General features: G+C 44.5%; 2 protein-coding genes across 4 annotated transcripts in view; one reads left to right on the top strand and one right to left on the bottom strand.

The window, feature by feature from the left end:
* The window catches only part of LOC141502614 (UDP-N-acetylglucosamine transferase subunit ALG13-like), a 44674-nt gene extending 2936 nt beyond the window's left edge, over window positions 1-41738 (top strand). The window contains exons 4-24 of one of the 3 annotated variants that reach the window (XM_074207423.1): window positions 247-293; window positions 2345-2417; window positions 5117-5198; window positions 5369-5498; window positions 6052-6133; window positions 7402-7513; window positions 7674-7738; window positions 8282-8385; window positions 10172-10314; window positions 10635-10884; window positions 11772-11888; window positions 12050-12206; window positions 13044-13182; window positions 14588-14620; window positions 14721-14776; window positions 19278-19346; window positions 20073-20238; window positions 31823-31957; window positions 35576-35616; window positions 36835-37066; window positions 39685-41738. In XM_074207423.1, the coding sequence (XP_074063524.1) occupies window positions 247-293; window positions 2345-2417; window positions 5117-5198; window positions 5369-5498; window positions 6052-6133; window positions 7402-7513; window positions 7674-7738; window positions 8282-8385; window positions 10172-10314; window positions 10635-10884; window positions 11772-11888; window positions 12050-12206; window positions 13044-13182; window positions 14588-14620; window positions 14721-14776; window positions 19278-19346; window positions 20073-20238; window positions 31823-31957; window positions 35576-35616; window positions 36835-37066; window positions 39685-40055 (2604 nt within the window). In that variant the 3' untranslated portion in view covers window positions 40056-41738. The remainder of the gene's footprint in view (window positions 1-246; window positions 294-2344; window positions 2418-5116; window positions 5199-5368; window positions 5499-6051; window positions 6134-7401; window positions 7514-7673; window positions 7739-8281; window positions 8386-10171; window positions 10315-10634; window positions 10885-11771; window positions 11889-12049; window positions 12207-13043; window positions 13183-14587; window positions 14621-14720; window positions 14777-19277; window positions 19347-20072; window positions 20239-31822; window positions 31958-35575; window positions 35617-36834; window positions 37067-39684) is intronic. The other 2 variants (XM_074207424.1, XM_074207425.1) reach the window with 2 other exon arrangements.
* A 15149-nt stretch (window positions 41739-56887) lies between these two features.
* Window positions 56888-136120, bottom strand: LOC141499848 (short transient receptor potential channel 5). Its single transcript, XM_074202621.1, has 11 exons — window positions 135743-136120; window positions 124941-125462; window positions 91843-92179; window positions 90608-90747; window positions 85620-85942; window positions 78694-78889; window positions 61101-61307; window positions 60858-60899; window positions 58259-58348; window positions 57496-57692; window positions 56888-57443 (listed from the first exon to the last, which is right to left on the bottom strand). The coding sequence occupies exons 1-11, from the start codon at window positions 136118-136120 to the stop codon at window positions 56915-56917; spliced, it is 2961 nt and encodes a 986-aa protein (XP_074058722.1). The 3' UTR covers window positions 56888-56914.
* Between the last annotated feature and the right edge of the window lie 7142 nt (window positions 136121-143262).

Genomic DNA, 143262 nt, shown 5'->3' with positions numbered 1-143262 from the left:
TTTTTTGGGTCTCTGTCTTCTAGTCTAGAAAATGGAAGGTTGGATTGAGAGACAATAAGTTCTCTAAGGACTAGGAACCTGGGACCTGCTGCCAAAATTTGGGTTCTAGTCTATTCTCAGTGAACAGAATAAAGAGGGAGGGTTGCACTAAGAGGCTCAAAAGAGTAGACTTTTGGGGAAATTTTAGCTAGAAGATGCTTGAAAAACCTGAAGCAAACAAAGGTGATATGTGTTCTTTATCCCTAGGAAAGTGCAGGCCAGCTGGAATTAAGAGCACTTTCTCTCATTTATAAGTAAGTTTCTACCTCTTCTCTTTCCAGATTCCTTTCCAGCCTTTTGGGGCCATGGGAGATTTTGGGCTTTTGTAATCACATTGGTTGACCCTAGGCCACCCCATTACCCAGTTCTGGCCTTGGGAGTATTCTTAGAGGGAGGGCAGGAGTGAAATTGCCTTTACTTCACACCCTTCAGGACTTGGGAAAATGCCTTTTTTGGGGGCAGATGTTGGCTATGATGGCCATCTTAGTGCCCAACCCACTAGAAGTTGTATCACTGATCTTTTTGGTTTTTTTTAACCACAGAATATAGATGTTGAAGTCTCTCAGGGCTATGGGTCTTTTTTTGACTGGGTACAGGAGGTGTTACAGGATGTGGCTCTTGTTGAAGGCCATGACATTCGGGACCAGTCTCACAATTTACAGTGCTTATGCATTGGGCAAGAAGTGCAGAAGTATGTACCTCACTGGTCCGGTTACAGCCCCCCCCCCATGGTTTGGTGCCTAGGCCAATGCTTTGAACTCCTCCCTTCTTCCCCCAAGTTCTTGGCACTGCCTGGAAGGGGGAGTGAGATCCTGGCTCTGCTACTTCACCCACATATACCAACACATATTTGGGAAGCACTCACTGGGGACTTTGCCTTAGACCTCTACCCTCAAGTACCTTGACTATTTTGTTTGGGGGAAGGGAGAGAGAGACAGCTATGCTTCTTAGATGTGTGACCTTGGGTAAGTCACTGTGCCTCTGTAGTTTATTAAAATGGGAAGGAGAGCTAGAAAATTTCTACAGTGTCTTACAACATTCTAAATCCTGTGATAAAAGAATTCAGCATACTTAATAAAAACATTTTTTTTCTCCAGAAGGCTCCAGGACTCCTGTCTAGAACAGTACTTGTCTCCTCCCACTTCTTCTTTGGCACACTTGAGACTGGACTTATTCTAATCACTGGTTTTCCCTTTGGAGATGGTCTTTGACAGTCATTACATTCATTTTAGCTAGACTGTAACTATCTGAAAATATGTTAGGCCAGAGATAGTTGGTCATAACAGTATGATTGGCCTGAGTCCCTCCACCTGCCTTGGATCTGTGATGACTGGCATTCCTTAGATGAAAGTCTGCCTGGGTCACTGAAATGAGAAGCCCCAGCCTAGGAGAATTTGGACTTTGGGGAGTTGACCTTCTTGAATGTCCCAATAAGGCAAGCTTGGAGTCTCAAAAGACTGATACAGGCCTCCCTGCTTTCAAAGGAGACAAAATGAGACCTTTAAAATAGTTGAGGCTCTGTTCTCACCAGAGACTATCATCAGTCTTGGAAACAGATGGGCAGGGTTTTAAGAGGTGATTGAAGGTGACTGCCCCCACGAGTCTGCAATTGGAGCAATGGAAATCACACTGCCTTTGAAATCTAGATCTTGGCTTTGTCATCTATTCCCTAGTATGACCCTTCCCCTCTCTGGGCCTTGGTTTCTTCTCTGTATGTTGGACTTAGAAGATACTGAATGTTCTTTTCAGGTCTAAATCTCAAACGTTGTATTTGAGACCCTGGACAAATCCTTTGCTCTGTGTGAGTTTCAGTCACTTCACTTTTAAAATGGAAGTGTTGAACTAGATAAGCTTTGAGGTTCTTTGGCCACCTGTGACTCTGTGAGCCCATGATTTGGCATATGGAATCACACAAAATGAGACCCTCAGGTTCTTCGGGTTGTCCAGACCCCTCAGTCCCTTAGAGCATTTTGGAGAATGTGATTGGAAGGATAACTCTCATTGAGGCCCTTGTGATCTTTAGGCTTTTATGGAGAGATAACACATTTACTGCTGGCCTTGGCTGTTTAGCAACATGGCTTTGTGCAATGCTAATTGTCCTCAAAAAGGGTTTTACTATTTCTTGAGGGTGTCTGGCTTGAGGGAGAGAAACATAACATAGCAAACACAATTCTTAAGCCAAGTTGCTGCTTTGGTGGCCTAGAGACACTCTTTTGCTCACATGTAAATAAGTCTTTATGTTTCTGTAGAACATACCATGAGGGTTCTCCTCTCATCTCTTCCTTCCATTTCTCTGCCCATCCAGTCGAGACTTCATTCTCTATCGGCACCCTGGGAAGCCTCCAACTCACGTCACTGATAATGGCTATGAAGACAAGGTAAAAAATGCAAACAAGGGCATCCCTCATTTATGGAGAAATTGATGTAATGCTGTAAGCTCACCAGGAGCTTAAGGAATACCTGCTGTAGCTACCTACGGAATGAAAGGGCAGCAATCATTGAAGATGACTCCATTGGCATCTTTTCTTCCCATTTGGTCTGGCTTTGGAGTCACCTCTGTCATATTAAAAAGCCGCCTTTACATTTCCCAATCTAAAGAAGTAGAGAGTTTCTTTCCTTGGGAGTTCTCTAGACCAAACTCCTGTCCCTAATACTATTTTAAACCTTTTATTTCACTAAGGAACTAGGCTTACTCCTTAAAATGAAAGAAGGTGAGATCCCTAAGGCTCTGGGTATATAGCTCTGTAGCTTTAGGAAGAGAAATCCAAGGCAAGTATGATGACCAGAGTTGCCTGTGTGATTTTTTTTTCCTTTGTGAAAGGATCCTTTTAGTTCTTCCCATGATGAGACATTCTCTAAGAAATAGGAATGGAAGATTGCAGAATATTGCATTCTTCTGAGGGCTCTAGTTTTGGGGAGGGAATGGGAATTTTGATTGGAGGTTAGGAAGAGGGCAGGAGGTGTGGTCCCTGGGGGAAGGACAAGATGTAGATGGAAGACTGCATTGGGACTTGGGAATGCCTGATAATTGAGTGTGAAGGGCAACATAGAGGTATACCAAGAAGTGAGAGTCTGGAGAACATGGCCCATACACTGCCTAGGACCCTCTTATAGCCCCTGTGAATGTTTTCTGTTTCTGTATAACTCTTATGCTTTGGAAAATGGCTTCACTTGCCATCCCTTAACACATAAGAGAACATTTGGCACAGCATTTCAATAAGGGTGAATCTTGTCAAGCTGGATCTGTTACAAGCAAGCAGGGAAGAATGTTTGGATTTTTGAGACAACTTGACCTATTGAATCGCCATTTGGATGAAGTCTGGGTTGTAAAAGCCGATTAAAAAAGTTAGTCTCTCAGTCTCAGAGTAAAGTTTTTAGGTTTTTTTTTTTGCAAGGCAATGGGTTTAAGTGGCTTGCCCAAGGCCACACAGCTAGATTTGAACTCAGGTATTCCTGACTCCAGGGCCTGTGCTTTGTCCACTGTGCCAACTAGCCATCCCCATAGTAAAGTTTTTGATAAGTAGTGAAGGCATGGAGATCTCTATGTGTCTTCTGTTCTTGGATTCAACCGCCAGCATGCAGTTGATATGTTGCAGCATTGTGGTGCTGATTTCCCCAAACCCAGCCAGTCTTAGCTCTCCTTGGGTGTTTGACTTGCCTCCTGGCCTTCAGCAAAGTCTAGTATATCCTAGTAGAAAGTGGAGGTTTGAGGTCTTCAGCTTTGGTCAACCTTGCTAAGTGGTCCTTCAACTTCTGGTGACAGGGTGCCCAGTAGCCCCCAAGACAGCTCTTTCCACTTAGCAAGTTGGTTCTCAATTCTGTATTTTCCAGCTGTTGTCCAGAGTTCTGTCTACTGGGGCCAAGTGTGACTTGGCTGGCCCATGTGACCACTCATGTCTCACCTGCCTTAATGGTCTTCTCTTTAGAGTGAACATACCTGGTTCCTTCAACCAGGAAAATCTGGATTTGGAGATAGGATATGTGGGTTCAGCACTTCTGGCCTTAACCATAAGGGTTGAATCCTTTGGCCTCTCTAGGACTCTATTATAAGATGAGGGTGTTAAGATGGAATCAGAGGACAGATCTTGAGGCCCTTTGGGAACTTGCCTTATCATCGATGGCCTCAATTCAAAAGTCTTAAGTTGAGTGGTTCATAGAGGATCTGATTAGGGCTAGGAATAGATAGATAGTAGCTGCTTGTGCTCAGACTTTCTTAAGAAACCGAAGATCACACTGCTGCTATGTTATCCTGGACTCACTGGGTTTGCAGTTCATTGAGATCCCCAGATCTTTTTTTTCCAGATAAACTGATGCATACCCCCCCCAATTTGTCTTCTTGATAGTTAACTTTACATTGTTTTATCTTCTTGATAGATGTGGATGTTCTTAAGCTAGTGAGCTGTCTTTTCAGATCTTAACTTGCATCTGACATGCTAGCCCTCCTTCCCAGATGTCTTATCTGTTAACTGACTAATTGTGCTTTCTATGCCTTTGTCTGCATCCTTGATGTGAATTTTAATGGTACGTGGTCACACAGATCCTTGAAGAAGTTTACTAGAGATAACTTTCCCAGTTGACATTGACTTCTGCACTCATGAGTCTGATTTGGGTTTCGCCACTTGGTCATTCCCAAATCTCTTTGATTTTCTAGTTGACAGCTCTTCTCTTTCTTGTTCAAAGGATAGCATAAGAAACTTTATCAAATGTTCTCCTCTAGCCCAGGCCTAACTCTTCTGTACAGCATTCTCCTGGTGTAGCTTGGTAGCAGTGTGTTCGTTACTTTGATTGGGATCCTGGGAAGCCAGTTGGGTTTTGGCTGGGTTTTGCATACTGCTTCTCTTTGGAAGACTTGATAGGAGCCTGTCCTAAAATGCATCTTATTCTCCCCAAAGGTCTCTGATTGCTTGGCCTTCCCAGAAGTTGCAGTGGGCTTTAGGGCTGGTGGTGACTGGCTGAGTGTGAAGTGGCATTAATGGCATGGTGCTTGCTCTCTCTCTCTCTCTCTGTCTCTTCTCTCTGTGTATGTGTATTTGTGTGTGTGTGTATACACACATATATCTTCCCCCTCCCCCTTTAGATCATGCTCTGCTGTTCCAGTAATGGGCATTTTGATTCCGTGTATACCAAGAAATTTCAGGCTGATGCCGCTGTTTGCCAGGGTATGTAAAGGCTTGAGGGATCTTAGTCCCTTTTTTTCCTTTTGTTTGCTAAGGGGGGGAGGCAAGACAAATGGATGGTGCCTGGAAGGTGATGCTGCCCCCTCCCAGCATTCATGTGGGTGGGAGGCTAGATGCTGAACATTAAAAGGGATGTGCTCCTCCCCCCTCAGCTGTACTCTATGAGATTCTCTACAAGGATGTGTTTGTTATGGATGGTGAAGAGTTGAAAGCTGCCCTTGAGATATATCGTGGAAGTGGCAGGAAGAAAAGAAACAGCATCTCCACGGGGAGTGATGACAGGTTGGACCTCTCTAGTTCCTCTTGCAGTAATTGTAGTAATGCCCATTCTGGTTTTCAAGACGGGAAAGGAGACTCTCTGATCTCTTTGTTTCTGGGATTCTGTGACTGAGCAGGGAGCTTGTAGCCAGTTTGTAGCTGAACAGAGTGCTCTTCCCTCAGGGAGAGTGACTGACTTATCTCCTTTTTATGTTAAAGGGTTCCAAGGGCTCTTAGCATAAAGAGTTCCAGCATAGGCCTTTGGTCAGATTCTGACTGCCACATTTGCTGGGTGACCTGGAGCTAAGCAAGGCTTCACTGCTTTTTTGTCACATGAGGGATCAGGTTCAATGGTTTCCCTGACTCTTTGTAACTTCGTATTTATGTCCCAAGTATCGGGTTCCCTGTGGTTTGCCACGAGGTGGCGCCACAGTCCTTGGGGTGGGGAGATAGTTTATGGGTGGTGCTGAGGACTAGATGCTTGTTCCTGCTGGAGGACCAGTAGATGGCACTGTAGCCCAGGGCTTAGCTGAGAAGGCCAACCAGCCTAACCAGACTTTCTTTGCTAATTGAGCAGGATGGAGGATTCGGTCCTGAGCACCAGCAGTGGCCACGAGTACGTCCCTGATAGGTACAGACATGGAACTGAAGAAGGAAAGGTTGGTTCCCAGGCATGAAACTGCATGTTGTTTGGTTGACACTCTGTCCTCAAAGATCCTGTTTGGCTTGAGCCCCCCCCAAGACCCTGACCGTTGTCGGGGGGCCAAGCTTGGGGCTCTATGATGAGCAGTTTTGAAACTTCTTTCCAAAACCCCATGGAAAAGTCTTGTTACACAGCCAAGCCCTAGTTTGTCATTTGAAGCTTTTCTGTTTATCTTCCACAGCTCTGCTTTCTTTGCCATTCGAAATCACAAGGTTGAAAATTCTCTTATTTGCTCTTCACTTTCAGAAACTCCATTAGGTCATCTCTCAAGTATTCTCCCAACAAAGCATCATGGCAGTCTAGATCTGGGGGTCAGATATTAGCACTAGGATTAACTTTCTGTGTGACCTTGGTCAACTTGACCTTCTCTGGGCTCATTTTTTTTCCTTTTGTATAAAAAGAGGATTGGGGTAAAATCTCCACCTGTGCTCTTGAATGTTCAGGGTGGCTTTTCAGCTCTTAATGTTTCATGACTAAATCCTCCGAGTGAACTTGGGCAAGTCACTGCCCCTTTCTCAGCTCCCTTTTCTTCCTCTGAAATGAGGCGATTAAATGAATCCCTTCTAGCTTTAATGTTCTATGACAGAACTCTTTGGGTGATACTCTTAACTCCCCTTTTCTGTGTCTCACTTTTCTTCTTTTTGTAAAAGCAAAGTGTTAAACTTAAATGTTCTTGGAAGTCTCTTGAAGGTTGAATAGTCAATAACTTAGAGCAAGTCACTGCCCTTGTCTTGGATCTCCTTTCTGTAAAATGTGGGGCCCTTCATGAAGTGTCCTTCCCATGCCCTTCAGCTTCCCATCTATGGATATCTTTGGAATACATGCCCAAGTAGCAAGTGATTTTAGGTGATCTTGGTGAATAACAATACAGCAGTCAGAAAAAGCCCTGGTGGCAATGTTAAATGAGGTGGTGGACAAATAGGGGCATGGGGCTGGCCAAATGGAAAATGAGAACTTACTACCCTGAGATACACCAACCAGTGACCTGGATGGAGTTCTTTCTAGCTAGCCCCACCTGCTTTTCATGTGGTTGACTTGGGCCTCCCTTTCTTTGGGTTCCTGGTTGTGCACAGAGAGCCGCTTTCTCTTTTTAAAGAAGAGTATTAAGGGGGAAAGATGGGACATCAATTAGATTTTGGCCCACAAACTGGGAGAGGCTGAGGATGGAAAAAGAGTTGCTGGCCTGGATTGGTCAACTTTAGTTATTTGGGAATCTTGTTTCAGTTTGCAGATAATCAGTCCAAGATGATGTCTCTTTCCTACAAAGTACTGAAAGCACTGGACCCCGAGATCTACCGCAATGTGGAGTTTGACATTTGGCTGGATAGCAGGAAAGGTGGGTGCTCTGGGCCATTTCCTCCCTTCGAGGCCTATGGGCTTGCAGCAACCCCAGGGATGCAGAATAAGCATTTCTTAGTTATCCTTGTACAGAAGGGGCTGAGACAGCTTTACAGGAGACTTATATTGCTTCCATCTGACTTTTTTTCTCTGTACAGAACTTCAGAAATCAGACTTCATGGTGTTTGCTGGGAGACAGTACTTTCTGGGAGACAAGTGCCAGGTAGGTTAGTGCCATCCTCCATAGGCAGTGGGCACTCCTACACCTGTCCAAGGGCCGGTTCTTGTGCTCAGACCCTTGCCTGCCTTCATGCCCACTCAGCTGCTAGCAGCTGGGTAGAGGATGTGTCCGCTTTATCTGCTTTGACTGAATCACAGATAAGTGACTGATGTTTGCAATTGGCCTGAGTTGGGCATCATCAGAGGAACCTTAAGGCCAAAGTTTGCCCATGGCTAAAGGATAGGGAGTAATGCAGATCACTTGAAGTTGGGGAAGCAGCTGCAGGGCCCAAAGTTTGCTACTTTGATCTGCTGATGGAAAATTAACAACAATTCTTTCTTTCTCTTCATTTCATTGACCCTTTTTTTCCCCTTCAAACTTCAGCAGCGTATCAAGCTATCTGTGTTGAGATCCTGAAGGCCTAGTATCTAAGCTGGACCCAGCACAAATGAGCTTCCTCCAGTGCTTTCTGTTGCTGAGAGCAGTTGGCTTAGGGAGCCCTTGGCTCTCCATACCTGAGATTATTCCCCCTCCCCTTCTCTTCAGGTTCGATTGGAGCCCGGTGGGAGATACTATAATGCTCACATTCAGGAAGTTGGTGGCAATGACAGCACTTCGGTTACAGTCTTCATAGAGGAGCTTGCGGAGAAGTGAGTGAAGGGCTACTCACTGATGTTCAACACCTCCCTGTTGGCCAAGTGCCTTCTAGAGTTTTCCTTATTTGAGACTGGCACTGGTATTTTTAGTCCATTTAACAATTGGACAAACCAAACTATAGAAGAGTTGAGACACATATAACTAGTCCTATGTCCAAAGCCCCAAACTTCCAGTCAAATATTGTAACCCCTGAGCCAGGGCTAAGCCTTCTTTCCTCCCCCCAGCCCCCAAGTCTGAGAAGATTACCCAAATTGCAGCTTTTTAAAGTTGAGTTTGATAAAATGATTGGCTTCTCCTTTCCAATTGTGACAAGCAATTCTTTTGTTGCTATTTTGTTTTTTCCAGTCTGTTGTTATGAAATTTTTCAGTATTTATCCACTTGCATATTTATAAGTTACAGATTTTCTTCCCCCCTCCCCCTCCCCTCAGTGGCAAACAGCCTAGTGAATGTTATACGTATCGATTTGTGTTTAACATTGTGCCACATTCATCATTTTGTGTATGAAGAATGAGGACTAAGGGAAAAGAAACCACGGGAGGAGGGAAAAACAAGGGAAATTTTGAGAAAGTGAACATTGGCTTTACTCAGATCCTGTGTTTTTTTTTTCCATTTGGATGTGAATGTGGTGTGGCCTCTAACCCGTCTCCCAGGGTTGTCCTAGCTCTCTGGACTGCTAGGAGGAGCTGCAGCCATCAGAGATGAGCAACTCAACAATGTTGTTAATGTGTACAATATTTTCTTGGTTCTGCTCCCTTCACTCAGCATCAGATATTGTAATACATTCCATACTTCTCTAGAGTCTGACCATTTGTGATTTCTTAAAGCACAATATAGTATGCCATCATATTCACTTGTTCAACCATTCCCCAATGGATGGGTATCCCTTTAATTTCCATTTCTTTGCCACCACAAACAGAGCTGCTACAAATGTTTTTGAACATGTGAGACTTTTTTCATTTTTTATCTTCTTTTAGATATAAGCCTAGTGTTGGTATTGCTGGATCAAAGGGTCAGTTTTGTGGCTCTTTGGGCATAGTTCCTGTTCCTCTCCAAAATGGTTAGATATGTTCACAACTCCACCAGCAGTGCCTTAAGGTCCCAATCCCCTTAACAACATCTCCAACAATGTTTTCCTTTTTGGCATCTTAAACTGCTAGGTGTGAAGTCTTACCACCTAATTGTTTTGATTTGCATTTCTCTTATCAGCAATGATTTGAGAGCGGGTTTTTTTTCACATGATTACATATAGCTTTAATTTTTTTGTTTGGTGACAAATACTTTCTAATTCCTTAACTACCTTCCAGCTAAGGCCCTTACTAGATACTTGGGGTGTGCTTCAGGCAGAGCAACCCCCTCCACCCCCTCTGCCCTCTGGCTGCAAACATTCTATGGAGTGGCAGGGATAGAGAACCCTGCCTGAGGCCCTGCATTTGACACTTCCCAAAGTACACAAACAAGTTAGGGCGTGACCTCATGTGGGGAAAGTTTTACAAGCTTTTGTCTGGAGGGAATTCTGGCTGGGACTGTGAGGCTCTTTGTGCCCCAGTAGTAATGATTCTACACAGGAGAAAGTGACCCACCTGCATCTGAGCACCCAGTGCATCTGCTTCCTTGGTGTGACTCAGAGCCTTCTGAGGGACAGAAGGGCTTTCCTGCGCAGCCAAGAAGTGTCACAGTAGCAGCAGTTTGGAAAATGAGACTTGGAGGCATGGAGGAAGCAGGCAAGTTCCCTAGGCAGAGGGGCTGTTTCCCACTGTGCAACCCTCCGTCTCTATCAGGCATGTTGTCCCACTGGCTAACTTAAAACCAGTGACTCAAGTGACCCCTGTCCCTGCTTGGAATGTACTTCCCAATCGAAGAGGAGGAGGTGGCAGTGGAGGAATGTACACCAAGATTACTGGTGGCCGTGTTCCAGAAATGGGTTTGTATCTGAAAGACTTTTTTTCACCCTCCCTCTTCCTATGTTGTTAAATACATCACTTCTTTCTCTGTTTCAGAAGAGATTTAGGGGAGCATAGTGTCCCTAATTTCCGTGTTGTGGACCTTTTGAATTAGAAATTCATAGTAAAAGTTCCAATCCTTGAATGGAATCTGGGAAGTCCTGACTTAAAATTCCTGTTGAGTTCCAGGCCCCCAGGCAGGGCCCACATTGAGCTTTAGGCTATGGGGGGACAAAGGGAGGGGGCAACAGTTTTCTCTTCTGAGCTGATCTTTTCTACTCTTGATTCTACCCCACCCCAGGGGCAGATCTGGCTGTGAAAGGGCGGAAGAGGATGCTGAAGAAAGTTCGTGGGAAGGAGGTTTTCATGACAGTGGCTTACAGCAGAGGGGAGTCCATGCTTCCTCCCCGGCTCCAGCACAGCCTCCACAGTGGTCGTACCTCTCCTGTCCTTTGTCCCTCCCCTAATACTGGTGCTGTGGTGACTTATGAGCAGTTCCCTCCCCAGCAGCCACTGCCTCTGAGACATGGACGGGGCTATGGCATTGCCAGGTAAGGCCTGACAACTCTCTACTCCTTGAAGCCAGGAACTGTCTGAGGGAACATTCACTGAGGATCTCTTGAACTCCTTTGTATTTTTTTTTCTTTTTTATCTTTTAAACTATGCTGAACTTAGTAAGCCATAACTAAAATAAACCAGTAGAACAAGGAGATAGCAGGCCTTGTTCAGGACTCTTCTCTATACCTGGCTTTTCTTTTCCTCTTAAGTGTATCAGAAATCCATCAAGTCACTTTCAAAACTGACCTGATTGTCTGTGCTTCCTTCTGGCTTGACTTCTCTTCTGTGCATTTCACAAACGTGGTACTCCTTTCCCCTTCCCCTTAGCTCCTACTCCCTCACATTGTGAGAAAAAAGACCAACAAAACTTGGTGTGAATGAGTCTTCATTGGCACTCAGGAGTAATCCCCCAGTATTTGACTCTGTCCCTCAGGGAATGGGCACCATCTCTGCTGCGTAGTCCTAGCTCTTGTCTTGTGCCTCTTCCTTTGGGTTCTGCCACTTCTTTAGGTATACTGATTAGCTCTCTTATTTGACTTGGCTTAGAGATGGGTGCCCAAAGTGAGCAGAGGATGGGGGCATTTTGTGTACCAGAGGGTGCTTCAGAATGGCTTTGTTAACAGCCCTGCAGAATAAGGAAGAATAGAGAAAGGTCTGCGAGGGGAGGAAATCATGTAACAAGTCCTCAGGGAAGGTCCTTTGGTGTATAGCAGTATGAAGGGGACTTAGTGGCACCTTTAGGAGTTCACTGACTGCACTGATTCTGGGTTTTGGGACCGATGTTCAAATCTCCATTTTTTTTTTCCTGTATAACTAATAAGACACGTTTACAAACCTGGAAGTGAGCATCAACCTGAGTTTCTTTGTTCTTCTTTCATAGGGGAGGTACACCTCGATTTTTGAATAGAAATGATGTAGTCACTCCTGAAGTTACTTTCTATCCTGGGTCAGGGAAGAGATACTTTCCAAGCTATGATAACTTTTCCTATCGGACCCGGTAAGTTGACATTTTGGGGAGAGGGGACGGATGGTCAGAGGAAATGTGGGGAGCTTAGCTTAAGTGTGTCAAATAAAAAAATTGTTGAACTTTTTGAAATTGATTTTAGTAGGGGAAATGAAATTTCTTCTCTTATCCTTCTCTTCCTTCACTTCCCAAAGCTCTTACAGCCGGAGCCGCAGGCAGTTGCAGTGTGTGAATAAGGAATGCCAGTATGGCTTTTCCACCGAACCTGGAGCTGCACCTGGGGGCATGGAGGAAACTATCACCTACTATGAAATTGAAGAAGGCGATGAGGCCACTTACCCAGCTCTAGGGGTAATCACCACCCTGACCTTTGGAAGGGGCACTGACTGGCTTTGTGACAGACAGCCTTGGGGTGGGGCATAGGCTTAATGACAGAAAGCAACCATGAAGGTAGTTTTGTCTAAAGAGAGGCAATTAGTAGGGAGGGAATCAGCAGAGCTGGGCCCCAAGAAGAGATGAGCTATGTAGATAGAGACTTTGGCTGGGTCTAATGGCTAGAACACAAAGCTGAAACAGAGAAAATAATGAAACTCACTAGGGATGTGTCCAGGCCAATACTTGGCTTCAAACCATCTACTTTACCAGGATGGCATGGGGAAGCATGTTTAGACAGCAGTTGGTCTGACAAAGAGCTGGGGGTCTTAGTGGATGGAAAACTCACTATTCAAGTCCACTGTAGGAGGGGGACAGGCTGGACTGGGAGGTTGCCAGCCAAGGGCCATGAGGCAAGAATCCTTGCAGCAAAGCATTTTTGTAGTGGACATTTATGTGACTTGCCGTGGCCAAAAGTCTCATCCTGGATAACCTCCAGCTGGTGAGGCGAGGGAGTGCCTCTGGCCTTAGGCTGGTTCTTGGGCATGTGGAATATGGAGTTCCTGGGTGTGTGCATGGCCTCCAGTAAAGGCCTCTTCTGATTACCCCCTTGTAACCCTAAGGGGGGGGGCACAGGTTGGAATGAGTTCTTTCAAACCCAAAGACCTGAAGAAGGAATTGTGTTCATCTGCAGACCAGCCTTTCCTAGGTCAGGGAGGCAGCCACATCAAGAAGGGACAATGTCATTGTAGTTTATATTCCCCAGGTAGAGGTGCACCTACTGCACTCATACTTGTGTGCAATTTTTGGTTTCAGCATCGGAATACCCCATTGTCAATGGGCCCTCCTGCTGGTTCTGGATTCTGGTTAACAAGGCAGGGTCCCCACTCTATGGCCCCAGGCAAAGCAGCTTTGACTTCATCTGAAGAAGAAGTAGATGATCCCAGTGACAGTGGTAAGTGTCTCAAGGAAGCCTCCAGAAGGCAGGAGGGCTAGACCTCTGGGACATCCTGTTTAGCTGAGATTGCCCACTCTTGCTCCTGAGGCTAGCTCTCTAGCAAAGCCATCCAGTGATTTTTTTGAGGGGGGCCGAGCCAGTCATTCATTAGGAAAGAAAGGGGGAAGAGGCATGAAGTTAGAGTGAGAAAAGGGGTGGTGACTGAGTGAATGGCCAGTTGATTGGCATCTGTCTCTACAGCCAAGGAGTTTTTAGTCTCCCTGATGTGACTCCATGTCCCAGCTTGCTGAGGTGAAGAAGTGAGGGAGATGTGCTCACTGAAAGCCAGCCTCCTGTTGGAGGGAGCAGTTTCTGGCACACTGGTCTCATTTCCTTTTTTGAGCAGGATTAGTCTTCAGAAATATTATTTAAAAAGCAAAGATCTGGGGAACACTAGAACTCTAGAGTTCTGAAGCTATTTTTTTTCAGCAGCGCAGGTTTGGGCTTGGTATAGGGAAGTCCTGGAGAGCAGACTCCCTCCACCAAGACTCTGCAGTAACTGGTCAGTGAAGATTGCCTACAGTGATGGGAGGGGAGCTGGCTCTTGTTTGAACCCAGTTCTTTTTGTTCCTGAGGCTGCCTTCTACTCACCATGTCTTACTGTTTCTTATTGACCTACATTTGAGCAAAACATTTATCAGTCTCTTTTTTTTCCTATGAACAAATGGAGAGGTATGGGCTAGACAACAGTTGAATTAGCATTTGAAAATTGATTGACCCTAAGGAATGGTCATCAATGGGTCAGTGCCAGCTTGGAAGGAGATCTAGTGGGATGCATAGGTATCTGTGCCATTCAGCTTTTCTGTTGAAAACTTGGACAGAGGCATGGCTGGCAGGCTTAAACAATTAGCTAGTGCCACTGACTAATTTCTGGGAAGAAGATCTCTAAACAGATGTGTGGAGGGCTGGTGCACGTGTACTGGGTGGCAAACAAGTGTCTGACTGATGGAGTCCTGGCTTGTTCCATGTGTCCGACTTGGTGGCAAATAGTGAAGTTTTGGATCGTGAGCACAAATGATTGGCCTGACCACCAGGGAGAGGAGTGGTATACTAATGGCGTCTGCTCTTGTGTAACCACCAGAAAGCACAGGTGAGGTTACAAATGTGTGTCTTGAATGAAGCTGACAAACATGGAAGACAGACCTTGGTCCTTTGATTTTGCTCAGTTGAAATTCTGGACTGTATTGGAAAAGAAAATGAGGCAGCATCTGCCATGCTGCTGGCTCTCCTGGCTCCTTGGGCAGTCGTGGGTGACTCACAGGAGAGGTGGGATCACCAAAGTCCCATTGGAGAGGGGAGGATTCTGCAGTCTTTTGTTAACCCATCCTTGCTCAAGAACCTGTCTTTCCTTTTGGTTTTCTAGGTGAATATCACGATGACTATATTTATCACCCAGGTGAGTTCCCTTTGACCTTTTGTTCCTACCTCACAAAGTAGTACAGTATGTCACCAGATAGCTTACTCATAGGGTTTATTTCTTTGCCTCCATCCTGTAGACCCAGACTATGTAACTCCATCGATGTACAGCACTGTCGAATCAACTGCTAACCTGGTAAGTTGGAAGCCATTGGCCCCATAGGAATCTGCCTCACAGCTCTGGAGATACAGGAGGGTTGGTAAGGAGATATCTGAGTCTCTCAGGCAGGGCTGCCTGCAATGAGCTTCCTGCTAGTTTTGAATAGATCTTGTCCTGCCCAAGTGACCCTTAGGCTGGTGCCAGGTTCACACACTTGGGGGTATCTTGCCTTGTTGGCACAAAGGAAGTCAGGGGAGCAGCGGCTGATTTCTTAGGTCTGAAATCCAATGCAGATTGGGAAAGGCAGAACTGAGACATGCTGTGTCTTGTTGATGAGGTGATGGGATCATGAGGAAAAGCTTTCCAATTTCACGGGCTCTTTTGGCACCAACCCTAGCCAAACCCTCCCATCTGTTGAAGAGAGAGTGACTGCATCTCCATGATGATGAATGGACTGGGTCCTCTCTCAAAATGCTAGAGTTGGAATTGCTAGGTTGTCCAATGTCTTAACAAAAATTGCTTCTGTTGTCATTTTGCTAAATTGGCACCAACCCTATTGGCTCCAGGGCAAGCTTCCTCTCTGGAGGGGCCCTCTAGTCATAAAAGTGAGTGCCTAGGAGATCATTGAGTGCCTAGAAACATTAGGAATGGAAAGAATGAAGGCAAATTGTGATGACCTTAAGAGTTGGAGTAAGTAGCAGATGGAACGTTGCTTGGTTGAAAAAGCCAGTTACTGATTTTATTTTAAAGACTGTCACCATTTGACAAGGAGACCTTGTGGGGAGAGCATTGCTCATCCAAGAGCCATGGACAAGTGACTGAAATTTTGATGCCCACTCAGCTTATGGATGGAAGAGTGCGGATACTATTACTGATCTGTGTGACACCTGTGAAATGACAAAAGGAGTGAGACCAAATGGGAAAGTGGCTTGTACTAGGGAATATGACTTCACATTATGGAGAACTTCAGAACCAATAAGGGACTAGCTCCAAGGATGAGCTGCCCAAAATAAGGGCCCAGAAGCCACTGCTTTTGTAAGCAGACCTAGTCTTGGGGAGAAGCTCAGGGAGCTGTTGGGGGGGGGGGGAGGGGAGGGCAGCAAGTGTGCTGGGAGTTCCCAGTAGGCCATTTCACAGTGGCTCCTCAGACCACATACATGGCTCATTTTAGGTGTCAGGATCACAGATAGGATCAATACGAATATGGTAAAGATCACCCAAATTTAGCAAAATTAAAGACAGAAGAAATTTTTGATAAGACGTTTGACATCCTAGCAATTCTAACTCTAGCAATTTGAGAGAGGAAGACATGGGGCCATATGGTGGCTCAAATAGGTGAGAGACTGTAAGTTGAGCTGTCTTAGTGACTGAACTGGGGGACCTAAGGTTCCTAGAAGTATAGGACAAGACTGCTCACTCTCATCAGAAATGATTTTTTAGGTATTTACTGCACTAATAAACTTTCCTGAGGACCAAAGAAAATCGTGCTCCAACTGAGGGGAAACCAAAATGAGTAAGGTAGACTGGGAGACCCAGATTTTAGAGCCTGCTCCAGACATGGTCTGGTCCAGACTGTGGTGCCAGGCCAAAAAGCAAGAGTCAGAGGTGCCCAGTTAAAGAAAAGGAAAGCTTTGGGAGGCCCGGGGCCAGGAGAGCCCACTGCATACTGAGCAGTTGAGAATCTAACTAGCTGAAGTGACTGAGGAACTTTCAGATTGTTGGGACAAGAGATGTGGTAGCCTAATGTGAGTCTCTTATGGTCACCAGATTAAGAATTGGCAGCTGCCCCACATACTAAGCAAGCACAAAACTAGGGGAACTACCGCACTCACTTCCTCCCCCCCCCCCCCCCCCCCCCCGGTTGGCTCCCTTTGATGCCTGCTAGGAGCCATCAGGACCTCTGAGCACTGTCTGGGGAGGAAGCAGACCTCTCCCTTTCTACAGAGACTTGGGCCTCAGTGGCCTAGAAGCAGACATTGGCATTTGGTATCGTTAATATAGAAGAAAGTATTGACCCTTAGTAAAGACATGGATAATTTATAAAAAGGAAACAGGTTATTATTATTTGACCAGCTGTTCAGCTTCACTAAAGGAGACATTGTGGTACTGAGGAAAGAGCTCTGGCTTTGGAGGTAGAGGTTTTGGGTTCATATCTTGCTTTGTCCTTGCTGCTTACAACCTTTGTACCAATCCTGGGCACATCTTTTTTTTAAGGTTTTTTTTGCAAGGCAAATGGGGTTAAGTGGCTTACCCAAGGCCACACAGCTAGGTAATTATTAAGTGTCTGAGACCGGATTTGAACCCAGGTACTCCTGACTCCAGGGCAGGTGCTTTATCCACTGCGCCACCTAGCCGCCCCTACTGGGCACATCTTTCACTGAGAGATCTGAGAAATCCCTATCCCAACAAGGAGCTTTTACCTTTGCCCTGTTACAAGATAACAAACGTTCATTTGGAGAGCTTTTCCTAGTAACCATATTTACAAGTACGCCAAACCAGAGCTACCCACATGACCTTGCTTTGGGGCCTGCTTGAAGAAAGTGGAAAGTAACACCTTGGGGCTAGCATCCCCACGTGGAGGTGGTGAAGGTCAGCAAATAGGAGGTGGCTGTAGTCCCCTCCTCGTCCTTTGAGAAGCAGAGAATAAATGGGAAGGGAAGGGGCAGCTGGCAAGCTGGTCAGCATTAGGGAAAGGGAACACCCTCTAGCAATGCAAGGAGACCTTTCTCTTCATCTTACAGTTTTAATGGAGTTGGCCTCCAGCAATGGGGTCATACTCCAGTGGAAGCCTTGGATTGTTTGCAGAGCACTGCTTGAAAATCACATAAGAATTTTCTCTCTATCCTATGTTTGAAATCTCTTGCGTGAAGTGTTTTCCAGTTTCATGTTCATCTGAGATGGGGATCAGGGTAACATGTTTGATGCCTCTGGCCTAGAGCACAGCTGGGTGGTAGAGCCAGGATGGGCCAGAGGGGACCAGAATCGAGGCCTTCCTCTTTGGATTTTGGAGCTGTCACTGAGTTGGTCATTAGGCTTGTCATTTGAAAACTCCACGGTTCTATAGCAGGGGCAACTTCTCCTCCCCGCCCTGCTCCTTGCTGTATTTTGTTGAAAAGAATTTGCTGTTTTTGGGGAAGAGGCCTGGCAGCTTTAGTGATGTATCTGAGCTTGAGACCTGAGGGACCAGGAAGTGAAATGCCACAATCAGATAAAGCTGTTTCTACTGCTTGACATTGGTAGCCAAAGAGAGTTAGGTAGCAGTTGACCTTCGCCTCCTCTGGAGCTGGCCCTGGATGCAGGGATCCCTTGCTTGTGGTGTCTTTCCCAGCTGTCAGCCTGGGCTTTGAGCGAATGCCAAGGGATTGGTGAATCCTGGATCCCTGACTGGGGGATGCTTGGGATCTGGAGGAGCTTCTGGGATTTGTCAGAATGCACTTGTCGAAAGGCAGCTGGGGTGGATGGATGTGGACAGATCAAGGTCTGAACTTGTACAGGAAGTAGGAGAGGCCTGGAGTCATGGTTAGTGAAGGCACTAAATCTGATGGTCTGGGGAGGCCTCCAGCCATCTGCTTCCCTGTCTTCTGGGAGTCTCCTTCCCCCTCTCTAGGTTGTTAGATTCCTATGGATTTTGACATTTTTACATTTACTAGGTAATCTTATTGAAAGGGGACCTTGTTTTAATTATCACCACACAAGGGCAACTGTTTTAGGCTATCAGGAAGCAAGGTACTAGTGGGCTTTTGTGTTAGCATATCTGGGTCATGTATGGGTCCAGGGAAATCAGACTTTTTAAAAACATTTTGTTCTCCACACCCTCCCCACCATGTTTTTGTAACTTTCCCTACCAGAAAGTTCAGTAAAACAAATCAACATCATGGCCATTCACGACAATGTAGCCCTGTTCTGTAGCCCTGCTTAGCAAGAAAAGGTGGCGAGGGAGCCATTCTTGGTGTAATGGGCAAGAGCAGTGGGCCAAGATGGGGAACTGCTACTCCAACTCTAGGCCTTGGGACTGGATCTGGTGTAATGTCCTTATTGAGACTTGAGGTGAGGAAATCCCCTCTGAACCATGTTCACCCTTTTGAGCCAGGGGGCTGATTAGGACACTAGCTCATAGCAAGCCTTGTAGAAATTCTTAGGATATCTGAGGCCAGATTGGAAACCAGAGCTTTCTGAACTCTACTCTTCCTTCCTCTCCCTCCTAGCTGCAACTTCAGCTTTCTAAAACCCAATAACCTATGATCCGGGGCCCTTTAGGGCAGGCATTTACAGTACTTGGGAACAATCTCCTTCAATTTCAAGTAGAGATGCCCTTGACCCATTGTATAAATGAAGAAGCTTAGGCATATATAGAGGTCTGCAACTTCCTTGTGACTTGCTCCCTATATAGGGGCATGTTCAGCAAAGGAGGCAATATAGAAGCCAGTGATTCTTTCCCCTCATCTCCCCCCATGTGCACACTGGTCCAACTTTTCAAGTTTATTTCTCTGTCCCATATTTTCCTTGTGTTTGGCTATAACTTTTCTTCTTATCTAAGTCTCTCCAGGATGGAAGACCATGTTCTGTGCCTCCTCAAGATAGTGTTGCCTACAACTACCCTCCAAAGGTATTCTCTCCAGCATTGCCACCCCAAGTGGGACTAAGGTGCATGGCTAAAAGGACTCTAAGAAGCTCTAGGGAACTGTTTTGGAGTCTCCTGAAGAGAGATTCCAGCTCTAGCTACTGCTGGCTCAATTAGTCACTTTGCAAAAAAAGCCTATTTGTGGGGAGAGTGAAAGGTCTATTACTGCCTGTGTAGCAGAAAGGAGGGAGACCTTTTACCCTCTGCAAAGCACCTCATTTTATCAACAGAGACTAGGCCCCTGAGAGCTTGAAGGAGATCCTAAAATGAGCTAGAAGAGCCTAAATCTGCCTTATGGTGATGGCCATCCCCTGGTCTTAACTTAGCCCTCCAGGGTGAATGGTAGGCTGGTTTGAGGTCTTCCTGTGGCAGAACTTCACATCCTGGAAATCAGGTCCTAGGTTTCCCTAAGCCTTCTCTTTTGGCTACTGATCCCTATTTCTTTGATTAATGCTCATTCCTCATTGTGACTCTTAGCTTTTTGATGTCCTTAAAACCTGGTCCCCAGTAACTGGTGCTCCAGCCAGATGATGTCTGACCCAGATGGAGGCAGCTGGCACTGTAACTGTCTTTGCTTTGTGAGTGACTAAGGGGGCAGGTCCCCAACATCTGTTTCAGTGGTCTTAACCCATCTCCCTGGGACCATCATGAGAATGCACTGAGAGCTTTCTTTGACTTCCCTGTGCATACATTGTTCTTTCTGCTCCTTAGATGCTGATGAGCCCAATGATGAGATCTGCAAGCTCCTGTGCCAGTTCTGTGCCCCAAGCTATGTTAGCAAGCTGCCCCCCGAATCCCCAGGGGGTCACTGGTTCTGTGCCCTCACCGGGCCCTATGCAACCACTCTTCATGACTGCAGCCCCACTGAACCGTCCAGGTGAGTCATTGGAAGGCTCAGTGGCCTCATTCTTCCCTCCCTTCCTGCCTCCTCGGGGACTCCTTTGCTATCAGGACTATATTGTCTGGAGGCCACACTCCAAGGCCCAAGCATCAGATGGCATGAACTGGGTCAGCGAGGCTAAGCCTTAAACTTAGACTTGGGAGAAGTCAGGAGAGTCTGCTCGGGAATTGTGCTTGGTGGTTTGGAGAATTGACTAGGGAGGATTGGCATCTGTAGGCTTTTTCTCTCCTCCCCAATATGGTTGAGGTTGTTCATGACTACATGTAAACCTCCCTGTTTTGTGTGCTAGGTATTCTTCCATATTGGGGATAGGCTACATTTCTCTAGTGTCAGTGGGAGATGATGGTGGCCTCTCTTCCAAGTGTGGGCTGGTCTGGTCCTTGGAGATTCCAAATTTGCCATTCTCCAAGGAAGAGAGCAGATTTTCTTCCCCCCTGCTTGGCCACCTGCTTTTCAAGAGCCCGTGTCAGCACTTGACCATGGTGACTTAGCAGTAGTGGCTTGTCTGCTGTGATTTTCTCTTGGGTGACCTTTTGATCAAGTCAGTCATGATGTACTACAGGACACATGGCAGCTGTCTCATGGCACCCCTTGACACATCTGGTATTATAGGTGAATCTTCTAGAAAACTGGCATTTGCTCAGATGTTGCAGAATAGGTTTGAGCTTCCTTGTGGGAAATCTTTCGCAAATGTATTGTGTCTGTGTCTCCAAAGAACCTTCTCCATTTCTGGATCCCAATTAGACCTTTTCCCGATGGATCGTTGTTTCCTTGATCATAAGGACTAAGAATAGTACAGTGGGTCACTGTGATGTCCTTTGAGGCTTTGGAGGTATGTCCTCTGCTAACTGGTGTGTTTGCCAGAATTTGCCTTTGAGTCTTTTGGTTTCCTTCCTTGGCACTGAGCTGCTTTGGGGGTGTTGTTCTCAGCTTTGCCCCCTCTTAGTCCTTTTAAGGGTTGCTACTTTTCCACCAAGGATCAGAAAACCACACATCCATAATTGATTAGGAACAATTTAATTTGGTCATTGAGGCTCTGAGGGTTTCTCCTAAAGAGCAGGATTCATGGCAGTAGTTATGCTCTTGAGATCACTGTGTTTCCTAGCTCCTGGCCTAGTCTCATTAAAGGCCTGATGACCTGCTGGAGGCTTCCTGTCTTCTATGGAGTGTAGACAAGCCACCAGCAGGTGTGACCCCAGAGAGTCGAATAGAATTGTGCCTGTGCTTACTCCCCTTGACATGCCTGGGATTCTGCTGCCAGCTTTTCCTTTTTTTTGTTTTTTTTATTTAAATTTATTTTTATTAAAGATATTATTTGAGTTTTACATTTTCCCCCAATCTTGCTCCCCCCCCCCCACAGAGAGCACTCTTTACACAGTCTTTACTTTGTTTCCATGTTGTACCTTGATCCAAATTGGGTATGATGAGAGAGAAATCATATCCTTAAAGAGAAGTCTGAGGTAACAAGATCAGACAATAAGCTATGTTTTTTTTCTAAATTAAAGGGAATAGTCCTTGCACTTTGTTCAAACTCCACAGATCCTTATCTGGGTACAGATGGCACTCTTCTTGGCAGACAGCCCAAAATTGTTCCCAATTGTTGCACTGATGGAATGAGCAAGTCCTTCAACGTTGAACATCACTCCCATTTTGCTGTTAGGGTGTACAGTGTTTTTCTGGTTCTGTTCATCTCAGTCAGCATCAATTCATGCAAATCCCTCCAGGCTTCCCTGAAATCCCGTCCCTCCTGGTTTCTAATAGAACAATAGTGTTCCATGTCATACATATCCCACAGTTTGCTAAGCCATTCCCCAATTGAAGGACATTTACTGGATTCCCAATTCTTTGCCACCACAAACAGGGCTGCTATAAATATTTTTGTACAAGTAATGTTTTTACCCTTTTTCCTCATCTCTTCAGGGTATAGACCCAGTAGTGGTATTGCTGGGTCAAAGGGTATGCACATTTTTGTTGCCCTTTGGGCATAGTTCCAAATAGCTCTCCAGAAGGGTTGGATGAGTTCACAGCTCCACCAACAGTATAATAGTGTCCCAGATTTCCCACATCCCTTCCACCAATGATCATTATCCTTCCTGGTCATACTGGCCAATCTGAGAGGTGTGAGGTGGTACCTCAGAGAAGCTTTAATGTGCATTTCTCTAATAATTAATGATTTAGAATATTTTTTCCATATGGCTATTGATTACTTTGATCTCATCTGTAAATTGCCTTTGCATATCCTTTGACCATTTGTCAATTGGGCAGTGGCTTTCTGTTTTAAAAATATGACTCAGTTCTCTGTATATTTTAGAAATGAGTCCTTTGTCAGAATCATTAGTTGTAAAGATTGTTTCCCAATTTACTACATTTCTTTTGATCTTGGATACATTGGTTTTATCTGTGCAAAAACTTTTTAATTTAATGTAATCAAAATCATCTAATTGGATTTTGGTGATGTTCTCCAACTCTTCCTTAGTCATAAACTGTTCCCCTTTCCATAGATCTGACAGGTAGACTAGTCCTTGATCTTCTAATTTGCTTATGGTATTGTTTTTTATGTCTATGTCCTGTAACCATTAGGATCTTATCTTGGTAAAGGGTGTGAGGTGTTGGTCTAATCTAAGTTTCTTCCATACTAACTTCCAATTTTCCCAGCAATTTTTATCAAAGAGTGAGTTTTTATCCCAATGGCCAGACTCTTTGGGTTTATCAAACAGCAGCTGACTGTAATCATCTCCTGCTTTTACACCTAGTCTATTCCACTGGTCCACCACTCTATTTCTTAACCAATACAAACAGTTTTGATGACTGATGCTTTATAATATAATTTTAGATCGGGTAGGGCTAAGCCACCTTCGTTTGCATTTTTTTTCATTAAGCTCCTGGCAATTCTTGACTTTTTATTTCTCCATATGAATTTACTTACAATTTTTTCTAGCACATTAAAGTAATTTTTTTTGGAATTTTGATTGGTAGGGCACTAAACAGATAGGTTAGTTTTGGTAGAATTGTCATTTTTATTATATTAGCTCTACCTATCCATGAGCAGTTGATATTTGCCCAGTTATTTAAATCTAATTTAATTTGTGTGAGTAGTGTTTTATAATTGTTTTCAAAAAGATTCTGAGTCTGTCTTGGCAAATAGACTCCCAAATATTTTATATTGTCTGAGGTTACTTTGAATGGGATTTCTCTTTCTAGCTCTTCCTGCTGTTTCTTGCTAGACATATATAGAAAAGTTGAGGATTTATGAGGGTTTATTTTATAACCTGCAACTTTGCTAAAATTGCTAATTGTTTCCAGTAGTTTTTTAGATGATTTCTTGGCATTCTCTAGGTAGACCATCATGTCATCTGCCAATAGTGAGAGTTTTGTCTCTTCTTCCCAATTCTAATTCCTTTAATTTCTTTTTCTTCTCTAATTGCTGATGCTAACATTTCTAATACAATATTGAATAGTAGTGATGATAATGGGCACCCTTGTTTCACCCCTGATCTTATTGAGAATGCCTCTAGCCTCTCCCCATTGAGTATAATGCTTGTTGATGGTTTCAGATAGATACTGCTAATTATTTTAAGGAACAGTCCATTTATTCCTACACTCTCTAGGGTTTTTAATAGGAATGGATGCTGCATTTTGTCAAAAGCTTTTTCAGCATCTATTGATATGATCATATGGTTTCTGATAGGTTTGTTATTGATATAAATGAGTATAGTAAGTTTTCCTAATATTGAATGAACCCTGCATTCCTGGAATAAATCCTACTTGATCATAATGTATTATCCTAGTGATGACTTGTAATCATGTTGCTAAGATTTTATTTAGTTTTTTTGCATGTATATTCATCAGGGAGATAGGTCTATAATTTTTTTTCTCTGTTTTAACTCTTCCTGGTTTAGGTAACAGTACCATATTGGTTTCGTAGAAAGAGTTTGGCAGAGTTCCATCTTTCCCTATTTTTCCAAAGAGTTTATATAGGATTGGAACCAATTGTTCCTTAAATGTTTGGTTGAATTCACTTGTGAATCCATCAGGCCCTGGAGATTTTTTTAGGGAGTTCAGTAATGGCTTGCTGAATTTCTTTTTCTGGGCAACTTATATTTTTGTAAATATTCATCCATTTCACTTAGATTATCAAATTTATTGGCATAGAGCTGGGCAAAATAGTTTCGAATTATTACTTTAATTTCCTCCTCATTGGTGGTGAGTTCACCTTTTTCATTTATGATACTAGCAATTTGGTTTTCTTTTTTTTGATCAAATTGACCAGAGGTTTATCAATTTTATTGGTTTTTTCATAATATCAACTTTCGGTTTTATTTATTAATTCAATAGTTTTTTGCTTTCAATTTTATTAATTTCTCCTTTAATTTTTAGAATTTCTAATTTGGTACTTAATTGGGGATTTTTGATTTGTTCTTTCTCTAATTTTTTTAGTTGCATGTTTAGTTCATTGATTTCCTCTTTCTCCAATTTATCCATTTAAACATTTAGAGCTATAATATATCCCCTGAGAGTTGCTTTGAATGAATCCCATAGGTTTTGGTATATTGTTTCATTATTATCATTATCTAGGATAAAATGGTTAATTCTTTCTATAATTTGTTTTTTGGTCCACTCATTTTTTAAAATGAGGTTATTCAGTTTCCAATTTGTTCTGGGTCTATATCTCCTTGGCCCTGTATTGTATATAACTTTCATTGCATTGTGATCTGAGAAAGATGTATTCACTATCTCTGCCTTTCTGCAGTTGATTATTAGGTTTTCATGTCCTAGTACATGGTCAATTTTTGTATAAGTTCCATGTACTGCAGAGAAAAATGTATATTCCTTCCTATCCCCATTCAGTTTCCTCCATAAGTCTACCATATCTAATTTTTCCAGCAATCTATTTACCTCCCTAATTTCTTTCTTGTTTGTTTTATGATTCGATTTATCTAGATCTGATAGCAAGAGGTTGAGGTCTCCCACTAGTAGAGTTTTGCTGTCTATGTCTTCCTGTAATTCTTTCAGCTTCTCCTCTAAGAATTTGGGTGCTGTCCCACTGGGTGCATATATATTCAATATTGAAATGACTTTATTGTCTATGGTACCTTTTAGGAGGATAAAGTTTCCTTCCTTCTCTTTTAACGCTATTTATTTTTGCTGCTGCTTTGTCTCTGATAAGGATTGCTACCCATGCTTTTTTTTTTACTTCAGCTGAAGCAAAATATATTTTGCTCCAACCTTTTACCTTTATATGTATCTCTCTGCTTCAAATGAGTTTCTTGTAAGCAACATATTGTAGGATTCTGGTTTTTAATACACTCTGCTATTTGTTTATGTTTTAAGGGAGAGTTCATCCCATTCACATTCAAGGTTATGATTACTAATTCTTTATTGCCCTCTGTGCTATCTTCCCTCTGTTTGTATTTTCCCCCTTCCCCCCTTTCATCCATATTCCCCAGTCTTTTGTTTCTGAAAACCACCCCCTTCAGTGTTTTTGCCCTCCTGTAACACACCCTCCCCTTTCTTTCCCCTTTCCCTTTTTCCCTTCCCTTCCTTTTGTTATTTCCCCTTATTTCCTCCCCTCCCCTTCCCTTTCTCCGTCCTCCCCTCCCCTTCCCTTTCTCCGTCCTCCCCTCCCCTTCCCTTTCTCCGTCCTCCCCTCCCCTTCCCTTTCTCTGTCCTCCCCTCCCCTTCCCTTTCTCTGTCCTCCCCTCCCCTTTTCCCCTTTGAATACTTGAAAGGTTAGATGTTTTATAAATTAACTGAGTATGTGTAGGTTGACTTTAAGCCAAATCTGATGAGAAGAAGATTCAGGTGTTTCTCCTCTGCTCCCTTCTTCCCCACTATTACCATAGGTTTTTTGTACCTCTTAGTGTAATGAGTTTTACCCCATTCAATCCCCTCCCTCCTCCCGTCTCTTTCCTGTCCCCCCTTTTTAGGGCGGTAGTGTTTTTTTTTAGATCCTTCTGTCTAAGTCATAGAAAATTCTGAGTGTCTGTCCCTTCTAGTTCTGTACATTCTGTCGAATAGAGTCAAAATTCCTGAGAGTTATTAGAGTCTTTCTCCCAATTAGGGTTAAAGCCAGTTACGTCCCATTGGATAGTAGTCTCATGGATAGGTCATGAATGTCCATCATTTCTGTCTGGGTGTATTCTCTCTGTTAGAGTTTCATTTCTCAAGGTTTATGAGACTCTTTTTTTGCCCCCATGCTGGGGTTTAGCCAGTTTCAACTTACTGGATTGCATTTTTTTTCCTTTTACTGCCCCCCCCCTTTTTTTACCTTTTCATGTGTCTCTTGAACTTCTTGTTTGATGTCCAAATTTTCTGTTTAGCTCTTGTCTTTTCATCAGAAATTTTTGGAATTCTTCCATTTTGTTAAATGTTCATCTTTTTCCCTGGAAGAGAAGGCTCAGCTTTGCAGGAAAGTAGATTCTTGGCTGCATTCCAAGCTCCCGTGCTCTTCGAAATATCTCGTTCCAGGCCCTTCGATCCCTTAAGGCTGATATAGCCAGGTCCTGCGTGATCCTTACTGTGGCTCCTTGATATTTAAATTGTTTCTTTCTGGCTGCTTGCAGGATTTTCTCTTCTATCTGATAGTTCTGCAGTTTGGCCACAACATTCCTTGGTGTTTTCATTTTAGGATCATTTTCTGGTGGGGATCGATGTACTCTTTCAGTAACTACTTTGCCCTCTGATTCCATGATATCAGGGCAGTTTTCCATCACTAGATCCTGTAATAAGTCCAGGCTTTTTTCTCTTCAATGTTTTCAGGAAGTCCTATAATTTTCAGGTTTCCCCTCCTCGATCTATTCTCGAGGTCAGTGGTTTTGTTTATGAGGTAGTTTACATTTGCTTCTATTTTTTCTATTTTTTGATTTTGTTTTTTAACTGACTCTTGCTGTCTCATGGAGTCATTAGTTTCTGTAGACTCCATTATTTTTTGGGGGGAGGAGTTTTCTTCGTTAACCTTTTGCATCTCCTTTTCCACTTGGTCAATTCTGCTTTTGAAAGAGCTTTCCATTTGATCAATTGAGGTTTTGAGAGAATTAATTTCTTTTTGCATTTGCTCGTTTGAGGATCTGAGAGAATTCTCATTTTGTAATTGTCCAATGGATGATCTGAGAGATTTATTCTCCTTTTGTGTTTGTCCAATTGTACTTTCTAAGGTATTGTCTCCCCCAAATTTTTAAGCTCCTTCCTTATTTTTTCAAGCAATTCTTTCTGTGCTACAGACCAGATTGTATTCTCCTCAGATGTTCTAGGTCTCTCTGGGTTGGGGTCTTTCCCTTCCAGGAATTTTTCTATGGATCCACCTTTCCGCTGACCCTTCTTCATTATGCTGTGAGACCTTGCGTTGGTGGGGGGGGGGGCTAATTCACCTGGGCTTGGGATCTCTAAAGGCTTTACTGAGTGCATTTTCTCTGGCTGGCCAGTAGGAGGTGCTGGTTGCTCTCTCTGGAGTGTCTGTGACCTTGGTTGGGAGGCCTTCTCCCTTTGCGGGAAGGTGGGAGTTGGAATTATTGAATTCCTTTGCCTTCAATTAATGATAGGCTTTACCCTGGCCTGAGGTGATTCCTCAGCTGGCCTGGTTCTTTTGCTCACACACCTGGGCCTGAGGCAGAAGTAATTTGCCTTTGAGGAGAAGCCTCTGTGCAATGGAGACGTGCCCTCAGAGTTTCTCAGACCCGAGAAGCCTAGGGATGGTGTCTGCTGTTCTCCTGCACCAGAATACTTGCCCCAGCCTGGTCCCGGAGCTCCAGGGGGACAGCACCAACACCAGAGCCTCTGCTTCCCCGCGGACCCAAGCCCCTTTCGTCCAGCCCCACTGCTGATCCAGCAGGTCCGCTCTCGGGCCCTCAGACTCCCTGTTCCAATTCAGCTGTTAATCTGGCTGATCGGGGCAGATCCTCCCTTGGAGCCCAGACTCCCCTGCCAGATTCGTGCAAGGCTGCTGTGGGAGACAAATCCTGAGGTAGCTGTTCTTCTGGCTTTTCTTTCTGGGTTTTCTGGATCGGATTTCTTTTAAGAGGTTTGTTTCATGTGATAGATGGGGAAGAGATCAGGAAACTTTAGAACTGTGCCTGTCTTCTCTCCGCCATCTTCTGCTGCCAGCTTTTCCTTTGCAGCTTCATTGGTGCTGTTGTCACTTGAGGGAGTGGATCTGGTTCTTCCTGCTTTTGGCTTCATTGGGCCCATGAGCCTCCTTGGCATATGCAGTCTTTCTTCTAATTGAGATCACAGCCATCTATTAGTCTTCAAAACTGCATCTAAGGGCTCTGGTCAGAGCTGCCTGAGAAAAACCTAGAGCAGGGCTTTGTCTAAGAAGTTGTTCTAGGTGTGGCTAGGTGGTACACTGGATAGTGCACTGGCCCTGTAGTCAGGAGTACCTGAGTTCAAATCTGGCCTGAGACACTTCATAATTACCTAGCTGTGTGAAAAAGTTGTGGGGGGGGGGGGAAGAAATCAAGCCATAAGGCCTCTGGTGTTCCTCCAGGGAGTTCTAAACATCTTATCATTACCTCCTGCAAATGACACTGACCAAGGGCTCTCGGAGACAAGTAGGGTTTTTTCCTACTCTTTGAAATCATTGGGAGAAAATGGTCAGAATCCTTCCTAGACCACAGTCTTCATGGTCACACGTTCTGCTCCCGGAATGAAGCATCAAGACCTGCTGGGCTGGACAGGTGCAAGGCTTGCCTGTCAGACACCAAGCATAGAGAACTTGGAGGGACAAACCCCGCACCCTCAGTGTTCTGACAGATGAAGTTAATGAGAATGCGGAGGAATGGGATTTGATAGTTTGAAGGGTTCTTGCCACCTCCATTGATTGACCCAAGTTTGGATGAATAACAGGCTCTGTTTTCTCAGACTGAAACCTGTTCCCATCCCTTGATGCGTCTTAAAGGGAATTTGGTTTTGACAAATGCACTTGAACAGGTTTTATTTTAACCAAATATGGATAAGCATTTCATCTTTTGGAAAGACTGTGACTCAGTAGGACTTGAGTTTAGACTGTGTGACCCTGAGCAAGTTAATGTAACTGCCTCAAATACTGAAACCAGCCCCCCCCCCAAAAGAAAGATAGTGGCTATAGGCAATTAGAAAATGGGAAGAGGTTCCTTCATCAAATTTGAATCCCCCAAGGGCTGTACCCTTGGCTTCAGCACTGAAGCCAGTGAGGTGCTAAGCAGCAGGCCCTGAGTTCAACATCCTGACTCTGCTTACCTTCCATTCCCTCATTGCTTCCTCAAGAAATAAGCTTGGTTCTCAGTTTGTGGTAGTGGTGTGGAACTGCTTGCCTAGGCTCCTCCCACTGAGTAGGAAGTGCCCTCCCTCCCTGCAAAGCTAAATGATCCAAGTCACACCTACCTGGACAGGAATCCCCTCTACAAATCATTCCCTTTAATGACATGTATAGGTGATCCCAGGAGGAAGAGGGAATAACCAAAGGACTGTGTGGATCACACCCTCCCATTCAAGGCAGCCTGGTGCACTTTGGGGGCAATTCTGATTCTTTTTTTAAATTTATTTTTATTAAAGATATTATTTGAGTTTTACAATTTTCCCCCCAATCTTGCTTCCCCCCCCCACTTTACTTTGTTTCCATCTTGTACCTTGATCCAAATTGGGTGTGATGAGAGAGAAGTCATATCCTTAAAGAAGAGAAGAGAAGTCTAAGAGGTAACAAGATCAGACAATAAGATATCTCTTTTTTTTCCAAATTAAAGGGAATAGACCTTGCACTTTGTTCAAACTCCACAGCTCCTTATCTGGGTACAGATGGCACTCTTCTTGGCAGACAGCCCAAAATTGTTCCCAATTGTTGCACTGATGGAATGAGCAAGTCCATCAAGGTTGATCATCACCCCCAGGTTGCTGTTAGGGTGTACAGTGTTTTTCTGGTTCTGTTCATCTCACTCAGCATCAATTCATGCAAATCCCTCCAGACTTCCCTGAAATCCTGTCCCTCCTGGTTTCTAATAGAACAATAGTGTTCCATGACATACATATACCACAGTTTGCTAAGCCATTCCCCAATTGAAGAACATTTACTTGATTTCCAATTCTTTGCCACCACAAACAGGGCTGCTATAAATATTTTTGTACAAGTAATATTTTTACCCTTTTTCCTCTTCTCTTCAGGGTATAGACCCAGTAGTGGTATTGCTGGGTCAAAGGGTATGCACATTTTTGTTGCCCTTTGGGCATAGTTCCAAATAGCTCTCCAGAAGGGTTGGATGAGTTCACAGCTCCACCAACAGTGTAATGTAGTTCTGATTCTTGAGGAATTTTTCCTTATGTCAAGTCAGGCTTATATCTCAATGAACCTCCCTTTTCTCCCATTTCCTTCCTCCATTGCTCCTAGTTCTGCCACCTAGGGCCTAGCAGGATGAGGTTAATCCGTCACCCTTCACCTCAATGAGGATGGCTCTCTTTTCCCTGAGTCTTCTCCAGAGCAAACATTCCTAGTTCCTTCACCTGCTCTTGCTGTGGTACTTAATTGAACTGTGTGTTTTTCTCAGGATATCTCTAGGGCTTTGGGTCCTTCCTAAAATTTAAGGACCAGAACTAAGCATCCCAGATGATGTCTGGCTAGGACAGAGCACTATGGAATGCTCATCATCACATTGTTCAGTCATTTCAGTTGTGTTTGATTCTTGGTGACCCCATTTGAGGTTTTCTTAGAAAGATACTGCCCATTTCCTCCTCCAGCTCAATTTATGAGGTAACTGGGGTGAAGTTATGTGTCATGGCTCAGAGTTAGGAAGTATCTGAGGTAGGATTTGGATTTGAACTCTGCTCTTCCTGCCTAGTGCTTTATCCACTGTCACCTTAACTCCTTCCTTAGTCCCGCCCATCTTGTATTGTTGGCCACAGTGGGACACTATTCACTCATGATGAACTTGTAATTCCCTCCTCTTGGGCCATGAGCTTGGTTCATCTGTAAGGGTTTAGATTCAACTTAAGTGGCTTCTTAATATTTTGTTTTTAGAGGTGGTATTTCTGTGTACTAGCTCAATATTGGGTAAGGGTCAAATCCAGAAATAAATGCAATCACCTTCTTTTGTTCCCAGAGAACTGGTGAAGGAATAATGTGCAGTGAAATGGAAAGAGGCCTAGATTTTTGGAGTCTGAGGCCCTGGGTTTGAATCTTTTCTCTGCCACTTTATTTCTTACGTGACCTTGGACAAGTATTTAACTTCAGTGATCTCTAAGGTTCCATGGACTTTTATGTCTACAACCATATGATCGCCTCAGTAGAGAGGTGAAGGGACTACAGTGCAGAATGCTGCATATTCTGCCACATGTCACTTGAATTTTCTTAATGAAATTTCATTTTTGAAAGGAAATGTTCATTGAAGGTGGGAAGTGGGGAAGAGGAGTGATATACAGAAAGGATTGATCTCAAGACACAAGGCAAAAGAAACTTTTTGGAAAAAAAACTGCCAGCATGTATAAGAGAATTGGGTGGGCATGCTTTCTGGAAGAGGGGTCTCTACCCACTGACTACTCTTCCTTGCACCCCTCTGGGCTGGGCAGATTTTTACGGTGAATCATTGCTTCATCACAGTGATCCCATCAGCAACGTATTCATACTACCCTGTTCCTGTTGCAACTGGTCCAACTAATGAGATGGGAGAAGCTGGAGGTTTCCCAATGCCACCACCTTATTCATGTGATCCAAATGGCAGTGACCTCCCTCGAGGTAAGGAAGTTGTCCTTTCACTGGTATTTCATTATGCTCAGATCTGCCTTGGAAACCAATGACCTATGGGTTAGGGCATGGAAAGATCAGAAAATCCAGCAGATTTGGAGTAGAAACTGCCTGGTGAGTTTTTCTGAGGTGGTTGGCAGAGATTTTCACTGGTCTTTCTTCCTCATATTCCATGTCCATGCTGTAGTCTCCTGCAGAGCACATCCAGGTGACCTGGGGCTCTCTGGTTTGCTGTCCAGAGCACTTGCTGTGGAATTTTATGACTGTTTTGAATCTCTTCTATTTAGGAAGGGCATCTACATGGGCGGGATAGCCATTCTACTGCCATCTTTGACTGCATATAACTACTCAAGAGCTAATGGAAACCGTAGAAATCATCTTCCATTCTTACTCTCCCCCTGTAAAGGCCATCCCTCCCCTCCCCATCTCTCTCTCTGCTGTCCACTGGGGCCCATTGCACATCTAACAGATATACTCCTTTTTATTTCTGACATCTTCCTCTCTCACCTCTCCTGTCCCTTGGTGTTCACCAAATCTTGGGTGACATTGCATCCCTGGCCATCCTTTCCAGACCTGGCTGTGCCTTCCATACTGCCAGACTCACTGACTCCCCTTGTTCCTTTGCCATTGACGTGGCACATTCACCTTTGCCTACCATAACTCAACTTGTTTCTGCTTTGGAATTCACTCAATCCAGGTTTATCTGGATTATTTCAGGCCAGATGCTGGGGGTGTTTATCTTTTGGTTCCCCAGGCTTTTTTCCTTCTGTCTCCATGAATTCCCAGTCTTTTCCTTTGTCACAGCTCCTGCCCTTTTGTTTGGCAAGGTGATGTAGGGTTGGTACCCTTGGTCTCATTATTATCCATTCTGAAAGACCCTTTCTGTGATGGTAACCTGTTTTTGTTGCTTCCATCTCCAGATCCAGCCACTCCCAGTCCCTTCCCTGCTTGTTCTTCCTGAGACCATTTGTTCTTCCCTGGCCACTGTTTTCTTTTTTACCTCACTTGCTTAACTCTGTTCTGTTATTAGATTCCCTGCTTCTTTGTCTTCTCTTTGATCACCATCCCCAATCCAGAGAGAATCTTTTAGCTGATCCTAAATGCTGTTTGCCTTCCCATGGCACCTTCCTCCCCATTTTTAGTTGAAGATGTCATGTTGCGTTGTTCTTTCCTGACCAAATTGAGCCCGTTTGCTGAGAACTCCCTCCTCTCCCCTTGTCATATGCACACAATCTCCATGTCCTCTCATCATTCATCACCAGGTGTTTACTAATATCAACCTCAGCTTCTCATCTTCCCCTTCCCTCTTTCTCTCTTACTGTCCAGGGGCTCACTCTGGATGGTGACCTCTGGTCTTCTCGTCTCCTCCCTTTCTCCTATACACACACCTCTCTTTTCTCTGCATATCACCTTCTGCCTGTTCTGGTCCCTCACTCCTGGATGCTGCCGCCTTGGCCTAGGCCCTCCTCTCTTTCCTTTATTCCTTCATGTAATAAGAACTTGCTCCTCAGCCTGCCCGCCCACCCCAGCTCTCCCTTCCTCCCTCCAGTTTAGACTTCACTGGGCATCCCAAGTGACGAGGCCAGGTTTGCCTGGCTCTTTGTCCTCCCCGACAAACACGCCCATGGTTCATTCTTACTTGTGGGATCATACAGAAATTCTTGTCTTCCCTAGACCAACCACCCCCCTTCCCATTCTTGTACAGTGCAGATATAGTGACCCACTTACTGTTCTTTACATGTGACATTCCCCTTTTCCATCTCCTTGCCTTTGCTTTGGCTACCCCCCGTGCCTACCCATCTTTGTCTCTTGGAATCCCTGCGTTTCTCTCAGACTGCTTTGGCAGGTTCGGCCTCCTGGAGAGGGGCCTTTTCTAATCTCTTTGGCCACTTGAACCTTACCCTCCAAGGTGCCCTTCCACTTCCTCCATCTCCCCTATTCGAATGGAAGCTCCTGTCTTAGTCCAAACCCCTCAGGGCCTTGAGAACTCTGGAGAGGAGGGTTCGTCCACAGTTGTCCAGTCCTGAAGCGTTAGAAGCAGGATGTGATCCCTGAGCTTTCTGACCGAGGCTGTCAGAAGTTGCTCTATTCCTCTGCCTTCTCGTCAGCTCGGTGGAACTACCAAGGGCAGATCAGACCAAGGCCTAGGGCTTCCTTATGGCTTAGTGGCCTGGTTTGCTGTGCCACACTACAGAATGATGTTTGGTCTCTGGCCTTCTCTGCCCTGTGTGCTTCCAGAGCTGGAGTGACTCTGACAGAATAGCACCTGGGCTTTGGGATTTCGGGACCAGGCATTGTGGGGTACTATCTTGTTGGACTGACATTGTCTTTGCTCCCTGCCGCTTTCTATTACCCTGGAATAGTATGCTAGTCACCTGGCCTCTGGCTAGGTCTCAATATATGGACTCTGATGACCAGGGTCCTGCCAAGTGGTGTTGCCACTGCCCCTCATTTAAGAAAGGTCATGTAGAGGGCTTGCTGCACTTAGACCACCCTGGCTTTCTGCCATTTACTTCCTGGGTGACTGGGCTGGATACTGCCTCTCGCTGGACCTTGCTTGGCTCTTTGGATGACCCTTTTAACCTAAGAGCAACACATGGATCACAGGAGCTGCAAAACCAGGGTCCCAAGTGACTGGGAGCACATACTTGGTGGGGCTAGAGCTCCCAAGGAAAGGGAAGGGTGTGCTTGTCCTTGGACATGGGTCTGCTAGCCGCTGTTCTGACCCTGGGGGTCTCCTTATCATTCGGACTCCTCCAGGAGCTCTTGATTTTAAGAAGTGAACTTTGCCCTTGGGTCTCTCATTCTGCTGCTTCTTGACTTGGAAACCCCTCTTCACTTTTCCCACAACTGCATTCCCTTAAGGACCTGGCATGATTCTGTTGTGCATTGACTTATTTGCATTTTAAAAAAAGTATATAGTTAGAATTGGTTGAGAGAACTAAGGAAAAGACTTTTCTGACCTGGATCTCTGAAACTCTATAGTGATGTAAGTTTGCATTGGGCTGCTGACCCCTGAGGAATGGTAACCCAAGAGGCCTGGACATGGGCAAACTTCCTTTGGAGGAGGAGGAAGAGGATGAGGTTGCTGTGCTCTTGGGCCATGTCTGTCCTGTAGAGTGTTCTTAATCCCTCCTCATCACTTAGGGGCATGGGGGGAGGGAGGGAAGGAATTTTGTTAGGGTCCTGGTGGCTCTTCTCAGAGCTACTTACCAGGATGGTGCATCTGCAGACCTGGGGGTACTGAGGCCTGACTGGGGACAGCCTTTTGTGAGCTGGTGATTGGTGATTTGGACTAGCAAAACTTGGCATTCTTGGAACTTTTGGTAGTACTTTTCCCCAGTACCAAAATTGTGTAACCAGAGCCTTCTCCCTTGGGAGCAGCAAAGGAACAGCTCCGATCTCAGAGTTAAAGCTCGGCTAATTGGCTTCTCTCCACTCTCAGCTCACGAAAGCTGGGGCTAATTAACACACAGTTGTGCTCTATTGATTTGGAAGACAGCACTCAAGTCAACTTCCTTGAAAAGTACCAAGGGTCTTGTTTGTTTTGGATTGAGGTCTTTGGGTTGGCATCTATTCCTCACCTGGCCCACTCTCTTTCTGTTGCAGATATCAAGGTGTTGCAGTATTACTTTAACCTGGGGTTACAGGTAAGAACTTTGGGGGTCTTCTTGGTTCCCTGAAGGCTTTTCCTCCTCTCATCTGACTTCTTTGGGAAGTTTGGGCCTTGGGGGACAGCAGGCCCCAGGTGGCCTACCCAGCTTGTGCTGGCTCTGGACCTTTCTGGCCGATGCTAGACCTTAAAGGTGCTATCTCCTACAAGAAGAGCAGTCTGCCATGGCTGGGGGTGGGGGGGGGTAGGTTGGGGGGGTAGGTTGGGGGGAGTTCTTCATTTTGTGAATGAGGAAATGTATGGCAACTAGTTGGTGGAGGGAGGAGCTGTGCCTGGGTCTTTTGGACTCCTAAGTCTAGTGGTTTGATGGGCTGAGGGTGGGGAAGGAAAGGTGCAATTACATGGCACCAGCTGTGTGCTGGGCACTCCGCTTAGTGCTTTCCAAATATTGTTTATAACTTCTAACTGCTCTTAGAGGTAGGTGCAATTGTTCTGGTGTTAGGATAAGAGCACATGGTTTTTGTAAGTATATTGAGGTCACATTTGAACTTGGGTCTTCCTACCTCCACACAGCTTTCTTTTATTGACTGCCAAAAGGCACCACCCCTTCCATCCTTTAATCATAAAAGTACTAGAATGGGCCTTCATCCTTTAGAAGGCTCTTAAGCAGTAAGGGAGGGGAAACTCCTGGCTTCCCAGTGACCCAGCTTTGAAGGGCTCCCAAGAAACTGCTGCAGCCTCTCTAGCTCAAAGCTGGGAAAGGAGAGGTGTGTGTGTGGGGGGGGGGGGGAGGAATGAAAATGCTTTGCTGGAGGTGAGCTTAGACCAACTTGCTATTCATTTCTGTCTCCTTATAAATGGCCTGTGGCTTTCCATGACCGTCTGGGGTACAGAGCAGGCAAGTCGCCTGCTGTCCTAGCCTCTTTCTGGTTTTCTGCTTTTTCTTGATCCCCTTATAAACAGGGGCTATCATGGGGCTGCTGCTCTTTGAATGGGCAGTCCTCTCTCCCTTTCATTGTTGACTTCAGTACTTGCACCAAAGAACCTCTTAAACATAACGGGATTATTCAGGAAATGGGTTTCTTTCTCTTTTTTTGCCATTGTTTGCAGCATTTTGCCCTCCTTTCTTTCAGCATCCCTGGGGAGTGGAGCCTGACTTGATTTGCTCCTGTTTGTTCCCAGGGTCCCCTTGTTAATCTTTTGGCCAATTGGGCTCTGGAGGATTAAAAAGCTCTTACTTTCTACCTTTCTTAAGTATTACCACCAGAATTACTGGAACTCCATGATGTATATGCCCCATCTGCCACAGCATCAGCAGCCAATGCCTCCACCGCCACCTCCCATGCCTTCTCAGCACATGGCTCCACTGGAAGCTTACCCTGTTTATCCTGAACATGTGCCACTGGCAGACCACACAGGGTCCCAAGTATACAGTGAGATGGCGAGGGCTGAAAACCGTCAGCTTCCTCCCGAGGCAGCAGCATCCAGTGAGTATGCAAGAGGTCGAGCAGTGGCAGGTAGGGTCCAAAGTCATTCTGGTAGCTCCTGGCTGTTGCTGCATGTTTCGGGTGGAGGTGGGGGGGGGGGCGCTCACATGCTAAATGCTAACACAGCAGGAGGAAAGGCTGTGTGACTCAGTGCTTGTCCCCTTCAGGTTTCTTAGCAGGTAAGGTCTTTGTCAGATTTGAAGGTTTTAGGGCACTAATCCCTGGGACCCTGGTGGAAGCAAAGGAGAGCTGAGGAGGCCCGTTGCTACCCTGTGGCACAATGACTAGCCAGCATGTCAGGTTGGAAGTTGGGAAGACATAGGTTCAAGGTCCCCTTCTCTCACTTCTCATAGCCTGGGTGACTTGGGGAAGGGGCAACAGTTAATGTTCGCCAAGGAACCTCCAGCATTGAGAGTTTCTTGGGCCCTGGATATTTTTTTTGATTAAAATGGTATTTATTAAGATATCTTAACAAAGAGGAGGAAGCACCGACCCTGGAGTCAGGAGTACCTGGGTTCAAATCCGGTCTCAAACACTTAATAATTACCTAGCTGTGTGGCCTTGGGCAAGCCACTTAACCCCATTTGCCTTGCAAAAACCTAAAAAAAAAGATATCTTAACAAAATGGCATACCTCTCATGGTGGGAGAGAGGGGCAGGGAAACCCCAACATACCAGCTCTTTTATGCACTTTGAAAGACTTTGTTCCTGCCCCTTTCATGCCAACCATAGGCTGGGGTCACAGATCTAATGGATACATTGGTTCCTATACATTTCCCCACCCTGCTCATTATACTAATGAGCAAGAACAGATCTCCTTGAGCACATGCAAAGGAGAAGGGCAAGACTGGGCTATTCTAATCTAGTTTGTCGGTTTTGGAATGGGATTAGGAGAACTCTCCCAGTTTTGTGATGACTGGAGCCATTCCCCCTTTGTAATAGAATTCAAAGGGGCCCCCTCCACACCTTGTGAAGACCAACAACGCCCTTCATTCCTCAAAACTCCCCTCTTTTCTTTTAAATAACTACTCGTCTTCACACTTCACCAGCAGTGTTTTCCTCAAATTAATTGATAATCCTCATCTTCGATAGTGCTACTGACTTTTTTCTATCAGTATTTTTACCTCTTCATTATTGAAGCCATACACCGGTCCTAATTTGTTGATAGAATTTTGTACTATTCGAGTTATTAATTGGATCATACACGGGAGACACATGTAGCTAATAGGATTCTCCCACTTAGGGCCAATAGTAAGATACCCAGTAACTGTTTCCACCTTGAACCAGTAAACCCATTCCTTCAAAGAGGTACTTAAAGGGGCTTGGCCAGGTTTGGACTGGCACATGTGCCAACTTTCTGATATCCCTGGTTATGTCCTTTACCACTTTCCCATTGTCATCTATCTTTAGACAACAATCTGATAAGTTCAGTTTGCCACAGACTCCTCCTTCAGTCAAAAGGTAGTGTAATACCAATCTATGTTGAATAATGGCCTCTTTTGTTAGCAAGGCTTGATCAGTCAGTAAGTCCAAGGCCCTAGCTGGTCATTTTTCCACTACAGCTGGAAGTTTTATTAGTCTATTCAGGATATAAACTGGGGTTCCATAGCCCCAACTCCCATCCTGTGCCCAGGTAGTAGGCCCTTAAATCTAGATAACAACCCCCTGACGGACTCTGGACAACTGGGTGTAGGCAGTGGTCCTACAAATCCAATAATGTCCCTCTAGTGCTAGTTGGTCTTCGAGGAATATAGTTTCCAACAAATGGATAATACTGTTCTACTTTACTTCCAAGGGGCCTTCTTAAATAGGTCATATAATCTTCATGGTAACAGGTACATTTCCAAAGTTGCTGTTCCTCCTTCCACTGCAAGGTGGGCCCTGGCTCTTAATGTCATTGGTTACAAGAGAGTAGATGACTTGGTGCCAGCTTTGACTCGGTTGTCTTCAAATCAGCCCTGGTCCTCTCATGTTTGCATCATCATGGAGACAGTTTTTCCCCCTAATACTTAACTGCCACAAAGGCCAAGGTGTCGAAATTTGGCTTGTTCTGACAGCTTATCACTTTGGGGAGAAAAAAGTTCTACCGCCATATAAACTGATACTGCATCTTGAGATATGACCCTTCCCAGTAATAGTTGTGTGTTCTGAATCCAAAGACATAAAGGACCTGAGTTAGTCATTTCCCAATCTTAGGGGCTGTAATAGAAAGAGAAAGTATGGAAATTTGGAGTCTGTCCCTAGAAGAATCTGTTGGGATCTCATTGCTCTGAAGGTCTTCTGTCATCTCAGACAAATCATTTCTGCTGAAACCACCCTGGTCATCAAATCCCCTCTATTGATAGAGGGTTATCAATGCCGAGTTGGATGGGCCTTTAGCCATCAGCTAGTGCAACATTTGGGGAAATAGATTGGGAGGAGTTAAATGACTTGCCCAAGGTCACCTATGGTGACAGAGTTGTGAATTTAAGGCAGGTTCTCTGCCTCCACATTGAGCATGCTTTCCCCCTGGGCACAACTGAAATGATTGAATTGTTTGGATCTCTTTGGGCTATGATGTTTGGGTCTGCAGGGAGTGGCTGTGTTTATCTGAATGGTGGAATTTGTGTGTCCTTTTAGGTATCTACACAAGCTCTGAACAGCCACCACCACCTACTGGGCCTGTCTACTACCCAGTTATGCCAGATCACTACAATCAGCATCCCCTGCAAGGATACGACCCCTGTGTTTCCATGGCCCCTGCTTATCACTATGTTGCCCCGTGGCAGCAGATGGGTGCATATGGCACCTCCTCCCGAATCCATGGTGCTCTGAATCCTGGCTCAGTGCCCCAGGCGAGCTATGTTCCCTCAGCAAATTCTGCTGCAGCTCACTATCCCCCCCCCACAACATGTGAAGTCAAGCAGAGCCCTCACTCCCACCACCATTTTGCTCGCATTGCAATGATTTGTGGGAAATATTTGGATAAGGATTGGTGTTGTTTCTATTGATTTCAGATGGTTTTCCTTTGGATTCATGTTGGTAGTTACAAAAAGATAGAAGATATATTAGTGTGTTGCCCATGGAGAGTTGAGGTTTCCCTCCATGCTGAACCCCCATCATTATGTTAAGCTGTCTGCTCCTAAGCTGCCTTGAGGCTCCTTGTCATCAGCTGACTGTTCTTGGGTCACATCAGCTCTTTCTTTGGTTTGAAGCAGCCCTTGGGTCTTAGCCCTGGAGAATTGGACAAAATCTCGCCTAAGTCTTGTCAAAAAAGATCACTCAAGTTGCCTTACTTGTCATTCTCGAGCTGGTAGCATGACCTATGAACCTTAGTTTTGCCTCAGACTCCACTTTCCCAGAAGGGCAATTGTTACCTCTTGCAATCTTCAGATGCTGCTGCTTATTGTTTAGCCTGAATTGTGTTGGTTTGTAGTACTAATTTGGGGAAGGCACATGGTGTTCCTCTCTAGCGGTAGCAGAACAGATCCACTTGTTTGTCTTCTCAAGTGCCTTGAAAGTCTCCCTCCCAGAGAGAGCATCGGTTTGTGTTGTATTTCCTAGACTAGTCAATTAAAAAAAAGCATTCAATTTACCAAAGTGTGGGTTTCTTTTGTGGTGGCAGAGGGCTTGTGGCGACCTGGTTGGTGTTCTGTAGAGAGATGATAGGCTTTGATGTTGGGTTGCAGCTGAATAAATGAATGAGAGAATGTCTGATAATGGAGGTTGCCCATACCATTGGTGGGAGGGAGAGTGGGTGCACTGCCAACTGGCAATTTCTCTGGCTTTGTGATTCATATCCTTGGGGGAGTTGAAGCAGGATGGTGACAGGAGACCTGTTCCTCATTATTTGTTTTCAGCCCTGCCATGGATAAAGAGAATTCCTTCAAATAAATGAATTGGAAATGGGTGTGTGGGGGAAACAGACTGGGGTGCACCAGCTGAACAGCCAGATAAGGAGATTTGCAAGCAGGAGTCATTCTACCATCGTGGCCAACCAAGGTCAGGGACTGGGTGATCCCCCCAACACCATTCACAAAATGGCTAGCCCAAAATTTGATGAATTTGATTACTTGAAATTTATAGGCTCAGGGACCTTAATAAGTCCCTTTTTTGGAGAAAGTCTTTAAAAAAAATTTTCTCCAACAGGATTGGCAGTGACTGGTGGTGGTAGCCTGGTATGTTTCCCTCCCAGCAAAAGGACATGTTTGTAGGAGGGGACACTATGGGCATGAGGTGGGTGGCTCTACATATTTGGGCGATGGAGAAGAATGAATGACCAAGTATCTGGGAACAGAGCCTCTGCCTCCAAAAGAGTGCAACCACCAACCCTCGCTCTTCATCTGCTTCCCTGAAGATGACCTCATTTGTAAAAAGCTCTAGCTTCCTTTCTCTACATTTGGATAATATCTCAGAGCTCTTAACTTGTGGGGCGGTGTGGTGCGGCGCAGCAGACAGAGCTAGCTACCTTCCTGCCTGGATCAAGCTGATAAACATATGAAGGAGGCTTTGCCTAAGGTGAGTGAAACTGTCATTGTCAAAGGAGATGAGGTGAGTCTGGCACCAAAAAAATCCATTCTCTGTTCGTAGTGTTCATGGCAGCTAGGTGGTGCTCCAGGGCCTGAAGTCAAGAAGATGCATCCTCTTGAGTTCAATTTTGGCTTTAGATACTTAGCTCTGTGGCCCTGGGCAAGTCATACAACCCTGTTTGCCTCAGTTACCTCATCTGTAAATTGAGCTGGAGAAGGAAATGGCCAAGCACTCAAGGATCTCTGCCAAGAAACCCTCAAATGGGTTATGAAGAGTCAGATGTGACTGAGTAACAGCATTCATTTCCTTTCTTTCCAAGTATTCTTAAATCACTCTTAGTAATGTGTAATAGTTTTCTCAGAAATATGTGGCAAACTTGCCAGCCTGTCTACTATCTTCCCTTTGTCAAATTAAGCTGGACTCCTTTACCCATCTCCAGGCCTATTATTATTCTCTACGATGCCTCAGAGATTAGCCATGCCTGGCCTGGTTCCTGTGCCTTCCTTGAATTTCCTGTTCCCTCCTTTTTAAAAAAAATCCTGATTGGCTTGAGTATTTCTTGTAAATCTCAGTTTATCATTAGCCTTCTATTCAGGTAGGATCTTGGGATTCTTTGAATTGCATTCTCCCTTGGTCTTTTAGAGTCTGAATGGGACCTTCTGGGGCCTGCCAGGTTCTCCTATTTCTATTTCTTCTAGTGTGCCCTTCATTTGCCAATGCCCCATGCCAACTGAAGTGAGGCCCGCATGTGTGGCTGCCATTTCCTGGTCTTGGTTTGGCCATTTAGAGCCAATGTTAAACTTTGACATGTGTCCTCATTTATGACATTGTTCTTCTTGTCTAGTTCTGCTCACTTCATCCCAACACCACTGTCCATGTCTTCTGAGATTGCTTGGAATTCTTCCTACTTGCCATTACTTAGAAGGCTACAATAATTTGTCTACCACACTTTTGTTTAAGAATAATGAATTCCTTTGGCTCCACCAGGGAGAGAGAGAGCAAGCTATTAGAAATAGGAATGTGCCAGGAACCATTACTTGTGTCTTCAATTGACCTTGGGAATAAGGAAAGGAAAGAAGGCTGAGTGCTAGTCCCCGTGCTAAGCCAATATCTCAATCTGATCTGGGTCAGGTTCTGTTATTCCCATTTTGCAGTTGGGAAACAGGCAAAGAGAGGTTAAGTAAGAATAATAATAATAATATCTAACATTTATATAGCACTTACTATGTGACAGACATTGTGCTAAACTTAGCTTGACTTTATAATTATCTCATTTGAACCTAAAACCAATCTTAGGAGATAGGTGCTATTATTAACCCTATTTTACAGATGAGGGAACAAAGGCAAACTGAGATTAAATGATTTGCAGACAGGGTCATCTTAGCATAAGTCTCTGAGACCAATTTCAAACTCGTGTCTTGATTCTAGGCCAACTGTACCTCATCACCAGCTGCTGTTGTGGTATAAGCTTAGCAATGATTTGAGATCTCTGCTTTAGAGGGTGTAAGACATTTTAGACACCTTTTTTCTTTCTTTTTCAAATTTCCAAATTGTTTTCCAAAAATGGTTGGCCCAATTTACATTTCTATTAACAACATGTGTATCCGTGTGTTTTTCTTTCTTTGGCTTCTTCAGCATTATTTCCATTTTGGTTTTTTTACCTTTGACAACTTGCAGGGTGTGAGGTGGAATTCAAGAGTTGTTTCGATTTGCATTTCTCCTGTTAGTGAATTGGAGCATTTTCCCAAAGGGTTGTTCACTCACATTTTGCCATTCTTTTGAGATTTTTTTTGGATATCCTTAACTATTGGGGATGTCTTTCAAACTTATTATTTGAATCAGTTCCTTATAGCTCTTATGTCTTACTGACCTTCATTAGCTAGATTTGCTCCAATCAATCATTTCTACATTTCTCCTAGTTGCCCTTACCTAGTCTTTCTTACCAAAGCTTTTCGGTTTTATGTTGTCAAAATTATCTCTTGTCTTTTTGTGGTTTCTTCTCTCCCCTTTTGTATTAAGCATCTTCTGCTTAACATGACTAATATAGAAATATTTAGTTGTTCAGTTATAACCTATATAAGATTATTTGTTGTCGAAGGGTAGATGAAGGGAGAAAATGTGGAACTCTCCATTTTCTCCCCTTTTTTAGTTTTTTTAGGGTTTTTTTGCAAGGTAATGGGGTTAAGTGACATGCCCAAGGCCACACAGGTAATTATTAAGTGTCTGAGGTCAGATTTGAACTCAGGGACTCCTGACTCCAGAGCCAGTGATATATCCACTGCACCACCTAGCTGTCCCTTTCTCAACCGTTTTTTAAATGATGTCAGATAACCATTTAGAACCTTTTGTACTCTGCCACAAAATGTATTTATTGTTGACTCATTCCCATTGTATCCGACTCTTAGTGACCCTGTTTGGATTTTTCTTGGCAGAGATATTGGAGTGGTTGGTTTGCCATTTCCTTCTCCAGCTCATTTTACACATGAGGAAATTGAGGAAAACGGGGTGAAGTGACTTTCTCAGAGTCATATAGCTAGTAAGTGTCTAATGCTGGATAAAATTCAGGTCTGGTGCTCTATTTAGTTTTGTAAGTGGTTTTCTTGTATTTTCTTGTATATGACATAACAGTTTTTCCAGTGGTTCTAATCAATCATGTCAGGCATCATCCCAGATAGTTTTTATTTTGGGGTTTATTGAACACTGGGTCATTTGAGTTTGGTTGTTTCTGATTCTTATTTACCTAGTCTTTTCTCCTGAGCTACTTTACTAATTAGTTGTAAAAAGTTTCAGATTCATTTTTTGGTAAGATTTTGAGTTCCACATTTTTCTTCCTCCCTTCATCCCTCCATAGAGAATAGTCTTATATAGGTTATACATACACAACAATGTTAAACATATTTCCATATTAGTCATGTTAAGCAGAAGATGCTTAATCAAAGAGGGGAGAGAGGAAACCACAAAAAGACAAGAGACAATTTTGACAACATAAAACTGAATGTGTGGGGTAGCTAGGTGGCGCAGTAGATAAAGCACCAGCCCTGGGCTCAGGAGTACTTGGGTTCAAATCTGGTCTCAGACACTTAATAATTACCTAGCTGTGTGGCCTTGGGCAAGCCACTTAATCCCATTTGCCTTGCAAAAACCTAAAAAAAAAAAACTGAATGTGTTACAGAGTTTGAAGTGCACTAATCATGTTATTAGTACTTTTTTTGTTATTTCTCTTGGGATTCTAGACATTTTGTTGCTCCAAATGAATTTTATTACTTTGTCTAGCTCTGTAAAATAACTCACTGGAAGTTTGGTATGTAGCATTAAGTCTATAAGTTAATTCAGGCACTGCCAATTTATTTCATTGGCATAGTCCAGCCTTGAGCAATGAAACTCTCCAATTATTTGTCTTTTTATGTTGATGAAGAATGTTTTGATTCTCACTCATCTCATCACTTTTATACACTATATCATGTTTCTTCTTTCCTGCCAATGGGAGGAGAAAGTGGGATGGGAACTCATGCAGGCTATAGCCATCAGGAGGCAGGAACTATGTATGAGGAGCACCATAAGTTTCCTGTGCTACTAAAGGATTGGTTGCTATTGGACAGGTTGGGTCAGGAGCCAGAAGTACAACTGTGTTGGAGTGGGAAGGAGCTGATGTAGGGGGTGCAACTAACTCCTAAGGATACAACGCATACCTTGAGATGGCCATTTTGGCACTCGGGTTCGGTACTGTGGTTAGCCAACCTTAGTTCTATCTTTGTTTTAGCTTTCAGTCTTTGTACTATTGTGTCTTGTGTTCCTAATTGATTACACTGATCCACCCCTATATTTCTTAGCTGATATTAGATTGTTTTGCTGATTACCACTTTGTAATACAGTTTGAGATCTGGTACTGCTAAACTACTTTCTTTGCATTTATTTTTATTGAATACATTGATATTCTTGATACTATTGTTCCTCTAGATGAATTTCTTTACTGTTTTTTCCAGCTCTATAAAACAATTCTTTGGTTGTTTGATTGTCATGGCACAGAATAATATCTTTGTTTCCTTCAGAGGGAACTCAGTGCCAAAAAGTATGAAAATTTCCATCACTTTCTTAACACAATTCCAAATTTTTCAGGATGATTTAGTTACAACAATGTATTGTACATATCATTCCATTTATATATTGACTCAACCTACCCACAAGCAATTAATATTTCTCCAGTTGGTTAGATTTGGCTTTATTTGTGTTTTGTAATTATGTTCATATAGGCCCTGGGTTTCTCTTGGTACGTTGTCTTGGTAATATACTCCCAAGTGTTTTATCCTGTCTAGTTATTTTAAATGGAATTTTTCTTCCTCTTCCTGCTGGATTTTGTTGGTAGTATACATATATGGTGATGATTTATGTGAATTTATTTTATATCCTGCAACTTTGCTAAAGTTAATTGTTTCAACTACTTTTTTTAGCTGACTCTAGGGTTCTCTAAAGCATAGCATTGTATCATCTACAAGGAGTGATAGTTTTTGCTTCCTTTTTGCTTATTTTCATTCCTTCAGTTACTTTTTCTTCTCTTGTTGATGGCATTTCAAGTACAGTAGTGAATAATAGTGATAATAATGGGCATCCTTGCTTCACCATCCCTGATCTTTTTTGGGAACACTTAAGGTTAATCCTTGTTAAAGATAATGCCTGCTCATGGTTTAAGATAGATACTAATTATTTTAAGGCAAGTTCCATTTATTCCTATGCTTTGTAGTATTTTTAAATAGAGGTGGATATTATATTTTGTCAAAAGGCTTTTTCCTGCATCTATGGAGATAATCAATTTTTTAATAGTTCAATTTTGTGGATAGTTTTCCTTATATTGAACCAGTACTGCATTCCTTGTATTCTTTTTGTGAAATATCATGGTAATTTACCTGCTAGTATTTTATTTCAAAATTTTTTGCATCAATATTCACCTGGGAAATTGGTCTATAGTTTCTTGCTTTTTCTAATTTTGCCCTCCCTGGTTTAGGTATCAAAACTGTATTTGTAGCATAGAAAGGAAATTTCATAGAACTTCTAAGGAGGGAGATGTATTTTGTTTTGAGATAGTTTATATAGCATTAGAATTTTTAATAGTTTTTTTTTTGCAAGGCAAACAGGGTTAAGTGGCTTGCCCAAGGCCACACAGCTAGGTAATTATTAAGTGTCTGAGACTAGATTTGAACCCAGGTACTCCTGACTCCAGGGCTGGTGCTTTATCCACTATGCCACCTAGCTGCCCCATAGCATTAGAATTAATTGCACTTAAAATGTTTGGGAGAAGTCACTTGTGAATCCATCTGATTCTAGAGCTGTTGTTGCAAGGTTGCTCCTTGATGACTTGCGCTCAAATTCTTTTTGCTAAGAAGTAGTTATTTATGTCTTCTTGTTTTCTTCTGTTAATCTGGGTAATTTATATTTTTGTAGATATTCATTTTGCTTAGACTAACAGAATTACTAGAATATAGGTGGAAAAATAACTTAATAATTTAGTTTCATCTCTATTGATAGCACATTCACCCTTTTCCCTTTTTGATACTGGTAATTGTTTTTATTTTCTTTTCAATTGAATTGCCTAGTGGTTTTCCTATTGTATTTAATTTTTTTTCCATAAACCAGCTCTTCTCTCAGTTTAGCATTCTCATTTTGTAGAAGGGTTAGGTTCCCTAGATTGGCATTGAACTTAGTTCTACTCTGTGGACCCAGCCAGTGTAAAGTATCTAGATGAGCTGAAAGGCTAACAGCACTGCCAAGTAGAAGATCAGCTTGGCCAATCTTGGATTCATTTCATTCAGCCCAGATGAATGACAATGTTTCTGTCCTCCTTAAAGACCTTGCTGATCCTCCCAGCAGTTCAGGGATCAAGGCCAATTCTAAAGGAGCTGGACAATGCCATCCATATCCAGAGAAAAAGTCATGGAGTCTGAATGTAGAGCAAAGCAAGACTAAGTTTGCCTTTTAAAACTTCTTCTGTGTTTTTTCTTTCTCACAGTAGCCCCCCCCCCTATTTTTTAGGGGTTTTTTTGCAAGGAAGATGGGGTTAAGTAGCTTGCCCAAGGCCACATAGCTAGGTAATTATTAAGTGTCTGAGGCTGGATTTGAACTCAGGTCCTCCTGACTCCAGGACCTGTGCTCTATCCATTGTGCCACCTAGCCTCCCCTTCCCCTTTTGTTTTGATTCTTTCACAACATAACTAATATGGAAATATATTAAACACAGTTGTACATATTCAAGTTAATCAGATTGTTTGCTGCCATGGGGAGAGGGGTTGGAAGGAAGTGGGGGAGAAAAATGGGCAACTCAGAAGCTTGTAAAAAAGATGAATGTTGAAAACTATCTTTGCATGGAATTGGAAAAAGTAAAGAGTAGTAAGGGGGGGGCAGAAAGACCTTGCTGAGCATTACTTTCCCCGTGGGAACACCGTGACTCTTGCTTTATTTTAGGCCACTGACTGATCTTCACTCTAAGGAGTGAATGTTTAGTGTTTCTTTGTCTGTGTATGTTTTTGCAGGGACTGATTCAAGAGGACTTTTCTCCCAGTGGGTTTATTTTCCCTATTCATCATTTGAGTTGATGCTAACTTACAGTGTGTTTCATGTTTTTAATAATTCATCATATTTGTATCCTTAATGGCCCTTCTAGTTATGGATCCTGTGGTCTGGTTGTTAAGTCCAGCTCTGTGGGAGAATATTGGGGGTAGACAATGATGCCTCTCATACTACATAGCCCAGCACCTACATCTCCCCCTTAACTTGAGTGGGTAAAATCAAAACTGGCCTGGGCTTCTGCCAAATGGCTTGTATATGTTTCTGTTCTCTTCTAAGCACAAAACCAGGGTGGGGCTGGAGGTCTTGTCCTGTAAGAGAATTAGAATCCCTTCAGTGCAATCAGCAGGTGGTTCCTGCAGCAAAAATGTGCACCTAAGTGGAAAGATCCTTTTCAGTCAACTTCATGACTGCCATGGATTTCAACCTATACTCAGAGTCGACTGGGTCAAATATGGCTGATGTGTGCGGATCTCTTTGGGTGAAAGCTGAACATTTCTTTCTTGCTTGTTTGTTATGCAGGTGTGGTTTTAAATGAGGAAGACCCTTATAAAATGCTGTCTATATGTAATCTAATTTCTGTGGTCACCACAGTTCAGGGAGGATGTTAATAAGCTGAAGGATAGTCAGAGGAGAGTAGCTAATGGTACACAGCCTGAGGGCAATACTGGCACTCGCCCATTTGGCTAGGCATGATGGGAGCTTCTCTGTGGAGGATCAAGAATGGTACAGGACGAGGGGGCTCATAAAGAAGCCTCTGGAAACCGTTGGCCTAATCAACTATTTCAGTGACAGTACCCCAGTTTAGCCCCTTGGGGGGCCTGGAGAACCCATGAATTCCTAACTTGGAATTAAGTGGAAAAACCTGTTTGCTGTGGGACAATCTGTTTGAATTAGTCTCTTGTTCTGACTGTTGTCTTGTGAAGAAATGCAGTATCATACCCTAGCAGCTTCCTAAAACTGTTCTTGCAGGTGTCCAGTTTAACCCAGAGAGAGAGACAGACAGACAGAGAGAATGACAGAGAGAGAGAGAGAGAGAGTGTATGTATTTTAACTGTGTCACATAGACCCATGAGCTCTGACCATGTTAATACAATAGAAGCATGCATTGTGGGTACCCAATAAAGGGGGATAAATTTCTAAGATAGGGCCTATGAAGTTTCCCAATATTGCAGTGATCCAGCTTTATGGCCATAGAGTTCCCTTCCTTCTGGAGTTTTCAGAGTACTTTATAAATACTAATGAAATCTTCCAACACTTGAAATCCAGAGCTTTTTGTGAATTTTTGAAAAGTGTTCACAAAGCTCCCATTCTCAGACCACTTGTGCCAATATAGGCCTCCATGGGCTCCCTTCTAAGAGTTTCCTTGCTAATTCCCATGGAAGACACTATCCAATCCATTTCCATTCATCAGTGTTTATTATCAATAGGCAGCTCTGAATGCTTATATCGGAAAAGGGAGGAACAGAACACTTGGCACCCAAAGAGGGGGATGTAGCTGCTTCACGGTTCAGTTTACAACAAATCCAAAAATACACACAAAATAAACAATTTTCTTTTACAAGATTTTTTTACACTTATATTTAAGGATGACGTTAACTTTGCACTGCTTACAGAAAGTACTGAAACAAAAGTGACAGTTACTCAAAGAGACTACATGGAGATTTTTAAAGAGTAGCCCATGATGCCAAGCTGTCATATAGATGAACATGCCCAACCTCTAACTTCCTCATCATTGGGCTCAGAAGCTAAGGTTCATGCAGATAGGCTTTCTATATGTGCCCGTGAAGCTGAGACAGCTAGGCCAGGAAAAGGGAATTCTCGATGAATGAAACCTTGTCTCTTTTCCTCCCTTTGTCAGGTCGCACGATATAAACATAGAAAAAAATAAAACTCATTGGCCCCCAAACCTGGAACACCTATTTAAATCATGATTTTGACAGCCCTGGACTTGCTTTTGTGGGCCTTGATTTGGTCACCTCCATCTGGAGAACAGATGTGTCAATTTCAAATTCCCTTCCACACATTGGAGTGTGTGTGTGTGTGTGGGGGGGTGGTTGGAGGGTAGTGGTGAGTTGGTTGGGCCTTGAAAGGGACAAGATGGCATCTGTATCGGTTGAAGCAGGGTTTCATCAATTTTGATCCCCCTTCCCTTTAGCTGCAATTGGGAGAGAGGGTTGGCACCTGATGTCACTATCCTCTGGGCTCCTCTCAACCAGGCTGGTTTGTTCAAGCAGAGCCCACTGAGCACCAAAAGCTGCTGGTGTGTACATCACTGTGTGGCTGCAACAGACTGACTAGCCATGGTATAAGACAGATCAGAACCTCCCCTGGGCCTACCCAAACAAGGTTTCTTCTCCAAGGGCTGTTGGAAAAACAGTCCCACTGTTCTTTCTGCAAGTCCTACTACTGGATTTAGTTCTCCTATCAGGGATTAAGTCTTTGCCATCGAGCTCTTCTGTATTTCTGAGATTACAGTGTTTAAAAAAGAGTCTAGGTAAGACCAGCCCCCTGAGAACCTTCTGAATCTTGGTTTTTTCCTCTGAAAATTGATTTCAAAGACAGTATTTGAAACTACAGTCTAACTGCTCTTTTCCCTTCTCTTGTTCTTCCTGACTCGAAAATTAGCCTCACAGAGGATAGAAAATATAGTCCTATTGAAACAAGAGAAAGCATTTCCAAACCCATTTGGAGAATTCTTTAAGAAAAAGACTCCTGGGCAGGGTTGGCTGTTAGCTACCTATTTGAATGCTACTGCTGGTTATAAGTTCGTTCTCTCTTTCTCTTTCTCTCTCTCTCTCTCTCTCTCTCTCAACAAGAAACAAAAGCAAAAGCAAAATACTGAGGGGAAGGGGTAGTTTTTGTCACCAATACTATATAATGGAGGCAACTTGGTGCAGTGTAAAGAGGGCTGGATTTTAGCATCATAGAGCATCATAGAACTAGGGTTCAGATTCTGACTCCTGTGTCACCTTGGACTACTTTTCTTTCTGGACCTCAGTTTCTTCTTTGGTTGTACTAGATGACCTCTGACCCCTCTTCCAGCTCTGAATCTGTCATCTCATCAAATTCCTCCCAATAATTCTCATTTCAACCCAGCTTTTCCAGTCATTTTGACTGAGCCCACTTGACTACCTGTCTCTTTTCCCAACCCAGGATCTAGATGGTTCTGGGACTCCCAAGGGCCGAACTATAGGCACAGCAGAAGATAATCCCTATGTATCATGTTAGTTATATGGAAAAACATGTCCAAAGAGCAATCTTAAACATGAATTTAAGGAGTACCAGGTCCTGGCAATTTGAAAAATTCTTGCCTGGTCCAGCCACTGGCTGTTTGTCTTCTAGAGGAATCCCCTTGAGGTACCACTTACGCCTCTGATGCTGCCTTCTTTGGGGATGACTTTGTTACTTACTAGCCATACCTACTTTGGAACCCAAACTCTTATCTTTTTCCTTCCTCTTCCTCCCATCTTATCTACCAAATATCTCACGATGACTTTTGATTGTTTCTAAAAATCAACTCACATATCACAGGATGGACATTTCCAATCCCAACAGTCTGCTCTAGGCCATTACCAAAGGGGAAGCCAGACCTATTTGGAGCATTTATTATCTACTTCTACTATGTCTCAGAACTTGGGAGTAGGAGCACAAGCAGCAGCATTGGGGAATGCTGGAGAGGATCCATCCTGGTCGCTCAGGTAGCTGCTGTGTTCTTGGGTATCTCTTGTCATATAGAACGCCACATTAATGCATAAGGTATGAAGTGCAAATGGATTTTGAATGCTGGATTTGAAAATGTGATAATGACTTTCTGGAACCTTAGATTGTTAGAAATGTTTCTTGGGCCTCCATTTCTCTCTCCATAGAGCACCAACAAGATTAAGCCTAGCTTTTGCTCTGGAGGTTCTTCTAATAAATAAGTACTAAAAGCTAGATATATAGAGCACTAGCCTTTGAGAGGGACAGGATTTCCAGTGGCATCTGACACATGACCAGTGTGTTGGAACAAGTATCTGTGGTTGCCAACAGCAAGAGCTGACCTTCACCATCATTTAAATTCCAACCCAGATCTGATCTGACCTTTCATCCAGTTTAAAACAAGCAGTCATTTTGATCTATTATCAGCATAAGTTGCAATATCCCCAGCTTCTTCCAGAAGGGGGAAAAGAGTATGGTCACTGCCTTCCCCCAAACTGATCTCTGTAATGTCTCTCAAAGTTTCTGTCTATCCAAAGACATGGACTTCTGTAGGCTATTCAGATAACCTCTTTGCACATCACAGCAGTCCTCTTATCCCTGTGCCTTTTCGAGTGCCCCATTGATGACAATAGCCAGCTGGTTTGGGTTAGTGACTCTTGAAAAGGCACAACCTTTGAACTACTGGCTGCTTGCAGAGTGTTGGCCAGCTTAGAACCTGGCCTTGGTATGGAGAATGGACCAGATAGATGGAGCTTTCATCTGGGAGCCTGCAGGGCCGTCCACTGAGCCTTGAGTAACAGGGTGAGATGCACTGAATCAATAGTGGTATCGGATGAGCCTTCTGACCATATGAGTTGCACAATTGTTCAAATCCATTCGGAAACAGATATTCATCAGGTGTGGACCCAGCTATGGGCTTTGCCCCCAAGTTGCTACCATTCATTCATACCATGATGGGCAGTCCACTTTGGACTTCTTTAGGTCATGAGGCTAACCCACTCACCTTTATATTTAAATATTCAAATTTTTCATATGTACATGGCTCTCAAGTGCCACTAAAACATACACACACACAAGTACACACCTTACACTGTTAGCAAAAGAAAGTGGAATATAAACTGAGCCCGAGAGAAGATCTGAAAGGGCAAAGACACCAAAGCTTTGAGAGCAAGCAGGGACATATTGTAAGCAGAGCTCATGGACCCATGGTGCCAGGGTCAACTGGGGATGGATTCCTGCTGGGGAGTCCTCCCTTTGCAATACTCTTCACACCATGCCGGCCTTCATGGTGATCCTAGGCCATGAGTTAGCACACAGAGTCACAGAGGCTGCAAGACTCATACTTTAAGTTTCACAATGAATGCTAGTTGAAAGTTAGCAGATTGTTGGTTGGTTTGTTTCTATTTTACAGGTAAAATTCTTTACTTCTCACCTAAGGGCTTTATTTCTTTTTTTCTTTCATAAAGCCAACAGCCCCAAACTTGATAGCATCTCAAGTTTGTGACAGTCACAATGGTCTCTATTCCACTGAAAGCACTCATTTGGGTGAGAATGACTTTTAAGCTGCTTCTTTTTAGAGGAAAGTCACTTTCCCCCTTTCATCCTCTCCCTAACAAAAAAGCTCACTGATCAGCTGGGGTGTCACATGGACAGAATGGACCTGCACAAAACAAAGCAAGGCATAAGCCACTTGGGTAGGAAAAGAATAAATGAGCAACTGGGGATGTAGTTGAGGCAACATCTCTGTGCTGAAGCCAACGGTGGAGCACCAAATGGCTGTTTCTACATTAGCAAAGTGGGGTGGGAACCAAAATTGTTCAAGTAAAAGAAGGGAATTTTCTAGAAATCATTCTAGTGTTGTGATCAAAGGTAGGTGTGTGCATGTTTAGCCAAATCAGACCAAGGCTCTAGTTGGAGCTTGTGGGGCTTTAGAATGTCAACCCATGGAATGTGCACAGTACCAGTACTTGAAAATGGGTTATATTTCCAGGTCTTTCCATGAGGTGAGAAATCCAGTTTAGTAAAGTGTGAGCTCTTTAGGGGCCAGGGGCCACCATTTTGTCTTTGAATCTATCACCAGTGCACTGCACAGTGCCTTGGCCCTTGCAGGAGCTTAATAAATACTCATTGGATTGGTAGAGCAGAGCAAAGTCCAGGTCAGGGCAATGAAATGATTTGGCAAAGGAGGGTCTAAGTTTTCCTCCACAATTGAGTTTCATAGAACAATGGGTCTGTGTGTTCTCTGGGCCAAGACCTTGAATGCTCACTTGAAGGTCAGATGGAGTTGGTGCAGCAGAGGTCTTCCTGTACAGCACGGCATGGTGGCAGGCTTTAGAGTCCTTGGTGAACTTCCAGGAAGGACACTGTTGTCCTGGATTTGTTCCCCCGTTGTAGTTGAGATAAAATGGCAGCCAGATGACTACACCTTGCCTGAAAGAGTCTGAATTAGGTCAGAGAAGTCAGAGCTAGTCCCTGCATCCCCGAAAAAAATGGTGGCCTTCTTTAGGATGATGCATTTGTGCTTGGAATTCTGCATCTTCCTTTGTGCCACCAGAGCAATGGCTGGAATTTTGGGAAGATCTTCATTCAACAAGTGCCTCTTGGGACACCAGTTGGTGTTTTCTTTGGGGAGTTTTCGGTCCAATAGTGAAATGTAGTTGAGATGCTCCTTGAGGATAGGGACTGATTTCTTTTTGTCTTCTCTCTGATATGAATTGGCTGTGACACTTCTGGCCAGTGAAATCTGTCCAATTTCTGGCCCTTGGCCTCTGTCTCCCAAAGCAGAGGATGCTCAGAGGGACAGCCTCATCCAGTGACTAGGAGCCTCCCACACATTAGAATTTTTGGGGGGGGGAGAAGAAAAGAGGGGGAGCCAGGATGGAAACTTAGAGAACCCAAGAGGGCAGGAAAAAGCAAAGCAAAGGGTTTGAAAGTGCAGATGACCCCTAAGCTCTGGGACTTCCTGATGAAACCCTTCAGTTAGTAGCAAAGGTGAGATCATAGTCCAGGGTTGTGGAGGCTCTAAAGAGATGCTTATTGAATAGAACAGTTTTATTTTGGGCAAAACATTTTTTCTCACACTAGCCCTACTAAGCTGCTTGGGCTGCTCTTATTATCCCATTGTAGAGGTGAGGACACTGAGGTGGCTGAAGCTCACAAATCCATCAAGTAGAGTTTAAACCAAATTCAGGGACAGAGGAGGGTTAAATAGATGTGCAAGGAAAGCTAATGAAGTTATGTTCTGCTGATTTGATAGTGGGGAGCAGAATATGTTTTTGTGTTCTGAACATTTGGTTCTGGAATCGATATTTTTGCCTCTAACTTTTGTGATGGGTCTCTAGAACAAAACAAAAGCCAGCTGTATTATTACACCTTTGGTGAGACCATAGAATGTAGTTCCTGTAAGAAAGTGACTCTTAGTATAGGGAGAGGACTTTGAGCTTTCATCCCTCCCAAGCTCCATACAGAACAGGAAATCAGTGGGGGAGGTAGTGATGCTAATGGAAGCATTGAAATGAAAACACTTGGCTATGACTCCAGCCTAGTGGATGAGAACTTAATGTTTGCACACATAGAAGGCCTCAGGGTTGAAAAGAAAAGATCTGACTACGCAAATGGCGATCTGGCTGACCATTTGGTAAGAGGGTCTAAGCTTGGGGCTTTCTGTCCCCTTGGAAAAGAATTGAGAATTACGTGTTTCCTGATGTGAAAAGCATCAACAGAATGAGATCCAGGACAATTGTCCCTGCTTTAGCAACCACAGATGGCTACAAGATGTACACATAGGGGCCATAGATTGGGATCTTATACCATCAAACGAGGGGAAAGAGAATTCTGGGATCTGTTGCTTGGAATAAATTAATTAGCCCATTAGGAGCACCATATCTGGGATGTTGAAAACCTTGCTACTAATAATGAAATCAGAGTCATTGGCAGAGCATTTGTTCATTGCATTTGGGGGCAGCTGCTACTCTGTTTGACCCCCTGCACATGCATAGGGAGCACATCCTGAGGGTTCCTAATTCCTTGGTCCATTTTGGCTCTGACTCAGTCTTCTACGTTGGACCTTTTGTTTGTTCTGTGTGGAGCCTCCTTTGGTGATCCTGTTGAGCTGTAGTTGCTCAGGCTGGGATCCCTAAGTAGGGTCTCCGCTGATGATGTTGCTTTGTTTTGCTTTGATTCTGTTGTTTTCAGGAAAGAATTAAAGTGATACAGATGGTCTTTGTCAGAGTTTGACACCTTGGCAAGATCTTGTTCTGATGATGGTGTTCCCCAATCCTCCCCAAAAAGGAGGAAACGTTTTTCATTGCAACAATTCTGAAAACCTGCTACAGTAAGCCATCATGCCAGTCAATTGAGGTGCTGCACTTAAGCATGTGTCAAAGTCTGATAGCATGTATGCATTGAAAAGCCTAGCTCTGATGCCAGCAAATCCAAAGTGTACCTACCACAGGAACTTTCTCCCTGCCTCCACAACTTGTCCAGAGCCTCATCCATTGCTGGGCAGAACTCACTGGAACACTTCAGCAGTCACAGCTTGCTGAGAACAAAGGGAACTTCTGCCAGAGAAACTGGAGAAGACACCCCTGCCCTGGGCTGACCCCACTATGAGTAAGTGGCTCTAGACAGCACTGGACAGCAGCAGAGTCAGCTTCAGCCAGTAGCTACTAGGACTTTACTCAGGAGCCTCCTACACATTGGGGTTATTTTTTTGGGGGGGGGGAGAAAAGAGGAGGGGTAGGGGTGGGAACCTAGAGAACATGAGAGCAGGAAAAGCAGAGCGAAGGGTTCGAGAGTGCGGATGACACCTAAGCTCTGGGGCTTCCTGGTGAACCCCTTCAGTTAGCAAAGGTGATATCAGCATCTATAGGTAGAAAACAGCAAAAACAAAACAAAGTCACCAAACATTGAAGCAATCATGAAAGCCAAGTGGGTGACTCTGAAAGCAGGTGTTGGGAGTCTCCTTTGGATTCTAGGGGCATCAAAGGAGTTATGATTCAGAGCCCCCTTCCCCACCCCACCCTCTCTAGCCAAGAAAGACAAACATCCTGCCCAATTCTAGAGCAGGTGGCCTAGGCATAGCTCAGAGCCGAGTTGTAACGTGCTCTTCCTGTCCATCCTTCCATCGGTTCATAAGCAAGTCACAAGCCTCCCCCCATGAGTCAAACACATCCTCTGTGGAATCGATCAGTTTGGAATTGGATGTGCAGATGCTTGAAGCACAGTGGAGAGAACTGGAGGATGCAAGAGGACATTCACTGCTCTGCCCAGAGGCCCTTGCGCTGGTGCTGGGGGCACATGCACCCCCACCATAGTCTGCCTCTGACAGGTTACTCTCACTTTTTGAACAGCTAGCCTCTCCCCTCTCTGGATCCATCTGGGAATATCTGCTGTCTTGCCACGTGTAGTGGGGCTGAAGGATGCCATCTGAAATTGTGTACATTGGCTCTGCGCTGGGCTCAGCCAGATGCCCATTCATTTTGGAGAACAAGAGACCCAGTCTCTTGAAAGACTCTTTCTTGGAGCTTGACAGTTTCTGGAGTGGATTGCTCATAAAGGAATGCTTTCCAGATCCACTGGTTTTTGGCTTCACTTGAGGAGTGGGGGCAGCACTTGCAGCCCCACTACTCGACTTGGACATAGTCTTGATTGGGGCTGACATGCCGTAGTCCCTTTTTTTTTCCAGTAAGGTTGAAAGAGACACTCTTGGCTTTGGCCTTCTCCCCACCACTACCATTGTTAGCATCATCCTTCTGGGAGATTTCAGCGCTGCTGGTAGAAAAGCTTCTTTGCTGGGGTTTGCGATTGCCCAAGAGGTCAAGTACTTCGTACCGAAAACTGGAGATGTCTTGCTTCAGCTCCTGGAGTGGGAAGAGGAGGCGGCATTTGTTGAGCCCTTTGGTGGGTGAGTACCTCTGTTTTACAGAGGGAGAGACTTCTGGGGTGGGGGAAGTACTGGCTTAGGAAATAGCAGAGCTAGCTTTGAAATCCCAGCCTCCCTGACCCTACAGCTAGTAGCAGTCTTTTGAGGATTCTCTTGAGATTGGTCATTTTCAGGACAGAATTGGTTTTTTAAGCCAATGTGAAATTGGAAACTTAGTCTCTGATGCCTTTCGAGATCCCTTAGTGGCCCTTCTTTCTTTTGCCCTTTCTGTTGCCCAACTCCACCCTTGGTCTCCACTGAAGATTAGATTAAGGCTGGGATCCTTTCCCAGGGATATCTTTTTTTATTTGGGACTTATGAACAGAAATAAATATATTTAACACTCAAAGGAATGACTTAGGAATGGTAGAAGGTGACAGGTGGTGACACCGATGTTTTGGGGGCAGAATGGAGGGAAGATGGTATTGGACAAATGTTCTTGTGTTTTGCAGCTCTGAATCTGGAGGAAAAGGTGGGAAACATTATTGAGTAGGCTCATTTTACCTTAAAGTTTTCTTCTGTTAGTCCCTCATTTGTTTTAGAGCTTCTGATCATGGCGGCGACGTACCTTTTCACCAAATTCCGTATCACTTCCTGGAACATAAAGCAGAAACTGCACTCACTTCCTTCCTCTTACCTAGGTAGCTCTCATCCTAGGATTCAGGAGAACTCAGTTACCACCCATCCCCTGTCTTCATTGCACCCGAGGAGCTTTCGTTTGCCTCTGGAGGACTTTGTCATATGTGGACAGAGACTCCAAAAACTACTGGCAAAGTCATCCTCCTAGGGCTCTTAATCTATGATTGGCCAGTGGCAGGGGCGTCTAACCCCTTACCTCTTCTGGAATACAATGCAGTCCATGCCATGAAGTTGCACATCAATGACAGATGTAAAGTATTTGAATGCCTCCTCTCCTGCCTGCTGGGACTCAAATCTGAGGATGTGGACAAGAAGTCCTAGCAATCTGGGGCTTCAACCTCCAGCATACAACTGATGAGGTCTGGTTGGTCTTAGTAGTGGCTAGGAGGGGTCCTGGGATCTACTTAGCCCAGGATTCACCTGGAAGGCTGGAGGGTGGCACAAAGGGAACCCCTTTGGGCAGCTTGGGGTAGAGTGCAACAGGCCTTGGAGTTGTGATGGCCAATTTCTGAGTGGTGGTGACTAGAAAGGACCCTAGGGCATAGATCATGCATAACATGGTGGAATGTGAGCTACTTGAGGGCTGAGATTATTATTTTTTCAAAATCTGGGCTTTGTATTCTTGGTACCTCACTTAAATGTTTCTAGGATTGGATTGGTGAGTGTTCAGAGATTTAGAATTTACAGAATATCTAGTATTTCATAGATGGAATGGAGTCCCACAAAGAGGAAGAGGAGGGACTTTCCCAAGGTCACACAGGCAGTAAGTGGAAGAACTGGCATTTGAAGCCAGGTGCACTGACTTTAAATTCAGAGTTCCTCTTATTATAAGGATAGTTGGCCATCTTCTTTCTAGAGAAGCCCTGTCCTCTCCACAGGAGTAGAGACAATGTCTTAACCAAATATCTGTCTACCCCTGCCTCTATCCAGGGTGCTGACCATATGATTAAATGAATCCCCCAGCCTATATTGTCCTCTTCTTTTTTTCAAAGTGGTCATTGGTGTCTTTGCTTCTTTTCTCTCACCTAACCTTAAGGACTGGGTGGGCTTTGCCTCAGTCGAAGTGTACCCTGGGAAAGACCCAACTTTCAAAATCCCAGGTCTCCCACTGCATCCAGGACCATCCCCAGAAGTCCTGATTGCTATCTGGCCACTAGACTCAGATGACTCCAGAGGAGAAAGTGAGGCTGGTGACTTTTAAATCCCCTCATTTAAATTCAGTGCACTTTCATGTCATGGCATCTTTTCCTTGATGACATGGTCTTCTTCCAGAATGGAGGATAAAGGACAACTAAATAACAACATTGTCCTGTTGAGGTGTTATTCTCATTGGCTTGTCAAAGCAATCCTCTTGGCCTGAAAATCCTTCTCTAGAGTGGTAGCTCCTAGTGATTCAGCCTAAAGCTACTTCTAGTTATTTCATTTGCAGAATATTGGGGAAAACCCAGATACTTCTAGAGCTTCATTCTGTCTGTAGCTGCTGCCACTGGCTTTCACTATTAGAATCCAAGAAAGTGGTCAACTCTGACACCAAAAGCCCAGGAATATTCTTGTTTTCCTGAGGCTATTCAAGGAATAATGAAAAAAATGTAGGAACAACCCATCCAAAATAATGTATTTGCTGCTTTTCTTGGTTTTAGGAGGCCAAGCCTAGTTTTCCCTTTTGGTTTGGATCTAGGATTTGATCCCTACAGGGTACAGCCAAGTGTGGAAACACTTTCCACTGATGCAGATAGGGAACAACACATCTGGACTTTATAGGCTGGGGTCACTGAGAAGTGAAGTGAGCTGCCCAGGATCACAAAGCTAGTAGGTGTCCAATGTAGAACTTGAACCTAGGGCTTCCTGACTCCAACAACATGGTGCCACTATAGTTTTTGCCATCTGCACAATAAGTAAAAGCTATTTTTTTTAGGAATAACTGATGTGTCTCCTAAGGCAGAAATATCTTCCCCTTTGTATACTATTTTGATGTGATCATTCTCTGGTAGGATGGGAATGGGACTCAGTTCCTGGGTATTTGGGCCTGGAAGAGCCCTTCTCAGAATTGTTAGAGTATCCTAACTGTGGAATCAGCACCTGCATTTTGGCAGAAAGTTTCTCACAGCCACGTAGGGAGATATAAGCCTCCAACTCAATCACTTAGCTTACAGTGGATTCAATTCAAGACTTTAGTTAGTGGGGGCTTACCTCCCCCACCTTCCACCCTCACCCACACACAATGGATTAAGCAGTGCTTACATTCTCCAGGCAGTCCATTTTCACTGAGCAATAGAAAAGGAAGTTTTAAACTGCAAAATCAGAAAAAGCCCTCTGCTGTCCACTTGGAGGGGAAAATTAGAACAGAGATGAGTCCACAACCACTTGGAGCTTCCTGCTCCAGGGCAGAAATGATCTTAATCAAGGCAGCTGCAGGAGCTTGGCAGGAGCTCTTGCTATGATGCTGAATGTTCTAGGGCCTTACCTGGTAATTCTGATTTTGGATCAGGCTATCAGCATGGCGTTCCTAGAATCACAAATGAACATGGGCATTACCCCAGCAGCCCCCATGCTCCCCACATTGCCAGATTCCTCCCTAGGGCCACACTCAAAGTGCTACAGGATAGAGAGAGGAGGTGCTGCTTGGGGATAGGGAGGGGGAGGTCACCACAGAATCTGATTTCATGAAAGTACCTCCCTCCCCCCCCCCACAAAGGAGCAGCCTTACAGTGAACATTTTCAAGTTTCCATGTTTCCTTCCATTATCCGCTGAGCCCCGGTTGGCATAAAAATGTCTGTGGAACCACTGGCCAAGGTAACAGAAGGACTTGGGGCTTGGGATGATGTTGAAGGGAGGTGGTAAGGTGGCCCCTTCATCAAAGTAACTCATCCAAAGCTTGGTCCGTGCAAATTTCCATTCAATGTCTGCATGATCCTGTGTGTTTGAGAGAGAGAAGCCTAAGGGTTAGGAAGATGACGGTACACAGAACAAGAGTTTCCTTTTTTGTACTTTCAGTTGCCCTAGATCATGTGTGACCAACAGCACAGTCACAAGATTCTAAGACCACAGAGTTAGAGCTCAGAGTACCCTCAGTTATCATCTACTCCTCCTAGGTCCAAGGAGATTAGGTGATCCAGCCAAAGTAGTGAGATAGCAGAGCTGGGATTTGAACATAGCTCCAGTAACTCCAAAACCAGCCTTTTGACTATATTATTGTGGGTGCAAAAATCCATGTGGGATTCATGAAAGGAAACTAGTGTTTCCTAGATGGGTATTGAGCAAGTTAAATCTCCCAGCATCCTGGATGCCTTATACAGAAGGAGAGGATGCAGTATGAATCTCCTTCCCTGCCCTACCCCCAGCCCTGAACTAGTCTTTTCATTGGCTGGGCATCTTGTCTTGCACAGTTCTGTGACTAAGCCCATTTTAATTAGTTTCTCGGGTGTTTCAATATTTTGAGAAAGTGACACATTTGATAGACCATGTGTAATGGCCAGATTTGTCAAGAGGCAAGTAGCTCATTAGTTGGAGATTGTATTTGTGTATTTGCAAAAAATTGTCAGAAACCCAATCATGTGTTAGCATTCTTTCGAGCCTTTGTCTCAGGCTAATATTCATTCTGTAACTGGCTCCTAAGAGCTAAGAACCATTGTCTCATGAGGTAACAAGAGAGTGAGATGGGGAGAGGAGAAATCAAAGCCATTTTCTGCCAATTGCTTTCTTCTTTATTTCACATTCATAAACCAATTCTAACTCCTATAGAAAATCTCAAGATTGTGGGAGTCAGGGTTAGGCACCATTATTATATCGAAGAGTGATTCAGTTTGCAAAGTGCTTCCCATCATCCATTATCTTACTTGACCCTCTCAATGATTCTATAAGTTAGCTCTGGGTTTCCAGATTAGCAAACTGAGGCACAGAAAGTTTAAATGATTTGCCCAGGAGCACAAGTTTAATGCTAGATGCTAGATTCAGACTCAGTGAGTTCTTGCATTCTAAAAGAAGGATCCACATCCTTTAGTTTTGAGTACTGAATGTGACATAGGTCATCTAGCAGCTAATACAAAAAGGAATGGGTATTCAATTTCTTATTTGTGCAGAAAAAAAGGATAGATTTCATCCACAGGGACAATGTCTTTCCTGCAGTCATAAGCCTTTCTAGGCCATGGAGACCTCTTAGTTCCTTCTCCCAAAGAACTTGCTCTTTTAGGACCAAGTGACTTTTCTTTTGTCATTAGCATGTCAGTGGGCTGGAGGAGGGTGTGCTAAGCCAGAAGAGACTAATTTAGAGAGAAGTTGCAGGCTGGAGCCATAGCCCTCCATTTTATGGCAAGTTCAGTTGGCCAATGAAGAAGATGAAGGCCCAGGTGGAAATGGAGGTGGATGAGTGAGACACTACCATGCTAACTTTGGCCTTGCCAGGTTCTAGCCAGGATTCTGGACTTTTTATTGGCCAGATGAGCTGGCCACAGAATGGAATTTAGGTTTTTCCTTTCTTTCTCTGATCATATATTTTTCTCTCACTTAATTTTTTTTCTTTCCCTTTTACTTTTTCTTAGTTTTGTTTCTTAACCTGTTTCTCAGAGAAACAGAAAAGTTTCCTTTTTTAACTCCTATTTTCTTTTTTGTTCTCTAAATGAAGTTTCCCTCTTTTTCTATTTCTCTCTCCTGTCTTTCCCTTTTATGGCTTCTCTTTGGTTTTTTCTCTTTTCTCAAGGTATTTCACTCTTTTCTAAGAGAAACAGAAGCATCCACTAGTTGAGTGGCCAGACTCAGAGTAGAGGTTAATGGTTCAATGTCAGTGTGGCAGGTCATCTCCAGTAAAGAAGCCCAGTGACCCATATTTGGCCTTAAATTGCTTAATATTTTGATCAATGATTCAGATAAAAGTATACATGGTATGTTTATGAAATGTGATAACACACAGCTATCAGTTATAACTAACACTTTAGATGATAGAGTAGGGGGATACATAAGGATCTTGGCAAGTTATATCACCAAGTTGAATCTAATCAGATGAAATTCATTAGGGATAAATGTAAAAGCTTGGAAAAAATCAACTTTAAAAGTATGAGATGGGACTGGGTCTATACCCTGAAGAGATGGAAGAAAAAGGGTAAAAACATTACTTGTACAAAAATATTTATAACAACCCTGTTTGTGGTGGCAAAGAATTGGAAATCAAGTAAATGTCCTTCAATTGGAAAATGGCTTAGCAAACTGTGGTATATGTATGTCATGGAACACTATTGTTCTATTAGAAACCAGGAGGGACGGGATTTCAGGGAAGCCTGGAGGGATTTGCATGAACTGATGCTGAGTGAGATGAGCAGAACCAGAAAAACACTGTACACCCTAACAGCTACATGGGAGTGATGTTCAACCTTTAAGGACTTGCTCATTCCATCAGTGCAATAATTGGGAACAATTTAGGGCTGTCTGCAAAGGAGAGTGCCATCTGTATCCAGATAAGGAGCTGTGGAGTTTGAACAAAGTGCAAGGGCTATTCCCCTTAATTTAGAAATAAACAGATATCTTATTGTCTGATCTTGTTACCTCTTAGATTTCTCTTCTTTAAGGATATGATTTCTCTCTCATCACACCCAATTTGGATCAATGTACAACATGGAAACAAAATAAAGACTTACAGAGTGCTTTCCGTGGGGGGGAGGGAAGCAAGATTGGGGGGAAATTGTAAAACTCAGGTAATATCTTTAATAAAAATAAATAAAAAGTATGAGATGGGGAAAAGGAGGCATGGGTAGATAAGAATGGTTCTGAAAGGGGCATGAAAGCTCCATGGGAGTCAGCGGTGTGTGATGTTATAGCCAAAAAGAGAGAATGGAATTTGGGCTGCATTAATTGGAACAGTCTCCAGAATAGGGAGAAGGTAGTCCTACTATACTTTCTTCTCATGAGATCCCACATGGATGTTATTCTCAACATCATATTTTAAGGACATTGCTCAGGGTGGCTAGGTGGCGCAGTGGATAAAGCATCAGTCCTTGAGTCAGGAGTACCTGAGTTCAAATCCAGCCTCAGATACTTCATAATGACCTAGCTGTGTGGCCTTGGGCAAGCCATTTAACCCCGTTTGCCTTGCAAAAGCCTTAAAAAAAGGACATTGCTAAGCTGGATCATATCCAGAGAGGAAGGCAACCAAGAGAGAAGGGTCTTGAGTATAGAACATATGGAAATCAATGTTTAGCTTGGAGAAGAAGACTGAAGGAGGGGTTAAACCTGTCCATCTGATTCAAAGGGAAAAAATCAGGAACATCATCAGGGCGTGGCAAAAAAGGCAGGAGCTTGTTCAGTCAGCAGAGTTTAAAAGTGGGGGTGGAATGAAGGGGGGGGGGCATCTTCCCAGTGGGGTTTTCTTGCGTAGGACATTTCTCTATCTTGGCCTCTCTGGCTTATAAGCATAGTAATGTTATAGATGGGTCAAAGGGTATGTGTGACTTGGAGACCATAATTCCAAGATGTCTTCCCATAGTCCAAGCAACATTTACTATTTTAATCTATGCCAATCTGACGGTCATGAGGTAGAACCTCAGAGATTTTTTTTTGCATTTCTATTTTTGGTGATTTAGAATGTTTCACATGGTTGTGGATATTTGAAATTTCTTTTGAGTGTTCTTCTCAACTGCTTCAGCCTCTTCATCTTTTGGGGAGATGGCTCTTCGTATTTATATCCAATCTCTATGTATGCTGGAGAACAGACCCTTCTCACAGAGATTTGCTACCAATACTTCCCCCTTGTTTACTGCTTCTCTTAATTGTAACTGCATTGATTTTGTGCAGAATCTTTGTCATTTTATGTAATTGAAATTGCCCTTTTTATCTTTTGATCAAATCTCCTTTCATTTCTTCCTATCTTAACGGTCAGCTCCTCTTTCCAGTTCTAATTCTTCTAGTTTCTACTTCTAACTCTCCTTCCATTTCTTCTCTATCCCGTCTCTTCCCCTCACCACAATTTGTTCAGCTATTCACCAAGTGATAGCCCTTTATTTTGTTTCCCAGTCTTTGATATTACAAAAAAATGTTGCTTTAAATATTGTGTGCCTTGTTCCTCATCTTTGACTTCCATGGGGGTATATATAGAATAGTGGTGTTGCTGATGTTAAAAGGTATTTAGTTCTGTGAATTTGGGGATAGGGCTCCACGATTTTTCCATAAAGAGTAACAACTTTACCAATTATGCATTTATTTATTTATGTATCTCTAATTTTCCATTTCCATTTTTTCTCTTTCCTGTCAATATGATGAAAAAGGGGTGAAGCTTAACAGTTGTTTAAGTTTACATTTATCTTAGTATTAGTGATCTATAAAATTCTTTCAGAAAGTTGTGGATGACTTTTATTTCTTCTGAGAAATGCCTGGCTGACTGTTTTGACCACTTGATTTGAGGGGAAGGGAGAAATGAATTTATTCTTAAATATTTATATCAAAGCTCTCTTTAGCTTGACTCTCAGAGAGGCAGCATGGCAGAGTGGGTAAAAGTCCCACTTATTATCCATACTAGCTGTTTGTTCCCAGTCAATTCCCTGAGACTATAAGATAGAGGAGGTGCCAACCTGCATTGGTAGAGGATGTTTCCTTACCTGCCACCTACTTCCCTATACCAGCAAACCATAAATTCAATCCTTTACTTTTGAGATATTTTTTCATCAAAAGTTACTATAGCTCTTTCCTTCTTTTGCAGACTGGGACGGGGAGGCAATAGGCATAGAAAATTGTCATTGGACTTGGTTGATGTGTTGATGACTTATTGAATTTCCTTTCTTTTTCCCTCCTTTTAAACATTTGTTAAAAGAGATTGCTCTCTGAATAGGGGATCTTGGGAGTATAATAATGATTGCTGATATTTCTATTGCCCCTACTATGCCAAACACTTGACAAATATTCTCTCATTGAGAGTGGACTAAGATGGTAGAGGAAAGGCTGCAAATGGAATTATCATGTTTCCCTCCAAGCAACTTTAAAATAAGTTTGACAGTCTAATTCTGGAGCAACAGAACCAAAAAAAGGTGAGGAGGTTGGGGTAGGAGAGGTCAGTAACACTAGGGTGTGAACTGGCCTGAAGCCCTGCAGTGGCGGCACCAGCATTGGGCCTTGGAATGGGCTGCAACAGCATGATGATAATGATGTTGGTTTTTTGTTCTTGAAGAAGACCACAACATCAGGGAGGTGATGTCATGACGAGCACATGAATTGGATTTGAGTTGGGGGGGGGGGCTGTGTTAAGTCACCAGCCTCACTTTCTCCTCCAGAGCCATCTGGATTCAGTGTCCAGATAGGATTCAGGATACCTGGAGATGACTCTGGAGGGGAGGCAATCAGGGTGAAGTGACTCATCCAAGATCATAGAATTTGTAAGAGTCAGGAAGACCTGAGTTTAGATCTGGCCTCAGATACTTGGCTCCAATGGCAGCAGCAGCAGCTCTTAGCCCAGCGATGGTAAGAGGCTCAGACAGCTGGTCAGAAAGATATTACAAGAAATCCTTTGGTGGCACTGGGTGTTACATTGCCCATATGCAGTTCTGCAGTTCCAAGGCAGAAAGGAAAACCCTCCAGAGTCTGATTCTAAAAATTTTGTCTCCTGTTCAAGACTCTACCCTGGTAGAAGCTATTGTGTTCTGCTCAGATTTGAGTGGGGTATTCATGAAATAGGTAGGGGGCAATAAGGTAGTGCAATGGATAGAGCACCAGACCTGGATTCAAATCCAGCCTCAGACACTTAACCTTTAGTGGCTGTGTGACCTTGGGCAAGCCACTTAACCCTGATTGTATCCAGGGCCGTCACTTTGAAGGGGTACTTTTGAACTGTGATCTCACTATCATGATTGTCTAAGAGAGAGGGTCCCAGTGACTAAATTTTTATTGATAATATTCTGGCTTTATGAATAAAATGATTAAATTACGCAGAGACTATTTTTCCTTAACCTTTTTGATCATCACAGTTACGGCTAACCCAGAAGGGAGTTAGGAGATTCTTTTTTTTATTTTTTTATTTTTTTTAGGAGATTCTTAATAAGGCGTTCCCCTCAACTGGGCTCACATCACAAGGAGAGCTATCTGTGTTAGGACTCTAGCAAAACTTGTATGCTCTGTTTTTAATGCTACAGCTCTCTATTTTTCACTGTCACTTGCATGGGGTCCTGTGGAACAGGCTTCCAGGGACGATCCCTGCCAGAGGCCTTTGAAAACAAGTCGTCATCTTTTTACATTGAGTTTTTGTGGTGTGGCAGAGATGTGGGGAACCACCTGAGGAGTTTGGGGCTCCACTTTGGGGTTGGAAGCCTGGCCATTCCAGTCTTATTAATTTTAAAGAGTTGGGAAGCAGGTGTAGCCTGGAATTTCTGATTGGTAAAGTTTCATTAAGAGCCCTGGATCAGAGGGTGAGCTGTGAGTGTACCAACTCTTGGAAAAATGAGCAAATGAGGTGGAAATTCTGCCCGTTTTCTGACTGAGGTGGAGCAATGGAAGGAATTAGGCTAAGGGTAGGATGAAGCAGGAGGCAAACGCATAAGTTTAAAAAGCAGGCGCGGAAGTGTTCCCAAGAACATTATCATCTTGGCTTTTGATTTCTGGGGTGCTAAGGCCTATTTGGTTTGTCTCTGTGGCAAGAGTAACTTGTTGAATAAGGGAACTGAAAAAAGCAGAGTGAGACTCTCCCTGGGGTAGGTTAGGAGGTGGAGTCAGAGAAGGCATCTTTTTTTCCCTTTGGTGGGGCTTTAACTGCAGCTCCAGGCCCATTAACTCCCACCCTAGACCACACAGCCTGTGGCTTGGTTGGAGCCGGTGAGGCCTAATTCTCAGAGCAAAGCAGCAGCTCAAGTGGGGTTAATTAATGAGCCACTTCAAGCCACTTGGAGCATGTTGAAATTAAATCTAGGTGACTGTCTTTGACTTTGCCCTCCCCACCTCTCCCTTATATCTGCCACCAGGACCATACTTAAAACCGAAAAAAAAATAAACTTTTTGCCTTGCAAGCCATCTTAATCAGGGCTTTGTATAAACCATGGTCTTAAATGCAATCGCTTTAGGAATTTGTTTAAAATATAAATTAACATTGTAAGACCTGTTTTTTTCTAAGTAATGTTGGGGAAAATGAGGCAAGATGCAGCTCTCTGGATCTGTAAAATGATTTCAATATTAACTCTCCAGCTTCTAGAAGGAAAAGAGAAGTGGGAAAAAAGGAGGGTAAGGATGACTAGGAATCTGGAAAAATGTTTCTGTCAAGGAGACAAAATGGAGGACCCCACGTGTTCTAAGACCCGTCTTGTTCCACTTGGCAGTTTTCTATTTTAGGGGGAAGGAGAATTCTGATAAGCACTTGTTCCTACGTGGGATAGAATTTATTAAAATTAAAAGCTGTTCTATACTACCATTTGGAAAATCTTTTGTGGTAGATTCGCTGAAAGTAATGAATTCCATAATATGAAATGCTTAAAATAAATAGATCTTGTATAAAATATAGTGTGGAATCACTGAAATTAGAAATTGAGGTTCTGTTTGGTAATATTTGAAAATGAGATCCTGTTATCAGAGAATTTATTTGGTCTCAATTTATTATTACTAATATACTATATAAGGAAACTTGTTGTTTTAAGCCAAGTCATGCCTGTTATGCAATTTGTAATGTATATAAAGATAATGCCTGCATTAGACTGTATTAGAAATACTGTTAGACGTGTAACTTCTTAGAGCTGTCCGATGTAAAAGTAATAAAGAGAAGAATCAGGGATTTAGATATCTGAGTATGTACATGTGTGCATATGTCTGGTATATTTCCTCTCCCCACTCTGGCTTCCATCTTTTCCTTTTCCCTCTTAATCTCCCTCATCTCTTTCCCTTCTTTTCTTTCTCTTCACTTCTTTTTCCCCTCATCTCTTCCTCGTATCTCTTTGCCCTCCCTCCCTTATCTTCCTCCATTCTATCTCCTCATCTCTCATCTCCTCCTCTCTCCCACTCCCCCTCCTCTATATATCTCCCCTCTCTCACTTCCCATATCTATTTCTCACTTCTGCCTCACTCTCTTTCCTCACTTTCTCCCCCTTATCTATTTCTTTCTCCTCTCATCTCCTCCTCTTATCTCTTTCCCCTCCCTCCCTTAATTTCCTCCATTCTATCTCCTACTCCCCTTTACCTCCCCTCATCTCTACCTCCCTTCTATCTCCTACTCCCCTGTATCTCCTCTACATATCTCCCCTCTCTCACTTCTGCCCCCCTTATCTATTTCTTTCTCCCCTCCCTCCCTTATCTTCTTCCCTTCTATCTCTCACTTCTACCCTTCCTCGATTTCTCCCCCTCCCCCTTAATCTATTTCTTACTCCCCCAAATTTCTCCCCATATCTCCTCTTTTCCATTTCTTCCCTCTCATCTCTCCCCTCCCTCCCCCTCTTTCTTTCCACATATTTCTCCTCCCATCTCTCCCCCTTCACTTTCTTTCTGTCCTTCCTTAGTCCCCACATCTCTTCCTTCCCATATCTTTCTCCTCTCATCTATCTTCCTTTCTTCCCCTTTCCAATATCCCTTACTCCCCTATATATCTCCATATCTCTTTCCTTTCACAATTTCTCTATCCTTCCTATCTCTCTTCCCATATCTTTCTCCTCGTTTTCCTTTTTTCCCTCCTCCCCTTTCTATCTTCCTTTTCTCTCTTATTCCCCTATAAATCTCCCTATCTTCCCCCTCCCCAATCTCTCTCCTCTCTTCCCTCTCATCTCTCCCTCTCTCTTCTTTATCCTCCCCCTTATAGAAGGGGAAATAAGAGAGAAGGAAGTTATATATCTCCCTCCCTCCCCTTATCTACTTTCTATCTCTTATTCTCCTTTACATCTCCCTCTCCTTCCTTCCCCTCATCTATCCTATTCCTCTATATATCTCCCCCATCTTTCCCTTCTTCCTAACCCTTCCATCTCTTTTCCCTCCTCTCTTCCGCTTATCACCTCCCCACTTCTCTCTCAATTTTTCTCCTTTCTCCCCCTCCTGTGTCTCCCTCTCTCCTCCCTTTCTCACTCTCTTTTCAACAGAGAAGAGAACTTCTACAGGTGACCTGAGCCGAAGAAGAATTGTGCTGAGACCATACTGCATCAGAGATGAGAGAACTTCATCTGATGGTATCCTAAGAACCAGAGAGCTGAATGAGATGCAACTTGTGATATTCTGGAAAACAAAGGAGTTAGGATTTCAACCAAGAGTCACCTACCCAGCCAAGTTGACTATAATCTTTGAGAAAAATAGCCATTTAGTGAAGTAGATGATTTGTAAGCATTCCTGATGGAAGAGACCAGAGCCAAATCGGAAAGTTGACATTTAAGCACAAAAGAGAAATCCTACAGGACTCAATAAAGCTATTTATACACTTACCTGGAAAGATGTGTAAAATACCTAAAATCTTTATCATGAGGGCATCAAGAGGAATCTCTCTATAGGGTATAGGCTGAGTTAAGTTGGGATGATCTCAAAAGAGGGGAACATGGGAAAAGGGGGAGATATGGGGCATGCAAGAAAGAGCTTTTGAGTGGAGAGATGATTATTGTACCTCCTCATTGTATCAAGGAGGGAATAAATGGATGAAAATAGAATGAAGGGAAATACTGTAATATCTACAAGTGGAATAGCAATGGAGAGCAGAATGGATTAGAAACCAGAATCTAATGCTGTTGTTAAGAGGAAACACACTTGAAACACCAGACATGGGAAAAATAAGGGGCTGGAGTGGAATCTAATATACTTCAGTGAAGGTAAAAAAAGGTAGAGATGGCAAACTTGGTCTCGGACAAGGAAAAATGGACCTAATTAACAGTGATAACTGTTAGGGACACTACATTTCGCAAAAAGGTACCATTGACAATGAAATCATGTCAGTACACCAAACAGCATAACATTTCAATTCTTAAAGGAGTTAAATGAGTTACAGGAGTAAATAGGTAATAAAATTATACTTTCCCCTTTGAATACTGAAATAACTCTACCTTAGAAAAAGACATTGAACAAGCCATCAATGAGCTCCTTAAGTAAAACTCTCCTGGACTAAATGGATTCTCGAGTGAACCACACCAACCATGTAAAAAGAACCCCAATACTCTATAAACTATTTGGGGAATAAAGGCAAAGAATGAGTCTTCCCAGTCTCTGTTATTAGACAAATGTGGTTCTGATAAACCCAACCATAGTTTAAGAAGTTAAAGAGATAAATGGAATTTTAGAAAAGTTAGCTACAATAGACTTCTGGAGAAAACTGAGTGGGAATAGAAAGGAGTATACGTGGTACCTTCACAAAAACCGACAGTATATTGAGGCATAAAACCTCACAAATGAATGCAAAATTATTAGAAATTACATGTAAACATAGATTTAAAGTTCATTAGAAACCAAATCTAATTGTAAAGATTGAGGGAGTCAGAGCAAATGATAGAAACAATAATTTCATTAAAGACAATGGCAACAATGAAACAACATACCAAAAATTTATGGGATGTGTCAAAGTAGTAATTAGGGAAAAATTTCTATCTCTAAATGCCTACATCAATAAAATGGAGAAAGAGCAGATCAGGGAATTGGGCACAAAATAAAAAAAACTACAAAGGAACAAATTAAAAACCCCCAATTAAACATCAAAATGGAAATCCTGGAAATACAAGGGAAAGATAGGTAAAATATTGGTTAATTTGAATAATAAAAGAAAAAAGCAAATAAGTTACCAGTATCAAAATGAAAAGGGTAAATGTACCATTGCTAAGGAAGATGAAATTAAAGCAATTATTATGAGCCATGTGCCAGAAGAGGAAATAGAATACTTAAATAACTAACTTAGAAAAGCTATCAGTGAGCTCCTTAAGAAAAAATTCCCAGAACCAGATGGATTTGCAAGTGAATTCTACCAAACATTTAAAGAACAATTAATCCCAAGACTGAATAAACTATTTAGAAAAATAGGCAAAGGAGGAGTCCTTCAAAATTCCTTTTACAACACAAATGTGATTCTGATACCTAAACCATAATGAGCAAAATTAAAGAAAGGTACAGATCAATTTCCCTAATGTATATCAGAATAAAAATTTTAAATAAAACAGCAACAAGGAGATTGCAGCAATATTCACAAAGATTGTACACTATGACCAGGTGGAATTTATACCAAAAATGTTAGGAAAACTGAGCAGTGAGGTAACTCAGTGAATAGAACATTGGCATCAGAGTCAGGAGGACCTGAATTCAAATATGGTTTCAAACAAATACTAGCTGTGTGATTCTGGGCGAGTCACTTGATCTGTTTGCCTCAGGTCCCTTATCTGTAAAATTAGCTGGAGGAGGAAATTTCGAACCACTGTAGTATCTTTGCCAAGAAAATCCCAAATGGGATCACAAAGGATTGGACATGACTGAAACAGCTCAGTAACAACATCAGTATAACTGATAATAGCAATAACAAAAATCACATGATTCTCTTACTAGGTGCAGGAAAAAACCCTAACAAAATACAATACTCATTCCTATTAAAAAATACTAGAAATCAGGGGCAGCTAGGTGGCACCTAGAGTACCGGCCCTGGAGTCAGGAGGACCTGAGAGTTCAAATTCAACCTCAGACACATAGCAATTACCTAACAATTACCTAGCTGTGTGACCTTCGGCAAGTCACTTAACCCCAATTGCCTTGCAAAAACTAAAAAAAAAATACTAGAAATCATAGGAGTAAATGGAGACTTTTAAAAGTGCTAAGTAGTATCTTTTTTAAACCATCAGTTATCATTATCTGTAATGGGTATGTTAGTGGCTTACCAAAGTAGATCTAGGGTCTTGAAGCAAGGATGCAATTACTAATTAGAGAAGTGCAACTTAAAGCAAGTCTGAGTTACCACCTCACACCTATCAGATTATTGACTAATATGACAAAAACAGGAAAATGACAAATGTTGGAGGGGATGTGTTGGTGGAGTTGTGAGCTATTTCAGCCATTTTGGAGAGCAATTTGGAACTATGTCCAAAGGGATATAAAACTGTGCATAAACTTTTATTTTGTGTTATGTTATTTTTTTTCAGTAACAGGCAATGATAGTTTTCAACATTCATCTTTTTGTAAGATTTTGAGTTCCACATTTTCTATCATTCATTCCTCCTTTCCCATGACAACAAGTAATCCGATATAGGTCATACATGCACAATCATGTTTAACATTTCTGTATTAGTCATGTTGTAAAAGAAGAATCAGAACTAAAGGGGAAAAATCATGCAAAAGAAAAAAAAATTTCAATTTTAAAAAGTGAAAATAATATATATCTTGATTTGCATTCAGACTCCATAGTTTTTTCTCTGAATGTGGATGGCATTTTCCATCACAAGACTTTCAGAACCCTTTGATCAGTGAACTGCTAAATCTATTATAACTGATAAGCACAACAAATTAATGTGTACAGTGTTCTCCTGGTGCTGCTCACTTCACTCAGCATCAGTTCATGCAAGTCTTTTCAGATTTCTCTGAAATACACTTGCTCATGATTTCTTACAAAACAGTAGTACTGTTACATTCATGTACCACAACTTGTTCATCCATTTCCCAACTGATGGGCATCCCCTCAATTTCCAGTTCTTTGTCACTACAAAAAGAGCTGATATATATTTTTGGTACACGTTGATCTTTACCCCTTCTTATGATCTCTTTGATATACAGATCTAATAGTGGTATTGCTGGACTGAAGGGTGTCATGCATAACCTCAACCATTGTTCATGTTGAAGTATATGATTATGCTGGAATACCACTGTTCTATAAGAGTGGATAGAATGATTTCAGATAAACCTGTAAGACTAATATGAACTGATACAAAGTGAATTGAACAGAACCAGGAGAACACTATATATAGTAATAGCAGCTCTGTAACATGATCAGCTGTGACTGATTTAGCTATCCTCAGTCATATAAACAATACAATTCTGACGGATTCATGATGAAAAATGCTGTCCGTCTCCAGAGAGAGAATTGGTGGAGGCTGAATGCAGATTGAAGGATAATTTTTTTTTCCTTTCAAATTTTTTTGTAACATGGCTAATATGGAAATGTGCATTATTTTACATGTATAACTGATATCACATTTCTTGCCTATTCAATGAGGACAGGAGGGAGGGAGAGAACTCAGAATTCAAGCTTTTTAAAAAATAACATTAAAAATAAACAATAAATTTATTTTTAAAAATATAGCTCCTTCAGAACAACTCTAGAATATAGGATTATTATCCCCATCTTACATATGAAGAAATTGAGGCAAGCAGAGGCTAAGTGACCTGATCAGAGGTCTACAGCTATTGCTTGACTTCAGGCCTAGTTCTCTATCCACTGTACCACTTATGTACCATATATTTGGAAATTGTACATATTTGGAAATGAAGATGAGAAAACAAAAGATATTAATACAGTTTTATAAAGAAAAAATCAATTCTCCTTGGCATAAAAAACAGAAGCAGAATAAAAATTAAGTATCTTTGCCTTCTCTTTCTAGTCAATTATTATTCACCTGTATCAGGGGTCCAAATACTATTTTCCCCAATGTTACTCAAATGTTATTTTTGGTCTTTTTGTGGACATTACCTGTCCATTTAGTGCTCTCAGCACTAGTTTTCCAGGACTTTACCATGCTTTTATAGTCAGCCTCTATTACTTTACTTTCATCTGTACATATTTTTTTAAAAAAATCTCAGTTGGTGAGAGGTCCTTGTGCATCCACAATAATCTCTTCAAGCATCTCTCATTTTTACTCCTCATTATAACTGTTTATCTTAGTGTATTCTTGAAGTTTTTCCATCTCTCCAAGATTGAATTGCCCTGTAGATTTTCATCCTCGGGATCCTACATAGTATACCTCTGAATCTTTGGAAATCAGAATTCCTCAAATCTATGATGCATATTAAAGTATGCTTGTCTTTCCTCGCCTCTGTCATGATTTAGGAGGAAATAGTCACTTCATCCCAAGGGTTCTAATATTTCTACCCCAGCAACAGATTTCTCCCTGTAAATGAGGTTCAGATCTAATATAAAATTTAACTGCATTTTGAAAAACGAAATTATCTCCCTCCTCTCTGTCTCTCTCTCTGACTGTCTCTGTATGTGTCTCTTTCTCAATTATGCACTTAAATATATTTGCTAGCCTAGAATTAGAAAGCCCATCCTTGACACTTATTGACTGTGTGACCACCAGCAAGTCACTTAAGATCTCTGTGCCTCAGTTAACTGAGTTATAAATCAGATGTTAATTGTAGCCCATTCTGGAGAGACAGTGGCTTTCCCATTCATTGAAAGTCTTCAAGGAAAGGCTGGATGATCACGTGTTGGGTAGGTTGTAGTAATGATTCTTTTTTCAGCTATAAGTTGAATTGGCTGGCCACTAAAAGATCCCTTCCAATTCTGAAATCTGTGGTTCCATGGAGAGGCAGAAGGGACTTTATTGAGTTCAACCACCTAATTTTCCAGATGAAGAAATTGTTGGCCAGAGAAGGGAGGTGACTTGCCCAAGGTCACACAACTATTAAGTGAAAGAGCTAGGACTTGACCTCAGGTGACCCTGCTGATACCAAAGGCAATACTTTCCACTGGATCATGGTCCCAGAAGGCCTCTTGTAGCTCTAAGGAGGAGCTTATAATCCTTTGGGACAGATGCAGTCCTGACCAACCTCCTTGTCTCCTGATCAAAATCACAATTTCATTATCTCACTCCCTTCCTTAGTTTTCAACAGTCAAGAAAAGCCAGAGGAATATTAGTCCAGAGAAGGACAAAGAACTGGGAGGGAAGAAATAGCAAGAAGAGAAAGAGTGTTTTGGATTACCTGCTGTTCTCTTGGATTTTCTTCCCTTTCATCCACAGCAGAATTAAGTGAGAGAATGGAATTTGGCTATGAGCTTCCCATGAAACAACAGACTCAAGTAGTGAGCTCTGGAGACCTCAGTGGCCAGCATAGTCTTAGCACAGGGTCTTTGCTATGGCAGTGGTTATCAGCAGCACCTGGCAGTCAGCTGCCTCAACACTGCGCTCAATTCTGAACTCTTCTAAATGGAGCACTTAGTTGACTTGTTAATCAATCAAAATGTATTCATGAAGGGTTTACTGTGTGTTGGGTACTATGCTAAGAAAGGCAAACATAAGAACCCTGCCCTCAGGGAGTTCACACTCAAATGGTGAAGACAATATGTCAATAATAAGACAGAGCCAGAGGAGATGGAAGGCTGTCTCAAAGCTAGGGAGGTCAGGAAAGGTGAGACTTGAAGGAAGCCAAGGGAATCAAGACCTTGGAGTGTTGGAGTCAAGGATAAGGAGAATGGGAAGGCAGAATGAAGTCGGTTTATGAAAACCTTTGATGCCAAATGAAAGAGCTTATATTTGATCTTGGAGGTTATTGAGTGTGTGTGGTATGTGTGTGTCTGTGTGTACGGGTGCGGGACATAGGCCTATGCTTTAAGAAGTCATTTTGGTAACTGAGTTGTGAGTTATAACGAGTGAGGAGAGACTTGAGGCAAGAAGATGGCCTAGGAGGTAAGCATAGTACAGTGGTGAGGTGCTCTATGAGTGGAGAGTTAGGGAGGTATTGGACAAATGAAAGGATGAGATTTAGATGCTGGTTGGACAATTGGGGGTAGTGGGAGAGAGGGCTAGAGAATAACTGAGGTTGGGAACCTGAGTGAATAGGATGATGGTGGTGCCCTCAGCCCCAACAATAATTGGGGGGGGTGAGAAGAGGGGAGGGTTTTGGGGAGAGATAATGATGATGCCTCGAGGACATTTAGCTTGGGATTTCCGAGAGGCAGTTGCTGATATAGATGGACGCTTAAGGAAAAACTAGGACCCCCGACAGGTGATCAGAGAAATGATAGTTGACTTCATGGGACCTAATATGATCTTCAAGAAAGACTGGATAGAGCAAAAAGAGAAGAGAACATAGGCCAAAGACAAACCCACAATGAGTGGTTATTACCTGGATAAAGAAGCAATGGAGGGGGCAGCTAGGTGGCACAGTGGATAGAGCACTGGCCTTGGAGTCAGGAGTACCTAAGTTCAAATCAGGCCTCAGACACTTAATAATTACCTAGCTGTGTGGCCTTGGGCAAGTCACTTAACACCATTGCCTTGAAAAATCTAAAGAAAAAACAAAAAAGCAATGGAGGAGACTGAGGAAGGGCAGTCAGAGCAATAGGGAAAAACTCAGGAGAGGGTTATGTATAAAAAGGACAGCTAGGTAGTACAGTGGATCAGCATGAATGTGAAGGAGGAAAGGGATGTGAAGTGGCAGATGGGATTCCTAACATGGAGGAGAGGAGAAAAGGAAAGAGCCAGAGGACCACTGAAGTCTTGAGACTAAGTAGTTGATGGGAGGCCCTTTCCAAAGAGGCCAAGGAGGGTTCATACTGACCATGATGGTTGCTGTATGCCTCAGACAGGGATGGAAGATGGAGCAGAGAACCTCCCCAGCTTTGGCTGTTCAGCTACATAGAGATTACTTAGATTTTAGCAAGTCACACATTTTTGTCATTATTACTGGGGAAAATATGGGAAAATTACATAGTTGGCTAGATTCAAAATTAGGTAAGTAGCCAGACCTAAACTACAGCCTGTGGAAGCAACTGGCCACCTGGGAGCAGGTTCCAGCAGGGTTTTTACCAGAGACAGAGCAGAAGCAGCCCACTCTCCAAGCATGTTAGCTAGCTGGTAGTCCCAGCAGAGACATACATACAAGCTAGGAGGAGATAGGAGCCACCCAAACCCTACAGAAACCCTTTTAGTCTGGGAAGACTCCAATAGCCTTGGACTCGGAGCTTCCCACAAACCTGGATTCAAGGCAATTGCTCCTCAATCTCCTAGTTAAAGTGATTGACCCGAGCCTGGATGAACTGGATTTGCCTGACATAGGTTTGGAGCTGGAAGGGATCTGAGAAGAAATCTAGTCCAACTGGATCATGTTGCAGAGGAGGAGACTGAGACCAAGAAGTCCTGGACTTGGCTGAGATCACCCAAGTAATAAGTGACTGAAGGCAAGATTTCAACCCATGTCCCCTTTCCAAATCCAGGACTGGTCCCACCATACTGCACCTCCTGTCTTGATGAGTAAAGGGTTATCACTAGCAATTTTCACTGTTTTTCCCTCCCTCAGTTGTGGCAACCAGAGGAGAAGGTGCCCTTTGATGTCCCACCCTTCGTACAGCCCTAGGCACCAATGTGACTGTGGTGTCAAACATGTGCCTCTTTGGTACCAGACACTGATCACAAAGATGGGTGATGCCAACCAGTCCAACTGAGGCATTTTGAAGTACTTCTGACTAAGGCAGCATACTCACAGCAATGAGCTGGTAGGAGTTGTTCATCATGGCAATGAGCATGTTCAGCAGCACCACCAGGGAGATGACATTGTACGTCCCAAACATCGTCGCACCCACAAATTCAGTGAACTCGTGCCGAGCTTTGACGTTGGTGACATAGAGATTCAGAAGTCCAAATACTGACCAGAAAAGTGACTGGAGGGTTTCAAAAAGCCTGAAGGAGAAAAAAAAAGCATTAGGGGAAGAGACTAGGCACAATCTACTGCCATTCCTACCAGGGAGGGATATATCTATGCCCTTTGATCTGGAATGCATTCCCTCTTCCCTCTTCCTCTCCTTCCCTCTGCCTCAAAGAACCCCTCTTTTCTATGGGGTACAGTTCAGGTCTGACCTTCCACGAAGGCAGTCCTGACCCCACTCTGGGAAAAGACCTTGAAATCAAAACCTACTGCCCTCCGAATTTGATCAAAACTCATTCTTTCCCCCTCCCAACTTGCAAAACTCCTAATCTTTCCTCTAATTAGAAATCACATGACCTGACGTAATTCTCTCTCCTTTTTTTAATGATTCTAATAGATAAAACTGTTCTACTCTGTATTCAGGGTATTCAGGGAGTGTGCTGTCTTGCTAATAATGTATTGATTCTCAGTCATTATAGATTATCTGCCATATCACCCCTCCCCCAAACTACCTCGTATACATTTGGATTAATCACATTGTGTTGGGCTGGACATACTTAGGATTTGGCCTGGTTGTCTCCCTGATTAGAACGCAAGCTCCTTGAAAGCAGGCACTTCTTTATACTAATCGACAGAGCCTGGAACAATGGTGGTGCACAGGATGTGATTCAACAATACTTGGTGAGTGGTTAAAGATTGACCAGCTTGAGCTCCTTTGGTTCTTAAAATTGTCTGCTGTCTGATCCCCAGCCCTTCCCCTACCCTCCCCACACCCAAGGGGAAGGGAAGCAAGTCATCCTAGGGCTCCAAGGGCTGTCCTCTTCCTTCACTCCTCCCTGGAGTAGGTCCACCTTGCCCTGCCATACCTTTGCTCCCATACCTTTCTTCCTCTTTGGCTCCAGCAAATGCAAGCTAGAAGCTGCTCAGTGGGGAGAGAGGTGAGAAGGGAAGAAGTGATTTTGTGCTAACCCAAGTGAAGAATGGAAAGAGGACCACAGCAGATCTAGTGAGAGTCATTCCAGTGCAGGAATGGGGGAAGGCAAGACACCAAGGTAGATGAAGAGCCCTAACTCCAAAGATGAGGGTCTGGCTTAAGGGGAGAAAACAAAGATCTTCTGATCTGGGCTCCTGGCAGGTTTCTGATTATTGGATGGATGGCCTGGTTAGAGGTGCCCAATCTCAACACTGCTTCTTCCTTTTCTTCCTGGCTCCACTCTGGTGGGAGCTGTTCTATCTAGGGCATGGCACTGGAGGAGACTGAGCCAGCAGGGACAAACCAGTGACACTAGCACTGTCATCACTCACTCAGTGGGGGGGGGGGGCGGGTTTCAACCTGCTGCCGGCACCACGCAACTCACTGCACTTCCTAAGCTCCAGGGCTACAAGGGATAACTTGTATTCAAAGCTTTCCAGTGAGGGCAGGCCCTTCCCTCCCACCCCTGATCCTGACTCAGCAGCCCATGTCTCTGGGCCCTCTTTAGCTTGCACCCATTGCTACTAGTTCTCTCCAAGACAATGAAGTTAAGTGACTTACCCAAGGTCACACAGCTAGATAATTATTAAGTGTCTGAGACAGGATTTGAACTCAGGTCCTCCTGACTCCAGGGTCAGTGCTCTATCTACAGCACCACCTAGCCAAGCAGTCCCACATACAGGACTCCCAGTGTGCTTGGGTCCCATCCAGACTTTCTTTCAGGGAAGGATTTGATTTCAGGGAAAGCTCCTTCATATACGACTGGCTTAAGGGCTTCTTCCTAGGGCTGTTGCACTGTAAGGAGGAATATTGTTTAGAACCCAAGAAATGAAGCCCATTTGGTGGACTTTAAGGCATTAGGACAGCAAGGATAGAGGGGGAGATGTAGGCAGAAAGTTTGTTAGCCTCAGCAGCATCTCTTCAATTGCAGCAGCTCAGGATTTAGAAGATTGGTTTTTGAAAGAGCGTTACCGTAGGTCAACAGGTCCAAATAGATCAAGGAATCGAGGAGTATGGAGAAGGGCAGAATTTTGGATCAAACACAATCTGGAGAACACTATGAAGTGCAAAATGGAGAATTTTGATTACATTAAATTAAAAAAGGTTTTGCACATACAAAACCAATGCAGTCACAATTTAGAAGGAACCCAGAAAGCTGGGAAACAATTTTCTCAGCAAGTATTTCTGAAAGGACGCATTTTCTGAAATATAGAGAATATGAGTCAAATTTCTAAGAATACAAGTCATTCCCCAGTTGATAAATGGGCAAAGGCTATGAACAGGCAGTTTTCATCTGAAGAAATGAAAGTTCTCTATGGTCAGGTGAAAAAATGTTCTATCATTATTAGAGAAATATGAATTACTATGTGCCAGGCAACTTAGGATAAGTATTTTAGAAATATTATCTGACTCGATCTTTATAAAGATCCTGAGATAGATAGGTGCTTTTATTTTTCCCATTTTACAGATGAGAAAACTAAGGCAGAGATGAAGTGAGTCGCCCAGGGTCACATGGGTAGAAAGTGTCTGGGACTGGATTTAAACTCAAGTCTTCCTGGCTCCAGACCTAGCACTCTGTGCACTGTGGTGTGCCCTAGCTGTTATTAATTAATGTCTTAGCTGTGGGAGAGGAATTAAATTTACTTTTCTTGACCCCTGAGGGCAGAACCCAAATGACCCAAAGGCCACATGCCTAGTAATTAGAACCACTCAAAGGGAGAGGGGTTGCCTTGGAGGTGATACATTCTTGTCCATTGGAGGTTTCCAAAGGGAGTGAATAAACCCTTCTTGGATGTTGCCCTGGGGTTTTCTTTTGGGCCTGGATCCAGCTATTAGATCATCCCTCAGGGAAACCCGGAACATGGGAAAACACTGGATTGCATCAGATACCTAAAGGATTGGGAAGAGTACTCAAAGCAGAAACACAAAATGTGCCATCGTGGCCCCCAGATCTCAGGGCCCTTTGCTTCTGAGGATGAATCTCAATGATCAGGCCTCTGCCGTTTAGAAAGATGAGATAGAATTCAAGAGACCTTAGAAGCCATTTGATCAAAGCCCCTCATTTTGCAAATGAGGAAACTGATGCCCAAGGAGGATAAGTGTCTTATCCAAGATCCCAGAGATACAGAGTGACTCCATAGCCAGTGTTCTTTTCACTGGCCCTTGCCATATAATGTTCAGAACAAGAGAAGTCTGAGGACAAGCACTCTTTCCTGCCCTTGATGCTTTCAGGGAGGCCTGGCAGAGCTGGCAAGTGGTACTAGATCAGTGCCATGGAGATGGAAAAGATCAGGGTGTTGCTAAGGTCCAGCATTGGTGAAAGGCCTTGAATGCAAACTTGGAAAGATCTGAAGGGACCTTAGAGGCTGCCTTGCTGTGGCCCCCTCATTTTCTAGATGAGGAGTCTGAGGCCCAGAGGCTCACACAGGGCCTAGGGTGGAAGCCAGCTTCAAACTCAGCTCTCCATGGCAGGCTACCAGCAGCCTTCAGAGTGCTCCTCCTAGGGAACTTGTGACAGATAATGCCCCAGAGAGGAATGGGTAGCCACGGGAAGCATCCATTTGGTTTCATTGCTGGAGATGCTCAAGCACAGGAGGGAGAGCAACTTGGCAGGGCCACTGCTCACCCAGGAGCTGGGTCAGACAGCCTTTTGCTTCATAAAAACCCGGACTTTTTAGGAGTGAAAACACTCAGCTCTAATGGTGAGATTAAGCCAATTCAAAAGCACTAGATGAATGCTAGGAAAAATAGTAAGGCTAAAGGGTGGAGAGGAGTACCAAATGTGGAACCAGGGACTTGGATTCAAATCTCATCTCTGGGCTTCAGGTTGCTCCTCTGGAAAGAGGTAGGACTCAGGCTAGCTCTCCATTCTCAGAGGATCCTAAGACCTTTCTCTATTTTCCTGCCCCCAAACCAAGGCCTTTTCTGCAGCCACTGCTTAGTAGCACAGTCAGGAGATGGATTAAAAATATGCAGTCAGTTGGAGGATGGGAGGGGGAAGGAAATCATGTTCCAATATTTTTTGTGCACAAAAAATTAATTTAATTAATTGAGGCCAATGCAAGGAAAGGGGCGTCTAGCTTGGCCCTGGTGCTGGGTGGCAGCAGCTCCTGCTCTCAGGCTCCAAGCTGTAATTTCCTGTGTGACAGGTGCCCATTGTTGTCAGTGGTCCCACTGGGCATGTGATGGGCACACAATGGCAACCGGTGTCAGGGCTGTTACAAATCACTGAGCCAACCTCTCCTTGGACACTGAATAAACTTCCTAAGTGTGGGCTGTAGAAAAGGGCAGTTAGGCAGGGGGGCAAACCTCCTGGAGAAGCCTCCCATTCACGTGTTCCCCTCCAGCTAGTGCCTTGATGGGAACAAATGGCACGGCCTGGGGTGTGAGCCCAAGCTGAGGGAAGGAGGTGTGACCTCACAGTCACTGTGGCAGCTTTGATTCCATGGCAGTGCCTAGCACTAATTTGCTTGAGGCAGCTGTTCTTGGGTGAGGGGATTAACACAAGCTTTACTCCCTTTCTTGTAATCCTGTTTGGTCTATACCTTTGGTTCCTAGAGCCAAGGCTGTCCTGTGGCTTGAAAGGGCTGGGCTAGGGGCAAGATGGTACCAGGGTGAGCATAACCCCAAGAACTTCCCTGGATGATCACTGGGTCCAATTCAGGTGGGGAGGAGAAGATGGCATATGAAGACCCCCAGTTATTGCTGATGCCTCATACTCAATTATTTTGCTTATATTTTGTACTTCCTTATCTAGAACCCTTTCCTTCCTGATCTGTCCCCCCCCCCCCCCATAGAGGTAAGAGCCTTGAGGACAGGGGCTTTCACTTTGGTCTCTGTTCTTCCCAATTGAATTCAACCAACATGATGTACATGATTTTATCCAACACAGATAGTCATGTCACTAAATCACCTATGTACTGTGGAACTTGGGTGAGTAATTTGCACTCTCTGAAGTTGGCATTGAGCTACATTATAGACTGAGAGTTGGAAGTGCGCAAAGCTCTAACAAATACAGAAAGGGAAATAGTCCCAGATTTCAAGGAACTTACCTTACACATGAGGAAACGGAGGCCTCAGGAGGCAGTGACTTGCCCACTGTCACACATTGTGTGCTAGGTTCAGGTCTCTGCTTCCAAAGCCATCTCTGCTCTATTCTGCTGCCTGTTAAGGATCTCTCCAAGGTCCTTAAATCTCAGGAGCCCTCTTATCTGGGGCTACTGCCTTCAAAGGATTGTCTTGTCTTGGCTAAAGAGCTGAGAGGTAACCCTGCTCCTCCAGTCTCCCCCCACCTCCTCTCAGGACTCATGAAGATTCCTAGGCCTCAGGAAGGGATCAATAATTGCTGAGAAGACAAGATCATGCTTAGATTTGGCTCTCTGTCTTCACTGCTTACTTGACTTGGGATTCTTTTCTTGTTGCTTGCCTGGAATTGTATTTGTCAAACTAGAGTACAGAGAGACAGCTATTGTCCTGGCAGCCAGAGGGCCCAAGAAGGCAGAGGTTGGCAAGGTATATTGAGATTAGCAGAAGGGCTGGGTGTGTTTTTGGACACTAGATCTCGAAAGTGGTAGAGGGGTTGGGTGTGCCTTGGATGCCTGGAAGGTCAGATATAGGAATAAGCCTGGGTGCCAGAGGCTCTGCTTCTCCCCTTCCCTAGGCCCAGAGAGGGAGAATTCTCAGCTACCACCCCTCTCTATTCCTGGGTTACAACCTCCCTTGTCTATGGGTTAAAGGCACTAAGCTTGGGTTGCCCTACTTCATCTAGTGGTTAAATTCTGAATGGGGAAGCTGGCTCTGCTAGAAACATGTTCAAAGAAGCAGGATGGCCTCAGCTGCAATTTCACTCAGTGGGCTGCCTTTTTGAGTCATAGAAATAATTCAGCCCCCAGTAGTACATTCATTTCCTTCAAAGACAAAGGAAATGGCTAACATAGTCTAGATCCAGCTCTTGAGGAGAGGGAGGGAGGGGGAGAGAGAGACAGAGAAGAGACATAGAAGAGAGAAGAGAGAAACAAAAGAGCAGAGGGAGGGAGACAGAGTTAGAGAGACAGAGAAGAGAGGACAACAGAGATGGAGAGGAGAGAGAAGAGAGAAAAGAGAGACAGACAGAAGAGAGAGGAGAGAGAGACTGATTATAGTCTGAAAATTTTTCTGCTTTTTCTGGAACCTCTGATAACTAGAATTTTCTTTTCTAGGCTAGAAAGATCCAATTTCCTAGCTGATAGCTATATCCCTTGCCTTGACCTTAGGGGTGGGAAATCAAGTAGACAAATCTACAAGAGGTTCTCTGTTCTCCTCATCAAGTCTCTCAGCTGTTTGCCTCCTTGGAGCTGCCATGAATACTAAGAGAGCAAGCTACCCTGGTCCTGGAACAGTCTTGAGCAACCTACAAGTCCTAAACCATTGAGGACTCTCTTGCTGACATCTTGGCCAAGGTTCCCTGGTGGTATCTCTCCCAAGGTATCAGTTTGTTGGCTATGCTTGTGCCTTTCTCTCCTCATTCCTGCTACTTGCTTCCAATAATGGCCGGCTTGTCCATACATTATTCTTTGGAACCTATCTGGCACTCTGACCCCAGCTCTTTCCTCCACTCTCCCCTTATCCCTCCCCCCCCCTCCAGCTTCCCTACAAACGTGGGGCTGTTCCTTAGGGCTCAATTTCATTCAATCAGTAATAAAACAAGGGTTGACCAAGAGTCATCTTGAAGCTCCCACCAGGGCTAAGAAGAAAAGGCTAAGAAAGAGGACAGGATAGGGAGAGAGGCAGGGCTTGGGGCCTGCAGCTCTTACGTGGAAAAGGCGTTGTTCTGTTTCTCACAGCGGATCCCCTTGCAGTTATCAGGCTCATCAGAGGCTCTGGTCTCATAATAAAAGTAAAGCTGGTTCAGTCCATTGGCGAAAGCCAGCAGGACCAGGCAATAGATAAAGAGGAATTTGAGGATGTCAAGCAACATACGTCCCAAGGAGATCTGCAAAGGCCCCAGGTGGGAGTTGGCTGTGAACAGGGATATGAGACGCAAGGAACTTAAAATGTTGGAGATTGCAAAGAGGGCTTCTGCAATCAGGGTTGGGTGCCACATTTCCCATTCCTCCCTGGGACGAGAACCATTGTACTGAAAGAAATAATAAATGCAGACAGTGAGCATTTGTGTGGTCACCCAACTCCCCTCCCCAAAGCTAATTAATGTCCATGCATGAATCAGGCAGCCCACGACACAGTTAATGCCCTGACAGTCAATGGCATAGACACTCTGCCTGCCATCTCAACAAAGGAGGCCGTCACTAATCCTCTCCCCAGGGCCAATGGTCTGAAATGGAAGGGTTTCAGCAATAGTAATAGCCTAGCCACAAGTATTTCCCCCCAACCACTGGAGGTAGAGGCCTTCACTTCAATGGGAAAATGTACTCAGCAAAGCTAGGCTTTGTTAACTAGAGTTCATTCTGAAAGGGCAGGAATCAGGCCTGGCAGCCCCAACCCAAGAAGCCTCATGCGCTAGTAGCTGCCACCTGACCTTGGAAACTGACTGTTGACCTCCAGTCAATCAATCAAAATACAATAAGTGCCTACTATGTAGGAGGGCACTATGCTGAGCACTGGAAATAGAAAAAAACCACCAAATATATTCCCTGTCCTCAAGGAGAGACTTCCCAGCTGAAAACATCCATTTAAAAGACAAGACCTAGGGAGCCTAAGCAAGATGTGCTTGGAGAAATGCATGCCAGGGGGCTGGAACTTGGAGTTTTGACTTCCTATTCTAGGATTCCATCCTTAAACTTATGCTTACACTGGTGGTGGAGTCAGCAAGTTTTGGGTTCCAATTGAGGCTCAAATGCTTTTATTTGCTGTGAAGTCACTCAAAATTCCAGGGTTGACATCCACCTAATCCTACCCATTCTGTTTACCAGGGAGAGGGAGTCACCTGGATACTTTTGGCAAAGTGCGTGCCCATGTGCACAGCCCTAACCAGATTCTGCCCCCAAAACCATGGCAACTTCAATCTCAAAATTTTGGCAGGAAAGCACCAGACCAACTTCAAAGTATCGTAGGGAGGTGTTACTAGAGGCAATATGGAAAGAATGTTGGACTTGGAAATGATGAGATGGGTTCAAATCCTCATTCTGCTCTTTGACTTGGACAAGACGTTTCTCTTTGGGCCTCAGTTTTCTCAACTGTAAAATGCGGGCAACAGTACTTGTATTTCCTAACTTCCCAGTGTATTATAAGGAAAACATTGTAAAGCTCAAAGTGCTTGAGAAATGGGTATCCTGATTATTCCGGGGTAGAAGGGTGACCCTAGTTTGAATTCTATCCTGCCACTTCCCGGGGGGTGGGGTATGACTGTGGTTAAGTCATTTCACTTCTCAGAAGGAGTGTGGACCAATGGAAGGAACTCCATATCAGGAGTCAGAAGGCTAAGGTCTGCTCCAGCCCCAGCCCTTCTGTTGAGACTTAGGGCAAAGAAGTGTTTTCCCTTTCCTGGGCCTCAACTTTAAGGTCTCTCCCAGTTACAAATCAATGATTCTCCCAGTACTCCAGAACCTCTCTAGAGCAGATGGCAGAATGCCAATCCACAACAGTGCAGGGAGACCCCACACACAAAATTACCCACAATGATGGTGGATGTCACAGGTCTGCCCCCCTCTCCCTCCCACTTCGTTAACTATGGTCCTATTTTGCATCATGACCTTTGAAAGACCAAAGGGATAGCAGTTGTTGGTGATCCAGGTCTGGCTTTTGTTGTGTTGTGTTTCTAGGGGAGTCCCTTAGCTTCTCAGTGAAGGCAACTAATGTCTTCCCCTTTCTACCTTCCAAGTTCACAAGGCACCATACTCCTTGGAGATTTCTGGAGTCTCTAGGAAGGGCAGGATGCTAAATCTGGGATCTGAGAATTTGTTTTCATCTATGATCACAGTATTCGGACAGAATTGGTTTCTTCTCTCATCCTCTGTATTTTATTTTATATATTTAAGCAGATAATGGGGAAAAGGGGTCAGACATGGCCAAGGGGGTTCAGGACACTACAAAGGGGAAGAAGAAAGCTGCTGTAGAATGATGAGATCTAGTTCACCACCTTGATGGAAAGAGGCATTCTGGGGCAGGTGTTGCTTGAAGCTCTTTCCAAATCTGAAACTTCCAAGTCACAGAGGACAGACCACTGCTGCCCTGACTCAGCTGCATCTGGCCACTTGCTCCTTCCCTTGCGCTTTGTGGTCCCAAGGGAGCTGCCTTCACTCTCATTCAAGGATCAGTCTGGGAAATGGTACAAGGTGGCCAAGTGTTCATTGGGATCATGCCAGTTGTGCCAGGGAGACTTCACAGATCAGGAAAGGCACCCAGAAGGCAGGAACCTGCCCAAGGCCATGCCAAGAATAATAGCAATGGGGTAACTTTCTCCAAAGTCTAGCCATTTTCCACACATTCATGGGTCAAGCCTTAGTTGACTGGGAAGGCAAGGATCAACTTGTGTTCTGACCACAGCATGGAACAGACGCTTGGTTAGGTGGAGCAATGTTATAAGGTAGGAGGACAGGAGCATTAGGCCCAGTTGATAGGAGAGGAAGCTGTAGCTTAGCAAGTGAGAGACAGAGGAATCGGTTTGTGGAGTAAGATCAGTGATCAACTGGGGGCCAAAAGGGTGGGGAAGGGCCTGAAGTCTAGTCCAGAGAGGATGGGCCAGTCACCTCCAATGGAAAAGGAATCGGGCCCCAGAGGGGAGAACCAGATGGACGGAAAGCCAACTGAGGCTGAATTGCAGCAAAAGCTTCTTCCTAAGGAGACTTGTCCAAAGTGCAGTGATTAAAATTTGAGGATTCTGGGGCCCCTGGAGATTCCGTGCTGCACTGCCTTTCTTTTAACTCACAGACCTCTACACGACCAGTTTCACACTGAAATGCATTCTGTGGTGGGTAGAGAAGTACTGATAGGCAGGTAACTCAGCCTACCACATATTCCAATCAGTTCCTTCTAGGTCTATGCTGTAAACTAGAAAGTATATCAAGGCTGTGGGCACGAGGGAATGTCTTTCTGTCTGTCTGGTGGCAGGTCTGGTTGGGTGAGCCAGTCAGAGGGAAGAAAATAAGGGGCTAAGTGTCAACTCTTTCTCTTTTTTGGAGTTTTTGCAAGGCAGTGGGGTTAAGTGACTTGCCCAAGGTCACATAGTTAAGTTTTAAGTGTCTGAGGCTAGATTTGAACTCAGGTCCTTCTGACTCTATCCACTGTGCTACCTAGCTCCACCTTTGGCAAACCTTCTCAGGGCATGTATTCAGAGTTATAACTAGGGTGCTCCACCAGAGCTTTGTACCCTGACTTTCTTAATATTCAGTCACATTCTTTGATGGCACTGAATTCTTTATTCCCCCACAAATGATATGCAAAGAGCAGGAGGCAGCCAGGCAAGCTCTGGCCGGAGACAGGACAGGAACCTCAACAATCAGCAGAGTATGGGCAAAATGCAAATAGAGGTATGGGAGGGATGGCTCTGGGGGATGCAGAAGGCTCCAGTGAAAGTAAGGATGGCTCTTGAGGATGAATATTCTTCTAGGGAAGAAGGGAAGGCTCTGAGGGTTGGGGAGGACTTTCAGAGACTACCTCAGGAGCAAACAGCAATGGGCTGCTGCTCTGGGAGGATGGAGGGGAAGCAAAACTCTTCCAGTAGCAAGGGAAGCAGTGGCTTTTGTGTCCTGGCTTTCAGAGAATTTGCTAATGGGGGCTTCTCTGTGTCCAGTGAGGTCACGTGCCATCCCTGGAAGATCAAAATTCTGGGTGTAAGGTCACTTGCTCCTTTACTTCAGTTCACACTGGGGCTTCTGGGAAAGTACCTCTCAAGGCAGGAGTATTTGTCAGCTGTCAGCCATTTTATTTGCTCTGAGGAATTTCTTCAACCATGAGTGGTCCCACTATATTTCCACCTCTTACTGGCTTAGGACTTCATGTTGGCCCAGGGCTCCGTGCTTATTGGTTTGGGTAGGATCTCGGGGAAAGCCTCCTAAAAAGCCCGTGAAGGTAGTTTCTCATGTGCTTATTGGAGACTCTTAGGTATTGGAGGGCAGGATTTGCACTCAAGTCTTTCTGACTCCAAGTCTAGCTCTGTCCTGGACATCATACTGCCTCTCAGTCTCCATCACTGATTCCATCTGTGCTATGTAACAACTATCGCCGGCTACTATTCCCCCATGGAAGCATTACCAACAACTGACACATAGCTCTCAAAAGTTTACAAGGGGCTCTAAAGATATGACCTCATTGTTAACCCTGTTTGACAAAACCCATGTGGCCCACCAGGTCCTGTTTCTGCAACAAAAGGGAAGGACATGGCTGAGACTATTTCTCATAGAATCTGACTCCCAGAATTTGTTGTTAGAGAAACTGAGGCAGCTCAAGCTGGGGCTGGGGAGTTGTCCTAAATGACTTCACAAAACTGGCTACCCAAATATGGGAATTCATCACAGGCTTCCCTAGTCCATCCATTTGCCAGGAAAGGTCTTGCCCAAACAACTGGCTACAACCCAGAATATAAACTCTGGAGGGCAGGGAATCTTTGGGTTTGTCTTTCTGTTCCCAGTGCTTGGCATAGATGAAAAATAAATTGAACTGCCCTTATGAGGAGCTGATGGCTGTGGCTTATGAAGTTGCTGATGCATTTTCTATGGGACCTGGCCCCTGCTTCTCCCCTCCCCAACTTGTGTTCCCTGCCCCTTACCAAGGACTTAAGCTTAATGGAAGTATTCAAAGTCACCTTGCCTCACACATTTGTTAAGAGACTGAGATGCCAAAATACCTTGACGTAGGCAACAATTTTCAAGGAGATTGTTGCCAGATAGAGCGAATTCATGGCAAAATCCATCAGGTTCCACCAGTCATGGATATACTCATTGAAGCCGCCATCCCACATCTCTTTTATTTCTCCCCAAATGAAGCCTGAGGGAAAGGTGGAAAAAAGGTATTAGTGCTAAAGTAGCAGCCATTGATCCAAATAAAATCTTCCCAAGAGGAAGACAGATGAGGTAAACGAAATGGATGATTTGTGAAAAGCTGAGATTTCCCTTGGGGCTGTCGAACCAGACTGGAAAGCTCCATTCAGCTAATGGCAGGCAGGATCTAGACTTTATATGACCTCCATGGGCAACAATCCCATTGATGGCTCCCGTTGGAACCCCACTAGAGATGGGATTCCCTTAAGGTACCCAGAGGAAAGGAAAATAGTAGGTGAATAGGCCAGGTCAGCCCAGGCAGAGGAATTTCTATTTCTAATTTTCACTAATTTCCAGTCAGTGGAGTTTCTGAGGTGAATTTCTGAGACCACCTGCTCTTCTCTCCCCATTGACTGATGCCAGAAAGTCTCCTATTAGTGCTTGAGTCCATTTGTGACATACTCCCTGGTGGGCTCTTAACTCCTGGACAGCCTCTGAGTGTGAATGAAGCTACTGAAAATCAGTCAGTTACCAATGCCAGGATGCCAGCTTAACTGCCCATGGTCATATATCACTCATGTTAGCCAGCCTTCCTTTTCACTGGGGTGGGATGGCAGGCCCTTTGCTGAGCTTCACGTATAGAATCTCAGAGCTGGAAGGAACCTTGGGGGCCATTTCCGCTAACCTATTCTGAACAATTCCCTCCACAATATCCCTGAAATGAACCTTTAGCCCATTCCACCTTGAAACTGCTTTGATTGCCGTCCAGCTTACAACTATCTTTCTGCAACTCTACCCCTCCCCAGCCCCTGCCATGCTCCTATTTCTGCCTTCAGGGGACCAAAAGAACAATCCCTCCTCCACACAATGAGCCTTCAAATAACTGAAGACAGTTAGCATGTCCACCCCTTGCTGTCCACCCCTAGTACACAATTCTCTTTTTTAAGGATAAACATTTCCTTCAACCTCCTGCTGAACTTGGTCAGAAGGAGCCTGTCAGCTCTGTTCTGGCATGGCTATGCCTGGAGGCTGAAATGTACAGCCCAGGCCAATGAAAGTCTTAGCAGGCATGAACTGGCAGTCTGCTACCTCAGTCACTTACCTAGAACCCAAGGCAGTATCATCCACTCTACCACAGTGGGCGGTGGCCCCTGCACATGCAGGTCTGTCCGGACTATGTGCTGAGATGCCAGAAGCAGCATGAAGAGGAAGGTTAGGTAGGAGGCCGTGTGACAGATAAACTTGATAAACGGTTTTTTGATGAAGAGCCCAAGGTTGCTCCTGGGGGCCACTAAGTAGGCTATAGACAGCATGGGGAACAGGAGGCCAATAGTGATGCAGGTCAACATCTTGACTCCCCAGTGTCTCCGTCGCCAGCCTGGGAAGCCATCATACCACAGTGTGGCCAGAAGCTGCTGACAGTTTGGCTGAGCAACAAACTGAAAAGAGAAGAGGCAGAATTACGTGTCAAGGACACCATGGGAGGTTCCTCCCTCCCTTCCCCCTGACTGTCCAGGCTACAATTCTTGTATCAAGGACCATGGAGACCATCACCAGGTCAGTGAAGACTCCAACTTTTGCTACCACTTTCAGAGTGCTTCTCCAGGGTCCTAATAAACAGGGACATAGTCCATATAAGAGATGAACCAGGAGGGAAAAGTGAACGGTTCCTAATTTCTCCTTTGTAGTTATTCATCTTAGGTCATTCTTCAGACATTCCTTGTGGATATCCATCAGCTACTGGGCAGCAAGGCTGCCTTTCCAAAGCCACATGCTGAGAAAAAGCACACTCCAGGGCTGGAACAAGCCAGTGCTGGTGGCTCAACCTCTAGCCACCTTCTCCCTTAGTTTCCAATAGGATTCTGAAAAATCTCTTTGGGCGGAAGTCAGTGAAATTCAACTCCCTTGCAGCCTGCCTTCTATTCCATATCCTCTCTAGTCTAGACAAATGACAAAGAGGGGCAGAAAATGTTTGGGGCCAAAATGATAATAGCCTGGAGGAAACTCAGTGAGATTTTATTTAAAGGCAGTCTACAAAATGTCAGTGATTAATAATTAAAGACTCATTGGCTTCACGGGGGATCCTCCAGCTGCTCCTTCCTAGCAAGTGGCTCAAATGGAAACTGCAATGTCTACCATTGAACTGCGATCATGCCTACATCCTGCTTCCCACACACATGAGCTCCCGGCCAGCCACCAAGCAGTCTAAACGAGCATGCACGACCCCTCCTGCTCTTAGTTTAAAGCCCAGGAAACTGTCCCACTCTTGGCTCCCCAACTAGGCTGAGTTGAACCCCCCCCCCCCCCCCCCCCCCCGCCCAGTGAATTACAAGAGTATGGGTTCTGGGAGGATAATGGAAGTTTCAGTGTCACCATCCATGGAACTGGAATGATTGCAGCTGTCCATGGTCCTGAACCGCGTGCATCTGACTGGAGCACTCACTCATAATTTTGCCCATTGATCTCCCCACCCCACACCCTTGGCTTTCCTTGCCTTCCCTTTATATCCTCACATCATTTCAGCACACAACCAGCCCCTCCTTTTTTCTGGGTAAAGGAGCAGATTTTAAAGGAATCTGGCAGTATGCCCATTCAAGCCTCACTAAGATGGAAGAACTAGATTTGCTGGGGAGGCTATAGGATTTGGCAAAAGAGGGCCTGTGTTTTAGTCCTTGTTTTGGCATTGATCTTGGACAAATCTTTCCTACTCTCTGGGTCTCCATTTCTGCATCTTTTCAATAAGGGGGGGGGAATAGGACTAAATGCTTCTTCAGGTCCTTTCCAGCTTTCATCCCTCTGATCCTGAGGTGAAGAGAGTTCCAGTGTGAAAGTGGTCATTTTGGTTCAGAGGAAAGAACATCAAAATATGAGTGCAAGTAGAAGGCTTGAGTTTCAGTCTCAGCTTTGGTACTAACTTGCTCTGTGACCTTGGACAAGTCCTTTCCATGCTCTGGGTCTCAGTTTTCCCCAAACTAAAATGAGAGCATTGACTAAATTGTTTTGCAGTTCCTTCAAACCTTCAAACCCTGACCTCAGGCTAAGAAACAGAGACTCATATATCCCCCCCCCCCCTTAGATAAGTAACTATTTCACTTCTCCAACATGGCTGCTAACAGTTTGAATCCTGAAAGCTACTAACTCTTGAAGCAGTTTGCTAGCAAAATGGATAGAGGATAGGGTCTGGGGTAAGGAAGATCTGAATTTAGATTTGGCCTCAGATACCTACTTGCCGTGTGACCCTGGGCAAGTCACTTAATCTCTCTGCTTCAATTTTTCTCAGCTGTAAAATGGGGATAATAATAGAACCTTGCTTGAAAGGGCTGTTGTGAGGATCAAATGAGAATATAAGTGTAGTGACTGGAAGATAGCACCTTTTATTTACATATCCTTCCCTTCTGAGTTTGGGAGACACATTTTGGGAGCTATCTGCACATTTCTGGGTCTGGTGTTTCTTTTATTTCCCATGTATCCTGGTCCTGACCAAGTCCCTGGGGCCAGTATTTAAACTTACAGCATTCATCTTTTCTTGCCTTGATCCTGCTTTGGCAGCAGGGCTGGGAAAAGAGGGGGAGGTTATATCTTTGCTGTTCATTCTGTCAGGAGCAGAGCTAGGCTGTGGGCATTCTGCTATAATGAAGATGCCTTGAGATTATGAATAAAGGTCATTTGGATCACTGCCTGGGAGCTAAGATAACAATGTCTGGGAGCTCAGAAATGATGTTACAGAGCCACAGCATCTCCATACTGGAAGGCAGCCCAGCAGTTACCTAGTATAATGCGTACCTGAGTCCTCTCTCCAATATTTCCAACAAGGGGGCATCCCCCACCCATGGGTTAGCTTGCCTCTCTTGCCAGGGCATCCTGGGCCATTTGGAGACAATGGAATTGTTGGGTTTTCCCAAAATCAAACTGAATATGACCCTTCCCCTCCCCACTACTCCAGATTGTGCTCTCTAGGGTCCAACAGAATCAGACTAATCCCTCTTCCACATGACAGTCCTTCAAAAGCTATTGTAGTTACCTCTAAATCTTCTCTTCTCCAGGGTAAATATTTCCACTTCCTTCCAAAGATGCTCATATAGCATGAACAAAAGACCCTTTAGTATTCTGGTTGCCTTCCTCTAGAGGCCACTTGTCAATGTCTTTACATTATGGCGCCCAGAACCGAGCAAAATCCTTCAGCTGTGGCCTTACCAGTGCATACACCCTGTTAAGTTTGTGGTCCAGCAATGCCCCAGAACTTTTTCAGATAAACTGCTACTTGACCATGCCTTCTCCAACCATATTCCTACTTATTTACTTGTCAGATTCTCTTATCTCTTATTTTTCTCTTTTAGGTTTTTGCAAGGTAATGGGATTAAGTGCCTTGCCAAAGGCCACACAGCTAGATGATTGTTAACTGTCTGAGGTCAGATTTGAGCTCAGGTCCTCCTGACTCCAGAGCCAGTGCTCTATCCACTGCGCAACCTAGCCACCCCCAGATTCTCTTATCAGTCCACAGCTGATCTCAATAATGCCTCAGAAGAAGAATTTACAGCAACAAGACCAGGATCATCCAGATCCCAGTAGGTAGCAGGTCAGGGTTTCCAAAAGAGGGGAGACATAGTAACTTGGTTCTTTCAGAGTCTTCGCCCTGGAGCAAGCACCAAAAAGCTGATGACTGTCTCTTGTCTCCTAGAGTTAACATTCATCCACTTAGAAACCCTGACAATGGAGGTGCCTTCTGGCTCCTTAACTTTTGAACCCAGAAAGCTTTCTACCTTACTCTTCACTTTTCAACAGTGTGCTAAGTGGGAAGCGAGTGTGTGTGTGTGTGTGTGTGTGTGTGTACCCATGTAAGTAGAACTGTTTACTGGAGGGAAGAACAGTCTCGTGGTGAGGAAGTCCCATCAGGATCAGTCTAACTGCAAGGGTATCTAGGGACCTTCTACAGCAGTTGCTTCACTGGGCATGCTCCAGACTATAGTCTGAGATCTTAAATAGAATAGCTGAGATGGGTAAGAAGAGGGAGGAAACCATACCAGCTCCTTCTAGAATTCCTGTGGATAGCTGAACTGTCAATCAACAGCAGGTCAGCCAATGATACTGATGGGAAAAGAGGTGTAGTCTCTTCTCACTTCATTTGGATGTATGCCACACAACTTTTCTGGGGCCCCCAAGTACGAACATCTTACATTCATGAGAATTCCTGGAATCACATGGGTGAGTGACCCAGGGTGTACAGATGTATATGGGGGTGAGGGCAGGGTGGCAAGAAGACCTTTGAAAATGGGAAAACAAGACTAGAGACACAGTAACAGGAACATCTCAAATTTGCCTTGAGTCAGTGTAGCCATAGCTTGGAAGGAAAGGAGATGAATGAAGGGCTATGAAGATGAACAGCTGGTCTCACAGCTTCCAAGCAACTAGGCCACTGGGACTAGGAAGCATGGGACTACCTTAAAAAGAGGCAAGCAGAGTAGATTGGAGAATAGATGATATAACATGAGAGGCACAGATCTGGACAGGAGAAGACAAGATGGGAGGGCTATCCAACCTCTGAGGAAGCTTATTTAATCTCTTCCTGACCCCAGATCCTTTCTCCAGCACCCTTAAATTCTCTCTTCTCAATGACCTTGAATGGAGGGTAGCCCAGCACCTCCCCTGGCAACCTGTTTTAATTGGGGCAGTTGTGATTGTTAGGAAGGCCTTTCTGACATTGAGTCAAAGTCAAAGGGACTCTTGGTAGTAACTCAGAAGTTCCAAGTTCTGCTTTTCAGGAACCAAACTGAAATAGTCAGTTCTTGTTGCTTCTTCTCACATGTCCACCCTTCTCCTCTGACTCTGCTAGCATCCTGATGCAGGCCCTCCTCATCCTCTCTTGCCTGGACTATTGCAAATGGCCTCTGAACTGCTCTTCCTGATTCCAATCTCTTCCAATTCAGATCCATTGTCTATTCACTTGCCTAAGTGATTTTTGTAAAGCACAGGTCTGACCATGTTACCTCTGCCCCCATTACTCAATTCACTGCAGTGGCTCCCTATAACTTCTAGGATCCCCTATCAATTCCTCTTGGGGTATTTAAATATCTTGAGAACCTGGCTCCTTCTTACCTTTGCACTATTCTTACACATCATGGTCTTCTCCCAAGCTCTAGTCTTTATGAAGTCTATCATCTCACCATGTTGGGCTATTCATGTGCTCCTTTCACATCTCCTGTCTTTTCCATCTCTGGACTGTCCTCTATCTCTGGAATGCTCTTCTTTCTTACTTTTGCCTATTAGATTCTCCTTAAAGTCCATTTCCAGCCTCATCCTTTGGGACTGCTCCCTTCTCCAGTCCCCTTGAGGATTCTCTGGGATCCATCTCAAATTGGGTTTGGCAAGGACCTAATTATGTGTGTCTTGGATCCCCCAGAAGAATGGGAGCTCCTTGAGGGCAACCAGTGGTTTTGCTTTGCCTCCGTATCTCCAGTGCCTAGCAGGGTGTCTGACATATGGTAAACATTTAATAAAATGTAATAAAAAGTGGCCAATGGATTGATGGCCCCTGAAATCCCTTCCAGTGTTTGGCTCCTAAGTACTCAAAGAGTTGTTGTCTGAAAGAAATTTTTGACTTTTTCAACTTGGCTCCTGAAAAAGTGAATTAGGAACAATGGCAGAAGAGTTCATTCACCCATGATATTGGGTGACACTTCCCAAGGACCAGAGCTTTGGACCTCAAGCACAAGGAATGGCCCCAGAAGCTGGAAGAGGTTCCGATTCCCAGGCTAGGAAACTTGGTGAATCCCTGGGAGGATGGAGGGGAAGCACAACCTGCCTTAGACCTCCCTTCCAGATCACACAGTTTCGACTTAGGTCAATGGCTTGGGGAGCCAAAGCTCCCCACAGCTGGCCCTGCTCAGGCTGGTGGGAGGCTGGATATGTCCTCATACCTCAGGGTTAAGTAAGTGTTAAAAAAAATGAATGCTGTGACCTCAGGGATGGGGATGGGGGTGGGGAAGTGGGGAGGAAATGGCACTTTTAGTCCTCAGCAGGCCTGAAGTTGCTGAGATTAGTCAGGGAGCTAATTAGTCTAACAAACCTCAGAAGGTCTGGAGGGATGGGACTGGGAAGGGGGTCCAGAGGGGGCCAGGAGAGAGGGCTGCTGGGGTTCTTTTCCTTCTGCAGTGCTTCAGTTCTCCACAGCTTCCTATGGCCTGCAGAGTAGACCTTTGGCACAACTACCAGAGTTCTATGATAGGCCAAAGCCCTCCTGAGACCTGGGGGTGCTGCATGGGAATGGCCAGCCCCTGAAGAAAAGAACTAACCTCTATCTATACACACAGGGTCACCAGAGACCAGGGTCTGTGGTTCAAAAGCCAGTGCTCTTTCCATTTCCTCTCAAGGAGGATTCAGAGCCACAAAAATTGGGGCAGAGGCAGAATCTGCTAGGAGATGAGTAAAGCCAAGGACTGAGCAGGGGGGATCAGGCCTGAGAGCCTTTGCCATCTCATAATGCTTATGCATCAGGGCATGGTGTGGTGCCTAGATATGGTTCCTGGAGTGGATATTTTATACTTGGAAGTCCTGCCTCTGACATAAACTAGCTACGTGATCATGAGCAAGTCACTTAACTTTGTTGGACCCTGACACCCATTTTAAGTTAATAGATCGGTGGCTACTCAGCATGGGTGAGAGGAATTTCATTACCTGGAATTCCTTGTCTTGATAAAATCACAGATCCATTAAAATCAGAATGGGGAAGCTATATAGGGTAATGAAAGGAATGCTGGGAAGCAGAGAAGGTAGAGGTAGAAAAAGATCCATGGACTCGAGTGGACCATAATCTGAGTTACCATTGAGCTAGGACAGTCAAAAAAAGTCAGTGGGATATGGGCTGCTCTAAGAGAAGCTGAAAGATGCAGTTACCTCATGGTAACTCTGACTTCACCAGATCCTATCTGGGTGCTATGTTGTGGGAAAGGTCCAGGGAAACTAGATGTGTCCAAAGGAGGACAAAGATGGTAGTGAAGAGCCCTGGGCTGATATCATTCTATGTGGATTGGTTGAATGTTCAGCCTGGAAAAGTCTTTGGGGGAACATGCATGCTGGTTTCAAGTATCTGGGGGCTTTTCATATGTCCCAGAAGTGGGAGCCATCCTAGCCATGAAGCCCAGTGTGGGGTGGCCTGCTTCACTGTGGGAGGTTCCCCCACAGTGAGGAGCTACAAGTAGAAGAGGATGACCTTAGGAGGCTCTAGAAGTGTGAGCTATTATCATCGCTCATTTCCTGTCTGCACAGACATCCATCTAGGAAACCAGGAGAGGCCAGGAGGCCCTTGGTGCCCTCCATAGTACCAGAGCTCCCTGCAAGAAACAGCTTGCTATTTTGGCAGTTTTCAGTCACTCAGCTATGGGGCAGAGCTCTGCTGGTCCCACAGTTCCCCTGTGCTCTCTTCCTAGGCTTCCCAGTATGTCCATCTGGGCCTCCCCACTGCAACTGTTATAGTAGACATAGGAGGACACTGAGTCACTGAGAGGTTACATAATTTACTAGTCCCAGCTCCTACAACTACTTAGTGACTGAGAAGGTTTTGAACCCATGTTTTGGGAGCTCCCAATCTAGTTCCTGGTTCCATATGTTGAGTCACTGGTGCCCAGAAGAGTGGGAATGGGTCCCAAGTTTGGAGAGGACCCAAGAAACATGGTTCTTCCACTGGGATTTGCAGGGAGATGATTGGGTTTAAAGGTGTCCCTGCTGTAATGAAGCAGGCCAGAGACCTGAGCTCCCAGTAGATCCACAAGCCCCTCATGGAGAAGTGAGAAAGTGTGGCAAGGAATTGGGCTGGCTCAGGAAGGAAAATACATCAGAACTCCCCCCCCCCTCAGCCAATCAGACGCCTTCCAGACCCTTGCTGCTCATTGTGAAGAAGCCTGAATTACTGGGTATTGGGCACGCACAGAAAAAGCAATTTGTAGGAAAGCAGATTACTGTGACATACATTAACATTCAGCTCCTTCTTTAGAAAACTTTGCTTTCCCATTTTTTGAGGGAATTTTCATGGTAATCAGATACCTTTTTGTGTACCTTAAGTCAAGCTGACTGTGTCTAGGGACTTTGTGGTGTAATGGAAAGAGCCTGGGCTGTAAGACTTATTAGGGATGTGACCTTGGGCAAGTCATTTCTCTGTTACCTCAGTTTCCTAATTTGTAAAATGGGAAGAACAATGCTCATTCAGTAGGCATGCTTCAGGTGGGTAGACCCACAAAACTCTGATTGTCAAATCAATGATGAAAAAAGCCAAAGATTGGGTAATGTTTGGGGTCACACAGGGGAGGGAATGAAGTAAGTGGCTGGGGCGTGAACTTTTCAAGGACAAAGGGAATGGAGACGATCACAATGGACTAGGCTCCCCATACATTCTCCCTTATGGTTGCTGGATCGGGACTAAGAGATCTGAGCCACTCATGCCTTGTGGAGATACCTCCAAGGGACAGACTATGGATGCCGCTAAGCTTAATGATGAGCACCTCTCTCTACCTCCCCACCTAACACATTCTTTGTACTTGCTGCCATTAGAGTGGTAAGGGCCATCCTCCAGCACTTGACTGGTTGGCTTCTTCTCTTCCTTGTCATTTGACACATGTGTTTGGGTGGTTTTAAATCTGAGCATCTGAACTGTTGGGCTTTTGGCCCACCTTCTTCAGACCAAAACTGTTTGGGGTGAAAAGTATTTATAGGCTCCCAATCTTTGCTGATTATTTATGGAAGTTTCTTTTTTCCTTTTATAAAATCACCATCTGAATATATTATGCTATTTTGTTCAGTCATTTTTTAGTGGAGTCCAACTCTTGGTGATCCCATTTGGGGTTTTCTTTATAAAGATCCTGGTTCCTTCTCTGGTTTGTTTGTCAGATGAGGAAATTGAGACAAATAGGGTGAATTGATTTGCTCAGGGTCTCCCAGCTGGGAGGTGTCTGAGGCTGGAGTTGATCTCAAGTCTTCCAGACGCCAGGCCCAGATTCTGTGCACCATGGTGTCACCTAGCTGTTCTGAATATTATACTATTTCTGTATGATTAAACTCCATTGAAAGGTGGTGGTTATTGGAGGTAGAGATTGAGCTAGAGTCTGGATAAATCCACTTGGACTTCTTAGACTTAGGTCATCAATGGCCCCTTAGGGACCAGGAAAGACAGGTAGCCAGCACCAGGTTAGCCCACAGCACCATCCACTTTGGGGATAAGTATGTGAACAACAGCCCTTACGCCTTACTGCTGGACAAGGTCACTTGCTTGCTCAGCACCACCCCCTGGTGGTTAAATTTGTAACTCACAGGGGAGTATTATTATTATTATATTATTACTTTATGGTGTGCACTCATCAGAGAGGGTGCTGGGCTCTACGAGCAAGTCAGAATTGACGCAACTCTAAGGAAACACAACATCCATAAGTTTAGAATATTCACCCCAGGTGTTCACACTAACTATTTGTGTTCTACCTATGGTAGAGCATCTCGAGCATGTATTGGTCTGAGCAAGGGCAGTTGGATACATCGGAATGTCTCTAACATAAGTGATTTTGGTCTTCTTCAATAAGGAAGGAAGGACAAGAACCATAGGGGACTTAAGGGGAAAACCTTTAACCCTTGCAGCCCTATAGCAATGAGTCTTTTTGACAGGGGTGGCAGTAGCTAGAGACTGAGCCCTATTTTTGCCCATTTGAAGGGAAAGGAGACTAGCTGTTCCTTCCATGCTATTACAAACATATTCTAGTATTCCCCACACTTAACCCTCTCACCAGGTCCCACCATGCCTCTTAGCTCTAGCCTCAGATTGCTCTTCTCCTCAGCTAAAGGCCTTGCAGAAAAAGACACTAACTGCCTCAGCTTTCTCTCTCACTTTTACAAAAGTCTGAAAAAGTAGAAGAGCAAGTAGAAGACCAAACAAAACAATCTGGATCTAGAATCTCAAGAAATCCTTGAGGAAAACTGTCCAGAACTAGTAAGGCCCAAGGGCAAAGAGAAAATAGACTCACTAGTCACCTCAAATTGAACATAAAGCTAGAGTTTTAGGCCAAAATAAAAATATTGCAAGCAGCCAGAAAAAAGATCAAATCCCCAGTAAACCCAATCAAGATTATGCACTACTTGAGAGAAAACACCAGTACTTCAAAAAATAAAGACCTACGCTCAACCAACTGCAAGAGTGAGTATAATTCTATAATGGGAAAAATGGACTTTTACAACAACCATTTCTGCTGAGAAAACCAGTTTATGGGTATAATATTTTTGAAATGCAAATTCAGGAGACAAGAGAAAACTAGAAGTCTAATGATGAGAGCAATTTGAAAGTAATCAATGATGAGCAAAGACTTAAATCCTAATGGGGGAAAGAGACCATTTTTCCTTCAAAACCCCCATGTCTTCTAGAGCAAAGGAGAGGGTGCAGAGGACAGATTGAGGGACTGTGAAATGAGGGGAAAACATATGAGAGAAGAAAGAAGGAGAAATTGAACTTCCTTAGAATTGGGGCAGATGGGGAAAAGAACATATAAACACAAACAAGGCGTAGTACGTGTTTAAATTAAAAATAAGCAGAAGAAGCAAAAACTCTTTTTTCAATGTGCAAATAGCAACAGTAAATAGTGTCTATTAAGAATCAACAATCGGCACTATCAGGAAGACAAACAGAACAATAACAAAAACAGCAGCAGCAGCAGCAGCGATAACAGCAGCAACGAGAGCAGCAACAGCAGCAACATGAACACCAACACGGACATCAACAACATCGTCAATATGAAGGTGAACATCAACACCAATGACAGAGCAGCATCATAATCATTGTCAGCAAGTACTGATTAAGTATTTGCTGTGTGCCAGGCGCTGTGCTATACTCTGAGGAGACAAACAAAGGTAAAAACACAATCCCTGTCCTCAAAGAGCTCACAGTCTAATGAGGGACTTAATATGCTAACAACTATGTACATAAAAGATATAGACACATACAGACATATATATTTGACCTTACTTTTGAAGGAAGTCAGGAAAATTCCCAGATGTGAGAAGGTTAGAGTGTGGCAGACATGAAAGACTGCCAGTGAACAGTCACATCAGAAGATGGAGTGTTGTATACCAGGAACAGTAAAATAGCCAAGCAATGTTACTGAATCACAGAGTACAATAGGAGGGGAATAAAGGGGTAAAATTGAGAATGGCTTTCAAAACTAAAATCCCCCCAAAACATAATATCTTATCCTGGAGGTAACTGGTTACTGATGGAATTTACTGAAGTGTAGGGAGCACTGATATGGTAAGAGCTGCCCTTTAGGGGGATCATTTGGAAGGCTGAGGAGTAGAAAGGTATTTGAGGCAAGGACCAAATAAAAGGCCATTTCCAGTAATGAGCAGCCAAGAGCCTATCCAGAATGGTGGTTGTGTGTGGAGAAAGAAAAGGGGATCAGTATAAGAGATATTATGAAGGTGTAAATGATAAGACATGACAATAGATTGGGAACGTGGAGTAAGCAAGGCTAACACTAAGGTTGTGTCCATGGATGGTGATACTCTCAATAACAATAGAAAAATTCACAAGAGTCAAAGGCTTGAAGGGAATGATGATGGGTTATGTCTTGGACATATTAAATTTAAGATGTCTCCAGAACATCCATTTCGAAATATCCAGTAGGCTGGTGCTAATGCACAACTGGAGGTCAGAGGTTACCCTATGGTAACTCAGAGCTCACGCTTCTCCTTACAGTGATCAGTGAGGGGCTTCTGAGGGGTGGAGCTAGGATGGTGGAGTAGAGAAAGTGCTCAGTTGAACTGTCCTAATATTACTCTCCAAACAACTTTAAAGGAACACCTCAAATCATACTCTGAATGATTTGGGGATAAGCAGAAAAACTAGATCTTGGTAACAGACAATGTAATAATATCATTAATAAATACATATGGACCAAATAGCAGTGCATCCAAATTCTTAAAGAAAAAGTTAAATGAATTACAGGAGTTTATAATAAAATTATCCTAGTGGGGATCTTAACTTCCCCCTCTCTGAATCAGATAAATAAAAGAAAAAAGAAGTTAAGGAGCAACAACATCAAAAACAGCATCATCAACCTCAACACCACCACCACCAGCAACAACAGCATCCTCAGTAGCAACCTCAGCAACAATAGCACCAGTGGCATCATTAGCAGCAGCAGCAGCAGGAACCACAAACATAAGTACTGTAGGGGGTCTTCCCCCCATCACCCAAATCTTAGAGCCTTCTTGAACATATAAATAGTATCTACTATTTTCTAGGCACTGTGTTAAATACTTTTCAATGATTATCTAATTGGAACCTCACAATAACCCTTGGAGGAAGGGGCTATATTTATCCCCATTTTACAGTTGAGGAAACTGAGGCAGATAGAAGTGACTTGCCCAAAATCACAGAGCTAGTACGTGTCTTGAATTCAAATTTGAACTCAGGGCTTCCTGACACCAGGATCATCACTTTGTGGACTGTCTAGTGCCAGCTAGTGACCTCAGTAGAGGTCTTTTCAATAAGATTCTAAAAGCAAGGTCTATCATGACTATCATTATATGAAAAAGTGCTCATCCCAGTCCTTCAACTATGTTGGTTGATTTCCTCTGGCTATCTACACCCATCGATATCCTCCTTAAACCACTTTGCTGAGAGCTCATCTCTAGATGAGCTCTGTCAAAGGCTGAATGCTGTGGGCCCATTACCTCCCTATTCTTCTGGTCCTCTGGGGCAGCTCAGAAATGCAGTAAATAGAATGCTGCATCTGGAGTCAGGAAGATTCAAATACAAATGAGCTCATCCATTTACTAGTTATGTGAGCCTGGTCAAGTCACTTAACTTCAAACAAACTTGTCTCAGTTTTCTCATATATAGGATGAGGATAATAATAGTACCTACCTCCCAGGGGATTTGTGAGTTTTATAAAGTGCTTAGAATCCTTAGAGGCCCAGTTAGCATTAACCTTTAATCAAACTCCCCAATCTCTTTCAGTACAAATGCTGTCTATCCATGATTTCTTCACTTAATATTCTTGGAATTGATTTTTTTGTCTCCAAGGTCAAGAGTTTACATTTATCCCTACTGAATTTCACCTTATGAGGTATAGCCCGATGCTGGCAAAGACCCTTGGGGATCCTGAATTGGTCATCATCACCTCCTCACTACTGACTTTCCCCCTCAATTTTACCATAATCTCCAAATTTGAGGAGCATACTGATTAAGGCTTCATCAAGCTCATTGATAACAAGTGTAAACTACCAAGGGCCAGAGTAGACCACCTGCCCCATTAACAACTACTCTGCTTCTGGCTGTCCAATAGTCCCTCCTTTAATCTTTTGGTTGATAGAAACAGATTAGACAGAAGGCAGTCTGAAAGGAGAAGGCACTAAGATCTGGGAGATGAAGTTGCCCCCCTGCAGTACCTCTGAGCTGAGTTTTGAAGGAAGCCTGGAAAACTAAGCTATAGAAGGAAGGGGGCAGAACATCCCAGGACAGGGAGACAGCTAGTACAAAGGCCTGGAGATTGGAGAGAGAGATGACTCATAAAAGATGCTTACTGTTTGAGCAAGGATCCATATTCAGGATCTCTCAGCTGAGGAAGATCTGGGCTTCTTGGCACAGAGATGAATAGAAGGGAATAATTCAGACTGGCCACTGCCTGTGACTGACCGGGTCTCAATACATGATGCTAAAGGCTCTCTTGTTCAGTGGCTTGGAAACTTGAAAAGACAGTTTTTCAATTTCAACAAGTGTTTACTTAAAACCCTCAGTAGAGGCTGCGCTTGGATGGAGAAACCAAAGATGGTAGCACACCAGTCATTGACCTCAAGGAACTTAGATGTTTTGGTAGGGGCAGAAAACATACAGGTGCAATAACACAATATGAAAAATGTGCCAAGTATAAAAAGGGTCCATGCTGAGAGTGGCATCTGAGCTGGGGATTCTTTTTTAGTTTTTGGTTTTTGCAAGGCAGTGGGGTTAAGTGACTTGGCCAAGGTCACACAGCTAGGTAATTAGGAAGTGTCTGAGGCCAGATTTGAACTCAGGTCCTCCTGACTCCAGGACCGGTGCTCTATCCACCGTGCCACCTAGCTGCCTTTAAGTTAGGGATTCTTGAAGGTGAAGGTTAGAAAGGAACACAGTCCACATGTGACAGACCCCACTGTTCAAAGGCACTGAGGTGGGAGATTGAGCACGTGGAATGCAATGGTACCAGGACAGAATGAGAATCCATGTGTTCTCTCCTCCTTACCATAATGGCTCAAGATAGGATGGGTAGTAGCCTCCAAAGGGTGGTTAGATTTCAGAGTAGGCAGTTTGGTGCATTTTACCCCCTGCAAGTCTTCCCTTTCCCTGTAGGTTGGTCAGTTCTGACCCTGGTCACAACAGAAGCTTCCCTTTGAGGACCCCATGCAGAACTAATGAGGGGGGGCCTTCCATGTGGACCCCTCTGACAAAGCCTCCACTCTTCTGCCCAACTCATCATCTGGGCTTATTCCTCTATAACAACAAAGATAATGAATTTGGCCAAGACTTAAGATTCACGAGCTAATATTTGTATAGTGCTTTGAAGAGGAAAAGCATTATTAACTAGGAGTTGCATTTTATGAACAAATTAATATACACTTTCATTACCATAGCTGAGCAATTGCAAATCATTATGGTAATTAGCTTCCTCTCTGCCTTGGCTGGTGAACATCTGCCTTGCTATTCAGGGTCAGGAGGCCTGGGTGTTGGCAAGAATTCTGTAACAGTGGCTCAGGTGGGAACACCAAGCTGTTTGTTCGCTTGGGGAGAAGACAAGAGCAGCATTTGGAATGAGATGGGGGAGGAAAGACTCTGGAGATTAGAAGATATTAAAACCAACCCCAGGAGATGGGGTTGGCTCTCTTGGAGGAGCTTTTGGCCTGTGTGATACTGCTCAGAGGGAGATGGTTACCCCATTCTCAGCCATGGGATTCATTTGTGATCAAACTGAGATGGGGGCAAGTCCTGTAAAAGAGCCTGAAGGCTGGAGCAAGAAGTCAAAGTCAATTGTGGCCATGGGTAAAGCCATTGAAAGCTCAACAACAGGGGAGTGATGGGATGCGCCTGTCAGAAGAATCTGTCTTCTGGGTGCAGAATGGGCTGATGGAGCCTGGGACAGGGCTGGCAGCATGGAGGATGGTGCAGCAATTCAGGGTAGAAAAGCTAAGGAAGTGGGGGCAGGCAGAAGTGGAAAAAGGAAGATATGGTACCAGAGAACTTATAAAAAGGAGAACAAAGAAACCTTGGTGATTTATGGACTGGAAGGAAAGTCATAAAGGAGATCAATGGGTCAAAGATTCCTTGGAGTATTTATACCTGGGTGACCAGGATGGATATAAACAAAGAAGCTCAGAGAGAGAGAGAGAGCTATTTCAAGAGGAAGAGGAAGAGGATGAAGTTAGACGAAAATGCATTCCATATATGGAAGGACAGAACCACAGTTCAAGTGTAAACAAATATCCAGCGGTTAGCTCATGGCTTAGAGAGGTGAAAGGTGAAATAATGGGAGTAGATAAGGACCCTAGGGTGAATGTAGAGAGACAAAGGAGGGACAAGGACAGGCCTTGTTACCACCTCACAAGCATGGCCAGGTTATGAGCCTTGTGACATTTGGCTAAGAGCAGAACTGATTGGAATTCTGTTCCATCTTGGGTTACAACTATATGGCTGAGCTTCTGAAACAGCAGAAACTCTCCTTTATATGGCAGTCCCCAAAATGGGATTTTTGCACAGTGTGGCTGAGAACACAACTGGGAGACTGTGAGTTACAAAGTCAATGACTAGCCATCTAGACCCTTATCAACTAGTATTGAGAACCAAGATGGTTTAAGATCTTCTCCCTCTCTCCCTTTGGTTTTATATCAACTCAATGGCAGACATATGTCCAACTTCGAACAGTCCATTCAACCCCCCCCCCCACACACACACTTGGGATCCCACAGTCACAGCATTTATTGATTATCATGTTAAGTGATAGGAATACAAAGAAAGACAAAACTGTGGTGAAAGAATTTGCCAGGTCAATGTTGAAGTAGGCCCAGGTGGACACCACTAGAGTCTGAGGCAGCCAGGAGATCTTACAGAGAGCAAAAGGAGGGGGTGAGGGGATGAGCTCTCCCTCTGCAAGCTGTGTCCTGCTCAGACCTCATACAGGGATCATTCTTAATGGAAAGCACCACATTATAGGGAGCAACTGACAAATTCAAGTCTTTCTCAGAGAAGGACTCACAGGACAATGACAGGGAATGGATTCTCTATGGCCTGAGACTCCACTGAATGAATCAAGAGAAGAGAAAGTTTGGGGGTGGGGGAATGAAAGTCATCTTCAATGGCAGAAGCCATTTAGCAGAGGTGGCAGAGGCCAACTTTGTCATCCTGAAGCAGTAGGAGTTTCCTCCTCACAGAAGGTCTTTAAGAGCAGCTTAGAAGACCACTTATTAGGGGGGAAAGTTGGACTAAAGGACCTTGAAGCCCTTCTAATACAAATCCTATGAACCTTCAGTGAGGCATACTGAGGCACAAAGAAACATCCAGTAAGTCTGGCTTGCTCGTTTCCTAAGTTAACCAGACCAACTATTAGTGGAACTCCCAAGTCTGAGGTATGGGCTCTGCCAATCCTGGAGCCGAATGACTCAAGGGATATGAAGATTTAGGGCCATTAGAAGCCATCACATTTCATTAGGACAAAGGAGAAAAGGAGGCCTGAAGGGGAGAGAGCATTTGTTCAAGGTCACATGGTCAAAACTGGAAATGTGGCTTTTATCCTGCCAAGTCCAGTTCCTCTTTTCATTGGAACTTGCTGCATGGGGTTGGGGAACATTCTTATCAAAGAAAGAAGCATGAAAAGAAGTGGGAAGACAGATTGGGTGTCTGATCTGGTTGGTCTACAGGCCATCTGTGGGGGAGGAGGAGAGGAAGCAGACTAGAGAGCAGAGCCATACCATGCAAGCCAAAGAGTCTAGATATGATGTAGTGGCTGATGTTATTGATGCAGGTGGCTTCTTGGCAGGTGAGACCATGGATTAAACCCTGCTACAGAGTGTTGGAGACTGTGAGATCTTTCCAGAGACTTAGGTTGGGACAAAAAGGCTGCAGGAATCTACCAGAGTCAGTCTTGGAGTTCTCAGAGAAGTCTCTTGTTAGCAGGCTTTGTCCTAGTGGAGGTAGCACAGTAGGTAAAACCTTGGCCTTGGAGTTCAGGAAGACCTGAGTTCTAATCCTGCCTTAGACACTTACCAGCTGTGTTACCCTGAGCAAGTTACCTAACCTGTTTGCCTCAGTCTCCTCATCTATAAAATGGGGATACAGAGTTGTTGGGAAGTTCAAATGAGATGCCATATGTAAAGTACATGGCTACATATAGCCTTAAAGGGCTACATAAAAACACTAAAATAATAATGATGGTGATGATAATTATTAGTAGACTCCCTCATTTCTCCTGACCAAGCCATAGAGTTCACTATAGAATTGGAGAGCTACAGACTTGCCATAGTTTTCCCTAATTCTCTGCCACAAACTGTTGGATTTGTTCATCAGCCCAGAGTTGTGTTCCTCCCCTCCCCACAAGCCCACTCCAGACGGATGGTTTTCAGAACTGGTGACACTGGCCCTCTCCATCCCCCCAGCACAGTGCATGTAGTTACCCTAGCCTGAAGCCTCTCCTGGCTCCTCTCCACAAGGCTTGCCTCGATTCCTCTGTCTACAGTGAAAACCACCTTTAGCCCTTGCCTATAATTCAGCTCTGCTGCAGTCCCTATCTGCTGCTGCCTTGGGTCCCCCACTGCCTGCAGGGCAGAGCCCCTGACACAGGACTGGTTTCCTACATTGCCTATGCTTTTGATCTCTTCCATCAACAGTTACCGTGACTCAATATTACATGGTCCTCCAAAGCCTGTCTCAGAGTCTTCCTCCTCCGGGAAGCCTGCCTGGTCCAGTTCTAGAAGCCACATTTTAGGCAGAACAGCGAGAAACTGGAATATGATGAGACAAGAGCCACTGAGATGTGGAAAAGACAAGAGATGAGGATGCATGGGCATTGGATGAAGGAAACGGGGAGGTTTATCCCATAGCAGACCGGGGGTGGTGGTGATAGAATGATGCAATAAAAGTACTAGCCCCAATTCTAATCCAAGCTATTTTTAATCTGGCACTTCCAAATGGACTAAGTCCTTTGCAGAAGTTATCTCATTGGAGTCCCAGAAGAGCACAGGGTAGCAGGTGCTCGTGTTGTGGCCAAGGGAGATGGGAGGCCCTGGGGGTGATCCTCAAGTGGAATGGGGAATCTTTGTGCCAAGGATTTCTTGGTGGGGATGCTGATGAGAGGCAGCTGCTCTTTTGGGCCTCCTCCCCCCCCAGCCAGCTGTGATCCTTCCCCTTGCTGGGTCTGCTCTCTTCCTCTGCTTCCTGCAAGCAGGGACTGTCTCATTCATCTTTCTATGACCCAGTGAGAAATTTTGATTGGATTCAGAAGACCTGGGTCAAAAACTCAGCTTTGCCTCTTAATTCCTGAGTTTCCTCTCTGGGCTTTAGTTTCTTTCACTGGAAAATAAGAGGATGAGAATAGATGGCTCCTCAAGCCCCATCTAGCTGTCTCCATGATTTCTTCCTCTCTCTCCATGAAGGAAGTGTCCAGAAAGCCCCATGCATTTTACCTTTGTTACCAGCTCCAGGTCTCAGAAGGAAACCACCAGGCCAGGCTGTCCAGCTCCTTTAAGACTGGTTCTTAGCATGATGAGAAGGCAGAGGTGTCCACTGCCTCCCGATCAAGGTCTCACTTTACTTAGGGAGCTGGGACGCTCTATTCCCCAGGTCCCTGTGGCTCAGCTGGGCATCTGGCATGCGTGGCCTTTAAATTTGGGCCTCCTTGTCTGCTTCTGTGCTCTGAGATCTCCATGTCCTCCCCTAGCCTGTGCTTTCCCTTGTGGCTGGTGTCTGTTCAGCATCTCAGGCCCAGCTGCCACTCATGGCCTGTGTGCCAAAGAGGGTGGCTGCCTTCATAGAACAGGTCAGATTTTGTCCTTTACAACTGAGTCTCTTAATAGTTCTCAGCCTCAGTTTCCTCAGTTTCCTCTCTAAAAATACAAGTTGTATTCATAGCACCTGTCTCCCTGCTTCCCACAGCTGTCCCAAAGCAGGCCACAGGTCTTAAAGCAGGATTTAAAAGCTGGTGCACATGATAATCATGCCCTTTGGGGATGCGCCAACTCTGGGCCAGTGATGACTTTAGCTCCACCAAGTCCTAGGCTAGTTATGGGCTCTTCCCAAGTGGCTGGTTCGGTTCTTCTCTTGCTGGCCATGAGGGTGTGGGTGGGCTTACTGTTTCCCTGAGGGACTGAAGTGTTCAAAAGTAGAAGCCTTGTCAGGCCAAATGGGAGAGGACAGGCAGTTGTGGCTGAGGCTTGGGGGATGCAGCTGCTGCATGTAGAACCCTATTGAAGGCCACAAGCAACACACAGTTCAGTGTCTGGCCTCTGTAAAGGAACAATGAGCCAGGCCCAGAATCAAGCAGGGACAGGGTGGCAGGCTCTTCGGAAAATGGCAAAGTTCTCTTAATGAACATGAGCTACTTGCTGAAATGACCTGTTCTTTCCATGGCAGTACTCTGCCAATGCTCTGTATGGTTGAGAGAATTCAAATGGAAGATCATCCAAAGGCAATGGAGAGATGCAAGGTGGGTGGGTGCATGGAACTATGGAGACTCACCTTTGAGCTCCCGTCCAGATCCAGATTTTGAGGCTTCCTCAGTCCTAGTGGGGAGGACTACTGGAGGGGACGTATATGGAAAGTATGTCGAGGTCTGCTTAGAGATCAGGGCCTTGAGAATTTGCCTGGGACTTGATCCTAGGGTTAACAAAATACTCTATAGGGATAAATAGCACGTAGACCTAGCTAAGCCTAGAAAAATCAATTAAATTACAGCCCTGCCCAACCAAAGGAGAGGTCTCTTGGCTCTAAATAGAAGTCTCTGTCTATGTAGACTAGACTTCTAGTGGCAGCCTTTGGGTTCTGAATCTGAGCCAGGGGCAGGGTGGGGTGGGAGATGACTATATGGTGCCCAGGACTGCTTGGACCATCTAGAAGAGCCTGCTAATTTGTCTCTGTCTTTCTGTATCCTTCAATAAAGCCTATGGCAGCAGGCCAACTGCAACTGTGGACCATCGTGTCAAATCATTAGAATTCTCTGAATCCTGGGCCAAGATCAGCTTTAATTTGAAACAAACTCCTTCCTGTGCAATGACGCTCCATTGCAACTAGCACATGAGAGCTTTCTCTGAGCAGCTGGTGTATTCAAATGTGGCTTTTTCACTTGGCGAGAGTGTCTCTTTGGGAATGGCATCCTTTTCTCTGACATTCAGAGAGCGGAGGCCTCCTTTGACCTTGGGAGCAGGTGACGAATGGGCTTCTGATGTGATGGGCACATTGCTGCTCCAATAGGGGAAGAATCTGGGAGCTTCAGAAGGTATCTTTCCTTTAGAAGAAGGATTCCTAAGAATCTTCGAGGTAGAAGGTGCCTGATGAGAGAGCCTTTGCCTGAATAGGCAGCTCCACTCCAACACCTCCATGGCTGCTTTGGCTTTTGTCTAAAACCCTTCAGGGAGGAGGAGTCTGTGCTATTGCTAGCACATTGAAAATGGCATTTGGATGGTGATCTCTGTCTCCCATATTACCAACTGGCTTCTGGACATCTTCACTACATGTCTGGTGGGCCTCTTAAGTCCAAGTACAAATAAAACTCACTATATTCAGCCTTCCTTACTCCAACCAGGAATGATGGATCAGTGATGGAGAGATACAGTCAAATTTGATAGAAGGAAACATGAGCTCTCCCCAAGTCCAATGGGCTATCATGGAAAGTCCCAAGTGCTCCTTTGCTCATATTCTGAAAACTAGGGTTTACACAAAATGACTTGTGCATTCCCCCCGCCCAGTTTAGAGATGCCATGAGCTGGAAATCTACCTTGGAAGCTGCCACCTATGACCTGGGTTCACCAGAACAAACCCAATCCCTCTTTTGTTCTTTGCTAGAGCTTGGAAAACCCTGGGATGACACCAAATTGGGGACTTTCTCAGCCAGGCAGCTGAGCTTGGTAGTAATTAGGGCCTAGGGGCAACTAGAGCTGTGGAGAGCAGTTGTCATGTTGGCACATGTGGCATCTCCCAGCTGTGACTGTTGCCCTGGGAGGGCATAGCACCCCAACCTCCAGATACAACTAAAAGAAGGGCCAGGACTGGGGCAGGGGATTGTGGCCATCACCGGGGATGATGCCCCTAGTCCTCCAGCTCTCAGAGGAGGTCCATTGGTAGCTCCATCTCAGCAACCCCAGCGTTGTCCCCAGGAAAGTGTAGACCTTTTCCCTGAAGCCAGAGCTCTGACAATAGGCCTGATGTGTCTTTACAACTATGATGACACCCAGGCTATTCTGATGCTTGACTAGGGGTCAGTGTTGGAGGCTAGAGGTTTGGTCTCTCTCCCCCTTTGGGCCTCTGCTCCCGTATGGTCCACTGGGCACCTTGGGCTTCAGGGTCTGGGTATGTGATCAGCTCCACTAGCCAATTGTCTGTCCTCCTAGCTCTGCTTTCTGTCTCGTTGTCATCATGGCCCATGACTTCAGGTCCAGGGAAACAGCTCATACCAGACAGAGCAGCTTCTTCACTGCTTCTCTGGCTGAGGTCAAGGTCCAGTCCAGCCTCTGCAGAGGTCCCAGGGAGTAAGGTTAGGGACCCACTATGAAAAGGGCTAAGCGATGGCTTCTCGTAAGCAGATTTTCTTTTTCCAGTCTTCTGAGTCCAATGTGTTTCTTTGAAAGTTCTGGGAAGAACCTCCCATGATTGTGGTAGCATTATAAGCAAAGTGAGGTTCAGGCTGAGTAGTTTGGGTCTCCTGGCTCTTTCTTCCCTAGGAATCATGGGAAGCAGCTCAACAATACAGCTCCCTCCCTTCTTTCAATCGCTTAAACACTGGTCATGAAAATTTAAATGTCACATCCTATAACAGGCAAATGTCATATCATACACTTTTCTCAAGGCAAAGGTTTGTTTGCTGCCTTATGGGGTGGGTGCTGAGAGGGGAAGGGAAGATTCAAGGAAATTCTCAGTTTGTTCCTGAGCTATCTCCCCCCCCCCCCCATAAGGCCTAAATGACTTTGGGAAAACCCAGACCCCTACCCTTCAGGGGGTAGACCTGGAGATGTGGGCACCAAGCCAGAACAACTTCTCTCCTAATGGGACAAGAGAGGCCATCAAGTGTTGGGGGCAGCAAGAAGGCTGTGGAGGGAGCCTGGCAGGTTCCCTTCCTGGGGAAAGGACACGAGCAGGCAGGTTCAGCAAAGACCCATTTGTCTCCTGCATCTCATCTGCTATGAGCAAAGCTTAGCGAATAGCCCCACAAAGCCATAGGAAGCGGAGTCCTCTGCTCTGTTTCTTTCCTGCCCTCCTTTAGTTTCATGGAAGCACCACTGTTAGCCTGAGTGTGCTGGGCCAAGGGCAAGGTCATGGAATTGGGAGGAGGCTGCCTCTACCACTGACTCAAGCTCTCTCAGGGCTACCCAGGTAGGGAGCCCTTGTCAGAAGCCTTGCGAGGACTGGCAGCTCCTGGTGGGCCGGCCCTTGCCCCATACACCTGACCCTCACATACTTTGCAGAGCATGACCCCTTTGACTCAGAGAGCCTAACCCCACTCAGTTTAGGCTCTGGACCATGGAATCTTAGTACTAGAAATCTCCTGAGAGGCCAGTTAGATCAAACTCCGAATTGCCTTTGTCCCATCCACTGGCCTTCTGTCCTTGGGGTGTGGGACATGAACATGATTGGTTCCAAGGAGACAGAGGGTTAGGGAGGCCATTGAAACTCCGTTGGTGGACTTCCGGCCAAGATGGCGGAGAGAAGACAGGCACAGTTCTAAAGTCTCCTGATCTCTTCCCCATCTATCACATGAAACAAACCTTTTAAAAGAAATCCGAACCAGGAAACGCAGAAAGAAAAGCCAGGAGAGGAAAATCTACCTCAGGATTTGTCTCCCGCAGCAGCCTTGGCTGAGTACCGGCAGGTGAGTCTGAGCTCCCAGGGAAGATCAGCCAGACCAACAGCTGAATTGGAACCAGGAGTTTGAGGGCCCGAGAGCCAGACCTGCTGGATCAGTGGTGGGGCTGGACAAAGGGGGCTTGGGTCCGGGGGGAAGCAGAGGCACTGGTGTTGGTGCTGTCCCCCTGGAGCTTGGGGAAAGGGCTGCAGGGAGAGGTCTGGTGCAGGACAGCTGTGGACACCATCCCTGGGCTCCTCAGGTCTGAGAAACTCTGAGCCCACACCTCCATTGCACTGAGGCCTCCTCCCAAACAAATGCAAATTATTTCTGCCTCAGGCCCAGGTGTGTGAGCAAAAGAACCAGCCCAGCTGAAGAATCACCCCAGGCCAGGGTAAAGCCCACCATTGATTGAAGGCAAAAGAATTCAATAGCTCCAATTCCCTCCCTCAAGCAAAGGGAGAAGGCCCCGCAACCAAAGTCACAGACACCCCAGAGAGGGCAACCAGCACCTCCTACTGGCCAGCCAGAGAAACTGCACTCAGTAAAGCCTTTAGAGATCCCAAGCCCAGGTGAACCAGCCCCCCCCCAACTCAAGGTCTTAGCATAATGAAGAAGGGTCAGCGGAAAGGAGGATCCATAGAAAAATTCCTGGAAGGGAAAGACCCCAACCCAGAGAGACCTGGAACATCTGAGGAGAATACAATCTGGTCTCCAGCACAGAAAGACTTCCTTGAAGAAATAAGGAAGGAGTTTAAAAATCAACTGGAAAATTTGGGGGAGACAATTTATACTTTGCAACAAGAAAACAAAACCTTAGAAAGTACAATTGGCCAAACACAAAAGGAGAATAAATCTCTCAGATCATCAATCAGACAATTACAAAATGAGAATAATTCTCTCAGATCCTCAAATGAGCAAATGCAAAAAGAAATTAATACTCTCAAAACCTCAATTGGTCAAATGGAAAGCTCTTTCAAAAGTAGAATTGACCAATTGGAAAAGGTAAATGAAGAAAACTCCTCCCCGCAAAAAATAATGGAGTCTACAGAAACTAATGACTCCACGAGACAGCAAGAGTCAGTTAAACAAAATCAAAAAATAGAAAAAATAGAAGCAAATGTGAAATACCTCATCAACAAAACCACTGACCTCGAGAATAGATCGAGGAGGGGAAACCTGAAAATTATAGGACTTCCTGAAAACATTGAAGAGAAAAAAAGCCTGGACTTAATATTACAGGATCTAGTGATGGAAAACTGCCCTGACATCATGGAATCAGAGGGCAAAGTAGTTATTGAAAGAGTACATCGATCCCCACAGAAAAAGATCCTAAAAGGAAAAAAACAAGGAATGTTGTGGCCAAACTCCAGAACTATCAGATAAAAGGGAAAATCCTGCAAGCAGCCAGAAAGAAACAATTTAAATATCAAGGAGCCACAGTAAGGATCATGCAGGACGTGGCTACATCAACTTTCAGGGATCGCAGGGCCTGGAACTAGATATTTTGAAGAGCACGGGAGCTTGGAATGTTGCTTACAAGAAACTCATTTGAAGCAGAGAGATACATATAGAGTAAAGGTAAAAGGTTGGAGCAAAATATATTTTGCTTCAGCTGAAGTAAAAAAAAGCATGGGTAGCAATCCTTATCAGAGACAAAGCAGCAGCAAAAATAAATAGCGTTAAAAGAGAAGGAAGGAAACTTTATCCTCCTAAAAGGTACCATAGACAATAAAGTCATTTCAATATTGAATATATATGCACCCAGTGGGACAGCACCCAAATTCTTAGAGGAGAAGCTGAAAGAATTACAGGAAGACATAGACAGCAAAACTCTACTAGTGGGAGACCTCAACCTCCTGCTATCAGATCTAGATAAATCGAATCATAAAACAAACAAGAAAGAAATTAGGGAGGTAAATAGATTGTTGGAAAAATTAGATATGGTAGACTTATGGAGGAAACTGAATGGGGATAGGAAGGAATATACATTTTTCTCTGCAGTACATGGAACTTATACAAAAATTGACCATGTACTAGGACATGAAAACCTAATAATCAACTGCAGAAAGGCAGAGATAGTGAATACATCTTTCTCAGATCATAATGCAATAAAAGTCATATGCAATACTGGGCCAAGGAGATATAGACCCAGAGCAAATTGGAAACTGAAGAACATCATCTTAAAAAATGAGTGGACCAAAAAACAAATTATAGAAAGAATTAACCATTTTATCCTAGATAATGATAATAATGAAACAACATACCAAAACCTATGGGATTCATTCAAAGCAACTCTCAGGGGATATATTATAGCTCTAAATGCTTATATGAATAAATTGGAGAAAGAGGAAATCAATGAACTAAACATGCAACTAAAAAAATTAGAGAAAACAAATCAAAAATCCCCAATCAAATACCAAATTAGAAATTTTAAAAATCAAAGGAGAAATTAATAAAATTGAAAGCAAAAAAACTATTGAATTAATACACAAAACCAAAAGTTGGTATTACGAAAAAATCAATAAAATTGATAAACCTCTGGTCAATTTGATTAAAAAAAAGAAAGAAGAAAACCAGATTGCTAGTATTATAAATGAAAAAGGTCTACTCACCACCAATGAGGAGGAAATTAAAGTAATAATTTGAAATTATTTTGCCCAACTTTATGCCAATAAATTTGATAATCTAAGTGAAATGGATGAATATTTACAAAAATATAAGTTGCTCAGGTTAAATGAAGAAGAGATTAAATACCTGAACAACCCTATCTCAGAAAAAGAAATTCAACAAGCCATTAGTGAACTCTCTAAAAAAAAATCTCCAGGGCCTGATGGATTCACAAGTGAATTCTACCAAACATTTAAGGAACAATTGGTTCCAATCCTATATAAACTCTTTGGAAAAATAGGGAAAGATGGAACTCTGCCTAACTCTTTCTATGAAACCAATATGGTACTGCTACCTAAACCAGGAAGAGTTAAAACAGAGAAAGAAAATTATAGACCTATTTCCCTGATGAATATAGATGCAAAAATCCTAAATAAAATCTTAGCAAAATGACTACAACAAGTCATCACTAGGATAATACATTATGATCAAGTAGGATTTATTCCAGGAATGCAGGGTTGGTTCAATATTAGGAAAACTGTTAGTTTACTCAATTATATCAATAACAAACCTATCAGAAACCATATGATCATATCAATAGATGCTGAAAAAGCTTTTGACAAAATACAGCATCCATTCCTATTAAAAACCCTAGAGAGTGTAGGAATAAATGGACTGTTCCTTAAAACAATTAGCAGTATCTATCTGAAACCATCAACAAGCATTATACTCAATGCGGAGAGGCTAGAGGCATTCCCAATAATGTCAGGGGTTAAACAAGGGTGCCCATTATCACCACTACTATTCAATATTGTATTAGAAATGTTAGCAGTAGCAATTAGAGAAGATAAAGAAATTAAAGGAATTAGAACTGGGAAGGAAGAGACAAAACTCTCACTATTGGCAGATGACATGATGGTCTACCTAGAGAATCCCAAGAAATCATCTAAAGAATTACTGGAACCAATGAGCAATTTTAGCAAAGTTGCAGTTTATAAAATAAACACCCATAAATCCTCAACTTTCCTATATATGACTAGCAAGAAACAGCAGGAAGAGCTAGAATGAGAAATTCCATTCAAAGTAACCTCAGACAGTGTAAAATACTTGGGAGTCTATTTGCCAAGACAGACTCAGAATCTTTTTGAAAACAATTATAAAACACTTCTCACACAAATTAAATCAGATTTAAATAACTGGGCAAATATCAACTGCTCATGGATAGGTAGAGCTAATATAATAAAAATGACAATTCTACCAAAACTAAACTATCTGTTTAGTGCCCTACCAATCCAAATTCCAAAAAATTACTTTAATGAGCTAGAAAAAATTGTAAGTAAATTCATATGGAGAAATAAAAAGTCAAGAATTGCCAGGAGCTTAATGAAAAAAATGCAAACGAAGGTGGCTTAGCACTACCCGATCTAAAATTATATTATAAAGCATCAGTCATCAAAACTGTTTGGTATTGGCTAAGAAATAGAGTGGTAGACCAGTGGAATAGACTAGGTGTAAAAGCAGGAGAGGATTATAGTAATCTGCTGTTTGATAAACCCAAAGAGTCAGCCCACCCGGATAAAAACTCCCTCTTTGAAAAAAACTTTTGGGGGTAATTGGAAGTTAGTATGGAAGAAACTTAGATTAGACCAACACCTCACACCCTTTACCAAAATAAGATCCAAATGGTTACAGGACATAGACATAAAAAACAATACTATAAGCAGATTAGAAGATCAAGGACTAGTCTACCTGTCAGATCTATGGAAAGGCGAACAGTTTATGACTATGGAAGAGTTGGAGAACATCACTAAAAACCAATTCGATGATTTCGATTACATTAAATTAAAAAGGTTTTACACAGATAAAACCAATGTAATCAAGATCAAAAGAAAAGTAGTAAATTGGGAAACAATCTTTACAACTAATGATTCTGACAAAGGACTCATTTCTAAAATATACAGAGAACTGAGTCATATTTTTAAAACAAAAAGCCATTCCCCAATTGACAAATGGTCAAAGGATATGCAAAGGCAATTTATAGATGAGGAGATCAAAGCAATCCATAGCCATATGAAAAAATGCTCTAAATCATTAATTATTAGAGAAATACAAATTTAAGCTTCTCTGAGGTACCACCTCACACCTCTCAGATTGGCCAGTATGACCAGGAAGGATAATGATCATTGGTGGAAGGGATGTGGGAAATCTGGGACACTATTACACTGTTGGTGGAGCTGTGAACTCATCCAACCCTTCTGGAGAGCTATTTGGAACTATGCCCAAAGGGCAACAAAAATGTGCATACCCTTTGACCCAGCAATACCACTACTGGGTATATACCCTGAAGAGATGAGGAACATTACTTGTACATTACTTGTACAAAAATATTTATAGCAGCCCTGTTTGTGGTGGCAAAGAATTGGAAATCCAGTAAATGTCCTTCAATTGGGGAATGGTTTAGCAAACTGTGGTATATGTATGTCATGGAACACTATTGTTCTATTAGAAACCTGGAGGGACGGGATTTCAGGGAAACTTGGAGGGATGTGCATGAACTGATGCTGAGTGAGATGAGCAGAACCAGAAAAACACTGTACACCCTAACAGCAATGTCGGAGTGATGTTCAACCTTGAAGGACTTCCATCAGCGCAACAATAGGGAACAATTTTTGGCTGTCTGCAAAGGAGAGTACCATCTGTATTCAGATAAGGAGCTGTGGAGTTTGAACAAAGTGCAAGGACTATTCCCTTTAATTCAGATAAAAAAAACCCAGATGTCTTATGGTTTGATCTGGTTACCTCTGAGAATTCTGTTCTCTTTAAGGATATGATTTCTCTCTCATCACACCCAATTTGGATTGAGGTACAACATGGAAACAAAGTAAAGACTGACGGAGTGCTATCTGTGGGGTGGGGGTGGGGGAGGGAAGCAAGATTGGGGGAACACTAAAACTCAAATAATATCTTTAATAAAAATAAAAAAAGAAACTTGGTTGGTCCTGTTTGCTACCTAGACCTCAGTTGCAAATTAAGAATTAATGGGTTCTACTCCACTGAAGGCTAACCTTGGATTCTGAAGAGCTTTTGGGGTATGTTCCCCCTCTGAATCAGTTCCCAGAAGATCCAACAAGATTAAAGGAAAGTATTCTCTGTCTATAATTACTGTCAAATATATTAGTTTTGCAACCATAGGATTATTCTAATCAAACCTAAGGGCACCTCTTTTCAGAAATAAGCCATAGCTTGCTTCCCTTAGTCTACACCCCTAGATAGGACAAAAAGCTTGCCATCATTTTGAGAGCTGGCAGGACATACTTATTCCAGCTAACTGAATGATCTGGAGAACAGGTTAAAGGAAAGGCCCTTCCAATTCCCTATAATGCTTCCATCTCGGAATACTCCCAAAGTATTAGAGGAAAGTCTGAGAAATGTAACTCTCTCACTGTTTGTAAATCTATCCCAGGATGCTCAGGGCCATCTAGCTCCAACTCCTATTTCCTAAGCACTTCTTAGGGGCAAGGCACCCCAAATCCAAAGGCATAGTTTTCCTGAGTTCAGAGTCTGCCACTGAAGAAGGGAAATCACAAGGAGATGTCAATGACAGATGGTGAGAGCAGGATTGGAAAACCCTGTCTGAAATGACTGCTGGGAGGCTGATCTGGGGGCTACCTTTCAAAGGGGTAGAGAAGTATGAGCTGATAGAAAAGGAGGTAATACAAGAATGAGAGAACCTGGCAGGGGACAGGGGGGAGAACAGGGAGGACTTTGGAGAAGACCAGGTGTGGAACATGGAGTTTGAAAGATGGTATATTCTAGGCACAGAGGATGATGTGAGGAGAGACAAGGTGGCAGGGAACTGGGGAAAAGATGAGGATTTCCACTGGACTTGATGCTAAATGCTTTTTACATATATACGATCTCATTTAATCCTCTCAATAACCCCTTGAGGCAGGCGCCTTTATTACCCTCATTTTACAGTTGAGGAAACTGAGGCAGACAGAGGTGAAGTGACCTGCCTGGGGTCACCCAGCTAATAAGTATCTGAGGCCAGATTTGAACTTAGGTCATCCTGACTCCTAGCCTGACATTCTATCTACTGTGCTAGCAACAGCCTCCATTGATTTCATTATTTTTCCAGAATAATCCACAGGTGATAAGTCATTTGGGAAGGAGGTAGCCAAGGTGAGCAGCCAGACAGATGGGATATGAAACATGTTCTCAGATCAGCTAGATACAGTAGGCTGTGAGGCTTGGCAATTGTTGATACCAATCCAGGTTAGCAACAGGAGCGCCCAAAGGGGTCCTCCAAAGCACTCTCTGGGCAACATTCTGTTCCATTTAGGTGGAAAATCAGGTGGCCATAATCTGGGAAGCCTCCAAGAAGTCAGTAAACACATGCTTGACTCAGTATTGGGTAAAAAGCAGAGTGCTGCCTCCTCAGGATTCAGAAGCTCTGAGTTCAAATCCCAACTGATTCCCTTATAAAATGTGCAGGCTAAGTCACATGACCTTGGAGGCCCCTTTCTAGCTCAACTTCTGGATGGGTTAATTCAGGATGACAGGTGTGTGTGTGTGTGTGGGGGGTGCTGGCTGTGTGTGGCTTTGTGTCCTCTGTATTTCCAAAGGTGCCCTGCCCTCTCTCTGGCAATGCAAGGGAGGACCTGGAGCCTCCAGCTACTGTGCTTTCTTTGTTCTTGAAGATTGCAAAGAAGGAACAGTCGGAATTCTTGCTACATATTAAGGGTTTCATTGAACTGAACGGGCCATCAGGCAAATAATATGGTAAAGGAACTCTCAACCCACTGAGTGACTTGAAAAATCTTGATTGCTCCCAAGCTGTGACTTTCCGCACCAGGCCTCAGCCACAAGTGAGCAAAGGTTCTATAAGAAGCCATGGCAAAAGCTATGGAAAGAACAGCCTGGGACAAAGGGGGAGCTAAGAGTTGGCTCATCTCCATCCTCTTGGACCATCCCCACTGAGCCTTGGAGTCAGGCCTCTTTCAAAGCTGCTCCCCAAAGTGCCTGTACTTCCTCCCAACTTTCCTCCCTGAATCCTAGCAGGAGTCCAAAGTGAAGCAGTGGCTTGGAATATTCCCAAGGCCTGATCTCTGATCCAGGTACAGAAAGAACTGGCCTGACCAGCCAAGAGGGGTCCCTGTAGAGGGAAGCAGCCAGGGGCTCTGATCCCTTTGCTAAGGAGCAAGGCTGGATCTGTCAGCAACAGAGCATCTCTGAAATTTTCAATTACAACTGCCTCTTGGGGGCAAGTGCCTATTGTTGCAAATATGCAACATGTGGTTAAAAACCATTAGGAGCAATAGCACAAAAGCTTTGACTATATATGTACATATGTTCATAAGAGTGAATATATTATCTTTTTAATTTTCAGCATGATCCAGGAAAAGAAGCATCTTTCTCCTTTGACTCAGTCACTCTACCTCAGTGAGAGGGTGTTACTTTCTTAGCCTGAGGGATTGTCTCTGGGACTAGAGGGAAGACAGCCCTAGGATTCATGAAGCTTTGTAAGGAGAACTTAGATATTTATTGATTGGCATGGTACAGGGGAAATAGGACCAGCTTGGGAAGCTGTGAAAACTGAATTTAGAGACCAGTGCTCATAAGAGTAAGGAAGGCAAGATTCTTAACCATACTAGACAGGGATGAAAAGGGTTGGAATTCAGCTTAAGGTACATTTGAATATGAGAGACACCAATGGGAGAAAGAAAAATGACAAACAGGAAAGGGTACTGATGGTTGGAGGGAAAGGAACACGGCTGGATTAGTCAGAATCACCTGGTGAGACCTGGTGGCACATGGAAACAAGCAAGAGGGTTCCAATGAGTGGAGACTGGGAGGTCAGGAGGGGCTGAGAGGTCCTGTGGCCAATTAGTAATCAGCTGGAAAACAGACTCGATTCTGCCCAGTGGGCTTGGTTAGATGTCAAATGTTTTAGCTCTGCTAAGAGTATGCGTAGTTATGCAGGATCTGCTTACACTAAGCGAAGGAGAGTTGATAATCTACACTGGAGACGAAGCCCAATCTCTCAGACTCTACTTTCCATCACCTTTTGTTACCCAAGGCTGTCCTCAGGGAATGGAAATAAACAGAGGGCCACTGACCAGAACCCTGTTCTTTAAAGGGCACTAATGCTGCTAAAGTTGTTCACTAACCTAGTGAAGTCATGGGCAGCAAGTTTGGGCAGAAGCCATGAATAAATACATGTCTGCCAGACTGGGGTTACAAAAATGACCTGAGATCTCATACTTTGCAAACTGGCAAAGAAGATTCAAAAAAAAAAAAAAATAAGGATGGGGCAGCTAGGTGGCGCAGTGAATAGCGGTCCTGGAGTCAGGAGGACCTGAGTTCAAATCCAGCCTCAGACACTTAATAATTGCCTAGCTGTGTGACCTTGGGCAAGTCACTTAACCCCATTGCCTGAAATAAAAAAAATTAAAACAAAGAACTGCAGCTATTGATGAGGCTGTGGGAAGACAGATACATCAACTCCACTGTTGGTTTAGCTGTGAATTAAGCCAGTCAATCGGGATATCAACTTGGAATGATGAATGAAAAGTGATTCAATTGTCTCTATCCTTTAAGTCAGGGATCCCACAACTGGGTTAATACGCCACTGGAATCAAAGATAGAAACAAAACACTGGTTGTAAAAGGGGGGGGGGGGGGGACAGTGAATGCTATATATGCTGTCAGATGGAGTCAGCTCACAAATGTTTGTATTTAATCATTTCCTTGGTCAAGATGGAAGGGCAGGAGAGGTGCCAGGAAAGGCCAGAGGGCATCACTAAAGCACATATATTTTTAGAGACTTACTCTTCTCTCTACAACCAGCTTCTAAGCCATCAACAAATATACCCATAACGTAAGTTACTATTTGCCCTGATGTCCTTCCCTCTGCCCAGTCCCCACCCCAGCCCATCTATGACTTTCCCCTTGATGCCATTTGCAAATGGTCATTTTGAATGCATCTTCACTTGGACACAAACACGTGTGGAAGTGTAGAAGTGTGACTAATTTGGGGTGATTTGTCCTGAGCTGTACAATGAGGGCAGGCATCAGGACAGGTGGCAAAGGAGCTCTGTGCTCACCCCAAGTGAATGTGGCACCAGGCAGCAAGAACCAAGCTGCATATGTCCAGGGTCTGAGAAATGCTCCAGGTCAAAGTCATCCCATGGAAAAAGCCAATCCAAGTGAAGCCAAAGGGTGACCTTAGGGGCTTCCAAGGTGAGCTGTTGGCAGAGCTGTTTATAGAATAAATGGGATAATCAAGGGAGAGTGTTTAATAAACCTAACATAAATGATGGTTATTGGGGTGGTGGTGGTGGCAGTGGTAGTGAGTAAGTAGCAGAGGACGGGGACTGGGAAATGAGTTACTTGGCAAGGTCAAGCCAAGCAGTTCAGAGGCTACAATGTGGACCCTTTGGGAAGGCCTTAACAAGATGGTGCCTGGGCATCATAGCCTTCTGTGCACAGGACACTGAGGTCAACCAAAATCCAATGGGTACTCTCTTCTGAAGGAGGAGGGAGCTCCTTACCTCTTTCTGGTGATACTTGATTGCTACTTTTAGCTTGGCCAGGTCATGGCACTTCTGGGGGTCAAGGTCCTCAGTGTGGTCATCCCGGTGATTCAGGATAATCTCCAGCTCCCGGGAGCTGCGAGCCTGGTCCAGGAGATCTTTGGCAAAGCGTTTGCACTGCTGGGAGAGCTCTTCATACTCAGCCTTAAACTCATTTTCCACCTTGCTGAGCTCCTTGAGCTCCCATCCAAGACGGAAGGCAGTTAGGATGGGGTCCTCACTGGACAGGGCTATGAGTGAGGGGCTGGCCAGGGCCTTGTAGATGTTGAGGCGTGAGCGGGAGTGCCTCAGGCTATCCACCTCTGAACTGGACACACACTCCACACAATTGCAGCGAATCTGGTGGGGCCGGGGTATGGTCACCCGGCGTTGGACAAGCAATTTGATGATCTCATAGTTGTTGGTGTGGGCAGCCAGCATGATGGGCGTGATGTCTGGGGTGAACTCTGAGAACTGGGCATCCATCATCAGAGTGGGGACCTAGGTCAAGATACACAAACATGGGAGAAGCAGCAACAGTTAAGAACAAGATGATGAGAGAGGCACAAGTTCATTGAGAGGGTGTGTGTGTATGTGTGTGTGTGTGTTTATATCTGCCATCAGAAAAATGGATACAAACCACATGAACCAACCAGCATTCTCTGGCCACTTACCATAATCAAAGCACCTTACCAGCTGCTATGGTGGATGCCACATTAAGAGTCCCTGCCTTAGTTTGGCTATGTTATTGGTATGACCCTAAGGAAAGTACTTAATCTCTCTGGGCACCTTGGTTTCCATCTCTCAAATAGGCTGTGATCCTAGGAGAAGCTTACTCCATACATAGAAATCACAGGCTCCATAGGTGGAAGGGCTCATCTCATTTCAATGTCCTTCAAAGAAGAGGACACAACTCTAAGGCCAGAGAAAGAAGGGCCTCAATAACATTTTATTTCTTTGGTATTCTGAAGGACTGAAAAGACTTTTCTTTTCACCAGCTTTATGAGGGAGGTAGACCAGATGTGACTGTTTACTTTGGCCTGAAGAAGAATCTTTGAATGATGCCATGGCTTGCCCTGGGCCCCATAACAAAAGCCAGAGCCAGGATTTCTACCCTGGTCTTCACAACCAAATATGGCACTCCTATGTCATGTCACATGAGGGATGATGATATCATGATGAAAAGCAAAACCAAATGAAGGGCTGTAACAACTGGTGGCAACCTGGTTGCAGGAGATAAACAAAGCCTCAACAAAGAGGTGGCATTAAGCAGGGCCTTGTGGAGTAGAATCTCAGGTTATCTAGTCTAGTTCTTCTCAGGTTATCTAGTCTAGTTCTATCATTTTATAGTCAAGGTATCTGGGCCCAAACTGAGAAGTAATTTGCCTAATGTCATACTAGGAGTAAAGTACAGAGTTGAGATTGGAACTGAGGTCCTCTTGGTTCAAATGCTGGAGTTTCTAGGCGGGTAATAGTTATTGGCAGGCCAGATTCCAGAGGGAACTCTCTGGGCTTCTCCCACCACAAATGTACAGGAGTAGAGAGGCAGCCTTGCCAGTTCTCCCCTTAGTTTGACTCTGTCAGGGCAGGGACTTGGTTTATTCCACCCAAAGAAGGAGAAGATGATGACACCAACTTCTTGCTACTGTCACAGGGTCACTATGGTACCCCAAGTAGTAAACCTCTCCCCAGTAGGCTCTTCTGTTTTGGTACCTAGCAGATGTTCAATGAGCTATTATTAGGAGATCAAATCCAGGGCAGTAGGAGAGTGAGAGCCCATCAAGTCAACATGACTTGATGTCTCCACTGTTGTTTAAGACCTAATGCTTTCCCTCTCCTTGCCTATCTCTCCAGTTAGGCCAAGGAGATGGCTGTCTACTCCCTCAATGCATAAGACCAAGCCAGTGACCGCTAGTGCTCATTTGGGGGTCAGCTGGGGGTCAGCTGGAGAACTGGATTTGATTATTTTCTAATGCATTTGTTGCTTTCTCTCAGGACAGCAGTCACACCATTTGCTCCTGGCCTCCCATTCGAAATTGAGTTCTGAGAAGAAACAACAATATTGTGTGGAGGGGAGAAGGGGGGATCGATAGGTTTAGCTATTCAACGGCTTTAACATTGCTTGTGATCAACAGTACTTTGGGGCTCAGCACAGGCGGATCAGCAGAATGGATGGAGAGGGAAAACGAAAGGGGGCCTTTGCTCTTCAGCTTCTCTCCGGGGTCTGGGCATTTGAAAGGGGCCTTCCAATCGCAAGGCAGGCCTGGTGCCCCACTCCTAACTAGTACAAGGTTCAACTTCATAGTCCCCGATCCAATAAGCTCCAGAGGTTCCCTTGGGCCTCCAGATCAAATGCAACAATCTCTGCCTGACCTTGAAAGGTTTTCAGAAGTTGCTCTTCCCCCTCCTCTTTTGTTGTCTTTTTTCACCTCCCCTGGAGATCCAGCAGTCACCTCTGGCTGCTTCTCCAATAAGATGCCCCATTTCCTGATTTGGGGCACTTTTCCTGGCTGTCTCCCAAGAGTGGGGCACTCTCTGTACTCATGTCTACCACCAGGTTTCCCTCCCTGGATTCCTTCAAGTCCCAGCTAAAATCCCCTCTTCCACAAGAGGCCTTTCCTGTCCCCTGGCCTCCCTCCAGAGTGCCCTGTCTGTGGCTTGGTGGTACCTAGTTGTCTATCATTAGCTTGGTGGTTCTTGGAGAGCAAGGAGCATCTTTTGCCCTTTTGGTTTCCCCAGGCTTGATAAGTGACCAGTACATTGTTGACTGACTGGCATATAAATGCTTGGTGTTGTGACCAAAGTCAGGTGTGGGCAGTTGTACTCACACCATTCCATCCCTATACCTACAGATGGGCGACAAGTGCATTCATGACAATAGTATCACACTATATTGGATAGAATAAGCTCAGGCTTGAGGTAGATTCTCTTAGATCTTAGCTCAATTCTTGTGACAAATGGGGATGGATGATTATATCATTTCATCCACTGCTACAAACTGTCCAGAATTCTCCCAAGGTCACTTTTTTTTCCTTTCTTTTTTTTTAAGGTTTTTGCAAGATAGTGGAGTTAAGTGACTTGCCCAAGCTCATGCATCTAGCTAATTAATGAGGTTCTGAGGCTGGATGTAAACTCGAGTCCTCCTGACTCCAGGGCTGGTGCTCTATCCACTGTGCTACCTAGCTGCTCCTTCACTTTTCATATGTAGTCCTAATACTAGCCAGCTGGACCTAACCTAGTTTCACTTCAGATTCTTACTCGCTGTGTGGCCCTGAGCAAGTCACCAACTTGTTTGCCTCAGTTTTCTCATCTGCAAAATGGGCATAACAATGTTAATAATACCCACCTGACAGGGCTGTGGTGAGGTTCACATAGGATGTTAATATGTAAAGCCCTTTGCAAATTATATAAAGGTTTTTAAGTCAATTGTTATTGTGATTTACTAATCCAAGCTTTTAATTGGAATTCTCCAGGTTCCAAATCCTGTTGTGGAATGGACTGATTGCCAAGTCAGCTTCTTCCCAAATAAATAGGCCATCAGAGACCAGTTAGTCCCACCCATCCCTCGCCCACAATGCAACTGCCACCCGGTTTGTGCTTCTCAAGATTCTCTTCCTAGCCTGCCTCGATGGGCAGCTGGCCAGAGCAGTGGGGCTGACATCATCCTCTCCACCCACAAGACCGCCCAATAAAGCCAAAGGGCAGTGTTCTGCAGCACCACAAGGAAAAACCATGGTCGGTCAGTCTTGACACTTTTCCTTGGGAATGAAGACTGATGATCCATGTGAGCTGCCCCTGGTCCTGATCTGCTTGTCGCCATGGTTTAAGGAACTCTCCACCAGAACAGATCAGCCACTCCTCTGTGACTGACAGTCCTCCCAGTGAGTTGATTGGGGCACTGGGATTGTCATGGTGGCTAAGGGAGAAGGGGCCATAGGACTAAGTTGGTCAATTTTAATTCAATAAACATATATTAAGTATTTACTACTTGCCAGGCAGACACTGTGCTATTAGGAATACAGACAAAGAAAAACAATGCTTGCCCTCAAGGACCTTACAATCAAATCTGTTGTTGTTCAGTACTGTCTGATTCCCTTTGACCCCCCCAAATGGGGTTTTCCATTTTCTTCTCCAGCTTATTTTACAGATGAGGAAACAAGGTGAAGTAACTTGTCCAGGGTCATACAGCTAGTAAGTGTCTGAGACTGGATTTGAACTCGGGCAGGTAAGTCTTCCTGACTCCAAGTCCAGCACTCTTTACTCTCTGGTACCACGAGCTTCCCAAATAATCTAACAGGGAAGATAATACACAAGAGGAAGTTGGAAGTAGGCTGGGTGTGTGCATGTGGGGGGTTTGTAGTGGTGGGGTATAGAGTCGAGACCAAGTGTAAGATGCAAAGTCTAGGCTCTGTCCTTTCTAAGGGAAGGTTCTGGATAGAACTGAGGGATCCACCCTTTAGCCAGGGGAGAGGAGGCTGGGGTGGGGGGGAATGGACCTGCGTATGTGTGCCCAAGGCTGAGTTAAGGATTTCTGGTGATCTGCTTCTCCTGTTCTGTGTGCTGGGGTTCAAAGCCATCCTGCAAGGGAGTAGGAGGGAGGAGTGGGGGTGAGTGTGTAGGAGGAGGTGGAGACATAGCAAGCCGATGACTTTTTCTAGTTTCTCCACTGTGACGAGGAGACAGCTTGAGATGATGGCAGGGTTGAGGAGGCTTGACTATGTTTGAAGGGAAGGAGGCAGCAGAAAGGAAAAGAATGGTGATGAGAAAGAGTGGATGACCAAAGGCATGATCATGAGCCCCCAGAGGCAAGAGACTAACCACCAGATCAACATGTGGAGTTGGAGTCACTCAATGGAGGCAGCAATTTCATTGCCATAATGAACTGTGCCAGCCACATCACTCTCCCCTGCCCATCTGCTGGTCCCTTTCCTTCCAAGCTACCTGACTGGTGTCTGCTTTGGAGGCAGCTTGCCTACCTTTAGACATGTGCTTATGTGGACAATTCAATTGGATTGGGAGCACTGAGGTCTGGCCTCGGAGAAATGCTTGCAGTTCCACTGACTCATACTGAACTTGCAGTCCAGTAAGACCCCCAGATCTTCTTTTTCGAATACTGACTGTCTAGCAACATTGTCCCCAGCTTGTACTGGTCATGTTCATTTTTGGAATCCGAATTTCAGACTTTACAATTACCCTTATTAACTTTTATCCTGCTACACTGAGCACCACATTCTAGAGAGTTTTGGGGTGGTTGACCTCTATCTTTTCTCCTGGAGTCACTAGGAAGCCCCTGATGCTTTGTGGGCAGAGAAGTAACAGGAACAGACCTGTGTTGTAAGAACCCCAGTTGGGCAACTGCGTGGAGGATGGAACTGATGGGAAGGAATGGAAAGAGCTTTGCAGAGACTGGCACCAACTTTTCCTTATAGAAGAGTGAACAAATATTATGAGGAGAGAGGAAATATGGAAGGAAGAAAATTTGATCTGGCCAATGATTACAATAGATCATGCTTATCTATTATTAATGATCAACAATCCAAGCTGTCTCTAATGGCAGAGCTAGAAGGGGCCTTGTCATGTCCAATCTCTCAAACCTTTGTCTCAGGGCCTGGAATCCTGCCTCATTCCTCCCCGCTCCAGGTTTACTGGGGACCTGATCTCTGCTCCTGAAGCTAAGTATGGCCCACTAGACTACTGACATTTCTTGCCCTCCTAGCCCCATAGGGCTGGCAGGAGACTTCAGGCCACAACCATGTCTCTGTTTGGCTCACCGAGATGAGCTGGCTATTTGAGGAGTACATAATGGCCACTGGGTTGGCTAAAGAAGTTTTTCAAAAGCACAGTCTGTTGACAAAAACTGAGCTGAAGTTGCATTTGTGGTTCAGCGTCTCTCTAGGCTCACTGCTCATCATGTGGCTGCCACTACCCCCAACACCGCCCTGTTGAGGCAGGTTCTTCCCCGACCCACTAGGCCCCGGGTCAGGGGACTGACTCCCAGGCAAGGGCCATGAAGGTTTCAAAAAGCTCCAGCATTTACTCAAATATTCCTCCTCCACCAACTAATGGAAAGAAAATCAAAGGAACATGTTTTCCCTACATGATTTTCCTTCCTTGGATACTACTTATTTCTCAGATTTGAAATAGCAGCTAGATTTCCACGAAGCTAAGCATTGTTGTCTGCTCCAGGAAGCATGGACTCTTCCTCCTCGTCCTCACAAGTTCCACATGTATTGTTCTCTTGTCCCCTATTCCCCCCCATCCTTCCTATTACCTATGACCTGGGTCTTCTGACCTTCCAGGGCACTTCCAAGTCCTTACCAGAAGGATGATGGCACCATAGTATGGACACAACTATTGGTCCTCTTTATTATGTGCAGCACTGGGGTAAGGAAGGTCCCACAGGGGGTACAGAAGGATATCCATGAGCCCTGCCCTCAAGGAGAAGCATCTGGCCATTCCACACTCCCTCTTCGGGTTTCAGAGGTCCCTCCTGTCCAGCTACACCAATACAAAATCCTCTGTTTGGTATTTAGAGCCTCAGCTCGCTTGGCTCCTAACTGGCGCCAGATTCCTTCTCATCAGATACTTTATGTTCTATAGACAAGCTGGTCTCCTTGTCCTTAATAAAATATTCCAGTTCCCACCACCAGGCTTTTGCAAAGGCGGATTTCCCTCTCTTCCCACCCCCCATCCCATGCTTGGAATGTCCCACGTTCTCCCCTTTGTCTTACCTCCCCTTCAAGGCTCAGCTATCTCCTATACAAGGTCTTTGATGATCCCCGTGTCCCAACCCTTCAAATTATGTACTACTTTTTAAAATATCTGTATATATGTTCTCCCCATTCGCCCCTCGAATCACTGGAGCCTGAGTGGGCAAGAATTAGGAACTTAATAAATGCTTGGTGGATTGGATCCATGAAAAAACTAATCTGCTATGAATGATCATTTTAAGTGAGAAGATCTTAACCTGGTTGAGGCCTGGAGATCACCCTGTGGAATCCCTCACAGAATCATAATTTACATTTATGTAGGCCTTCAAAGTTGAAACGCTGTTCCTGGTTCAGATGAAGGAACTGAGGACCAGAGAAGTTCAGCGACTCACCTGAGGCTAGCAGAGCTGGTAACTGAAAGAAGTTGTCTGGGTCCAAAGTCAGTACTCTGACTTGGAATGGTGGCTAAAGTACTGGCCTCAGAGTTAGGAAGACCTGGCTTCAATTTGGCCTCCGACACTGCCTAGCTGTGTGACCCTGGGCAAGTCATTTCACCTCTGTATTATGGAATGGTGAGATCTGATGGCCTCTAAGCTTCCTTCCAGGTCTAAATCTATGATCCAGTCTTGTAATGCAGAGAGACCATGAGCTCTTGAAGAGCACCAAAAGGAAGAAGTCATCCATAGAGGCTAGTGCAATCAGAGAGAACTTCCTAGAAGAGGCAACACTTGGTCTATACTTTGGCCTGAATCCAGAGTTAGAGGAAAGAAAAGAGAGCTTGAGTGATAGTACTGAGGCTAAAGAGAGGTCAATGACATGGTTCCATTGGAGCTATTCCTAGATCCCTCCCACTGCTGTTTTTGTAATAAATGAGTCCATGCATGGGCCTACCCAGACATACTGGAAAGACACTAGTTTTGAAGTCTGAGGCCATGAGTTGGAGTTGTTAGCTGGGTGACTTTGGGGGGTGGGGTGGATTTCAATCTTTCAGAGCCTCCGTTTCCTCATCTGTTAGATGGAGATGTCAATGCCTTGCTTCTCTCAATTCAATGCACACAATTTATGGTAAGCATCTGCTCAGGTCTTGGGCCCTGTGGTCCTTAAGGAGTTCACATTAAATGCCACTGCCTTAGTCCAAAGGGTCGATGGCTGGTGTGAAGAACCAATAGGGAAAGGGTTGTAGTGAACACACAGGCCATCAGCATATGAGAACAACCCATTTTCAATTAGCTAGGCCCCTCCTGAGAAAGACCAGCCAAGAGCCTTTGGTTAAGTATGGCTCTTTAGTTCTATTCAATGACCCGTAGAGCCAAATTGACAGTTAGCTATATAGTGGCTTCATTGGTTTGACAGGCCATGCAAGTGGGGATGGCCATGTTTTCTATGAAGCAGAGCCTGCTCAGTGAATGACCCATTGATATCCAAATGGCAAAATGCACATCTCCCTCCCCGTAGCACATCTGGACTCTCATTGTCCAGTCCTAAGCTGGCTTTGGGGGAGCAACAGACTGACTGAGGGAGACAGAAGTTCCCCTTTAAAGATTTTCTTTGGCAATGACATGGGTCACTGGGGCAGCATTGGCCTTGGAATTAGGATTTCGGTTGAGGATCCTGCCTCTAAGAGCTATCATTTGTCAGTCTAGGGCTCCAGCGGATTTGGACAATCACTACATGGCTGAGTCACTAATGTCAGTGAGTCTTAGTTTCCTTATCTATAAACCAGGAATAATTAGACCTAAGTTACCTACTCCATGGGGTTGTTATAAGGAAATGAATACGTATTTACTAATCTATTTTCCCCCCATAGAAAACGAACACTTCCTTGAGGCCAAGAACTTCTCATATTTTGGTATTATCCTTCTGCAATCTTTCTTTTTTTGTGAGAGAGAGAGGCAAAGGAGTTGGCAAAGGGGAGTCCAGAACCTTGTGACTTTATGTCCCAGTGTGGAAATTCCCCCCACTGTTGCCTATCAGCAACAAATCTGGAACTTCAAGTTGCCTAGGCCCCTTTGAGGTTGGTTGACTGGTCTGAGTGAACCCACACTTAACAGGCATCTGTCAGAGGCAGGATTAAGGGTTTCCTGATTCCAGGGTTGGCTCCCTGCCTCTCACAGGCACTGATAAGTGCTTGGTGGCCAGGCCAGGCCCAAGGCCCAATAGGAGGGCTCATTCTCATCAGCACCACAGCTGTGCCTGGTTCACCACACTAAGCAGGTGTGTAGCCCCACTGGAGAGGCTCTCCTCAGAACCAATTGGCCCTTCTTCAGTAGGTGTTTAGGCCCAGACCTAGGTTGCCAGGGTAAAAGAAAATCAGAGAACCAAAGGCCTTCTCCAGATCTTTCTGAAATAAAGACCAGCTCTTTGCCTTTGGGGATTTGGGCCCCAGTCTAGTCTGGGAGTTTCCTCTACAATAGAGAGCTCATCGCTTCCATTCTAGATGTCAATCAAGAGCCTGCAAATCATGGGGAAGGAAGAAGACTTTGCCTCTGGGATCCACACAGCTGAGAGCAGCCTCTTGAGGGGCCCATCCTTTACTGTGCCGGACCAACTGCCACATCATCTCTACCAGAGTCTCAGGATTATGGCAAGAGCAATACCTGAGCCACTTAGCCCCAGAGCCCACTGTTCTTTGGCAAACTCCCCACCATTCCTAAACAGAATAGAGCCTCACTCAGTGGAGGTGTTGAGACAGCTTTGCTAGCACATCAGGGGAGTCAGTGTGGATTGGGAGCCATCTGTCATGGACAAATGTAAGGATGGCAGACTCCAGAGAGCCTGGAGAGGGAGGGGGGAAGGCAGAAGCAGGCAAGGATGGCCTCCTTAGAGAAGGCTTTGAAGGCTACTGGGCTCCAGAAAACACAAAAGAATGTAGGCTTTGGAAAGGCAGGGATCGCTAGGCTTTGGGGTTTGTATCTACTTGGTCTGCCAGGGTGGGGAGTACAACTTTGCTACATAATGAATAATGTAATGTACAAATTAATGCATTGCATGTTGACCCTGAAGACTAAGGTCTCTAGTCAAATAAAGGAGTCAGCCATGGTAGGCAGAGGGTGGAGGGGTGGCACCAGGAAGAACAAAGCAAGTGAGCAGAAGGGCATGTGTGTGTGTGTGTGTGTGTGTGTGTGTGTGTGTGTGTGTCTGTCACTCCTCTCTCTGTTCGTCTCTTTCTCTCTCTCTTGGTCTGTTTGTTTTTCCTACCTCTCTCTGTCTCCATATCTCTGTCTAAGTCTCTCTTTGTCACTCTGTGTGTCTCTGTCTTCCTTTGTCTCTATCTCTGTAACTCTTTCTATGTCTTTATCTCTATAACCCCTTTGTTTCTGTGTATGTCTCTCTGTGTGTCTTCCTCTTTCTGTGTCTCACTGTGTCTGTGTCTGCCTCTTTCTCTGTTTCTCTCTCTGGTCAGTTGACTTCCTTCTTTATCCCTTTCTTGAGTGGAGTCCCACAGTAAGAAACTAAACCCAGTGAGAAATGCTGAGAATCCCAGGTCACCGTGTAACTTTGGGCAAGTTCACGTGCCACAATTAGCCCAGTTCAGCCCATCACTAACTAGACCTCCTAGACTCCATTGCTTTTCCCCCTAATGCCCACCCAACCCTCTCTCCCCAAATAAGGTGCCATCAATAGCTCCTAAAGTCAGTGAGTAGAATGGGGCAGATAGGTTGGTAACTGATTGGTCAGCTTTCCATACAGAATTCCTCCTAGTTTTACCAAGCAGGAAACTATAGAAGGATTCAGAACTTTACCCAGGTGAACAATGGACTGTACCTGACTCCCAGCCCCAGCCTCTTTCCCTTCCCCACTCTCCTGCAGCCTTTTTCCTGGGCCTGCTTTCTTTAGTTGCAGATCCTGCTCACTGTTGATTAGCCAAGCCTCCTGGGAAGGAGGTTAAGCTAGTCTTGGTGACCACCTCCTACCTCAGCAGCCTTCTCCTGAGGATGTATAAAGACTCTGGGGCAGATGGGAATGTAAGAAGTCTGCAAGACCTCGATAGGGGAAAGAAGAGGAAGGCCGCCAGGTGCCAGGTGGCTGGCTCTGAATGGCCAGGTCCTCCTCCTACCATTCAGCCCTCACCTGTTTCTCACCACTGGGCTTCCGGTAGCTGAGCAGCAGTTCCACAGCCCCAACCACCTCCTTGCGGATGGCGTAGAGCAAGGCATCACCCACATAGACACTGTGGTTCAGCAGCAGCTCCATGATCTCTAGGTTCTCATTTTCAATGGCGATGAGTAGGGCACTGCGGCCCAGGGGGTCCATACAATTGATGTTGACATTGTAGTAGATTTCAGCCTCATGCAGAACCTGCTTCACGCTGGCATAGTCGCCCTTCTCCACAGCAGTGAGGAAGGCCTTTTCCTCTGCAGAGAGCTCAGCCTCTGCCCGCACGATCTGCAGTGGGATGCGGTCTCGGTAGGGTGAGTAGTTCACCTTTTTGTAGTAAAGTTGGGCCATGGTTCATAATGGCATTGAAACCTGGTAGGGAGAGAAAGGGAGAATGGGCATGTGTCAAAGAACCTCAGGATCCCAAATGACTATGGGAGTGGTCAAGGAGGGAAGGGCATATCTGTGGGTCAACTGGTCACCAAGATCATACAAGATCACAGAGTTACAGGTGAAAGGAGGCCACCTGGGCCATTCCCCTCATTTTACTGAGGAGAAAACTTAGGACTTACCCAGGGCCCACTACAAGGAAGTGGCAGATGTAGGATCAGCTAGGTGGCACAGCCAATAGAACTCCAGCCCTGCAGTTAGGGGGGACCTGAGTTCAAATCCACCCAAAACACTTGACACTAGCTGTGTGACCCTGGGCAAGTCACTTAACCTCGACTGTCTCATCAAAAAAAAAAAAAAAAACCAAACCAAAAATCAAAAACAAAAACAAAAAGGGTCTCTTGATTGAAAAAATCTCAAACATATTTTCAGTACAGAATCTCTACCTAATCTTTCCATGCATTAAAAAAAAGGAGTGAGGTAAGAAAGACACATAGCATCCTGTCATTGCAGCTCCAGGTTTCCTTTCCCCAATGAAGGTAACTGAAGTGAGGGTACCAGTAAGGCAAGGACCTCTGGCTTGGGGCCTCTGCTTGATGTAGACCCAGTAAATGAACAGGGGCACTCATGGGAAAACCACCGGGCAGATGCTAGTCAAAGCCATCAGACTGGAACGTTTTCCTGAATGTCTGCTATGTCACTCCTTGTTCTGATCCCTGGGGATCCAGTGATACTTTGGACACAGCAGCTCCAAGTTACCCAAGCTCACCAATCTTGGTGTTGCCCTTATTTCTGTCCTCCCTCCCCCCCAACCCCCAGATCAAGTCTTCAATACCCTCAATTAAAATGAATCAAAAATCAAGATCATCTCTTTGCACATCATTCCCAGACTTATAAATCCAGCCTTAGGCTCTCCTCTGAGCTCTAGTCCCAGGTCACAAATGGCCTATTGGATAACTCAAACTGAGTGCTGGAGATCTCTTAAACTCAATATGTCTAAAACTAGACTCATTTCTTCCCTCCTAAGTTTTTTCTTCCCTGTTCTTTCCTCTTTCTGTTGAAGGGGCTGCCATCTTCCCTATATCCAAGCTTCATTGTAAATCCTCTCCTTCACCCACCTCTAGTCCTTCATTATAGCTCTTGCATCTGAATCCTTCTCTTTACTCCCACAGTTCCCATCTTACGTGAGGCCCTCACCTTACTTCTTCCCTAAATTATTGGTCTCCCTACCACAAGTCTCTCCTTATTCCAAAGTGATTTTTTTCTTAAACATGGATCTGACCTCACATCTCCTTTACTCAGCTCCAGTGTCCTAGTATGACTTTTTCAATCCAAATGCCCAGGTTTTGATTTTAAAACTCACCATGCCCTGGACCCATCCATTCCACTTTAGGTTGGCCATGCTCCCTCCTGACCTACCTTGGATTGAACTACTTTGTATATGTTCATACTAACTTCCATTATTTAATTTTGATATCTACTTGTCCTCCTCAGAATATAAACCCTTTGCAAGTAGAAATGACTTCATTCTTTGAACTTGTTTCTTCAGTAGCTACTACAATTCCTGGTAGGTCCTTAATAAACACATTGATTGACTGAAGGACAATCCCTCCCCTTTTTCTTTGGCTACATTAATGAAGCCCTGGGTCAAATTTCTTTTCCAGGGGAATTTTGGGGCAACTGTTATTATCTTTACTCAAAGAGAGACTTGTGAACAAGCCAAGCCAGCACATCACTGGTAAGCTTCCAGCCCCCTTCAGAACCCCCGAGATTCATTCTAGGAGCTGCTGTGTGGCCATACTTCCCCTGGTTCAGATGGGTCTCAAACACAACACTTTACCATCTCTCAGGCTATCCTCTAAGAATTGAAATTCTACTATTAATAAGTCTTCCCTTTGAATAAAGACATTGTGCCTCCAGAAGGCCTGCTAAATTGCAATGACAAATGAAGTCATTGGGAGCCAATGAGGACTTCTCAGCCTGGAGGAACCAGAGGCTGACACCTGGGAAGAAATGAATCTTGAGGATCTAGGGGCAGGAAACTTTGGGTGAACAAGTCTGATCTTTGGGGAGTTACAACTTCAGCACTGCAGGAGGTTTAAGCCATCCCTCTAAGGCAGACTTGGACTCCATTCTCTAAGTAGCTTGGGGAAGAAGGTCATATCTCTGGAGCCATGGGCTTGATTTTTAGTTTGTGACCAAGGTCCAGGGTGCTCTCTTGGCAAGCTGGCTGGCCTGTTTTGTGGCCTGGGGTCCTGGTGGGAGTAGAGCAGCTGCTGCCCCTCAGTCTAGTCAGCTTTGTCCGGCAGCCAGAGAGGCACTGGGAACTGTCTAATTAGGTGATTAAGATAATTGTTCTGCAATGGACCTGTGGCACCAGATGGCCTCCCTTCTCAGTAACTCGGCCACCAGAGCCCCCTGAGGGGCCTCTCACTGTCAGGAGCAGAAACCTCACCATTTCTCTTCTACATGTGTCTATATGTGAAGCTGGGTCTACAAGGCAGACATGGCCACCAGTTCTAGATGAGTGGGGGGAGGGGAGATTGGCAACTTTGGTACAGTGGTGTGCCAAGATTCATTCATTCATTCATTCATGCATGCATGCATGCTCGCTCTTCTTCCCTGGGGGGTGACAATGCTAAAGGGTGGGTAGGCAAGATGGTAGGGGTTGCCTGTGAGCATTATGTGAGTTCATTAGTAGATGACAGGAAGGACAGTCGAGCACCTGGCTAATCAGAAGGGCTCAGGGCCTTGCCCTTGCTCCTTCCATATGACTACCCATCTCCAGTCATGTTGAGTATAGGCCCCTCCTGGGCAGCTTCTTTCCCTCAGTCTCTGCTGCTGTGAAACTGGCCTGGTCTCTGCGACCCCCCAAGGAAGCTCTTACCCTAAGAAGATCCAGTTTCAGGGCTGAGACCTTCATGCTGACTGCAAAGGCATTTCTTGGACAGTGCCCTCTAAGCAGTGGCAAGTTTCAGCCCTCCAGACAGGTAATGGCTATTAAACACCTACTGGGTGTCAGGCCAGGCAGTGTCAATGCTTTACAAATATCCTCTTTGATCCTAACAACTCTGCAATGTCGGCACTGTTATTCTCCCTATCTTACAGTTGAAGAAACTGAGGTAAACAAAGGTGAAGGTTCTTGCCTAAGTCCCACAGCTAGGTGGGATTTGAACTCGGGTCTTCCTGACTCCAGATCCAGTGATCTATCTGCTGCTTTGTCTAAAGGCCTAACAACATGCACACAAGTAAATGCCAAGTCATGCCAAGAGAGAGACAGTGCCAGGCACTGGCAGAGGGATAAGGAGAATCAGAAAAGGCCTCCAATGGCACAGTTCACTGAGGTGATATTCCACTGAGATCATCTGAGAAGGAGGATGGGTCAGTAAAAGCTTCTTGTAGGCCAAGTCCATCATTTTCCCAATCAGGAGAGTGAATTTGGAGAAGGTGAGATCATAAAGTACCCTTGGGCCAGAGCAGAACTTGGGACTCGTTCCACCTTGAGACTGTTCTGCCTTTGGACAACTTCGTGAAGCCAGAGGGAGCTTACTAATGGACACCTAGAGCACTATGCTCCTCCACACCAAAGTCTCTGGCCTTCCGTGTGTCTCCAACTTACCTCTACTTATCCTAGAGCTCTTAATGCTGCTGCCCATTTCTGGACCATGACCATCAACTCAAGTGCAGCCTCCTGATATGCCCCTCGCTCCAAGGCTCAGAGAAATGAAACAATCTGTTTCTGGGCACATTCACCTAGGTCTCCCCAACTCTAAGCAGGACTTCAGACACTGGACACATTAGCGAATGCTATACTAACAAGGCCTCATCGCAGCAATGTTCCCCTAACAAGGCCAAGGCATCAGCTGGGCTCCTGTTGGCATTCAGTATCTGAAGCTAAGACAGAAAAGCCCACCAAAGGGGCAGGATCAACCCAGAATCTAGCTTTATGGGCAGGAACTGGCTACTCAAAAAGGCAAAACAAGAAGAGTAGTGAGTGAAACTTCATTCTTCCAGAGGCAAGGCCCCCCCCCCCCCCCACCAACAGGAAGGAAAGTAGCTGGCTACACTCCTTTACTGCCAAGTCCCAGCCCTTGGAGATGATTAAGAATGATTCACCAGGCTGGCCCAGAAGCTTTGACTTATTCTCTCCCCTCCTTGTCGCTGGCCAGAGGAGTTTGTCAAACTTGGTCTGTGACATTTGCGGGTTGAAATGATGGAATTCAAAGAGACAGATCGATGGGCTGGGAAGTTTGCCAAAGAGTGAGGCAGCTCAGCCAACTCTCAGCCTTGGCATTTGCTAGAGGGCCTTCTTCACAGCTCAGAAAAGCAGGGAATTGCCAGGAATTATGCTGTAATGGTCAAGCCTGGTTCTGGGTACAGTTGAGAGGGAAATGAGATTGGCCTTCAAGGCCTACATAGTCTCTTTTCTCTTCCAAGTACCCAGAGCCATCCCATTACCTCATAGCTGTTTAAGACCTCTCCCACAGAGCCACCTCTAGGCCCCACCATTCAGCCAGTGTCTATTCTTTTCTTTCTACATTTGGAAGAGATTCAGATTGGTGAATCGCTAAAAAAAAACACAACGGTTTATAAACATAATGCAATATTATATTGACCAAAATGACAAACATGAATGAGTCAGGAAAACCTGGGGAAAGTATTTTCAATTGATACAGCATGGAATAAGCAGGACCACCTTCAATGAAAAGGTCACTATAAGGAGGCTGGACTATGAATAAATGAAAAGTGGCTGAGAACAAACCAATGCAACCTATTCCCTCCCCACCTCCCCTTTCCCAACTTAGGATCATAGGATTCCACACTAGAAAGGGTCTCAGAGATGATCTAGTTCAACACCCATATTGTGACTGTGTGCATCCCTTGGCAAAGGTCCCTTGGGGAAGGGCCCATGGCTTTTCTCTATCATCATTGACAGGCATTGCAAGTGAGGAGGAGGTTCTCATACCACCTCTGGGGGCAACTTGGTTACCGTGGCCCAGCTCTCACCCCCTAAACAAGTTTTGCTGGACATGGAACCTCAGTCTGCCTCTCTGCAGCTTTTACTCATTGCTTGGGCTGTACTCCTTGGGGCCCAGAAGAACAAGTCTGAGATCTTGCTTCTAATTAATTGTCCATTCAAGTATGTGGAAACCATCATTTTCCTCTCATTCTCTGCAACCTGCAGCTTACTCTTTTTTGCCTTTTTTGGTAAGGCAATGGGGTTAAGTGGCTTGCCCAAGGTCACACAGCTAGGTAATTATGAAGCATCTGAGGCCGGATTTGAACTCAGGTCCTCCTAACTCCAGGGCTGAGCACTAGCTGCCCCTAGCTTGCTCTTCTTTGGACTGACCAGTCTAAATTCTTTCAGTTAGTAGAGAAGGTACTGAATGGGGAGTCAGGAGGTGTAATCTCAAAATAGAACCCTGCCGTTTAGTAGCTGTCCTTGTGGGGAAATCATTTAACCATCTTGGGCCTCAGTTTACTCATCTGTGAAATATTAATCTAGAGTAGCTGTAATACTCCTCTTGTTGCTCCAAAGCAATGATGATCCCCTGCTCCTTTCCAGGAGTACAGAGTTCACATTCCATAAAACCTTGGTGACTTGAACCAAATGGCATGTTTCTCCTGGAAACCAGGGGATGTCTCTTTCTCAGCGGAGAGAGTTTGTGGGACCAGGTTGCTGAGAGACAGAGGGAGGAGAGGGAGGAGGATAAAGAGAATGGGCAATAGCAAATGATCCATTTTGCACAAAGTGCTACAATCAATAGGATGAAGGGCAGCGATGCAACTTGTCTAAAGACTGACAAATAGATAAGACCTCGCGGACACACAAGATCAGCTAGACTGTGAGATAATGAATGGCAAACCAGCACCAGGGATGTCCACATGAGCATGTGCAGGGGCACAGGGAGGGCAATACAAGGGACAAAGCATCAGGGGAACACAAGTGGCAGAGAGTCACCCTGAAGCTACCTCCTGACCTAACTTGACAGCAGGCAACCAACTTTGCCCATGGTTGATGAGCTGTTGGGCCCACTGAGGGCATATCATAGAATCTTCTGATACAGAAGACTTTAGAGATCATCCAGCCCAATCCATTCATTTTAAAGAGGAGGGAACTGAGGCTGGGGTAGTGATGGTGTTTACTTAGTCTGTCTGGAATCCCCAAGTGGCAGAGCAGGAACTCTAATTCAAGTCTTCTGGCTCCAAATCTAGTACTCTTTCCCATTGGACTATAAAGTCTGGGAGTCGATGGTGCTGCTACCCTCTGCTCTTGGCAGAGGGCTTCAGCTCTAGGTATCAAAGACAGGTTGAAGTGAATCCAGGAGGCAGGTTAGGACAAGGGGAGCAGAGACAAGGAGATAGGATGATCCATTTCAGGAGCTGGGAATATGTACTTAGAGAAGAGAAGGTTTAAGTATGATATGTGTGTGTGTGTGTGGGGGGGGTGCTAGGCATGCCTTTGGTCTTCTAATGTACAAAGGACTGTCGTGGACCAGACTGATCGTGGCCTCAGAGGACAGAACTGGGAGAATCTGGGGAGAAACTCCAGGAGGGGAATATTCTACTCAAAGAGAGAAGAATCCTCCAATTGGGGCATCTCCCAAAGTGGAAAGTGCAGTTGGACGAGATCTGGGGTTTCTAGTCAGCAGGCATCTTCCTGCTCAGACACAAGGGCACAACTGACATTTCAGAGCTGTAGGGCTTCTTTTTGATTCTAAAACCATCTGCTAGGGGCGGCTAGGTGGTGTAGTGGATAAAGCACCGGCCCTGGAGTCAGGAGTACCTGGGTTCAAATCCAGTGTCAGACACTTAATAATTACCTAGCTGTGTGGCCTTGGGCAAGCTACTTAACCCCATTTGCCTTGCAAAATTCCTAAAAAAAACCATCTGCTTCTTAAGGTCCAAGTCATGAGCTCTGATACTAATTTTCTAGTGTGATGTATTATCTCTGCACTGTTAGTTCTAAACTCCCAAATTTCTGGTTTCTAAGTAGAGGCCCAGGGGTGGGGGGAGATGTGATTCACAGACATGACATACCCTTTGAGAGTGAGGACCCTAGGCTAACAAGACAAGGAGTGATCTGGGAAGGAATATGGTAG

This window comes from Macrotis lagotis, chromosome X (genome assembly GCF_037893015.1).
Source record: "Macrotis lagotis isolate mMagLag1 chromosome X, bilby.v1.9.chrom.fasta, whole genome shotgun sequence".
NCBI classification, from domain to species: Eukaryota; Metazoa; Chordata; class Mammalia; order Peramelemorphia; family Peramelidae; genus Macrotis; species Macrotis lagotis.
This window is presented reverse-complemented; position numbering and strand designations above follow the sequence as displayed.

Coding starts and splice junctions, on each gene's coding strand:
- LOC141499848 (XM_074202621.1), bottom strand. CDS start 136,120: ATGGCCCAACTTTACTACAAAAAGGTGAACTACTCACCCTACCGAGAC. Junction 125,463..135,742: donor AGCCCAGTGGTGAGAAACAG/GTGAGGGCTGAA, acceptor ATCTTGACCTAG/GTCCCCACTCTGATGATGGA. Junction 58,349..60,857: donor TCCAAAATCAGAATTACCAG/GTAAGGCCCTAG, acceptor TTTATGTTCCAG/GAAGTGATACGGAATTTGGT.